This window comes from Hevea brasiliensis, chromosome 4, assembly GCF_030052815.1.
Source record: "Hevea brasiliensis isolate MT/VB/25A 57/8 chromosome 4, ASM3005281v1, whole genome shotgun sequence".
NCBI classification, from domain to species: Eukaryota; Viridiplantae; Streptophyta; class Magnoliopsida; order Malpighiales; family Euphorbiaceae; genus Hevea; species Hevea brasiliensis.
This window is the reverse complement of record NC_079496.1, coordinates 571,691-680,685: the sequence shown is the minus strand read 5'-3', so window position 1 is coordinate 680,685 and position 108,995 is coordinate 571,691. Positions and strand designations below refer to the sequence as shown.

At 35.0% G+C, this 108,995-nt stretch overlaps 9 protein-coding genes and 1 long non-coding RNA gene across 17 annotated transcripts; 4 read left to right on the top strand and 6 right to left on the bottom strand.

Moving 5' to 3' along the window:
• Nucleotides 1–10,365: 10,365 nt before the first annotated feature.
• LOC131179506 (uncharacterized) lies at nt 10,366–11,362 on the bottom strand. The gene is made up of 2 exons (XR_009148418.1): nt 11,150–11,362; nt 10,366–10,576 (listed from the first exon to the last, which is right to left on the bottom strand). It is a non-coding gene; the product is annotated as an uncharacterized LOC131179506 (long non-coding RNA).
• Nucleotides 11,363–15,113: 3,751 nt separating this feature from the next.
• Nucleotides 15,114–20,240, bottom strand: LOC110637219 (hydroxyproline O-galactosyltransferase GALT3). The gene is given in 9 exon segments (XM_021787222.2): nt 15,114–15,573; nt 16,188–16,295; nt 16,412–16,588; nt 16,689–16,817; nt 17,308–17,586; nt 17,708–17,943; nt 18,571–19,515; nt 19,941–19,989; nt 20,073–20,240. Coding segments are annotated over 7 exon segments (1,953 nt in total). The 5' UTR covers nt 19,388–19,515; nt 19,941–19,989; nt 20,073–20,240; the 3' UTR covers nt 15,114–15,366.
• An 819-nt stretch (nt 20,241–21,059) lies between these two features.
• LOC110637210 (uncharacterized) lies at nt 21,060–67,368 on the top strand. Of its 4 annotated transcripts, none has more exons than XR_009148084.1 (64): nt 21,067–21,341; nt 22,109–22,190; nt 22,399–22,502; nt 23,435–23,530; nt 23,643–23,690; nt 24,780–24,830; nt 25,359–25,462; nt 25,681–25,798; nt 25,911–26,012; nt 26,144–26,344; nt 26,634–26,791; nt 27,127–27,285; nt 27,799–27,891; nt 28,045–28,396; nt 28,685–28,798; nt 29,913–30,008; nt 30,081–30,148; nt 30,875–30,995; nt 31,066–31,287; nt 31,785–32,012; nt 32,109–32,218; nt 32,462–32,558; nt 33,180–33,278; nt 33,371–33,511; nt 33,740–33,808; nt 34,546–35,040; nt 35,131–35,451; nt 35,699–35,830; nt 36,135–36,248; nt 37,378–37,562; nt 38,110–38,218; nt 38,300–38,443; nt 39,090–39,362; nt 39,502–40,176; nt 40,772–40,984; nt 42,877–42,980; nt 43,949–44,244; nt 44,378–44,462; nt 45,133–45,837; nt 45,947–46,265; nt 46,464–46,622; nt 46,714–46,877; nt 46,963–47,143; nt 47,229–47,498; nt 47,601–47,807; nt 49,222–49,276; nt 55,724–55,854; nt 56,009–56,512; nt 56,611–57,432; nt 57,580–57,656; nt 58,425–58,872; nt 59,054–59,137; nt 60,586–60,741; nt 60,824–61,008; nt 61,468–62,007; nt 62,800–62,977; nt 63,068–63,210; nt 63,303–63,429; nt 63,907–64,128; nt 64,690–65,046; nt 65,588–65,746; nt 65,857–66,144; nt 66,457–66,698; nt 66,981–67,368. XR_009148084.1 is itself a non-coding variant. In XM_058144855.1 (63 exons), exons 1-63 carry the CDS (start codon nt 21,327–21,329, stop codon nt 66,610–66,612), a joined length of 12,831 nt encoding a protein of 4,276 aa, XP_058000838.1. In that variant the 5' UTR covers nt 21,067–21,326; the 3' UTR covers nt 66,613–67,368. The 4 variants fall into 4 exon arrangements, 2 of the variants coding, with proteins under 2 accessions (XP_058000839.1, XP_058000838.1); XR_009148083.1 differs by having other exon boundaries at nt 66,920–67,368; XM_058144855.1 differs by having other exon boundaries at nt 66,457–67,368.
• Nucleotides 52,039–53,858, top strand: LOC131179109 (uncharacterized). The gene is made up of 2 exons (XM_058144857.1): nt 52,039–52,908; nt 53,090–53,858. Exons 1-2 carry the CDS (start codon nt 52,509–52,511, stop codon nt 53,194–53,196), a joined length of 507 nt encoding a protein of 168 aa, XP_058000840.1. The 5' UTR covers nt 52,039–52,508; the 3' UTR covers nt 53,197–53,858.
• A 3,265-nt stretch (nt 67,369–70,633) lies between the features above and the next one.
• Nucleotides 70,634–73,701, top strand: LOC110637227 (polygalacturonase At1g48100). The gene is made up of 6 exons (XM_021787233.2): nt 70,634–71,834; nt 71,940–72,107; nt 72,266–72,310; nt 72,426–72,633; nt 72,740–72,821; nt 72,973–73,701. Exons 1-6 carry the CDS (start codon nt 71,388–71,390, stop codon nt 73,472–73,474), a joined length of 1,452 nt encoding a protein of 483 aa, XP_021642925.2. The 5' UTR covers nt 70,634–71,387; the 3' UTR covers nt 73,475–73,701.
• A 615-nt stretch (nt 73,702–74,316) lies between these two features.
• LOC110637229 (uncharacterized) lies at nt 74,317–76,787 on the top strand. Of its 2 annotated transcripts, none has more exons than XM_021787237.2 (4): nt 74,317–74,619; nt 74,709–74,753; nt 76,270–76,328; nt 76,526–76,787. In XM_021787237.2, the coding sequence occupies exons 1-4, from the start codon at nt 74,566–74,568 to the stop codon at nt 76,602–76,604; spliced, it is 237 nt and encodes a 78-aa protein (XP_021642929.2). In that variant the 5' UTR covers nt 74,317–74,565; the 3' UTR covers nt 76,605–76,787. The 2 variants fall into 2 exon arrangements, with proteins under 2 accessions (XP_021642929.2, XP_021642928.2); XM_021787236.2 differs by having other exon boundaries at nt 74,343–74,619; nt 76,231–76,328.
• Nucleotides 76,788–78,796: 2,009 nt separating this feature from the next.
• LOC110637228 (probable boron transporter 2) lies at nt 78,797–84,122 on the bottom strand. Its single transcript, XM_021787234.2, has 14 exons — nt 83,896–84,122; nt 83,627–83,688; nt 83,082–83,190; nt 82,806–82,888; nt 82,517–82,709; nt 82,209–82,347; nt 81,836–82,001; nt 81,556–81,722; nt 81,284–81,457; nt 81,095–81,190; nt 80,707–80,844; nt 79,869–80,185; nt 79,487–79,754; nt 78,797–79,316 (listed from the first exon to the last, which is right to left on the bottom strand). The coding sequence occupies exons 3-14, from the start codon at nt 83,183–83,185 to the stop codon at nt 79,023–79,025; spliced, it is 2,139 nt and encodes a 712-aa protein (XP_021642926.1). The 5' UTR covers nt 83,186–83,190; nt 83,627–83,688; nt 83,896–84,122; the 3' UTR covers nt 78,797–79,022.
• A 2,573-nt stretch (nt 84,123–86,695) lies between these two features.
• On the bottom strand, nt 86,696–94,140 carry LOC110637216 (probable inactive DNA (cytosine-5)-methyltransferase DRM3). Of its 2 annotated transcripts, none has more exons than XM_021787212.2 (11): nt 93,982–94,140; nt 93,351–93,405; nt 93,128–93,256; nt 92,607–92,703; nt 92,309–92,355; nt 92,012–92,119; nt 91,296–91,392; nt 90,302–90,414; nt 89,803–89,905; nt 89,329–89,408; nt 86,696–88,278 (listed from the first exon to the last, which is right to left on the bottom strand). In XM_021787212.2, exons 2-11 carry the CDS (start codon nt 93,351–93,353, stop codon nt 86,923–86,925), a joined length of 2,133 nt encoding a protein of 710 aa, XP_021642904.2. In that variant the 5' UTR covers nt 93,354–93,405; nt 93,982–94,140; the 3' UTR covers nt 86,696–86,922. The 2 variants fall into 2 exon arrangements, with proteins under 2 accessions (XP_021642904.2, XP_058000836.1); XM_058144853.1 differs by lacking the exon at nt 93,982–94,140 and adding an exon at nt 93,788–93,809.
• Nucleotides 94,141–100,968: 6,828 nt separating this feature from the next.
• Nucleotides 100,969–105,802, bottom strand: LOC110637211 (YTH domain-containing protein ECT3). 3 transcript variants are annotated; one of them, XM_021787207.2, is made up of 8 exons: nt 105,562–105,802; nt 104,724–104,807; nt 104,453–104,597; nt 104,292–104,365; nt 103,703–104,191; nt 102,896–103,441; nt 102,289–102,501; nt 100,969–101,912 (listed from the first exon to the last, which is right to left on the bottom strand). In XM_021787207.2, exons 2-8 carry the CDS (start codon nt 104,769–104,771, stop codon nt 101,328–101,330), a joined length of 2,100 nt encoding a protein of 699 aa, XP_021642899.2. In that variant the 5' UTR covers nt 104,772–104,807; nt 105,562–105,802; the 3' UTR covers nt 100,969–101,327. The 3 variants fall into 3 exon arrangements, with proteins under 3 accessions (XP_021642899.2, XP_021642900.2, XP_058000835.1); XM_021787208.2 differs by having other exon boundaries at nt 104,724–104,786; nt 105,562–105,801; XM_058144852.1 differs by lacking the exon at nt 104,724–104,807 and having other exon boundaries at nt 105,562–105,801.
• Nucleotides 105,803–107,316: 1,514 nt separating this feature from the next.
• Nucleotides 107,317–108,498, bottom strand: LOC110637206 (1-Cys peroxiredoxin). Its single transcript, XM_021787203.2, is given in 5 exon segments — nt 107,317–107,746; nt 107,858–107,951; nt 107,953–108,139; nt 108,211–108,439; nt 108,493–108,498. Coding segments are annotated over 5 exon segments (765 nt in total). The 3' UTR covers nt 107,317–107,497.
• Between the last annotated feature and the right edge of the window lie 497 nt (nt 108,499–108,995).

The following is a 108,995-nucleotide window of genomic DNA, read 5'->3' as shown; positions in this document are numbered from 1 at the left end:
TCATAATTCAATGGACTATTATACTAATCTATGAGCACTAGCATTGCTTTCCACAAGTAACATATGCAAATTTAACCTCAATTATTTAGCTTTGACCTCGTCATCCAATTTAATATATTACTTAACGACACTTGTTTATTAATTGAGTTTCACAACAAGAATAAACACATTTCTTTTCGTAAATTCCCATGCATATCATAAAAAGTGCGGAGAAATATTAGAAATATAAAATTATTTTTGAAATAAATTTATATTTATTAATTAAAGATTTTAATATAAATAAGTATATATTTATTCAGTTGAGCAATCACATCACTATAAAATTATTTTTATATTATAGCTTTCATTTATAAATTTGAACTATTAATATATAAAGTGTATTAGATATATATAAAAATATTTTTATGGCAATTTGAACTTTAAATTGTTATTATTTAATCATAATTTAATTAATGAAAAGGTCACTTTCATTAAGGGGCAAAAAAATTAACCAATTAATCTCTAATTATCTAATGGTGCCATGCATAATCACCCAAAAGGTTGCGTACGTGGACTTAATTACCGGTGATTTCTAGTGGCCGCCGCCTGCCGACGTATCCTAAATGTGAACATGCTTAGGGCCAAAGCTAATAAGATTAACTTATCTTACAATCTCTCTTTTCTAATTTTATTGCCAGACACAGCCCATCAAGATATTTACCTCTTTTTTGTGCGTGCCTATTAATATTGCCTATTTATTTTATTAATCACCTTTAATTTAATAACATTAAAATTATTTATAAATTTCTCAAATTTTAAATTTTATAAACAAATAAAAAATATTGCCTATTATTTTAAAAGCGTTTTAAGATAAAATTTAAAAATTCAGTTAATCAGCTGTTAAAATTATAATTAAAAATATTATATATTAATCACATACTGTCAATTAAAAAAAAGGTGATTTTGGGCAAAGAAGGTGGTGCTTGTAATTTTAAACGAGTAACAGATGGCAAATTTAGAGCTAAAGAGTAGGCGGACTTTTTTTTTTTTTTTTTTCCTTCTCATTTTCCGAAGAAAGAAAGCCCTAGAACGTGGAGTTTTGCGTGTGGTTGGTTGTAAAGGTCCTCCTAGACATTATATACGTGGCAGAAAAGCATAATTTTATTTTGAAGGTCAAATTTACCTTTATTTCTTTGTATGTATTTATCATGTTGATTAGTTTAACAAACATGGATATTTTTCTGTGTCCTATAATTTTTATCTTGAGAAAGTTGAGGCACCCTACCTTTTCTTTGTCCAAATCTTATCTTGTACGTGTCTTGATGGAAATCACTAGTCAAATAAATCTCAAAAATATCAAATTTTTAAGAGATTAAAATACTTTTTATTGAAATTTTAATTTCGTAATTTTACTAAAATTTAAAAACCTGTAATTTTAGAGAAGACTTATGTAACATTTTTAATTTTTAAATAATATATATATATATATATATATATATATATATATATATATATATTTTATTCTAATCCTGTTATTGTGGACTTTGCGTATGTATTTTCATTTTATAGAAATTTGATCGTCACCCGGATCTGTAATTTCAGGCCGAGCAGATAAGCTACTGGAACTATTTCAGAACCGAGTCAAGATTATAGGCTACTTCACCGTTTTCAGATGTTCTGGATGCGTTCCAGTTGTCAAATTTGGCATAGTTAAACTCGAACTCTATATTACTCAATTTTTACCTTGTACTGAGTTAGAATAAAATTTATAAAATATTCGTGGATGATAAGAAAATTACGATTCATATTGCAATAGCCTTATAATATTGTTAAGAACCGCGGGGCAAGTTTATGGAATTTTTAAAGTTAGTTTGGATAGTTTTTAAAAAATATTAGTTTTGAAGTCTCATAATTGAGTTGTCTAATGTTGTGATTATTGCTTGGTTTGGAGGGCCCGGAAGAGGCCATATAATGATGATGATATATGGGTTGAGTTTAGAAGTGTTATTTGAACCATTTTGCAGGTTGGGTAGGTCATAGGTATAAAGGAGACTCTGCCGGATTTTCAGCATAACTTATGGTGTCTCTGGTATTTTCTAAACTTGTATTGAGTCAAATATATTAAATAATTGCAATGAAATTATCAGGTGAGCCCGGACAGCCTTTCTCCTCCGCCCAACCACCGCAATAACCTCGGTTCAAGTTTGTAAGTAAAATATTAATTTTAATTGTAATTTCAATATTACTATATATTCAAGCATATCCATGCATCACTTATAAATATGTATCTATGTAGTTAAACACTAGGTACGTTTTACATTGCATTCATAATTGTTGAAGTGTCATGGATGTTGTTTGTGGTAATTTGGAGCTGTGTGTGTGGTATGGTATTGGATATGAACAGGACGAGTAGACACAGCTTGAGAGACACTCGCTGGGACCCGGTCCTTCGGGTAGACACGGCTTGAGAAACACTCGCTGGGACCCCGCATTTGGTTTATTAAGCGAAAGTCCGGCTTGAGAGACACTCGCTGGCAGAGGTTGGATTAAGAAGGCTGTATAGGGGATCAGCTCCCATATATGTATTGTTTGACAGTGTTGGGTGTGTGAGTGCTCCAAATTGCCTTTTTGCTGTTATGATATGAAAATTATGACGATGTTGCATTTCACTCTATAGGGTGCATTAGCTTTAGATAGCAATAGAGATTATGATTAAAATTGATATTTTACTCTCTGAGTCGAACGCTTACTCCTGTTCATCTATTTTTCTAGGCTACAGGAGGATTATTTGTTGTAGCTAACTTGCTCTTCTTCTTTGCAGGTCCATTAATAGTATTTAATGTATTTTGTACAATTGAGTTAAATTTTAGACTCCGCATGTGTTAGAAGCACTTATTTTTATTTTGGGCTTGTATTATAAAAGTTATGTTGGACCTGTAAAATTATTAACTGTATGCATGATGGGATTGGATGAGGGAGCTGAGCTCCCATTTGAGTTATGACATTTTGATTATGTGGAGGGTAAGCTGAGCTCCCCAATTTATTATATATTGTGTTTACAGGTCGGGCAAGTCAAAAACTCCCCGTTAAATGATCCATTTTATGGCCGAACTTTGTCCGGTTGAATTTTTGAAATTGGGCCCAAATGGGCCTTAGAGTTGGCTTGAGAAATAGTTAGGCTTACTATGGGCCTTGGAGGCTTTAGGCTGGCCTAGGTCCTAGTGCCGATTCAGCCCATAGGTTGAGTCGTGACAAAAGTAATATCAGAGTTAGGCTTTAGATTCCTGGGAAAGTGTGCACCTAGAGTTGTCACATGCGGAGTATAAGATTATGCTTCGTCTTTTTTTTTGTAATTCTTCATTTCTAGATTCTGCGTTATTCCTCAGTTAATATAAGAGTGCTTCAATTTAGCACCTCAGTTTTGTGAAGTACATAGAAATGTGAAATAGAGTTAGCTGACATGTTGAGGTCTGCCATAGAAATACATTCTCCAAGAAACAATATATTTCTATCAATATGGGTCTAAGAGTTATGCCTATCTGGTGCTAGGCACGAGTATATAAAGGTGAGTTTTGATAGTATAATTGCACTAGATAAGGGTGAGGATACCACTGCTGGCAGTTGTCAGTGGATGATCCAGTCAGAGTAAATTTATGATAATAATATATTCAAGAGAGATAAGAGATTAGGAGACCTAGTCTGTTAGGACGTATCGTAGTAACTATACAATGTTCTCGATATCTGCTATGTAAGCTGCAGATTACAGTACCGACATGAGATTACTGTGTAGAGCTGCGTGCATTCCCGTGGTGCTCCATAATGAGGGTGTTTGCGGATAGCCTCTGTTTTGATACAATTATACTAGAACAGAGTTATATATCTGCAAAGGAGTTGGGAACTCCTAGTTAGGGATCTAGAGCTAGAATATCGAAAGGTCACAGTTGGGTGGTAACTAGAGTCAGTAACTCGGTTACCCTAGCCTGGGCTCAAGTTACATCAAGAGTTGCCATCAGACCAGAGGTTATGGATTAGTTGCAAAGTAATGTGACATCTATAGAGTGAGACCATCTAGTCTTCAGTATGAAATTTTGGATGGTTTTTGCAGTACGACAGACGTTTTGCTTAGAGCTTAGTGAGAATAGTATACCTTGTGTGTATCAGCAAGGTGTAAAGTACAACTCTACTACATAGGGAAGGTCAAAACTATGAATTGATGATTTACAGAGCTATGATATGATAAGAGAGTCATTAATTTGACATAGTTTTGGCAAGGTGGTAAATGTAGTACCTTTATTACAGTAAGTTAGGGTATAGTCCTATCTTTTCAGAAGGGATCAAAGGTTATTACTGATAATGATGACTTATGGAGTAGTGTCCCATATGGGATTGTAGCGTGAGATAGAGAGTTGTTAGCTCAGGTGTTCTGGAGAGGGTACAAGTTCCATGTAGGAATTATAAAATGTAAAATCAAGATGTATGTAACCCTTTAAATTGAATGATGGGTTTGGATACCTAGTATTTTAAATTTCAGCTAATTAAATATATATGAAAAATTAGAGTTGCTATAAATCCCCTCCCTAAGGTAGTAGGGGGTAGTATGTAGTCCAAAAGGGTAAGAATAGAGATATTCCCTAAGTTCATCCTTAGCTTCTTAATGCTTAAGACTAAAGTATACTCCAAATAAAGTAAAAGAAAAAGGACAAAAGTTAGCATCGATAAATCATAGAATATATATATATATATATATATATATATATATATATATATATATATATATATATATATGGAGTACGATTCAAATGCAGTAGGAGAGATAGCCTGAATGCTAGTAGAAGTCTAGCTAGGGTAGTTAGAGGATCAATTCTGAGTAACATTGAGGTATAGATGACGTCGTAGGGATAGTGGAAAGGTATAAGTTTATGATATGACAATCAGGTTTAAAAAGAAAATAGAGCTAAAGGATAGAAGAGTGAAAGTTCAGATTTGGGTAAGATAAAAAGAGTTGGCTAAAGAATAAACTGGAAAAACAAATTAGGATAAGATTAGGAAGAATAAAGCCAAAATACAATGTGGTTCTAGGAAGGGTAAACGAGATAAAAATAAATAAATAAATAAGGATAGAGAGCGTAGAAAATGATGGCATTAGGAAGAACATTGTTAAGTTATGGAACCCAGAAGTACAGGACTTAGAGCAAGTCATAATTGATGTAGTGTTGCCTGAGCCTAGAGCTTAGAGTTATAAGATCTGGATTAGACCTTATCTATTTTCTACCCCCAGGGTAGGATAATGGGGCAATGACATAAGAACCCTTTTGGTTGTTGATAGTATAATGGAAATTAGGTGAGGTGTGAGACCAAAGTAGGTAGTAAGTGTTGAGCGTGCTGTGGTAGCTTGAATTGTATTGTTAGATAAAGAAGCAAGATCAGTATGGGTAAGTTGGATAAAATTCAATATAAGGGATATAAATATGCAAGATAAGGGATAATGTCACAGAGACTTGATATTAAAATTTAGAGTGGTGAGACCTAGAGTAAAAAATTAGAATTAGACATATATTTTCAGTATGATCGATAGAATAATTATGTAAAAAAAAGAGTAATAATAAATAAATAAATAAATAATAGTATGATAATATGTAGCAGAACGCTAATAACGGTCATAATAGGACAAGATAGGTATAGGTATAATTATAAGATATTGAGAAGGACATGGATTAGAGGAGTGATTGTTGGTAAGATTGGAGTAGATCTGAAAGAATCCGTGAGTGTTTTATCTTTTAGAATATAACTAAGTATAAGGAGAATTGGACAAATAATTATAAGTATGGAAGATAAATGGAGAGTAAAAAGGAAATAGTAAATTTTAAGATGCTATGTCAGGCAGGACAACAGTATAACAAATGGTAGATACAACTGATATCTTGTAATAACGCACAATAATTACAAAGAAATAATGAAACTAAAAAGGGAGACTAAGGGGTATGAGCTAAATATTGTTTATCAAACAATGGTATACCATAAATGGTGGGAGAACATTTCTCCTTCTTTTTAAATTGGCTCGTGTTTCGATTCTAGGAGATTATGTTAAGAAGAGAGGTCGTGTCAAAGTGACCCAATTAATTGAAAATTTGATGGGCGTTAGTACATATCCAATTTTTTGAGGCAAAAATGACGATAATGGTGTACCTAATACTAAGTATGAAAGAATTCAGAGAGGTGACAGGAGTTAAATCGAGCTAGTTACTAGGGCTTATAACCCTTTTAAACTATAAGCAGGAGGAAGTGCTATTTGCTAATGAGTTATAGCGAATGAAATTATTGCTAATGGGAAAAGTTGAGGCTGAAGTTTGGAAAGCTATGGGCAGTATATGTGATTATATTAAGGAGAATGAACACGTAAAGTATTTTGTTCAGAATTAAGGCATGGCGCATATTTCCCACAACCGTGTTAGTTCAAATGAAACTTACAATTTCTGGGGCTCCTATCCATCCAGGATGAGCCAGAATGAGCAATTTCCTATAAGGCTGGTAGGGAATGATAATGTTATAATAGGTAAGTTGGGAAAGGGGATACAAAAAGAATTTTCTATGGTTAATTACAAGTGTTACATAGTGTGAAGAATGTGCTGGTAGGAGTCAATCGTAAAGTTAGAATTCTTGAAGTAATGGAACTAGTAATCAAGATAAGACTGAGAAATAAAAAAAAAAGAAAGTTAAAGTTGATGATGGGATGGACATCCTTGAAGGAAAAGGCGTAAGGGTGAGATAGGACTAAGATTAAGGAATAAGTAAAGCATATTGAAAAGATATCAACGATAGCAGAAATAGGAAAAGAAAGTGGATAAGATCCAAAGGATAGAAATAAAGCTCGGTAGAGCTAGTTATAATGATGAGGATAAGAAGGAATATGTATGCTAGGAACACACTAAGAGATTATTGAAACAAATGAATGAGGACTAAAGTCACCAAGAGATACGTTAGGGCGTAATAAAAGTGAGGTAAGTGCTAAAGTTGATTAAAGTTATCAGATATCAAGTCGAGAGTAGTAAAGTTATAATGAGTACTAGAGATGACAAAAAAAAAGAGAGGTAAACGAGTAGTCAGATGTGATGGTTTAGACTCAGAAGGAGGATGGTAGCTGGCATACTACGATAGGGGCAGATAGACATAAAATTTTTTAACCATCCATGCAGATCCAAGGCGAAAAGATGTAAAATTTGCAATGGGTGTGTAACACCCCTATATTTAGTTGTGCATTCTACTGTTCCGATGACCGGTGTCTGTCTGAACAATTAGAATGTCGGAAATTATACTTAAATGCTAGTAAAGAGAAATAAGATAATGAAATACAATAGAGGTAAATAAAAGAAAAACAAATGAAAATAAGAGCAATGAAATGTAATTAGGTTAAACGAGCCAGAAACCGCAGCGATGGGTGACCGTACCAAGAAGTTTTAGCGGAGACCGTTGACTAGCTCTGGACCGCGGGGAACCTTGAAAAATATTTTTGGGACTTAAATAAACATCTATCGAGGTATAATTGACTTAGAAAATGTCAAAAAAAAATTAATTAATTAGTACAAAGAAAAATGAAAAATCAAGAAACCGATAAAAATTGGTGTTACTGAAAAATCAGGAATACAAACCGAATAAGAGCATTTTGGTCAATTGATACCCCGAGTTAACTTTTAACCTAAATGTCCATTAAAAATAAGTGATATTAAACTTTAAAAATGTCAAAGAAAAATAAGAATTTGATACATAATGTAAATAGTGGAAGTTGGTGGTAAATTTGTAAATTATGGAATTTAGAAATTAATTAATCATAAACTAAGCTTAGTGGAGCACTAACTACACATTATGGGACATATATAAATCTATTTGAAGACAAAAATTTGCCTTTTAGCATCTTGTTCCTCAAACACTCTCAATTGCCGAATTCCTTTCTCCCTAAAATTCCACCATTGCCGTCCACACACCAAGCTCCATGCACCCACTTTCAAGCCATTTTCCATATAACTTCCTTCACTAAATTTAGTCTACACAGCTTGGGAAGTGTTAAGGCAGCAAAAAGACGCAAGATTGGTGAGGTTTTAACAAGCTCCAAATAGAAGTAAGTGTCCATTTTCTTCCCTTGCTTAACTAAAGTTTGTGTTGAGGTTGTGGTGAGTTAGATTATGGAAGAAATTGTGGGATTTGATGAGTTATGGTGCTGTCCCAATTTCAGCAGCTTCATGTCTATGGGAGTATGATGTAATTTTTCATGTAAATGGTGAATTAAAAGGTTGATTAGAGTGTTTAAATATATAAGAGTGTAATTAGCATGTAGGTGTTTGAATTATGTATGTGAACAATTGAAATTGGGAGTGCTTATTGCTTGCAGGTTGAGTTGTTATTGAATCCAGTAGCTTATTATTGTCATATCTCCCTTTGTGTTGCCTCAATTGGTATGAGGCCAATTGGAGGTGTTTTGGGACATCCAAACCTTCATTTTTCAAGAAGAAACCCTATCCAAATTTTGTTCATAGGTTGGTCAAATTTTAGCTTGAATACGGATAGCTTGCTGGATTAGGCTCAGAATTGACCATATGAACAATATGTGTTTATATGGCCATAACTTGCCCTAGGAAGGTCAGAATGAACTGAATTTGGAACCATTGAAAAGCTTAGACATAGGGGAACACTTTTCATGACACTTGACCCAGTTTTGCCTTTAATCAAGTCAAACTGTTATAACAAATTGGGTCACCAAAACTGTCAACCCAGAAATTGACCAAAACACTATTCCATTAGTATGTTTGACCAATTTTGGCAAAAATGCCATAACTTGATCTCTAAAGCTGCAAATTGAGTGAAACTAGTGCCAAAAGTTTTATAAGACATAGCATAACAATTTTTATATTTTGACCAAGCTCCAGAACCCATTGCATCCTAGGAAAAATATTAGCTGAAATTAAGAATTGATATATGGAAAATGTTAAGTTGAACCCAGAATGCCATTGATACCCATGTGTTCATTTGGCTATAACTTCCACTAGGAAATTCCATTTGGGATGTGCCAATATCATATAGAAACATGATATTTAGGGCTACAATATTGATTTAGACACCTTTGTTAAATTCTAAGTGTAAAGACCCTAAAAAGAGGGTCAAACATACTGCCCTAAAGTGTGACTATTGCCTTTATAGGATTAAGAGTCTAGGTCAATACATTGACCATAACTCACTATACCAAGCTTAAAAAATTATGAAAATTGTACATGGGGTCCCTAAGACATAGAGGAACATATCTTATGAAGGAACCTATGTCTAAAAATGACATTAAATGTGACCTAATCAGGAATTGCAACTTTGCAAACCCAGAATTTGACCATATGAACAGTAGCCATTCAATTGGCCATAACTCACTCAAAATAAGTCCAAATGACTTGAAATTTATACTGTTGGAAAGTTTAGATATAGAGCTACAACTTTTATGAAGAACCTAAGCCCAGAAATGACCAGAAAGAAGTTGAAATACTTGCCCAATTTAGGGTACCAAATCTGCCAGAATTGAATTTGACCTAAAATTGATCTAACTTTGCATTAAAAAATGCAATCTGTCCAGTTTTAGTAAATTAACTATATCTTGGTCTATACAACTCAGAATGACTTGAAATCAGTGGCAAAAATTCAATAAAACATAGACCTACAAATTTGCTCTTTTGATCAGAACTTAAAAACCAAGGAAAATAAGACAATTAGCTAGATCAATCTAGCATACAAAATCTAAAAATTTACCATTACTATACAATAAAGCCTTAGAAATAAAATTGGCAATAAATGCCAACTTGTGAGAATTATAAAATGTACTATATTGGCAACATATTGGAATTATTATGAGATGTGATACTGAAACACTGTAAATTGTGTGTTTCAGTTGAAAATGATATTGAGAAGCATAAGGAACATTGAGTCAAGGCCTAGAGGCGACTCAAATCAGGTCTGTGTACAATACCTTTTATATTCACTGCTTTTACTAGAAAATTTATTTGGAGAAATGAGTTGTGAATAATTTTTTATTGTTTTGGCTTTGAAAATTTTATTTGAAAATTATTGTGTTGTCTACTTTGTAAATGAAAATTTTGAGATAAAATGCGATTTGTGGTTTGTATGAAATATTTAAATATTGTGATTTAAATTTTTTTTTGATTTACACTTGGAATGGCAATATCACTAAAAATAAATGGGAGTTTTTGACAGAGCCCAATTTCAAGAAACCAACCGGACAGAGCCCGACCATAAAGTGGACCTTTCAACGGGGAGTTTTTGACTCACCCGACCTGTAAACAAAATATATCATCAATTGGGGAGCTCAGCTCACCCTCCACATACTCATATCAAAGATAAAATAAATGGGAGCTCAGCTCCCTCATCCAATCCATCAAACATGCATATAATTTTACAGGTCCACATGACAATTTATATTACAGACCCGAATCATTTAAATATTTCTAACACATGCGGAAATTCTAGGAATAAATAAAATTACAAAACTATTGATAAACAACCTGCGAAGGAGAAAAGCAGGTTAACCACAATAAAATCCTCCTGTAGCCTGAAAAAATATTGAACAGGAGTGAGCGTTCGACTCAGAGAGTAAAATATCAATTTTAACCATAATCTCTATAACTATCTAGAACTAATGCAACCTGTGGAGTGAAATGCAACGGCAACCATATTTTCACATCATAACAACAAAAAGGTAATTTGGAGCACTCACGCACCCTGTAACATCAATCATAATATATGGGAGCTGATCCCCTATACAGCTCTCTTAAATCCAACCTGGTGCCAGCGAAGAACTCAGCTCGGACTTCCACTTAATAACCAAATCGGGGTCCCAGCGAAGAACTCAAGCCGTGTCTACCCCGAAGGACCGGGTCCCAGTGAAGATCTCAAGCCGTGTCTACCCGTCCTATCCATAGTCCACACCACATCACACGCACGCCAACGCACGCACACTGCTCCAAATTACCACAACAACATCCATGGCACGCTAACAGTTATGAATGCAACATAAATCGTGCCTAGAGTTTAACTACATAAATATTTACATATAAGTGATGCATGGGCATGCTTGAAAATATAATAATATCGAAATTACAATTAAAATTAATATTTTACTCACAGACTTGACGGCAATCACTGTGGCGGCTGGGCGGAGGAAGATAGCTGTCCCGGCTCACCTTTGCCGATTCTGACTTCGGGAACGAGCTCGGGATGCCTGACAATGGTGGGGTAGCCAAAACCTCGATCCAATTCGGAGACTTTTCCGGTAGTTGGTCTGTCTGGCTGGAAATTCATAGATCCGGACAACTGTCGAATTTCCGCGAATTGATGATACCTACACGAAGCCCAATAATAATTTATAAAAAAATCAGGGGTGTTACAAAATTTTACTCAGCGATAGCTTTTTCATTGTTGTCGCAGGTAGACAGACAGATAAAGCAGCAGAGTAGGCTGCTTGTGACTTTGCTTTAGGATTTTGCTGGGTATGTTGAGTATACTACTTCCTTGTAAATATTATTGTAATGTATGTGAACTGTATGTATATATTGTACTTGGTCTTGAGCAGTTGTAAAATAAAGTTGTAAATTATTTTGGGCTGTCAAAATGTTGTATTATAATTCTCTTATTTCTGCTTTTGAAATACTCAGTTATTTTGCACTTTATTTTTGGAATTACTGAATTTGAGTTTGACTTGTGTTGTGAAAATTGAATTGAGTTGAGCTATTATTGGAGTTGGGGATTGAAACAAATATATTGGAAGTACTTTTTTATAAGTTTTTGAAGAACTGTTTTCACAAAATACAGACGGCACTCTGTTGAAATTTTTATAAAATTTGTGACTATTTCAGACCTAATGTGTGATTTACTTTCTGTTAAAAGTTTTTAACACCTGTCAAAAGTGCTCACCACTTTAAAAAGAAGTAAGAAATTGTTTAAAATCCCTTGTAATGTATTTAATGGGTTATCAGTAGGCGAAGTTTGGTAATTTATTATGTATACTACGGGATCATATTATGCCTTATGGAAGGGTAAGGTGTGACAGGGTAACCGTGTTCTTGAAGGTTTCTCCTATGAAAAGGGTTATGAGATTTGGAAAGAAAAGGCAAATTGGCACTCCATTATATAGGACCTTTTAAGATCATGGACAGAGTGGGAGCAGTTGCCTATCAGTTAGATTTGCCACCAAACCTTTCTTATGTCCACCCAGTATTTCACATTTTCATGCTTAGAAAGTATGTTCCGATCCTTCTCATGTGCTACAACCAGACACAGTGGAGTTAAATGAGAATTTGATCTTTGAGGAGCAACTAGTAGCCATAGTAGACTATCAGATGAGACAACTTTGATCAAAGCAAATCCCTATGGTTAGTCCTGTGGAAGAGTTAATCTATGGAGGAATGCACTTGGAAGTTAGAGCAGGATATGCGCAGCAAGTACTCGTAAGTTTGATATGCAACTATGTGTCATTGTTCTGCCTTGTGTAAAATTCAAGGATGAATTTTCTATAAGGGGAGAAGAATGAAACATCCATAATTTTCAAATAATTATTATATATATATATATATATATATTATTCTAAATCTGGTATTGTGGACTTTGAGTATGTACTTTCATTTCGTAAAAATTTGATCGTCGCCCGGAATTTTTAATTTCGAGCTAAGCAGATAAGCTGCTGGAACCATTTCAGAACCGGGTCAAGATTGTAGGCTACCCCACTGTTTTCAGACGTTCTGGACGCGTTTCAGTTGTCAGATTTGGCACAATAACTCAAACTTTACATTACTCAATTTTTGCTTTGTACTGGGTTAGAATAAAATTTATAAAATATTCATGGATGATAAAAAAATTACGATTCTTATTGCAATCGCCTTATAATATTATTAACGACCGCGGGGCATGTTTATAGAATTTTTAAAGTTAGTTTGGATAGTTTTTGAAAAATATTAGTTTTGAAGTCTTATAATTGAGTTGTCTGATATTGTGATTATTGCTAGGTTTGGAGGGTCTAGGAGGGGCCATATAATGATGATGAGATATGGGTTGAGTTTAGAAGTGTTATTTGAACCATTTTGCAGGTTGGGTAGGTCATAGGTATAGGGGAGACTCTGCCGGATTTTCAACACAACTTAGGGTGTCTTTGATCTTTTCTAAACTTATATTAAGTCAAATATATTAAATAATTGCAATGAAATTATCAGGTGAGTCGGGACAGCCTTTCTCCTCCGCCCAGCTGCTGGAGTGACCTCGGTTCAAGTTTGTGAGTAAAATATTAATTTTAATTGTAATTTCGATATTACTATATGTTCAAGCATGCTCATACATCACTTATAAATATGTATCTATGTAGTCAAACACTAGGCACATTTTATATTACATTCATAATTGTTGAAATGTCATGGATGTTGTTTGTAGTAATTTGGAGTAGTGTGTGTGCGTGGCTTGCGTGTGGTATGGTATTGGATATAGACAGGACGGGTAGACACTTCTTGAGAGACACTCACTGGGACCTGGTCCTTTGGGGTAGACACGGCTTGAGAGACACTCGCTAGGACCTGGCCCTTCGGGGTAGACACGGCTTGAGAGACACTCACTAGGACCCCGCATTTGGTTTATTAAGCGAAAGTCCGGCTTGAGAGACACTTGCTGGCAGAGGTTGGATTAAGAGGGCTGTATCGGGGATCAGTAATATATGTATTGTTTGACAGCTCCCACATATGTATTGTTTGACAGTGTTGGGTGTGTGAGTGCTCCAAATTACCTTTTTGTTGTTATGATATGAAAATTATGACGATGTTGCATTTCACTCCACAGGGTGCATTAGCTTTAGATAACTATAGAGATTATAATTAAAATTGATATTTTACTCTCTGAGTCGAACACTCACTCCTGTTCATCTATTTTTCAAGGCTACAGGATGATTATTTGTTGTAGCTAACCTGCTCTTTTTCTTCGCAGGTCCATTAATAGTATTTAATGTATTTTGTACAATTTAGTTAAATTTTAGACTCCGCATTTGTTAGAAGCACTTATTTTTATTTTGGACCTGTATTATAAAAGTTATGTTGGACCTGTAAAATTATTAACTATATGCATGATGGGATTGGATGAGCGAGCTGAGCTCCCATTTGAGTTATGACATTTTGATTATGTGGAGGGTGAGTTGAGCTCCCCAATTTATTATATATTGTGTTTACAAGTTGGGCGAGTAAAAAACTTCCCGTTAAATGGTCCATTTTATGGCCGGACTCTGTCTAGTTGAATTCTTGAAATTGAGCCCAAATGAGCCTTAGAGTTGGGTTGAGGAATAGTTAGACTTACTACCTGCCCTTGGAGGTTTTAGGCTGACTCAGGTTCTAGTGCCGGTCCGGCTCATAAGTTGGCTCGTGACAACTTAAATATTGTTCAACTAAAACTCATATGCAGATTAAAATAACATCTTAATTTACCTTAGAGTTTAGGATAAAAATATCCAATAAAAGGTAAATTTAAGCTAATTAAGAATCCATTTCTGATTCATTTATGTCACGTGCCGTGAATTTATGAAATTAATAACCTCAAATTGATTCACAACAATCTTGATTTAATACCATTTGAATCAGTTTAATAATTGATTTTTTTTTTTAAAAAAAAGCTATTTCAAATCAAACTAAAACCGTTCAATTTGATTCAAAGAGATAAGAAAATGATTTGATCTAATTTAAACATGCGAATTGGAATGTTGTTTCAATGCTTTCTTAAATACAAAATATATATATATATATATATATATATATGTTAATTTGAATGAATTGAAAACGTCCAATCCCGTTTAAAGAGGCTGGAAAATGGTTACTATTCGGTTCCAACTCGTGAAGCGCTAGTTTGATCTAGTTCCAAACTCGAACCGGGACCGTGGTCCACTTTGCTTCATGGTACAAATACGGCAAAATATGAGGTAAATTTGAAAGGAAAATCCTTGCCTGAAGTATTACATCAAGCCAATGTTACATACAATTACGAATTTAGGATTCATCGGTCACGCATAAAACATCAGAAGTATTGATTTGGTGCAATACTCTTTGATGTAGACAAGTAAAATTCAATTTAAAGAATAGAAAAGAATTTATATTAACTTAGTAACTTACACCAACAAGAAGATCCTCAACATTTGCTAATCAATCATTTCATCCGTCATATGAGTGTGATTAATGTCAACAAACAGATATGACGACACCAAACACACTAGAGCCAATCCTAAAAAGCTGTGACCCCAACACAGAATCCTTAGTAGAGCTTTTAATTCTAGCTTGGCCTAAGAAGAAAATCACTCTTGAACGTTCAGCTATTTTCACGTGATTACTCGCAGCAATTAGGCTGATGCTCTTTCTGCAACTTCTCCCAAAGACATAATACCAACCTTGGGCTTTGGTAATGAGCAAGAATATAATTTGATTCACATCCAGTATTGTGAAACCTCTCGTCACTTATGTAATGCACTTCTTGACCGCTCTTCTTGAACTGTTCAATCCATATTCCCATTGCGACATCTTCCAGTTTAAATAACTACAAAAAGCATAGACATGAGAGAAACAACACGGCAACTTTGTCAGATTAACTTCGGTGCTCATTATTATTTTTATTTTCTTCATCATAAATCGAAGCAACAAGGAGTTGAATATCAATGGCGGAATGGAGTTTGCAGCTCATAAAGCATATAGCCTGTTGAAACCTAATTGCTACACTATTTCACCAAAGATTTCTTCTATCATCTAAAGGTCAAGTCTTTGCACTTGCCTAAGGGTTTGATTGGCATTACTGTTTGAGCCATTGATAAAATATTATTGCAAAACAATTTAATAAGAAATTTCAAATTTTGATTTAATTTAAATTTGATATATTTTAATAATTAAAACTCAAAACAACAAAACAACTTTTTCAAATTGCTTTTTCAACATCCAAAATGGTGCTTACTAGTTACCATCCAACCACAATCCCAAATGGAGCTTAAATATTCTTTTGGACTTTCTGCTTTCTTTTTGCCCTTTTCTTATCTCTCTTTCAATGCTATAATCTAACTGTCTTATCAAGCTGAGGAGGCATGTTTTGGACAATTCAAACATACTAGCATTAAACATATGATAAAATTTTCTAGTAACAAGTAAGCAAGAGATATTTACCTTGAGATCTCTTTCTTGGTGGCCCTGAGCAATGAACTTTGCAACATTTCGAGAGACAATATATCCTGGGCCATGTGCCCATGGTGGATACGAAGAATGGGGCCACTCCTGCACAAAAGAATGCCTATCCGAGTAAAATGGCAGTTGAGAAAAGGAAGAAGTAATATAGCAAAACAAATATCATCAATATGTGACTTTAGTTATGAATATAAGATTATGGTTACCTCATTACTGATATACCATTTGCTGTCCTTTTCCCTATGTGGTGATGAGTCGAAGGACATAAGACCATATAACAGGCCATTAGATGCTTTTCCCTTGAGACTAGTAAGAACTTCATCAATCCTAACAAAAGCATCATCATCTGTTTTCATGATATATTTAGCAGGGAGAATTTTGGTCTGCATATTGAATAAAAAAGATTATTCAAAAGTTAAATTTGATGAGTTTGGAAAATCAAATAAATGGTTTAAATGTATTGCTAAAGTCCATAGTCTATACCCCCATAATACAAATTCCAATTGTTTTCAAACTAATCAGACTATAATAATCAACAAAAGGCATCAATTGCACATCTCCATATGCTTGAGCTTCTTTCCACAGCTCAAAATTGACTTGACTGTTCTTGTGCTGCACGAATGAAAATACCAAATTATTTACCAAAAAACTTTGAGATCAATCTAAATGATTAATGGTGAGTATCAAAATCACAAAGTGGTAAATAAATTTTTGATCGTCCAAACGATAAATGGTAAGTAGCAAAATTACAAAGCACGTATTGGAGTCCAATATGCACATCATTTTGCTGTGAATTCTTTATTTCCTTGATTATTTCATGATTCTATGAACATAAACCCCATACTTTAAACTTGGTACTGGAAATTGTTGTTGTGAATTCAATTTTCACAAAAGTTGAGTCAAGTTGGGCTGACTATTACAAACAGATAGAAGAAGTTCAATTAAGTTTTCATTTTACCCTGCACAAGCTTTCCAAGATTAGCAATCTCATGAAAGATGCACTGACAAAATTATATATTTACTGATAAATCAGGAATTAATTAGCACATATAGAACATGAAATACTATCTAGATATGTCTTAGTTGACAACTTGTCACTTACAAGACCAATGAAAAATCGGACAGCTACATCCCCTGAATGTACAGCCTCATACTGCATCCAAGACCTTCTCAGTGCCATTCGGCGCTCAAAATTATTTCCAGTGGAAAAAACCCCAACCAACATTGCTAGTCTTTTCTTTTTTGTCACTGGGGCTTTGAGGAGCTCAACATCAACGACTAAATCATGATCTTCAGAAACAGGCAACCCTTTGGCTAAGACAGATAACATATCAAAACCACCGTCTACTTTGACTCCACTCACTGCCCATGGTTCAAGTTTCTGCAATTTTATAAAATCCATCCATGGTGGGAGTGTTTACTCTTATCAAAATGGTATAGCCTTCAAATTGTTAACAAACTTCTTATTCAAATTTGTAACAGCAGACAAATTCATACCTTACCTCCCTATATGCAAAAGATGTTTCGTGCCTTCCATTCACAGTCATATGGAATCCCTCTGAACCAACCCAAAATGTAGCAGTGAAAGGATTCCCCTTAGAGAATGGGAAATTAGCACTTGCATAAGCGCTTCCTTGGGAAACATTAGCTAAAATGTCTCTACCAGGATGACTTGCATTTAGAGTCTCTTCCACCGTGCTTCTGACAATTTGTTCATTGCAAAGAACAAGTCCATCAACTGTAATGTTAGCTAATAGGTCAGAAAACTGATTTAAGAATTTTTCTTTGAATTTGTAAAAATCAAAAAAGTAAAATAGGCATCAAGATATTTTGCAAGATGGATTAGTATTAGAATTAAGATCTAAATTAAAGTATAATGCAAGTCTGTTAGCATGGAAAAGAAACGTGGGATGAAAATATTGTCCTTCAAACAGGATTATGCTATTCTGTGCTAGTTCTTTTGATGAGTGTGCTTCAATAGATGACAAGATCTACATGACAATAATGAATATAAAGTTCAGCAATGAATTTGTCCTGAACTATTAAAAGAAAGAAGAACAAAGGATAATAAAGGTTAAGGCCACTTCAACATGGGCTACTTGTTTTCACATTGTGACATAATCATGAGCAAAATGTCCAATTAAATATTGTTCAAGAAAAGTCCTTAGCTTTTCTCCTTCTCCTCCTTTCTCTCTAGTTTCTGTTATAAACAACTTAGTATGTGCATGAAATGAATTGGTGTTAGATGCAAATCACCAATCACCATTACAAAGAGGAAGTCAAATTGGTGCTAGAATGCTAACATAGCCGAACTGATTTACCCTCAATGCATCAAAGTGAATACGAGAATTGTAATGATTTCTACCTTTTGGCTTTGGGTTGTTAGCAGATCCATGAGCAGGACATTTCTCCTCTTTGCCCCAACCATGTTCATTACTCCATGTATTCTGAACAATAAAAGGCTCGTCTGTCATATTGTCTCCAGGTAGGCTTACTCTGTAATGCAAGATAATAGGATGGTTTTGCTCTCCTCGAAGCTGGGAGCCTTCAAGTTCAACTTGAAAGCTTCCATTGTGCCCATTAGGAATGCCAACTATTGTAATGGAGGAATCTTCAACAAGACCGCAAGGTATATCAAAAACTGTTCCATTGCTTGATGTCATTATATCAATAGCATTTATAGAGTAAGGACAGTTTTTATCTTCCTGTTTGTCAATGATGCGAGACTTGGCAGCTTTCTCTTCCTCAATTATGGACGATCAATCCTTCCATGCTATTGAAGCCTCTTTGATCCCTTGAGCTGTTTCAGGCAAAGCATCAGACCTGGACAATAGCAAACGCATCTGACTCCATACCAGCAAGGCCTTTGACTCTTCCTTGGAAATACTGTTTGGGGCATACAGGTCATTAAGTCCTTCAAAATTTATAAAATGTAGTTTTTTTGATAATTTTGTTGCTTTTCCTACTTCCACTTGAGGAGGTCTAATGCGAGAGGTGTCCGTCACATGAGAATCATTAGCTGGATGATTTCTGAAAAAATCATAAGCTGACTGTTTTTTCTGTGGCTGGGTTCTCAGTAGGCTATAACTAAAAACCAAGATTACAGCAAGAGCTATAATCACCATGCCACCAGACCATTTCTTCATCCGGAACAAAGGTAAAGCTATCTTGAAAATTTTCATTCTTACACATCAGACTCTTTCCCCCAGTAGCTTTATGAAGAATGAACACATGTAAAACTGTATCCTGGCTCTTGAATTGTTGAATTTCATATCTGGTGATCTTCTACTCTTGCCAGAAACAAATCAACCTGATATCCAAGGAAACAGAAACACTCTACTCAAGTGCGCCTAACACAATGAATCCTCCGGTAATTGAGAAATAAATTAACTAATAAATTGCTTAAGCATAAATTTTTCTCTCACCGACAGAAAAAGGGTATATTATTATATAAAAGCCCTGGATCAATTGCTAGATCTCTTTGGCCACGAAAGCACCATCTTACCAAATTTGCTACATGTAATGTATCTTAATTAACATTACATTTTATATTTTCTACTTATAAAATGAATAATTATTTACCCAGCGTTTCAATTTTCTTGAAATAACGAAAAAGACCTACAAGCTTTAAGCTTGTCAGTGAGTAGCTTCTCTGATATAACCACAAACTAAAGCTAACATTTAATTACTAAATTCGAAGGTTTTACAATCTTAAACAGAGTAAATTATCCATACCTTGTTGTGGTCCTCCTCGACTAGTTTCTTTATGTTTCAACTTTCATATCTGTAGCAAATGAAGTAAACATTAGAGATCATTTGTGACCTTGGAAGCAGAAAGCATAAAAAACATAAAATACTGTAACAGACCTCTGGAATGGTGAAATGGGTTTTCAGGGTTGGTAGTGTAAATCTAAAATCTTCGAGCTTCGGATAAATGGCGAAACTTCAGAGTCGGATAAAGCCAGAGATCTTTTCAGAGGGTCCACCCACCACCCACTACTATTACTGCTGCTTGCTCCTGCTGCAGCGAGTTAAGATTTCAACCGCTTCTTCAAGTGTTCTGTAAGTAGACCACAACGACGTCGTATCAAACGCTGTCTGAATATACTAGTAGTTGTCCAGTGCGTATATAACTTCTAGGATGGATTTGTGACAATGTCTTAAATTTTTTTTTTTTAAAAAGCTATGGTCCAATTAAACTTCAACTTTTAAAAAAATTAAATACTCTTTTAAATTTTAAAAATATATAAAATAAATTTTCATGAATAAATAAATTTTTTAACTTTTAAAATAAATAAAAAATTAAATTATAATTTTACTATTTAATTTTTTTTTATATTAAAGAAAATAATAATTTAATTTTTTTATTAATTTTTGAAAAATTAAAAAAATTTATTTAATTCTTTTAAAAGTTAAAAAATTTATTTAGCTCCGAGCCAATTTAAGTATTTATAAACCTTTTGCCACGAAAAAAACTTTGTTCTCATGAGCCATCAAATTCATTATTCTTGTCGACGCGGAGGGGCCCACATTCATGTTCCATTTAGCTTAAAACAACAGATTGAAAATTTTGATGGACGGTTTGGTTTAAGCCATTAGCAATGATGAAATATGTTGGTGGCTCCGTGATTGAAAATTTTTCTTTCACCAATTTAGCCACAATATCATTAATAAAATAATATATTTTTCATAAATAAAAAATAATATTTATCAAACTGATAATAATAGTATTTAAATATTACAATTTAAAAAACATATGTAAATTATGCTTTTTTTTTTTTAACTTATATTTTTATGTTAAAAGGGCAAAAATGGATGGAATAATAAACTGACTGATGTAACACCTGGAACAAATGCCCTTACGTGATTCTTGTCCACGCCAACGTTCGCGAGAGACCGAAACTATATTTTCTCCTCCTTCCTGTCACGTCTTCAAACCGTCCGCTTCTCTTGGCCTCTTTCTCTCTGTGCAGATCGAACCCAACGATGCGTTTCAACTCTCCACAAACCCTAACTTCAACCTGATAATTGGACACCACTTCGCCGCTCTTCAATGGCGTTTTTTCTACATCCATCATCATCTTAAATTTTCTAACTCATTTTCCAACTTTTTCAATCACCATGTTCGAAGCTCACGTAAGTCTTTTTTTTTTTTTTTTTTCCTTTGCATAATTACAAATTTTCTTATATTTCCTTTGCATCAATTAGTGGATTAGGTTCTTCAATCATTAGAATTCGTTTCCTTGAATAATTTATGATATTTGATTGGCATTGAGAATAATCAGGCTCTTTTGTTTTTCCTTCTTTTTTAGAACCATTTTTGTTTATTCGATTGTTATTGGGCAGTTTTGTTTCGCTAATTTTGTTTAGAGCTAGGTGGTGCTTGTGAATATAGGAGCTCAATTTCCCACATCACTAACTATTTATGAGTAGAATGGAACTGAGTTTGAGATGCCACACCACAACTTAGGGCGAAGGAAATTAAAATGCAACTGGAACCTCACCATGTATATATCTGAGAACTGCTAACTGCATGCTTCTATTAGTATATTGGTGTGAGTTGCTTACTAGGCTATATTAAGGCAGTGTTGGTGTTTTCCCTCAATTTTGTTTGACAATAGGACCAAAACCGTGGGAGTTCATTTGGTACTGCTTTGTTGCATGACACGTTGGGATAGATAATGCTTGATGGTCAGTTTTAGTGTGATGGCATCAGTTCAAAACATAGTAAAGCCTGTTGCAAGGAGTAAATGATTGTCATGGAATTATGTTTTAATTAGGTTACATTTTGGAGATTTTATAAATGTGCGTGCGGTGTTGTCTTTATTGGTTGATCATGTCTGGTGGATGTGTTTCAGAGAAAATGTCAATGGAGTAGTTTTTATTGATATTTTTCCTTGTAGGTTCTGCATTTGCTTCGAAGATATTTGGGTGAATATGTCCATGGGCTTTCGGTAGAGGCATTAAGGATCAGTGTTTGGAAAGGTTTGTCATTTGATCTCCTTTGCTGTGACTTTAGGCTAAGTTACTGTATCTCGTATCATCTGAATTTTTGTAGAAACAATGTATCTGTTGGGCATTCTTTGATGGAATATATTTGATGGTCACTGGTGCCAAAATAGCGTCTTCATGGATGCCACTTTTTACTATCTAATGCTTTAATCTTTCAGTTACTTCTTTCGACTTTTTGTAGGTGATGTTGTCCTCAAAGATTTGAGATTGAAGGCAGAAGCACTAAATGCACTGAAACTTCCAGTCACAGTCAGAGCTGGTTTTGTTGGCACTATCACATTAAAGGTAGGTACAAAATTTTATGTTCTGATATATTCATTGGTTATGCTTTTTGGGTTTTGCTATTACCACATAGAGTTTTTTTTTAATGGTTTTTATATTGGATAAGCTTTTATGCTTTTATTCTGTTTATGAGGTGATACGCATTATGTTTATAATGATCCAATTCTTACTTGGTTTTGATTTACTTGAATAAAAGAGAATTATTCTAAAGGTCCCATAAGCTTTCTTACTTGTTTTTGATTTGTGCCTATTGCCTGCGGATATGTATTTTTTTTTCCTTTTGGTTTTAATTTGCTTGAATAAGAGAATTACCCTAAAGAGGGTTAAAATGCGGTGGTTCACATTGACTGTTGGTGATTGGTGGTGGTGGCAGTAAGTGGAATAGCGGATGTGTGCTTATGTAGTTTTTCTTTAATAAGTTTTTTGCTATTTTAAATAAAAATTCTTTCCATTTTTACGAGTTTTTGGAATTTTGGCAGTGACTTCCTGTTTTGGAAAGGGGAAAATGACCTGGCAATGGGAAGTCATCTACTTCTTTTTTTTGTCCCTGGGAATATCACTTAGTTTTTTTTTATTAACTAGGAAAAAATTTTATGTTCAGCAACTTTCCTATGTGCCTCAAACATTGGAAAATGCAGAAAATATTTTCCGTGAAATGATGGAGTGTAGGGTGGTGCTCTCTGCTGGAACCTAGGTTCAAAGCCTATGAATCACATGCAAAAGGAGGAAAAAGTGTCATATGAGATTTGTTCAACTTGCCTCATGGTTATAAGATTGGATTACTATGGCATGCATATCAATTTGTGCTAGTTCAGGAATGAATTTGGAATGATTACTAATAATTATTTATATTTAAATGATCAGGAAGTTAAAATTTAACTGGATTGCAATGTGAAAGTTTGTGAAATTTTCTTTACATTGGTCTTCTTCTGCAGGTTCCGTGGAAAAGTTTAGGCAAGGAACCTGTGATTGTTCTCATTGATCGTGTCTTCATTCTTGCTCATCCTGCTTCTGTTGGCCGGGCTCTCAATGTAAGATGGTGATTTGTTTAATGTTAATGATGACATACCTATTGTTTTGTTTAACCATGATCTTCTTTTCTTTTTGGTTCTGAGTTTTGTTTTTTTCCAATATTTACTGCAGGACGAGGACAGAAGAAAACTTTTTGAAGCCAAACTTCAACAGATTGAGGTAAAACTCTGTGTCTCTGTGTGTGTGTGTGTGTGATAGAGTTAGCAACAGAGATATTGAAGTTGAAATGAAAATGTAATAGATTAAAGTAATACTAACTCAGATTCAAGAATTACAACAATTACAACTCAAAAACGAGGGAAAAGAAACAAAAAAGATAAATGCTTCATAATAAACCCCAGGAACCCGTTCCTCTGCAGAATTACTCTGCCCCCATGAAAACAGAGAGCAATGCCAGATTTCATCGATGCCCCCTTTCATCCTCCTCTTCTTCTCTTTACACTAATTTTTGCCTGCTTTGCTAGCTGTCCCTCCACATATCCAACCTCAACAATTCCCTCCAATAGCTCATCCATTCTGTTACCGATCCTTCTATAATTCTCCTTGCTCAACCCTACATTCCTGTAAGTGTGTGGGTGTTTGCCACACACAAACACATATGTATTTGTTTTAGATTGATGTTTGCTTCCTTACTAACCACTAAAATATGTGCTCTATATTTTTACAAGGAGTCTATTATTTGTCAATTTGGTTTGTTTCCCATTCATGATATGTTTAAGCACTTAACTGTACTATTTCTGTAACATATAGTGCCACTTTCTGCACAAGATTTTTTCCTTTTATGAGCTTTTATTTTTGAATTCATTTTATTAGTTGTGTTGACATTACGTTCCCCTCATTCCCTGGCGTTCCCTAATCTTTTACTTTCCCATTATCCTTTCATAAGATCACTAGCTAGTTATTACTTTGTTGCTGTGCTGCTTTTTTTTTTTTTTTTTTTCCTTCCAATGCTGCTGCAATATATACTCCTCCTCCTCCTCTTCCTCCCATACATGTCATCCTCCTCCTCTTCCTCCAATACATGTCATCCTCCTCCAAGCACCTACAATATAGATGTGAATAAATCGCCAAATCTTGCATATCTCCTAAATGTAGAGTTCTTGCAGCGTTTCCTCAAAAATTTGTTTTGATGTTGGTCTAGGGTGTTGATGTTCTTGATGTTCATTGCATAGAGAAAGAGAATCTGGAGCGTTATCTGCTGATGAACTTATTATTATATTTTGCTTTTTTACCCCTCTGTTTGTGCAGGAAGCAGAATCAGCAATCCTTGAAGCAATGTCTAGGTCAAAGTTGGGAAATGTACAGTCTTTGGTTTCGGTTCTCCTTTTACTCATGTATTTTAGTTGCTTTAGATAGACACTTAAAATGTTCTGTAAGGGCAAATTCCTTTAGTAATCTTTGTTCAAATGACTGTTCTTGTTTGGGGATGTATTGATAGAAGCTTCTTTTTTATCAGTTATTGAAACTATTATGGCCCTTGCCAGTGTATATTGATTGTTTGAACATTATGATGCTTCTGTTTGAAACCGTTCATTTTGGATCACCCTTATCTTTGGATTATAATTTGTTTATTATCTTTAGATGCTGCTCTTGGTACAATTTATCCATGGAAAAATTTAGGACAACTTTCTTAGCTCTATGTAGAGAAGGTGGCAGAGGCATCTTGTTCATAGGCTTGTAGTTCTCTGTTTTATCCTACATACTTGTGATATTTTTAAGTTATAGCACCATGTGCCAGAATGTGCATTTCTTTATTTATCTCTTTTAAGAAAATTTGTTGATATTAATTAGCATGCTAAGTCAATCTGATATCTGATCCTTTTGCAGCCTTCTCCTGCAAATTCATGGCTAGGTTCTTTGATTGCCACTATTATTGGAAATCTTAAGATTTCAATTAGCAATGTGCATGTCAGATATGAGGATGCAGTCAGGTTGGCATTCATTTTATTTAAAAGTTATCATTAATCTCTCTCTCTCTTCCTTCCTTCCATTTCTGTTTCTTGGTCTCTATGGTGGATTTATTGTAGAGTTATTGTGTGACAATTATTATCATTATTTTTATTTTTGTGCTATTTATTCATGAGTCTTTGTTATTCTATTCCATCCTTTGGTACTCTTTATTATTTTAAGAATATGGATGATTTTGCAGTAATCCAGGGCATCCATTTTCATGTGGTGTTACCTTAGCTAAGCTGGCAGCTGTGACGATGGATGAGCAGGGAAATGAAACTTTTGACACCAGTGGTGCATTGGATAGATTGCGGAAGGTTATTGCTTGTCTTTTTTTTAGAGCTGTTTCTGCTGAAAATTTCGTCTTATTAAGGTTAAATTTTGCTTGCTGTCAAAATTGTGGCTAATGCACATATTTTCTTAAAACAGTCATTGCAGCTTGAGAGACTTGCTGTTTATCATGATTGTAATAGCCTTCCCTGGAAAATAGATAAGAGATGGGAAGATCTCAGTCCCAAAGAATGGATTGAGGTTTGTAGCTATATGTGAAATCATTAGTGTCCAAACTTCTGTAGTAGCTTGCTTTCGTTGAATGGTTGATCAACTAAAATATTATACATTTCTTTGATTCCACCCCCCGCCACCCCTTGTTGATTTGTCAGATATTTGAAGATGGTATAAATGAACCTTCTATTGGCTATGGAATGGTGTCTAAGTGGGCTGTGAATCGCAAGTATGTGCTCTCGCCAATCAATGGAGTTCTTAAATATCATCGTCTTGGAAAACAAGAAAGAAGTGATCCAGAAATTCCATTCGAGAAGGCCTCTCTTGTTTTAAGTGATGTTTCGTTAACAATTACAGAGGTGCAAACTTTTTTTTCCTTTTATTTTATTGTGGTTTATGCCATCTATAAGTTTTGCAATTGCTGCTTATGGTTGGCTATGGAGAAACATGGCAAATTTGAATGTCCATTTTCTTATAGAACAGCCATTTCGCTTACTTGGTCACCTCTTGCAAGGGGTCTCTTTGGTTTATTACTCGGATAAAAAGAAAAATTAAGTGACAATTTCTACCTTCAATTTTTTTTCCCTCTAACTTTTGTTGCTTGTTATTGACGTGCTAAATTCATGTGCTACTTCGTTTTTCTCACAGGCACAATATCATGATTGGATAAAACTTTTGGAAGTTGTTTCAAGATACAAGACTTATGTTGAGATTTCTCATTTAAGACCTGAGGTGACTGTTTCAAAGGATCCTCGTCTGTGGTGGCGTTATGCAGCTCAAGCTGTCCTGCAGCAGAAGCAAATGTGGTACAGACATGCTATTTTTTATATGTTTTGAGTATTTGAATCAACTGCAACTTTCTTCTCCCCCTTTTGTTGTGTAATTGTAATGAAATTTAAGTAACATTCACATATGATTTTTTTTTGGCTGGTCAAAGCTTGACTGCAGCAGATGAAAACGTGCTATAGATATGCTTATCTGATTGTTTGACATTTTGGTTAAAGTAGATTTAAAGAATCTTTTAAAAAAACAAGAATAATCTTTGTGTATGTGTTCTTCATCTATTCTGTAAAAGAACTATAATCCACATGGATATATTTTTGAAGTTGAAACTGACTTTGCATTTACTATCTTGGCTCAGCTACCGATTGTCATGGGATCGAATCCAGCACTTTTGTCAGCTTCGCCGCCGTTATGTTCAGTTGTATGCTGGTTCACTTCAACATTCATCTAATGCAAATGTCTCAGAGCTTGGAGAAATGGAGAAAGATCTTGATTCCAAGGTTATTCTTTTATGGAGGTATGAGAACTTCTTGTTATTTGTAATTTTGTTTTTATTTTATGGGATACACAATGTGGTAGCTCTCTCCCTTCCTAAGCCTCATCCGACTGAACTCAACAAGAACAACCCATGGGGATCTTAGCAAAAGTGAATCATGTTGTCTTTTAGAAATCACTCCTTACACTTACCTATGGTGCTTGTTATGATGTTGACCACAACCAAATCCCATAATAATTGAACTGTCATGGCCCAGACCCTCATTAAAGGCTGAGCAAGTCCTGATTCGTGAGTTTTATGCTAAATGTGGTTTTGGTATCATAAATCCATGTGAAAAGTTTCCATCTTGCATTGTTGCTCTGAAAGACTATAGGTTAAGTACTATTTAAGTATTTGACACTGCGCATCAGACATCAGTTTTAGTGCCTATATTAATAAATGGTGATGGTTAGTTCTGAATGCTATCCACATTGTCCCATTTTCTCTCAGCATAGCCATATCTTGACATCTGAATTTGATGTGTGTATCATTTAGGTTGCTAGCACATGCCAAGGTTGAATCTGTAAAATCGAAGGAAGCAGCTGAACAGAGGAGGCTTAAAAAGAAAAGCTGGTTTTCATTTACATGGTTTGTTGGGACTTTTTTTTTTCTTGTTTCTAATATTTTGTTTTTTATTTTTTTATTTTTATTTTTTCTTCAGCTTTGATGAAGTCTATATTTTACCTGTAGTTTTTACTTCTGAATTTCTGCCTATTTATCTTGAGTTTGCATTTCTTGTAGGCATACAGACTCAGAAGATGCTAATAATGTGGATGCTTCTGAGGGATCACGATTAACAGAAGAAAGATTGACTAAAGAAGAATGGAAGGCTATTAATAATTTACTTAGTTACCAGCAGGATGAGGAGATAATGCCACACGTAGGAAAGGACATGCAGAATATGATTCTGTATTTGGTGACTGTATCTGTCAGACAGGCTGCTGCTAGGATCATTGATGTAAATCAGAATGAGATTATTTGTGGTAGATTTGAGCAACTACATGTGTCAACCAAATTTAAAAATCACAGTACCCACTGTGATGTGTTATTGAAATTCTATGGTTTGTCAGCTCCTGGAGGTTCACTTGCTCAGGTTTGTTGGCTGTGATAGTTGTGACAAGGTTTTGAGTTGATAATTAAGACGGTTTTGGATTGGGATGGAAATTTGGAATATTGAGTTTATACCATTTATCTGTATTTTTACAATTTTCAAACTTTTTGTTTTTAATATTTTCCATTTTACAATGTTTTTGTCTCTCAATTCATTTTGACGGTTGTGGACTAAATTTGTTCCTACAACCAAGATTTAGATTTTTTTTTCCTCTACATATATATCACACTTTTCATTGGGCTTATATGCACTTTGCAATTTGTTTCTCAGAGTGTATCTAGTGAGCAGAAGGCAAATGCATTATTTGCTAGTTTTGTACATTCACCAGTTGGGGAGAATGTGGACTGGAAGCTGTCTGCAACAATTTCTCCTTGCCATGTCACGGTGATTTCTTTGTCCATGAGAGAGAGAGGGAGTAAAGTGATTTATACTTATCAAGTTGCTTACAATCGTTACTTGTACTGCTCACCTTGCCTATGGTAGGGTGATTTCTGTTTATTTAGTAGTTTTAAACAATTATCATTATTGAGCGGATGGAGGCAGTAGTATTTACATTTGCAAATCAATCTATTGCTAATACCCTTTATTTCCCAACTTGATGCTTATATTTCAAAGTAATTTTTTTCCTTTAATGGTAAAAATACAGTTTCCTTATAAGAACCTGAAGCTTCTATAAGCTTTTCTTCCTCCATTGATAAAAATACAGCTATGTTAGTACAAACAACATGAGTTCACAACTTGAAAGAAGGCATAGTGACATTAGAAATCTTGATTTGCCTGAATTCCCTTCAGATTATGAACCATTGTTTCTAATTTTAGCAACAGAAGCCATCAAATTGATGTTTAAGAAAGCATTTGATGTTAGAGGTTCCATTAGTAGCCTATATATTACTGTTGAAAGTTAAGAAATTCATCTGATTGAATATTTGAAGCTGCCAATTGCCAAACAGAACTTGGCTTGATTATTATTTTCTGGTTCATTTGATCTCACTTTTGTGAAAGGAAGAGTGACAACAAAAGGGAAAAAAGGGCAAGTATAAGTTTAATTAAGAAGTGCTGAATTAAAATCTTTCCTTTGCCATCATTTTGCATGCGCAGTTGACCCTATCATACTTTTTTTTAAAGGAAATTCCCTTCTTTTAGTGTTTCTTACTTTGAGTTAGTTGCTTCTGTGAATCTAGGTTTTATTTTTGCAAGTGAAGTGAGAACAGGGAAGAGCCTAATAGTTGTTCTTCTTTCTTCCTTGAGATTTTATAATTATTACACTTGAGAGAAACATATATCTCACTGCATGTCTTTTAGTTCCTAGCTCAAAGAATTATATATGGTCTCCACTATGATTTCAATCATTTCCATTTTCTATCTCATGCTGTATCTATAACATGTTGGGAAGGGAATTTTACTGTTTGCTTGTTTGTTAATATTATTTCCTTATTCCCTTCCAAAGCTTTGTTGTCCCTTTTCTTGTGAAGCTTGCTTACTTATTTTTTGGACACAGGTTTTAATGGAAAGCTTTGATCACTTTTTTGAGTTTGTAAAGAGGAGTAATGCAGTTAGTCCTACTGTTGCATTGGAAACTGCAAATGCTTTGCAGGTATTGATTTAAATACATTGAATGGCATAGCACAGTCAAAAAATCTAATTTTTTCACCAATGCCAATTGCAGATGAAGCTTGAAAAAGTTACTCGTAGAGCACAAGAACAATTTCAGATGGTATTGGAGGAACAGAGCAGGTAATTATTTTCTCTTTTTTTCCCTTTCTATTCTTGCTTTATTGGTCTATATGGTTGCTGAATTGTTCCACTTTTTAATGATTTGAGCTTGTCTTCTCAATGTAATGAAATTCTTAAATACTGAATAGGGAGTATATGGCTTACAGATTACTTATTGTAGTGCAACAGATTGGGATGCTTGATTTCTTTTATCCACTTACCAACTATTGTAAATATTCTTCTTCATTTATTCTGAAGTTACCATCAATAGATTTCATAACAATTTTTTGTTTACTGTTTTGGGATTGTACTTGAATTTTATTCTGTCACATTATTAAGTCCAAGCTTGTTTTGTCAATACAATTTTACTGTTGATATTATTTGTTGATGCTAGTCTTGGAGGTGGGTTGTAAGTGGTAACTAGTAACTGATTTTTCTGTATAAGTATGTAACATAATATTATTGGGAAAAATGTTCATCTTTGTGGGGTGTGCACAGTCTTCTTGCTTCTGATTGATGGTTTTCATAGGAAATCTGTTGATCATCTAATGAGGATATAGCATGTGGATGATTATATATAATATTGGAGGTTTCTTTAATATGATTGAATTGTAATTACTTGTTGATTTACCTTGACCAGTGGTTGCAGGTATTCTTTACTTTTCATTTTTGTCTCACTACTATATATGACATATTTGTGCCAAAAATGGGAAGCAAATTAACAGTTATGTCTGCTTGTTTTGTCAGATTTGCCCTTGACATAGATTTGGATGCTCCAAAAGTCAGGGTTCCTATAAGGACAGTTGGCTCTTCAAATTGTGATGTGCATTTTATTTTGGATTTTGGTCATTTTACATTGAACACTGCGGTATGCTTCTTATTAAGACCTTTTCAAGCTGTTTATACCTTTTGCTTAAGATCTATATCTATTTTTGCAGGAAAGTGAATCTGATGAACAAAGGCAGAGCCTTTATTCTCGTTGCTACATATCTGGAAGAGATATTGCTGCATTCTTTACAAATTGTAATTCAGACTGTCAGAACCCCACGGTGGTTGTACCAAATGATAATAGTCAGGCAATAACATCTCACGTACTGGAAAAAAATGACAATTTCTATTCTCTCATTGATAGGTGTGGAATGGCAGTAATTGTTGATCAGGTATCATATTTTACTTTATTCATTCCCAATTAATGTCATTTTGATTTATCTCTTGATTTCAGGTACCTTTTTTTTTTTTTCCTGGATATCGACACTTTGCATATTCTTACCTTACCTATATAATATTAACACTTTGGTACTCTGGATTTTCTTTTAGAAGCAACTCTTTGTGATAGCAATATGATGCACATGTTTGTTAAATATGGGATTTCCTCATCAAGTATCAAAGCTCATATCTTCAAGTACTAAATATTAATTGAGATATTGCTGTTTTTTTATGTTGAACATTGTACATGTTAGCATTTACATTATATATTTTTGCATATTTTATGAATTGTTAAATCTACTACATAACAAATTTTTATTGACTTTTCTGTACTCTTATGTATCCTTTGTATATTAATTGACAGTCTTTTGTGAAAAAGTTGTGCTTTAGTTTTACCAGTGAGACTATGAAATTATGTGGTGGTGATACTTACTTATCTATTTAACTGAAGATCAAAGTACCTCACCCAAGTTACCCATCAACACGCATATCCATTCAAGTGCCAAACCTTGGCATTCACTTTTCACCAGCAAGATACTACAGAGTTATGGAATTGTTGAACATGCTGTATGATACAATGGAAAACTGTGGTCAGTCAACTGTTGATAATTTCCAAACTCAATTCGCCCCATGGAGTTCTGCAGATATTGCTACTGGTGCTAGAATCCTTGTTTGGAAGGTATGACCTCATGTTTTCAGTTATAAGGAAAATAAACTGGTTGGATACATTAGTAATGAGCAAGAAATTGTTAATATATCAAATTTCTTGGTTTAGGGGATTGGCAATTCCGTGGCTACATGGCAGCCCTGTTTTCTTGTGTTATCTGGATTGTATCTCTATGCTATGGAATCTCAGAGATCTCAGAGCTACCAGCGATACATGAGGTTTTCCTCTTCAATCATCTCTTCCTATTATTTTCCTGTTTATAGGTTTCTTTCTGGTGCTTCGGATTTAGGTCTTAATTATGTTGGCTTTTCAATTGATGAAGGAAATTCTTCTACTTCAGCTTAGCTTTTTGTTTTCCTTGATTTAATTTAATTGTTATTTTACTAGATCATTTGTTTTCCCTTTCAATTATTTTCTAGTTTGGGGTTCTTCTCAGTTTTAATAAAACTTCACTTTTGCAGCATGGCCAGTAGACAGGTAATTGAGGTTCCTCTGTCAAATGTTGGTGGTTCCCCATTCTGTATTGCTGTTTGTTCCAGGGGAATGGACATTCAACAGGTGAGTCAAGTAGGTTTGAATCTATATAGTTTTTTTTTTTTTTTTTTTTGTGTGGGTGCTTCATTCAACTTGATCTTATTGCTTAAGGTATATTTTGTTCTTTGTTATGATAAATAACAAAATGACGTTCGTATTCCTAAGTTGGATTGGGTAAAGTAAATCTTTTGAATTGAACGACTGAAACAAGCAAAAAAAAAAAAAAAAAGAAAATAAAAGAAAAAGAAAGCAAGCAGTTTTGTGGTATAAAACATGCCACAAGGAAAAGGAAAGATTTTGTTAAACAATTGGAGATTATGTCACTGGCTTAAACTCTTTTCTCATCCTGGCCCCCAATAAACATTTATGGTTTTTTCTTCTGCTGGAGTATATAAAATTCTGAAAGCATTATGTTTGGAAGTTTTAAATACTAATTCAAATATGGGATAAACTGTAATAAGTTATGTCATGAAATGACTTCTCTTGCACAATGCTATTTTATTTCTGGAGACAAAGTTCACTGAAATTTTCCATATGGTTAATGGGAGTGAACGTTTCTGCCACCCGATTACATCTAATATTATTTTCTGGTTATATGGATTTGTTGTGTTATGTAAATTTAGTTAAGTTTCTTATTTTCCCCAGGCATTGGAATCTTCTAGCACCTGGATTTTAGAGTTTCACAATGAGGAGGAGAAAGCCATTTGGTTTAAAGGACTTATACAGGCTACTTATCAAGCTTCCGTATGATGATTATATTATTCTAGATTTATTCTTGGCAATTTATTCATAATTTAAGTGCTTATTGCTGGAATTTACATCAATTTTCCATAAAGGTTCCTTCATCAATTGACGTACTTGGAGAAACAAGGGATGCTGCGGCTGAATTTGGGGAACTCCGGACCCCGAATTTGAAAACAGCTGACCTTGTCATTAATGGGGCAGTAGTAGAGACAAAGTTATGTATATATGGAAAGGTGAGATTTATCATTTATCCCATTGTCCTTAAAAAGGAAAAAAATGTTTGTGTATGTACAAATCCATTTTCTCTATGCTTAAGAGGTCTGAAGTGAATTTATGTAGCCATTAGCTTTGGGTACTGCTTGGGGTATTTAGTTTATTGTTGCAAGTACCTGTCCAATTTTCCATTCCTTCCAAGATTCAATAATTTTAGCACTTAAATTTTTTATCTTTTTATTGAGCAGACTGGAGTTGAAGTTGATGAAAAACATAAGGAGACTCTAATCATAGAGGTTCTTGCCGGTGGGGCAAAGGTTGGTGCTATTAGTCTGCATTTTATTTTGCAAAATTAAAATTATACTTATGGGTGTACGCAATTTAATTTAGACCACCAATCTGAACCAAGTCATATTGAATTTAGTAGTTTGGTTTCATTCAGCTTTTTAAATGGTTTAATTTGATTTGGAAAAATTGAAAAAAAGTTTGTAGTTTAATATGGTTTCTAATCTTAAATGATAAAACCAAACTGTTTAATAAAAAGAAATGATAAAAATCAAAGACAAATTATATTTTAATAGATTTTTTATACCTTTCTATAACCAAATAAAAAGTATTTTGTAATAATTAAATGATTACCAATAAGTTGTCTAATCTAGAAAAGAGTATTAATGTTTAACACTATAACCAGAATTTGATAATAAAAATTTTTATATTTTTTTCAATTTAAATGAACAAAATTATTGTGTAAATGAGCTTGCTATAATTTTCAAATTATTTAATATATGTTTTAAAATAGTGGATATAATATTATAATCATAATTAAAATTTAAATTAATGTGAATATCTATTAGGGCTTAAATAAACTTAAGTTACTTATTATTTTTTTTTTCCTTAGTGTATATATTGTTGATAAATCATAGTCAGAATTTTATTTTGCAAAGATTAGTTAGCGTAATCATATTATTGTCCCTTCATACTTGCTCTATTGAAACTCTGAAGTATATCTGAACAATTAAAACATATATTGTTTTTAAATTATATCGGTTTGCAGGTGCACATGCTTCGTTCAGAGGCTGACCTGACAGTCAAGATGAAGCTGCACTCATTGAAAATTAAAGATGAACTTCAAGCTTGTCTGTCTACAAGCCCACAATATTTGGCATGCTCTGTGCTGAAGAATGATAAGACACTTGCAACTCCTAGTCCTAGCCCTCTTGACCTTCAAGGGAGAGAGATCTCCGTGGTACCTCATGATGATGATGATACTTTTACAGATGCTTTGCCTGAATTTTCATCTGCATCAGATCCTGCTGTTTATTCACCCAGAATAGATGTGTCTCATTCTGGAACAGTGGGAGTTATCAGTGACTCTGTGGAATTTGAGTCTGCTGAAGCCTTAATTCTTGAGCAGGATCTGTTACATGGAAAGAGCATTTCTAATGAGACATTTTATGAGGCACAAGGTGGTGATAGTTTGGATTTTGTATCTATGATCTTTTCAACAAGGAGCTCCTCTTCGTCTGATTATGACGGTGTAGATACGCAGGTATCAAACTTGGTTATCAAGGATATCTGTTACAATTCCTTGTCAGCGATTACATTGCTAATTCTGATGTTTGCATTTGAAAATTTTCAGATGAGTATCCGCATGTCCAAATTAGAGTTCTTTTGCAACAGGCCTACTCTTGTTGCTTTAATTGGTTTTGGCTTTGATCTAAGTTCTGGGAATTCTGTGCAAAGTAATGTAAAGATGGATGGAATCTCAGATGACAAATCTTTGATGAACAAAGAAAAGGCTGAAGATAATGGGCGTGTTAAAGGGTTGCTGGGATATGGTAAACATCGTGTTGTATTTTATTTAAACATGAATGTTGACAGTGTCACTGTCTTTCTCAACAAAGAGGACAGTTCTCAGCTTGCTGTGCTTGTGCAAGAAAGCTTCCTGTTGGATCTTAAGGTGAGGAGACGATCATTAGTAATGAAATTGAAACTCCATTGTGAAGTTTGTTATTGACTAACATGACTGCATTTCTTGCTTTTTGTTGTATCACTATTTTATCTATTATTTTGTATTTCTGCTATAGTTAAATCCAATTATCACTTTTATTCACTGGGCTTTATTTATTTATTTTTTTTTCATGCTTTGTAGATCCTTATTCCCATGATTGCTGTTATATTTGACTTTATTTAATTCTTTCTTCAAGATCCATCCTGGTTCTCTTTCTATTGAAGGCACATTAGGAAATTTCAGACTCTGTGATATGTCACTCGGAACTGATCATTGTTGGAGTTGGCTTTGTGATATACGTAATCCAGGGCTTGAATCCCTTATAAAGGTAGTTACTAACTTGACTTAGTGCCTGTTTGGCATTGAGTTTGGAGTGCCCAAACTGCTTTTCTGAATAAAGTACAATTTTAGATGCTGTTTAAAAAAATAATTTGAAAAAAGCTGTTTTATTATTTTAGTATTCTTATTATTAGAATATTTTAAATTTAATTTTAAATTATTTTTTAATATTCTCTAACTAGTATATTTAAAAAGGTGATTTTTTCAACAGCAATACCAAACAGGCTCTTAGTGTTGGCTCTGGTATTTTATAACTTCTAATCATACATAGCGGCTCTGTTTTTCTTTTCCAGTTCAAGTTTAGTTCCTATTGTGCTGAAGATGATGATTATGAAGGATATGATTACAGTTTGAGTGGCCGACTATCTGCTGTACGCATTATTTTCCTCTACAGGTTTGTCCGAGAGGTATGTTGGAATATTACTGGTAATTATATAGGCTTGGTGTCAGCATTTATGTTTCTTCAAATGCAAATTAAATTGTAGTTAACCTTGCGGAAAAGAGAGAATTAACTCTAAATTGTATTAATCTCAATAATAATCATAGTCAATCTACTGAATAATAGAAAATTAGCTCTATTTATAGGGAGTTTACAACCCTAATCAAATTAGCATTAGGAACCCTAATTCCTATCTAATTAGGAATATAAGATAAACTAGGAAACAATATACCTAACAATAATGAACCTCCTAAATAATAAGAATACTTTCCTAAATAAAATATTAATATAATTCCTAAACAATAAAAACTTTTTAAATTTCCTAAGTCTATAATAATCAAAATTCCTAAATAGAATTCTCTTCCCATACTGCATTACTCAGTTTCATCAATATGCGAAAAACCTATTTTAAATAATCCAAGTGATGGAACAATGAGAATAGATGGCTCTTTCCCTTATGGGAGACTATTTAACACACATTAGGAGATAATACGTGTAGATCTTTGCATTGCTTTAGTAACAGATTCTCAGTGTTAGTCCTATTTAGGGACACCAACCAAACAAAACCTTTATGATTCCATTGCAAGGAAACTGGGGTCCCACATTGAAGGTATGAGATTTCAATATGGGGCATATATGGACTTGGGCTCTCCAACCTCAACAGCTAGCTTTTGGGGGTATGGTTCTCCTATGTTCGTATCACACAACATTTCAAATGTGATTAAGCATGGACAGAGCTAGATCTTGGATCACAAACAAGTTGTGCTAAGAAACAATCACATGAAATAAATCCTACAATGATGCGAATTTTGAGTCCTCCCAATTATACCCTATAAAAATAAAAGGAACCATGATTATTAAGCAATAAGATAACTTCTATCTCTGTTTAGCATTTTGAAAAAAAAGTGAATATCCCTAGGAGTAGTTTCTCCATCCATCAAAATAGAAATTGAAATAGGAGTGTTATGAAAATTGGACGCTAAAGGTGCTGAGAAATATTTGATTATATTTAATTATTTTATTCACTTTATTTTCTTTTGTCTAAAAAGGTTGAATGTTTTGAACTTAAAGGTATTTTGGACTGCTTGTTTCTGCAGATAACTGTGTACTTTATGGAACTTGCAACTCCACATACTGAAGAAGCGATTAAACTTGTCGATAAAGTTGGAGATTTTGAGTGGTTAATTCAGAAGTATGAGATTGATGGAGCAACTGCATTCAAGCTGGACCTCTCACTTGACACTCCAATTATCATTGTTCCCAGGAATTCCATGAGCAAAGAGTATGTAGATTTGCAGTTTAGTTGTTATGTAATATTCATTGAAGTGACTTGCAAAATTTTAGTGGAAATGTCATTGCTAAAAGAAGTTGACACAAGAAATTTGCAGGGGTTAAGTCAATGAAAAACTCTCTTTTCTTTTGTTTCCAGCTTACTCCCAATTATTGTTCTGTGGAAATCGATAAGCTTGAATTGGTATCATGTTTTGCCACAAATCCAAGTAGTTCTGAACATGACTAGAATGTTATGTCATGCAGACATTTCCTGCATTGGGGATATCTTCTCAATTTCTTTTATCTGGCATTTTGAATTCTGCTTTTTGATAAGGAGCTTCATTTAAGCTATTTTTATTTGATGAGGTTTAAAATTTGTCTAGTTGCCTTGTATGATATTGCACTCTTCCGTTCTCTCTTTGTTATCCTTTCAACTCTAATAGGCCCTGATGAGTGGTCTTCTTGCTTTTATTTGGAAGTGTGGGTTTTTATGTTTTTCTGCAGTTGCTTAACCTGGTTGATGTCGTAATTTCTTTACATATCCATGATAATTGCAGTTTTATTCAACTTGATCTGGGTCAGTTAGAGATCACAAATGAATTTAGTTGGCATGGCTGCCCAGAGAAAGATCCTTCAGCTGTCCACATGGATGTTCTTCATGCTAAGGTGTGTTTATGTCTCTGGTCTGGTTGACTGTGAAATTAGAATTCCAGTTTCTGAATGGAAGTACACTGCCTTAAATTTCAGATTCTGGGAATCAACATGTCTGTAGGAGTTGATGGTTGTCTGGGAAAGCCAATGATACGGGACGGAAAAGGACTAGATATATATGTGCGCCGCAGTTTGCGAGATATTTTTGGGAAAGTTCCAACATTTTCTCTTGAAGTAAAGGTAATGGTTGGGTCCTATGATAATCTTTTGTTGTTATGGAATTGCTTTAGGTGGAATACCTTATTTTATCCTTTTTCTTTATTCAGAGTCCACTTTTCTTTTTTTTTTTCTCCCCTTGAAAGATATTATTCTTGCAGTGGCTTGCCAATTTTTCAAATGGTAAAACCTTTCAGTTCCATTCAAACTGCATTGGTTGACGTGGATTGTTTTACTCTGTTTTGCTTAAATTAGGGTTTTCTAACACTAAATCCTTCTTAATTACTTCACCTAATGTTGTCCTTAGGTACCTCAGTTTTTCAACTGGTTTAACTTAGATACACTTAATGTTGTGCTCTGGTGCATCTGTAGGCTTATGCTACGTGGCTAACAATCTCCATTGCCCATCTCTCAGCTATCTTCAGCGCATGCATTTCTACCATTCTTCGAAACCACTTCTTTCTTACCCGATTCTTGCATTTTCACACATCCATCTTAGCATCTCTACTTCTACATTGCACATTTTGTGGTCATCACCTCCTATCTTAGGAGAATTGAACTTCCTTGATTGATGCCTTCTAAATTTGTTTATTTTCTGTAACCATTTGTGGGTTTCTCCAAGTGTTGTGTTTCATTTGTGTGGCAACTCTTTTCTCGAATCTTTGAGCAGGTGGATTTCCTCCATGGTGTTGTGTCTGATAAAGAATACAACGTAATTCTAAATTGTACATTCATGAATTTATCCGAAGAGCCAAGGCTTCCTCCAAGTTTTCGGGGTAGTAAGACTGATTCGAAAGATACAATGCGAATGCTGGTTGACAAGGTCAACATGAATAGTCAAATATTATTATCACAAACTGTTAACATTGTGGCAGTTGATATCAATTATGCACTGTTGGAGCTATGCAATGGCATTCATGAGTCACCATTAGCTCATATTGCTGTAAGTCTTATTCATTCACTACTGCCAATTTAATATCACAAATGCAATATGCATATTTTTTCTTTTTTGTCCATCTACTGTATTTATATTTAATGTTATATGAGCTATGCTTGTGAGTCCTAATTGTCTTCATTTTCAGTTGGAAGGTCTATGGGTATCATACCGGACATCTTCATTGTCTGAAACAGATCTCTACATAACTATTCCTAAATTTTCTATATTGGACAATCGCCCTGATACAAAACCTGAAATGCGCTTGATGCTTGGGTTGTCTACTGATATTTCTAAACAAGCTTCTAGTGGAAATTTTTCACACTTGCCGAACAGAGCCAGCTTTAGGAGGATAAAATCTGAATCTGGCCTTGATATGGATGTACCATATTCAACAATGTTTTTGATGGACTATAGATGGCGACTTTCGTCCCAATCATGTGTGGTTCGGGTTCAGCAGCCTCGTGTCCTTGTTGTACCAGATTTTCTTCTAGCTGTGGGAGAGTTTTTTGTGCCAGCATTGGGCGCAATAACTGGAAGGGAGGAAACTACAGATCCTAAGAAGGATCCCATCTGTAGAAGCAATAGCATAGTACTCTCAGAGCCTGTTTACAAACAGAGGGAGGACGTTGTGCACTTGTCTCCAAGTAGGCAGTTAATAGTGGATGCCAAGAGAGTTGATGAATATACATATGACGGCTGTGGAAAGGTTATCTGTCTAAGTGAAGAAACCAATATGAAAGAATTTAATTCTGTGAGATCCCAACCGATCATAATAATTGGGCGTGGCAAGAGGCTGCAGTTTGTTAATGTGAAGATTGAGGTACTTATGCTTCCCACTTTTTCTTTATATTGTCTCACTTTATGAACTTTCGTATCTTTTTTTTAACAGTTACCGTGCATAGCTTTTGTTCAGCTTGTAATCTCTCAATCAGAAGAATCTTACACTTGTCTCTGTAAAAGTCAAACAAACGTTTTGAGCAACTCAGTATCTGATTAGAAAAACGTGTGAATAACTGTTATAATATCAATAAACTTGTCTCTAATACATTATTTTATTTGGTGGTTACTTTCTGGGAATGCAATATCTACTGTGAATTTTGAACCTTTCAAAATAATGAGCATGGTTCTTTATTCTTTAAGCTGTGGGATGTCAGTGCAAATGAGCTTATTTATTTAAGTAATCTTTTATCTTCAGAATGTATTTCAGACAAATTAATTCTTTTAATTTTCTCTCATTGAAACTGTAAAGGAAGAAGAAGATTAACATTTTACCCCATTTATTAATACCTTATTTAAATTTTTTTGCTGGCTTTTGTGGCATGTGCTTTAGATGTTTCTTCTCGATTTTGAATAACAACCAATTGAACAGCTGACATTTGGTAAATATGATGCTTGGTTATTCCTTATTCTATCAGAATGGTTCCCTTTTGAGGAAGTATGCATACTTGAGTAATGATAGCAGTTACTCGGTTGCCATAGAAGATGGTGTTGACATTTTGTTGGTGGACAATTCTTCACCTGATGATGACAAGATTCTGGATGACATGCATAGATCATCAGACAACTTGAATACCTCTGATTCTCAAAATGATTCAAATGGAATGCAGAGTTTCACTTTTGAAGCACAGGTAACTTTTTATGGTGTTGTCTCCTTTGTTTTCCTATTGGAGCTCTTAGTATTGGCATCTACTATAATGACATTGTTTATTGTGTACGTTTTCATATTAATTTCTGCTATCTGCTTTGCTTATATAAAAATATGACATTTTGGGTTGCTGGCAATATATTATGTGCTGCTATATTTTTTTCCTTTGTCGTTTTCTATCACATGAGAAGTCAAGACTGACTTCTACAAGGCTTATCAGACGATGTTGCTTCTAGAAATTTACAGTTCAAGGGATTTTATTGTTCAAAGAACAATATTCACATTTATGAGAAAAGTTCTTTCACCAAACTAAAATGTTCCTAATTTTTATTGAATTTAGTCACAATTGCAGAAATCATCCCCAGGGCTTTATCAATTTGGTTAAGATAAATGACAAAAATAAATAAAACAGGAGCACACAATAATTTAGCGTGGTTCGGCTTAAGGCAAATGCCCATGGGTGAAGACAATAAAAAAAATCCACTATGAAAATAGGATATTTTACAAGACACTCAAATTTCTCTCTACCCAATTGACCTATAATACTCATTACCCACACTAACGCTTAGAAGCTCAAGTATTTGTACTACTCACTTAAGAATTTTTCCTCAACCCTGGGCTTGCTTTGGCTCTCACTGTCTCGCTTGCTGTGCACACAAGCATTGCTTCCTGTGGCCATTTGCATGAGAGATTGAGAGAGTGGCTATTCATAGCCATGTAGCGCTTGGGCATCAAGGATGTGGGTTCCCCACTCAATTACAGATTTTGGCTTGGTTCATGTGTTCACTGAAGTCTTCAAGAAATTCCACTTGCTTGGTCCCAACTCAAACCAAAAGCTAGCTTCCAAATGGTGGTCTGTCAGCTTTAGTTAATGGGAAAATTTCAATTCAGGACATTTTCTAACAGTCACTACTGACTACTGAGTCAAGAGTGCTTTATAGCAAAGATCTTAAATCATCCCTTAGGGCTTGGTTGTGTTGTGTGCAATTTTTCACACGCCACCTTTCAGTTCTGGAATGCGGAGTAGAAACCAGAGAGTTTTTGCAAAGGAAGAAAAAGGAAAGTGAAGAGGAAGAAGAAGAGTGAAAGTGAGATTAAGAATGAAGTTGGTTTCATAAAAAAAAAAAAAAAAAAAAAAAAAAAATTGAATGAGGCAGAGAGAGAGAATTCCCTTTTAACAAAGGCCAATGGATGTTCAACTATATTAACGCTAATAATTGTTGCAATAGTAATAAATCAACCTAACTAGCTGCTAAGCAAATCAAATTCTTAGCTAAATTCCCATCTCTTTAATATGCTGATCTATGAATTCTGTTTACTCTTTTGTTTCCTCTGTCTCTGTCTCTCTCTGTCTCTGTCTCTTTCTCTAAGTTTTCTTTTTAGTCAAAGTCTCCTTACAATTTTATGGGCCATTTGTTGTAGTATAAGGTGCACTCGTTGGTTTCAAATAGAGCTGGATGGCGAAAAAAGGATCCATATTCCATATAGTTGACCCCAACTAGTTTGTAAGGCTTAGTTGTTATTGTTGTTGTATAAGGCGTACTCTCTCCCTTTTTGCAGCATTCCTATATTTGGAACTTCATTTGAAAGCTTTATGAATTGGCTTTTGGCATGCAAATCTATCAACTGAAAATTTGGCCTAGCTAATTTTATTTAAGAGTCCTTATTGCCAATCACATCCATGGTATTCCTCTTTTTCATGTTATTAGAAACCTTTAGTAAGGATTCCTCATAGTATATTCACAAATTCAAACAGTGCTGCCATGTCTTATCAATGATCACTGCCTAATGTTTTTAATAATCTAAATCAGGCTCTATTTTTGAGAATATTTTTTCCTGAAATGATTCAGTGTTTTTTATTATTTATGTATGTAGGTTGTTTCTTCTGAGTTTACCTTCTATGATGGCACAAAATCTTCATTAGATGATTCTTCATATGGCGAAAAGCTTCTACGTGCAAAAATGGATTTAAGTTTCATGTAAGACATACCAGTTTATTAATTTGCTTTCTTTTTTCTGTGCTTGTACTTTTTGCAACCGGTTTTGGTACCTCATTCCCTTTTTCTTGATGATAATATGTTGTGTTTTTTCTGAAGCACATACTAAAATATTATTTGAAATATTGCCCTTACTGCAATTTAGTATTTCCTTTATACTAATTTGGTACTTCTCCAAAAAGCTACTGCTACTCAAGTTTCCAGTTCAAATTTAAAACTTTTCAAATTTTATTTTCTCTTTCAAATGGTACCCTTAGCTCAATGGGATGGCAATCAAGGACTCTGAATTCCACAGGACAGAGCTGACCCAATAGCATATATATCTGTATTGAAACTTGCAATGAAGTTTATGTATCATATACAAAAAGGTAATGGCAACCAGAAAGCAAAAATATGCTGGAATAAAGTCATCAATTTACTCACTATTTTCTGAAAGGCAGGATGCTATCTGATGACAGGGCTACATTGGATGTTTTCATGGCCGCAGCATACACTGTTCAAAGAATACAGAGGGGATAAGATATTTAAAGGAAATTTGAGAATACACATCTAAATGCTAGGTTATTTATGTTTCAAATTTCTGAGGACATTTCAAGGGCAACAGTGTCTGATATCAATACTTCCCTCAAATTCCTCCAAGTCTTTTACTCTTTGGAACTTCCCTATAATTTCTTTGTGAATTACCTTGTAATGATATACATTTGAATTCGATAAAAGGATTGGTTATTTAAAACGCATTCACATAGATGTTGGGTAAGACAGCTTTTTTCACTTTTTTTGTTCTTATCCTTTCTTTTATTTACTCTTTCGTTGCCTTTGCTAATACCTTATTTCCTGACAAATAGATGAATTTTAACTTTTATTTTATCTATGGCTAGAGAACATTGTCTCCATTTTATTTTAATAATAGCAGATGCTGATTAAACTCGGTTAATTGTTTTGCTTACCAGGTATGCAACAAAAGACAATGACACTTGGATTCGAGCACTGGTGAAGGATCTGACAGTTGAGGCTGGTTCTGGTCTCATGATTCTGGATCCTGTGAATATTTCAGGAGGGTATACATCCGTGAAGGAGAAAACGAATATATCTCTGATATCTACAGATATATGCTTCCATCTTTCCTTGAGTGCCATTTCTCTTTTACTTAACTTGCAGACTCAGGCAGCCGCTGCATTCCAATTTGGAAATGCGGTTCCTATAGCACCTTGTATCAACTATGACCGAATTTGGGTGTCGCCAAAAGGTTTTCATCTATTTAACTGGAGGATTTGATGCTAACATATTAGCTTTGTTTGCTGTGGAGTTATAGAACCTACTTGTACAATTGATCAACTCTTTGGTAATCTCTTACCATTACTTTTGGACATTTTATGCAGAAAATGGCCCTCGTAATAACCTTACTTTCTGGAGGCCTCAAGCTCCTTCAAACTACGTTATATTGGGAGATTGTGTGACATCAAGGTAAACTTTATCTGGACTTCATAAGTTTTTAAAGCTTCTTCTGTTTCTGCTTTAAAATTTATAACAAAGAGAACTGATTGCAGCTGAACATTCATTAGATTCAATGGCCTTATATTTACATTATAGGATTATTTACTGAAAAGATAACGTAATCTGAGCTGGCATGAATTTTGCTTGTTCATTAGTGATAAGGGAGGTGCATCTTGGAGTGTTAATTTCACTTCATAATCATCAAATTTACTTAAAAGCAATTGTCGACTTTCTTGAGTCCTTCAACAGGATATGTGGGGATACAAGATGCTAGATTACTCTTGCCACTCATGGTTTGAATGAACATGCCTAATTATTTTAAATAACTTTATTATACTTGCCTAATTCAATTTTCAATTCCTTTTGTTCTTTCTGCTTCAATGACTTTTATTATCACCTTCCAATGGATCGTTTGAACAGGATTTTCTTTCATCAATAGCTAACATGCCAATCATGGAATTTTTTTTTTTAATGAAACTGAATTTTGACAATTATTGCAATTAATTTCTAATTTTACTTTCATGTACTATTGAAATTGTATTTTTGTTCATTATGTTTGTTTTATTTGGTCTCTCTAATCAGGATGCATCTGAACTTTCATTTTTTTTTTTGGTATTTTTTCATTATTTTTAATGTTCAGGTCAAATCCTCCTTCACAAGCAGTCATGGCAGTGAGTAACACATATGGACGTGTGAGAAAGCCTATTGGATTTAATCTCATTGGCTTGTTCTCTGAAATTCAAGGATTTGGAGGTGAAGGCCATTCTGATTCTGACAGTGATTGTTCTCTTTGGATGCCTGTTGCGCCAGCAGGATACACAGCTCTTGGTTGTGTGGCCAATATAGGAAGCCAACCTCCACCAAATCATATAGTTCATTGCCTACGGTCTGACCTTGTGGCATCTACAACATATTCTGAATGCTTATTTAGTGTGCCACCACATCCGTTGTCTGTATCTGGGTTTAGTATTTGGCGCATGGACAATGTTATTGCATCTTTTTTTGCCCATTCTTCAACTGAATATCCTCCCAGAGTCAATAGTTGCAACCTTAGTCATGTTCTCCTCTGGAGCTCCATGCGGCATCATTCTTTGTCTAAAGAAACTGCATCAGATTTGACTGTTGACCACGGCCATAAATGTAAGCAAAAAGGCAGTGAGACAGAAAATTCATCTGGATGGGACATTATCCGATCAATTTCAAAAGCATCTAATTGTTACGTATCGACCCCCAATTTTGAGAGGATATGGTGGGACAAGGGCAGTGATGTACGGAGACCTGTTTCAATATGGCGACCTATTGCACGTCCTGGTTATGCCATACTAGGAGATTGCATTACTGAAGGGTTAGACAATTTTGTTATGCTTTTTTTTCTTTAGTTGTTTCTAACTATAGTAATGGATCTTATGTTTTCTTTTTAGTCAACATGTGGGATTACCTTTTCTTCTTTGCAGCTTGGAACCACCTGCTTTGGGCCTAATATTTAGAAATGATAATCCTGAACTCTCTTCAAGGCCTGTGCAATTTACTAAAGTTGCTCATATTGCTGGGAAAGGTTTTGATGAAGTCTTTTTCTGGTATCCAATTGCTCCTCCTGGATATGCTTCTCTAGGATGTGTTGTCACCAGAACGGATGAAGCACCTAGAGTATCTTCATTGTGCTGCCCAAGGATGGATCTTGTTAACCAAGTGAATATAGTTGAGATGCCCATTTCGAGATCTTCTAGCTCAAAGGCATCTCATTGCTGGAGTATTTGGAAAGTTGAGAATCAGGTTAAGATGGAAGTTGCTGAACTCTTAGGCAGAATTGGTCTTGATTTGTGTGGTTATGTGTATCGACAGTTTAAACTAAATATTTACCTTAAGTTTACTTTTTTAAATCTATTTTTTCTTGATCTTATGGATCAACCCATTGCACTTTTATTTGAACCTGAGGAATCATATGTTTAATTTTATCCTATGTTTCTGTAGGCTTCCACTTTTCTTGCCCGCCCTGATCTGAAAAAGCCATCAAGCAGGTTGGCATTTGCAATTGGTGATTCTGTGAAGCCAAAGTCACGGGAAAACATAACTGCTGAGCTGAAGCTAAGATGTTTTTCTGTAACTGTTTTAGACAGCTTATGCGGAATGGTTTGTAAACTCTGGAACTAGACGGTAGACAATGGCCTAAAGATAGTTATTTTTCTTTCTTATTTTATTCTTATGTTAAGTTCCTTTCCAGATGACACCTCTGTTTGATACTACAATAACCAATATCAAGCTTGCAACACATGGTCGACTGGAGGCAATGAATGCTGTACTCATTTCTTCTATTGCTGCGTCAACCTTTAACACACAATTGGAAGCATGGGAGCCACTTGTGGAACCATTTGACGGAATCTTCAAGTAATGTTGTTGGTTATGCTGTTTACACTGTTTATGTTTCAGTCGATGCAATACCCTTGATTTTATTTTATTTTTCCTTTACAAGGTTTGAAACCTATGATACCAATGTACATCCACCATCAAGACTTGCAAAGAGAGTGCATATCGCCGCAACCAGTATTCTGAATGTAAATTTCAGTGCAGCCAACCTTGAAACTTTTGTAGGGACCATTCTTTCTTGGAGAAAGCAGCTAGAACTTGACCAGAAATCAATAAAGCTAAATGAGGTTAAATGAGTTTGAAATGCTCTTTATATTTCAAAGAATCTTCTGCAGCTATTTTATTTATTGAGACTTATTCTTTCTAATGCAGGAAGCTGGTAGTCATCGTAGAGGAGAAGAGGATCCAACTTATTCTGCTTTGGATGAAGATGATTTTCAGACTGTAACAATTGAAAATGAACTTGGATGTGATATGTATCTGAAAAAGGTTGAGGATGATGTGAATGCAGTTGACCAGCTACATCCTGGTGGCTGTGCTTCTGTGTGGATCCCACCTCCAAGATTTTCTGACAGGTTAAAAGTTGCAGATGAATCCAGGGAAGCACGCTGTTATGTTGTTATCCAGATAGTTGAAGCTAAGGTTGCAACTGTTGAAGTTCATTTAGTTCATCCCATCCATCTTATATAGTAAACACTGTTTGTTGTCGCTGGAATTAAAGATAAATCTTCCTATTTTCTGCAGGGTTTGCCCATCATTGATGATGGTAATAGCCATAACTTCTTTTGTGCTCTACGCCTTGTTGTTGATAGTCAGGGGACAGATCAGCAAAAGCATTTTCCTCAGAGTGCAAGGACAAAATGTGTGAAGCCTGTATTTCCTAAAGAAAATGAACGTAATAGTGGCATTGCAAAGTGGAATGAAGTTTTCATATTTGAAATTCCTCGAAAGGTATTCTTTGATCAAGTAACTTGTACTTACCTGTCATATCTTCTTATTTGTTGTTATTAATTAGTGATAATCTTGAGATAAGTTTTTTTGGGGCTTTGTATGCTTTTTTGCATTTGATTTTTTACTTTTATTTTTTATTTTTTATGGGAGATTGCATGCAATTCATTCATGATTCATCACTCTCTCCACCCCTGACCGTTGTTATATTAAACCGGATTCAATACCCTTTAGCCAGAGATGCCATTTATTCCTGCAAATCCAATTAAGGGTTCTAATGCCATTTATTCCTGCAAATCCAATTAAGGGTTCTATCTTCATTCAGGACACAATATTTTAGCTTTTCAAATTGATTGGTTTAACCTTGATATCGACCATTTGTTTTAGAAAAAAGCATTTTTTTTCTAAACTTCTTGTTTTGAATTCTGCAGATTTCTGTTTAATGTTCATATTAATATAAAATGTTTTTGCAACATCTCTGCCCTTTATGAGCAATGCTGTTAACTTTGTACAATCATACTGATTTGATGATGCATTGATGCTGCTGGAATGGAATTGCAGGCTCAAACACTAAAGTGGAATATTAAATCCTTTAGTTGCTTTTCATCTTCCTTTTCCCTTTATCTCTCTTTTATTTTGCACTTTTTGATATATCCCTTAATTTGATCATTGATGGATGGCTGATACTTTTTTTTTTTTTTCATTTAAAATAAAATTAGAGGTTGTTATTCATATTATCTGCTGGTTGCAATGGTCATTCTAATTATATTGTATGCATTTTCAGTGTAATTAAAGAGATAATGTTTTGTTGAAAAAATGATTAACGATTAGTAGTTTGGAAAAGTGTGATGGAAGAAATTATGGTTTAAATAAAGGTGCTTATTTGTGATTTGAAATGAAAAAAGAGGGATTCTTGAATGAAGAAATTGTATAAAGTTCTAGCATGTTGTGGGATTACAATCAGCTGTTGTTTTTTGGTGGGATAATTTTCTAATATGCTTCTAAGTGATAAAAACATTTTATCTTTAATTTGTGAAAAGAAAAAGGATAAAACATTGACTTTTATAAGCATTTGTAATGTATGCTGTTTTGCAAAGATTCTGCAAATGTGAATGGCATTTTCCCCTATGCGCCTATGCATGTTTACATTGTTTCCAAATAATCTTAATTTATAATATCTATTGTCAAATTCCTCATAATCTTTCCATTTTATTTCCTTTTGATCATATCAATTTTGAGAGGATGTGCAGCATTTGCTTCCATTATCATTATAATTTTGAGGAATACCTGATGTCCAGCATTTTGTATATTTTATCAATCTTTGAGCTTTTAATGTTTCTATACTTTTTCTACCCTTGTTTGAAATTCTTCATAAATCATTAATATCATTTTATTAAAATCTTTTTAACTTAAGCAGGGGCTGACTAAGTTAGAAGTGGAGGTCACAAATCTTGCAGCCAAAGCTGGAAAGGGTATGCATTATTGGTGATTCATACATTGGTCTACAACTTTATTTCTCATGAAGTTGCGTTAAACTCGATAAATCTTATTCTCTGTCTTTAGCTCTTAACTATATCTTGGATTGTTGATCGAAATGATTTCTCTAATCTTTGAAACCTTTGATGGCCAATCTGCTAACATTTTCTCCTTGAGACTGAGAGTCCATTATTGCCTACTTTTTGTCTCCCAAAACTCCTTTAATGCATAACCTTTTTTTTATGTCTGGATTCATTTAGAAATGTTATAGAAAGTCAATCACTATATTATTTCTCTGTATATTCTGTATTCCTATTTAGGATTTGTTTTTTAGGATTTCTTCTTAATTAGTAGAACACAATTATAGGAATCAATTGTATATATATACCTATGTACAGATTAATTGAAAATAAGGAGAATCATCTCTTTCTACATGGTATCAGAGCAGGTTCATTAAGGAATCTAAATCTGGAATTTCTTTCCTGTCTATTTCTGGACTGAAACCCACTGTTACCCTAGGTCATCTATCTAGGGTGACTATTTGTTCTCACCACCTAGCTAAGGAGAGACCTTGGCCGCCGACTGGCCGTCTCCTCTGATTCGGTCGCCGAAATCCAAACGCGTGAGGCTCACGTGCCCAACTCAGATTCTCGCCGTTTCTTCACTCGCCAGTGCGTGGAGGCGCGTCAAGCGGCCATTTTGACTCCGATCAGCATCGCCGGCGTCGCCTCAACCCTCTCATTCCACCACTGTGTGCTGTTGCCTGATCCAGTATACCATTAAAGGACTTCTGAGGTTTAGCTCTTAGATCATATTTCGGTATTTGCTTGATTTGTGATTTTGAGTTATTTTGCGGCTGTAAGCACTTTGGATTAGCGTTTCGGTTAGTTTTCTTTGTCTCAACAAATGGCAGACAATAAGAATGTTATTTCTGATGTGATTCCGGTGATGACTAAGATCACGGAACACAAACTTAATGGTTCGAATTATCTGGAGTGGAGTAAGACTGTTAGGGTCTATTTGCGTAGCATTGATAAGGTTGATCACTTTACTAAAGACCCACCTACTGATGATACACGGCAAACTTGGCTAAGAGAGGATGCTCGGTTGTTTTTGCAGCTTCGGAACTCGATTCATAGTGAGGTAATTAGTTTAATTAATCACTATGAATTTGTTAAGGAATTGATGAATTACTTAAATTTTCTGTATTCTGGTAAAGGGAATATCTCCCGTATTTATGATATTTGTAAGGCATTCTACTATGCTGAGAAGGAGGATAGGTCTCTCACGGCTTATTTGATGGATTTTAAACAGGTATATGAGGAACTTAATGTATTATTGCCTTTTAGTCCTGATGTGAAAGTTCAGCAGGCCCAACGGGAGCAACTGGCTGTTATGAGTTTTCTTGCAGGCCTTCCTTCAGAGTATGAGACTGCTAAATCTCAGATTCTCTTCAGTTCTGAGATTTCCTCTTTGCATGAAACGTTCACACGGGTCCTTCGTACAGAGAGTACTCAATCTTCACAGCCTGCCAGTAGTGTTCTTATTAGCCGTAATCTAAATGGACAACAGGGTAATAGAAGAGGAAGTAGAGGAGGATTTACAGGCAACAGAGGTAATCAGCGTAATGGGGAGGCTAGTTCTAATCAGGACTCAAGAGGAGTCATTTGTTATTATTGTCATGAGCTTGACCATATAAAATATAATTGTCCACGACTTCAGAGGAAAAATCAGCAATCACAGATGGCAAATATGGCAGCAGAGGATTCTACAGTATCTTCCTCTGAGAAAACTGTTTTGGTATCTGTAAAGGATTTTGCACTGTTTTCCTAGTATCAGGCATCTCTAAAGCCTACCAGTTCCCCTGTCACTGGTATCGCTGAGTTAGGTAAATCCACTACATGCCTTGTGTCTTCCTCATCCAAATAGGTTATTGATTCTGGTGTGACAGATCACATGACAGGTAATTCTAGTCTTTTATCTGCTTTTCAGTCTAATCTCACTTCTTCTACTGTTACTTTAGCTGATAGTTCTACTTCTTGTGTTATGGGTTCTGGAACTGCGAACTCGACTTCGTCAAATTTTTTGTTATCTGTTTTGTGTCTACCAAAATTCTCTTTTAATCTACTTTCTGTTAGTACACTTACTCGTACATTAAATTGTTCTGTTTCCTTTTTTCCTGACCAGTGTTTGTTTTAGGATCTTACGACGAAATAGATTATTAGTAGAGGACATGAGTCAGGTAGTCTCTAAATTCTGAAAAATCATGTACCGCGATCGCTTGTTTGCTCTAGTACCTTAACACCTCTTGAAGTTCATTATAGATTGGGTCATCCTTCTTTGTCTACCATGAAGAAGCTGTGTCCTCAGTTTCAGTCTTTATCAGTACTAGAATGTGAGTCGTGTCAGTTTACAAAACATCATCATTTGCCTTCTGTGTCTAGAGTCAATAAACGGGTTTCATCCCCTTTTGAGTTAGTTCATTATGATGTTTGGGGTCCTTGTTCTGTTCCTTCTAAAACTGGATTTCGTTATTTTGTTACTTTTGTTGATGATTACTCTCATGTTACATGGTTATATTTAATGAAGAATCGTTTTAAGTTGTTTTCTATCTTTTGTGCCTTTTGTAATGAAATCAAAACTCAATTTAATATTTTTGTGCACATATTAAGAAGTGACAATGCCAAAGAATATTTTTCAGCACAATTTCAGTCTTATATGACACAAAATGGCATTCTTCATCAGTTTTATTGTGTTGATACCCCATCCCAAAATGGCGTGGCCTAAAGAAAAAATTGGCATCTTCTTGAGGTAACTCGTGCTCTTCTTTTTCATATGAAAGTTCCTAAACACTTTTGGGCAAATGCAGTTTCTACGGCATATTTTTTTATTAATCGTATGTCGTCTTCTGTCCTTAATGAGGATATTCCTTATACTGCTTTATTTCCTACAAAATCTTTGTTGCCCTTTGAACCACGTATTTTTAGTTGTACCTGTTTTGTGCGTGATGTTCGCCCACAGGTTACTAAATTGAATCCGAAGTCTCTCAAATGTGTCTTCCTTGGGTACTCCCGCTCCAAAAGGGTACTGCTATTTCTCTCCTACTCTTAATTGTTATCTTGTTTCTGCAAATGTCATATTTTTTGAGTCCACTCCATTCTTTCCTCAATCATCTATGTATGAGGTTAGGGGGAGGAGGATGATCTTTTAATATATACTGTCTAATCAATGTCTAGTCCTCTCCCACAGCCTGTTCATTCTGTCTCTAGACCTACTCGACCTCCCGTTGTTCATATTTATTCTAGGAAATTGGAGATTCCTGACTCAGATCCTCCACCAACTACTTCGTTGGGAGATCCTGTACTACATACTGATCATGATTCTGACCTAAACTTACCCATTGCTCTTCGTAAAGGTAAGCGTTCATGCACTTATCCTATATCTTCTTTTGTTTCTTATAATCAATTGTCTTCTTGTTCTCGGTGTTTTGTTACTTCTTCAGACTCTGTTCCTATTCATAATATTGTTGGTGAGGCACTGTTTCATCCTGGCTGGTGTGCTGCTATGAAAGAGGAAATGGGGGTTTTAGATGCTAATGGTACATGGGAACTGTTGCCTTTGCCCACTGGTAAGAAAGCTATTGGTTGCAAATGGGTATTTACAGTTGGTAAATCCTGATGGTTCTGTGGCTAGGTTAAAAGCACGCCTTGTGGCAAAAGGACATGCTTAGACATATGGGGTTGATTACTCTGACACTTTTTTTCCTGTAGCTAAACTTACTTCTGTTCGCTTGTTTATCTCTTTCACAGCTGCATATGATTGGCCCCTGCACCAATTGGATGTCAAGAATGTTTTCCTTCATGGTGATCTTCAGGAGGAGGTGTATATGGAGCAACCACCTAGGTTTGTTGCTTAGGGGAGTTGGGTAAAGTTTGTAGGCTTCGAAAGTCTCTTTATGGCTTGAAACTAAGTCCTAGGGCCTGGTTTGGGAGATTCAGTGAAGTAGTACAAGAATTTGGTATGCAAAAGAGTAAGTGTGATCACTCAGTATTTTATAGGCAATCTAAGGCTGGTCTAATTCTCCTGGTAGTCTATGTGGATGACATTGTCATCATTGGAAGTGACTCTACAGATATTTTATCTCTTAAAACGTTCCTCAAAACCTAGTTTCAGACCAAAGACTTGGGATTGTTAAAGTATTTCTTGGGTATTGAGGTTATGGGAAGTAAGAAGGGTATTTTCTTGTCTCAAAGAAAATATATCCTTGATCTATTGACAGAGACAGGAAAATTAGGTGCTAAGCCTTGCAGTACACCAATGGCTCCAAATTTATAACTGTTAGTAGGGGATAGTGAGTTGTTTGAAGATCCAGAGAGATACAGGAGATTGGTAGGAAAATTGAATTACCTTATAGTCATTCGTCTTGACATTGCTTATGCTGTTAGTGTGGTAAGTCAGTTTATGTCTTCCCCAACTGTTGCTCATTGGAAAGCCTTGGGATAAATCTTGTGTTATTTGAAGTGCGCTCCAGGAAGAGGTTTGTTATATGGTAATCATGGACATTTGAATGTTGAATGTTTTTCAGATACCGACTGGGCTAGATCTAAGGTTGACAGGAGGTCAACTACTGGATATTGCGTTTTTGTTGAAGTAAATTTGGTGTCTTGGAGAAGCAAGAAGCAGAGTGTAGTTTCTCGATCTAGTGCTGAATCGGGATATAGAGCCATGATACAATCAGTATGTGAGGTAATGTGGATACTTCAATTACTAGATGAGACAGGTTTTAAGACCTCCCTGCCTACGAAATTGTGGTGCGATAATCAAGCTGCTCTCCATATTGCTTCTAATCCGGTGTTTCATGAGCGGACCAAACATATTGAGATTTATTGTCACTTTGTTCGTGAAAAGATTCAACAATAGATCATCTCAACAGGACACATCAAAACTGGAGAGCAGTTAGGAAATATTTTTACAAAAGCTTTGAATGAAGCTAGCATTGACTACATTTGTAACAAGTTGGGCATGATTAACATCTATGCTCCAACTTGAGGGGGAGTGTTATGGAAAGTCAATCACTATATTATTTCTCTGTATATTCTGTATTCCTATTTAGGATTTCTTCCTAATTAGTAGAACACAATTATAGGAATCAATTGTATATATATACCCATGTACAGATTAATTGAAAATAAGGAGAATCATCTCTTTCTACAAGAAAATTATCAAAATTTCGTGAATTCTGGAATTCTGTTGTTATATTAAGTTTATTCTTTATAACATTATGAGGGGGAAAAAATGATGGTCATCAACTAGTTAGGGTGTAAATGAGCCTAATTGAGCTAGTATTTGGCTATTCGGGCTTGCTTGGTAACTCTTCAATGAGTCTTAAACTTGGCATGGGCTTAGCCAAGCTTTTGGGAGCAAAGCTTAAACTTTGCCTAGATATTTAAGGTGAAGGTGAGCTTGAATTGAATTATACTTTGCTTGACGTCAAGCCATCAACTGAACTGAATGAATATTATTCTTAGGGAGCTTCCCTCTTTTATGCAGGCAGCAGGTGCTCCCTTCAGATTTTTTAGTTAATGCATCTTCATTTAGTTTTTGTTATCATTGTTGCTTGGCTTATATGCTTATATTTTAACAATAATATCTTCTAATTTCATTCTTGGGCCTAGTAAAGACCTGAAAGCATAATGTAATTTAGAATCAGTATCCTATCAAATATATTGCTTTAAGAGAAAATTTTAATAGCCTAAAATTGGCTTCTAATAAACTTCAAATTAGTAGACAAAGAATCATAAACGATCTACCCATGAGCTATTAATGAGTTTGTTAAAGGCATCTTCTTTTTTTTTTTTTTTTTTTTTTGGTGGTTTGGGGGGGGGGGGGGTGGGGAGGTGGGGTGCGGCATTTTTCCCCAATACCCAGCTAATGTGGGACAACACATCCTCCTCACGCCTAAGATTGAACATTTGGAGCATGAAGTTTGCAGAACTGGACATATGGGTTGGCTTTGATACTATGTTAATAAAGTGAACCGTGCTGAACAACACCCCAAAAGGCATCTTGTGGGGAAATGACTGCCTAAATTATAAATGAAGTAGTTTTCCTCAACAACCAACAATGTCGGATTTAACAGTGTTTATGTTCAGTTGGCTTATTACATGAGCTGAATATTAATGTTTAAAATTGTATATTAATTTCATAAGCAAACACAAATGAGTTTTTATCATGCTTGTTCACAAGCTTTTTCTTGAGCTCATTGGTTTGCTTACAACCTCACCAAGTAGTGTTTTTCAAGGACTAAGAGATGACAAATTGACCATCAAGACCTAATGTTTTTTCTCCTTATCATTTGCACTATTTTCAATTGGGTTACAGCTAATCTTATGGAGGCAAACTGGATAAAAAAATGCATTTGATGTACTTGGAATTGGATACAGGTGAAGTTATCGGTGCACTCTCATTACCTGTTGTATATGGATCAGCCATGCTGAAAAAGGTTGCCTCAGCAAGGATGCTTCACCAACCCAGTAATGCCCAGAATATTGCGTCATATCCTCTAAGAAGAAGGGTGAGATACGTTTATTAGCAAATTTATACACATGCAGTTGCACATATTACATGTGCTTTTGTCTGTGGTAGTGAATATGAGCTTGCTTAATGTGTATATGTTTTTATTCTGTTAGTGAATATGTTTTCGGTTCTTTTATCATTATCACTTTCAGGCTCAACAAGACAATGTTGAAGAGTTGCATGATATTGGAAGCCTGTTGGTTTCTACTACTTATTTTGAAAGGAATATGGTATCAAACTTTCATGGAGGTAAGGAAACTGAGTATTCTCATCATAGAGACATAGGTTTCTGGGTTCGGCTTAGCCCAGAGGGTGCTTGGGAGGGTGTTCGTTCATTGCTACCGCTGTCTGTGGTCCCCAAATTGTTAGAGAGTGATTTTATTGCCATGGAAGTGGTCATGAAAAATGGCAAGAAGCATGTAATTTTCAGGGGCCTTGCAACAGTCATGAATGATTCAGATATTAAACTGGATGTTTCTGTATGCCATGCATCTTCAGTTTCTTCTTCAGGGAGAAGCAACATTAATATTGTGATAGATGAGATCTTTGAAAATCAATGTTATCATCCTATTTCTGGTTGGGGTAACAAGTGGCCTAGCTTTAAAAGTAATGATCCAGGGCGATGGAGCACCAGAGATTTCTCATATTCATCAAATGTTTGTATATGTTTAAAAAGCAACTCTTTCTTTTATCAAAGTTTGGTTATTCCATAATATCGAGTGTATGTTAACCTGGCTCATGTTTCATTTTGAAGGATTTTTTTGAACCTTCCCCTCCTCCTGGATGGCAATGGACATCTTCTTGGATTATTGATAAATCTTCCCCCGTTGACGATGATGGCTGGGCATATGGTCCTGATTTCCACAGTTTGAAGTGGCCTCCAACTCCAAAGTCTCGCACAAAATCTAATCTTGATGTTGTGCGCCGTAGGCGTTGGATTCGTAGGAGGCAACAAATAACTGGGCAAGGATCTGATAACATGAATGGCAATTTAATTTCCATAAATCCTGGATCATCAGCTGTTTTACCATGGAGAAGCACATCAAAGGATTCTGACCACTTCTTACAAGTGCGCCCTTGTGTTGATCATTCTCAGCCTGCATGTTCATGGGGTCGACAAGTTACCTTTGGTTCTGGCTATGCATTTGGAAAGGAGCAGCCTTTCATTGATCAAGGCTTGCTCACTAGACAGAATACTTTGAAGCAGGGAAGTAAAATGCCTAACACTTTTAAGTTGAATCAGCTGGAGAAGAAAGATGCTCTTTTTTGTTGTTCTTCTAGTAGTGGAAGTAAACTGTTTTGGCTTAGTGTAGGCACTGATGCCTCAATTCTTCACACTGAACTTAATTCTCCCATATATGATTGGAGAATATCTATCAACTCTCCGTTGAAGTTGGAAAACCAACTTCCTTGCCCGGCTGAATTCACAATTTGGGAAAAAACGCATGACGAGGGTTGCATTGAGCGACAACATGGAATGATCTCTTCACGCAGTGGTGTACATATATACTCAGCAGATATCCAAAAACCAATCTATCTCACATTGCTTGTTCAGGGTGGTTGGCTTTTAGAAAAGGTAATAATTGTTCTAAATTTGCATGTACTCCTTGCATCTGAAATTCATTTCAAGTTGGATGACCATATTTGATGCACATATTCTCTTATATCAAAAGTTCAGTTTGTGGGATCTTTCCATTTAATAAGCATTAATTTTTATTGGCAGGACCCTGTTCTTGTTCTGGATCTTCCTTCCAGTGATCATGTCTCATCATTCTGGATGTTCCACCAGCAAAGTAAAAGGTTGGTGGTGCATTCATTATTTATTTTCCCATCACAAAAAAAAAAAAAAAAAAAAATACATATTGGGCATTTAAAGAATTATCTCAATCCTGGATTTTGTTTTGTAAGTATCAAACACATACATTAAGATCCTTCCTAAGTATTTTATGTTGTGGGAGGAAAAGGATGCATATAGCTGACCCAATTGTTTAGGCTAAGGCATACTTGATTTCAGTTGAGGGTTCCTTCCTTCTCCTGTTAAATTATGTTGTGTCTCTTTTTGATATAGATTAACACATAGCAGTCTGAAATTTCTAAAGTTTCTTTAATAAATCATCCTTTTCCTGTATTTTTTTCCTAGCAAGAAACTTTCTCTAGTGAAATATATCAACTGCTAATGAATTTAGCTTGATCTATATGGTTCTTCTAATTACTTGGAAATCAATGTATGCATTAATGAATTGATTTATTGTGTTGGTCAACAATATCTTAATAAAACTATAATTTTCATGAACAGACTTCTCCATATGTTTTGTTTATTTCCATAGTGCTGCCCTCCTTGTCTTTTTCCCCTATCAGTGTCTAGTATAGCTTGATCTAGGTTGCATTAAGATCGTTATTACACTAATCCTAACAGTTCAGAATTGAGATTGCTTTCAAATTTATGTTATTTATTTATTGAGAATAAGATTGCTTTCAAATTTGATGCTCCTTATGAAGTAATTCTTTTGAACATTCATATTTTACACCTGTGGGTTATGGTATTCATCACATATGTTGGATGTTCAGGAGACTGCGTGTGAGCATTGAACGAGATATGGGAGGAACCATTGCTGCACCCAAAACAATTAGGTTATTTGTTCCTTACTGGATAGTGAATGATTCATATCTGCCATTGGCATATAGGGTGGTAGAAATTGAGCCATCAGATATTGCAGATACAGATTCTGTCTTTCTTTCAAGAGCAGTTAAGTCTGCAAAAACAGCTTTGAGAAATCCCACAATGGAAAGGAGACATTCTGCTTCAAAGCGAAACATTCAAGTACTTGAAGTAATCGAGGATACAAGCCCCCTACCTAGCATGCTTTCTCCACAAGATTCAGCGGGTAGAAGTGGCGTTATGCTGTTTCCATCCCAGAAAGATGCATATATGTCCCCACGAGTGGGTCTTGCTGTTGCTATTCGTCATTCTGAGTTCTATAGTCCTGGGATTTCTCTTCTTGAGCTTGAAAAGAAGGTGAGTTGGATGGGCATATAGCTTAACTGTGTGTCTAATACTTAGATTTATCTCCGTCACTTGAAATTTCTCTTTCTTTCTTCTCTCTCTCTTTTTTTCTCCATGGTTGAGATTTTGTTTTCCTTTCCACTTTTTTCCTTTTTTTTTTCCTGGTTTGTGATGCTCATTGAATCTTCTTCAGGAAAGGGTTGATGTCAAGGCATTTAGTTCAGATGGATCCTACTACAAGCTTTCGGCTCTACTCAAGACCTCAGAGAGGACAAAGGTTTTTCTCTAGTATTCTGGCATTTGTTTTGTGTTTGACTCCTTTCATTTGTGCGCCATTGCAAAATAGGTAACTGCATCATGCAATTTATTTAAATTCTTAGCTTGGCTTGGAGAATATGTTGTCATAGAATGTAAATTTAGGCCATTGTCATCATTTATGAATGCCTGTTATTTTGTGTGAGTTAGATTAGTAATAAGTCAAAAAGTAGGCTTTTTTTTTTTTTTAAGATAAAGTAGATGAAACAATTAGATTAGTAATGAATCAGAAAGTATGCCCTTTTTTTTTTTTTTTTTTTTTTTTTTTTTGCTTTTAAGATAAACTAGATGAAACTAAGGATTGGATTTTAGTCAAAGACTGATTTGCAACTCATGTTTTTTAAATAGTCAAAATATGATACCCAATGCTACCTCCTCCGGGTGATAAATGACAGGGATCTTCTTTTAAAACAATGTTCAAGAGAGATCCTCGCATGTGGATTTTCATGTTATTGTGCCTATTCTGGTGCGTTTGCTTGGTTCTTTTAGGCCAACAACCAGACAAGGGTGTTGAAGAAATTCAACAGGTTATATGCATGAGGATGGTAAGGCATTGGGTTGGTCCTCCAACAAACACATACTTTTTTAAGCTTGAATATGTAAATTACTTAACCTGAAAAGTCTGGTGAGTCGGTGACACCCTTAACTTTTATTATGACTTATTTAACCATTAATAGTGTTATTTTTATGACCAATAGATCCTTAGTTGATTAAATTATTGGTGCTTCTGTCTTGCTTGTGCTAATACAACAAAAATATTGATATCTTTGATATTTTTTTTTTCACTTTTTCACTCCTTTTCCTCTATTGTTTCCCCTCTCTATACTGTTTTTTAAATGACAATTCTTACCCATAACAACATTATTAAAATGTGACATTAGTATGATTATAATAGTTTCACTTATCTTTCCTAATGTGCATTCACACAACCTGTTGATTAGATAAATTTGTATTTAATAGATATTAAAATAGAAGTTGAGGTACTTGATAGGTCAAAATGAAAGCTTGAGGTGCCACCAGACTTCTAAATGAAGTACAGTGGGCAATTTATGTAGTTGGCCATTTTTTTACCCATGCTTAGCATTAGCTTACAGAACTCAAGTTCACATATATTTACTGGCGGTCTACCACTACCAACTCAAAGAAACTCGTTAGTCTGGAATCTGTAAAATTTATTGAAGTATTGATCATTTTAGCTTTTGTTGTCACAGCACTAGACTCATATAGGAGAAATAACGATGGGGGAAGAAAATTCTAATTACTGTCTCATGTTTAAAACTTGAGAGCTACATGATTTAAGGCAAAAAAACTCAGTAGTGTTTATTTACTTTTGGACAAAGAAGCTTTAGTAATTTGTTAATATTTCTGGAAGAGATTATTTATTCATAACAACTTTCAATTCATATTCAGGTTGTTCATTTTCAGCCACATATCTTGTTTATCAATAGGGTTGGTTTCAGTCTCTGCCTAAAGCAGTGTGATTCTCAGTTGTTCGAATGGATTCATCCTACTGATCCTCCAAAATCATTTGGATGGCAGTCTTCTGCTAAAGTTGAGCTATTGAAGGTCTGTGCAAATAAATGCTTTTGATCCTGATTGGATGTGCAGGTGTTTTTACCTTATGGTTTTCTGTCCTTTTGACTTTCAGTTGCGGTTGGATGGATATGATTGGAGCACGCCATTTAGTGTTTGCAGTGAAGGTATGATGCGCATTTCTTTGAAGAAAGATACTGGAGGTGATCAAATGCAGCTAAGGGTACAAGTAAGAAGTGGCACAAAGAGCTCTCGCTATGAAGTTATTTTCCGTCCAGACTCTTCATCCAGTCCATACAGGTTCCCCATATACCCATGGCCACAAGTTTCTCTTGTCAAACTTTCCTTCTTTGTTCCTTTTCTATTCTATAGATTTTAGAAACTTTCAGGTTTTATGTACATCTATAGTTCTCATGAAATGCATATATTAGCTTTTCCCATTAGAGCCTTAAATTCTGGTCAACTATTTGTTTTCTAATTGATATCAAATATTAATTGTGAAAAGTATAGGAGACTGAAATGTATAGTTTGGTAATGAAATATTGTTTATTTTTGTTTTATTATACAATTTATGAAAATAAAAATTTAAGGCTTAGTTGTTGTTGTTATTGTTATGAAAATAAAAATTCTCATGTTCAGGGACTGGATGCGTAGTTGAATCAAGAATATACTATTTTTTTTCCTTGTTTTGTTTCATTATGCATGTGTTCTTGCCCTGGTCATCTATTAGTTGGTAGTGATGATTAACTTTTATAACAGGATTGAAAATCGTTCTATGTTTTTACCTATCCGTTTTCGGCAAGTTGATGGTGCTGGTGATTCATGGAAGCTTCTTCTTCCTAGCACAGCTGCTTCATTCTTGTGGGAAGATCTTGGTCGACGGCAACTGTTGGAACTCTTTGTAGATGGGACTGACTCGTCAAAATCACTTATATACAATATTGATGAGACTTCTGATAACTTGCCCATCCATATGGGTGGTGGACCTACTAGAGCTTTACGTGTTACTATTGTGAAGGAAGACAAAATGAATGTTGCTAAGATCAGTGATTGGATGCCAGAAAATGAGCCTACTGCTGTCACAAGTACCGGAGTCTCTCTTCAGTCATCACAGGTTGAAGGAAATGATTCTCAACAACATCAATTGCCATCCACCACTGATTGTGAATTTCATGTTGTTCTTGAGCTTGCTGAGCTTGGAATATCAGTAATTGACCACACACCAGAAGAAATTTTATATTTATCAGTGCGGAATCTTCTTCTGGCATATTCTACTGGCTTGGGATCTGGGTTCAGTAGGTAGGACTTGCTTTTAATTAATTCTTAATTCCTTAGAAGAGCTTTTCTTCTATAGACGCCATCAAGGGTGAAGTAAGGAGAGAAGAGACTTGGATTTTTTGTTGTTGATTTGATAAATTTCTGAAGGTGTCTCTTCTTAGAATTCCTTTATAAAATTCGTCGTCAAATCCTTCAACTTATCTAATAATGAAAATTATGAATCAGTGGCATTTCATGAGACATGAATGTGATCCATGCCATTAATTTTACGATGACAATAATTTTATATTTTTCTCCCAATGAAAATGGTAGCTTCTTACCTTTAAATCCCTGTTACTTTCTATAGATTATTGGTAATTTTTGTGGGACATCCAATGCATTCTCTTCCTACTATACCTTAAGAGTGTCTTTATGATTAGCCGGTGTATTTATTTCATGTGGTGTTTTAGAATTATATTCTATTGATAAATTTTATGGATGTTTAATAACTAAAATACTAAATATATGTTGGTAGCAAGAGGAATATGTAGCTCAGTAGCTGTTAATGTTCTTTAACCATTGAAATCTTTGTACAGGCGCTCTATAAATCTAGGATTATTTCATTTCCTCTTCCTTTTCCTTTCTTTTCTCCCTGAAAGGGTAATTTGCTTGTGAATTAAACAATTGAAATTGCAACTTTGAACAACTCTAGTCTGTCATTATTGCCATTGATGAAGCTCTGCTATTTTTGTTTTCTGCATATCTCATGGTTCAAACTTCACAATCATCAAAAATCATTGAAAGTGGCAACTTCCACACTATTTTCTTTTGCAGGTTCAAATTGAGAATGCATGGAATACAAGTGGATAACCAGTTGCCATTAACTCCAATGCCAGTTCTCTTCAGGCCACAGAAAGTTGTGCATGAGATGGACTATATGTTGAAGTTTTCCATGACACTGCAATCAAATGGTTCATTAGATCTATGTGTTTATCCATATATTGGTTTCAGTGTGAGCTTGCAGAACTTTAATCTTTTTAATTTGTAATTATTAGTTTTTTCTTAGTCATTTGTTTATGTTGGTCATATTTGTGTTTATCAGGGACCTGACAACTCTGCTTTCTTAATAAACATTCATGAACCTATTATCTGGCGCCTTCATGAAATGATCCAGCAGGTCAATATCAGTAGGTTACAAGATACTCAAACAACTGCTGTTTCAGTTGATCCAATCATTCAAATTGGGTAAGCTTGGGCCTATTTTCTAAAATTGTTTTGTTTTTGCCCCTTCTTTATTTGATTACTTGAGCTCATCCAAAACATACCTGGAATTACAGTGTTCTTAGCATCTCAGAAGTTCGATTCAAAGTGTCAATGGGTATGTCACCTGGTCAACGGCCAAGAGGAGTCCTTGGTTTCTGGTCGTCCTTAATGACTGCTTTGGGAAACACTGAAAATATGCCAGTAAGTGTTAGGATAGTTCTCTGTAGGTTTTCCAATAGTAAGTGTTGGGAAAAGAGCAAGATGCTAAAAGCGACAGGCATATTTAATGAACTCCAAATTTTGTATTAAATGCATACCATTTGTTTTGTCAGCTTTGGCTAAGGTTACTGCTACTATCAGCTTGGTGATTTGTGTTGGGTTGATGTTTTATCTTGAACCATACTATACTATTCTGTCTGTTGGGCCTACTAGTTTCATTTAAATGCAGTGTTCAATGCTAGACTCATTGTTTTTGCTCTGCTATATGATCCATATCAATTTAGGGCCAGTATGACTTGAGATATGTTCCCATGTTCTCGATTCATAAGATATTGATATGGTTTCATAAGCTGACGTGTCTTTCTTAGATTATAATAGAAAATTTGCATAGTGTTATTTTCATCTTCTCATATTATAATTGAAAATTTGAATATTGTTGTTTTTATGTATGTTTATCAGGTGAGAATAAACCAAAGATTTCATGAGAACATATGCATGAGGCAGAGTGCTATGATTAGCATTGCTATTTCAAATGTTAAAAAGGATCTTCTCGGCCAACCTCTTCAACTGCTTTCTGGTGTTGATATATTGGGCAATGCTAGCAGTGCACTCGGACACATGAGTAAAGGTGTTGCTGCCTTATCAATGGACAAGAAGTTCATCCAAAGTCGACAAAGACAGGTTTGTTATAAATTATGATGTCTATGTTATCTTGACTGCATCATAGTAGTTAGGAATCGTAAACATTTCCAAAATGAACTTTTTGTTTTTACTGAAGCACAATATTTTGCATGTTTTAAGCTTCATATATGTTGAAGGCCAAAGCAACTGATTAACATCCCACTTGACATGAATTGAATTGTATTGGAGATATAAAACTATTCTTGAAGATCTCACCTATAAGCTTGAGCTTTTAGGTTGAATGGTTCCTTGACATGGTATCAAAGCCTCTTAGACCAAAAGGCTCAGAGTTTGAATGTTGACTACCCCTATTTATTACTTAAATATTTCAATGCAAGACTTCAAGCCTAATGGGTATTCACATTGGGTTAAATGTTATGGAAATTTTGCGGCTGCCCCATCTTGGACTCTTGGCTGATGGGGACGCTCAAAATTTTGTCTATGCTGGGGTCAGACCGTCAGAGAGCCATAATGATGTTCTCGTACACTCTTTGTTACAGTTCTTATCCTCTAAAACATTTTGTGCTCATAAATTCTTTTAAAATTTACTTTTCCTAGCAGGAGAATAAAGGTGTAGAGGACCTTGGTGATGTTATCAGAGAGGGAGGTGGAGCTCTAGCAAAGGGTCTATTTAGAGGAGTCACTGGCATTTTGACTAAGCCTCTTGAAGGTGCAAAAACCTCTGGCGTAGAGGGTTTTGTTCAGGGTGTTGGAAAAGGGATAATAGGTGCAGCTGCCCAACCTGTTAGTGGGGTTCTGGATCTCTTGTCAAAAACTACTGAAGGTGCCAATGCTATGAGAATGAAAATAGCATCTGCTATAACTTCAGAGGAACAACTCCTCCGCAGGAGACTGCCTCGTGTAATTAGTGGTGATAATTTGCTTCGACCTTACAATGAGTACAAAGCCCAAGGACAGGTACTTGTGTATTTGCATATGCAATTGGCAATTGGTAGTTGGTTTATTTATTTTTTTTAAGGTTTTCTGAAGGACTAGTAACTTGGCTTGTTTATTTTCCTCACTGTTATGATGTTTGAAGAATGGAAGTAGCTACACATTAGCAAAGCTGAGAACTATAGATATCTTGCAACATATATTACTATAATCACAAGATTTAAAATTTATTGGATTAATGCTTTAGTATTGATTGACCAAACAAATTAGTGTTTTCGTATAATAACCCATGAATTATAGTCAATTCATTCACGCCTGTTTTGGTATAATTGTTTGAATCCATTCTTATATGACTGCAAAGTACGCTATCAGCCTGTCGCATTTTTGTGACATTCTCCTGCTACATGAATAAAACTGCCCAACATTCTTTTTGGATTTTACTGTCTCAACATAGAAACTTGCGTTATTGTGCATTTTCATGGGGTTGAAGTTGCATTTATTTTAAGCCTTATGTTACATTAATGTGATGATCACTCTGAGATTCTGTATTTTTGCCATCGTTAAGGTTATATTGCAGCTGGCAGAATCAGGCTCATTTTTCAGTCAGGTTGATCTTTTCAAAGTACGTGGGAAATTTGCCTTATCAGATGCTTATGAAGATCATTTTGTGCTTCCTAAAGGAAAAATTGTCATGGTGACCCATCGAAGAGTAATGTTATTGCAAGTAAGTTACCTCAATGAGTAACAAAATACAGTGCCTCAAGTCAATGCTTGTCCATTATACTAACACCTGAAGGACCCTAACTTTAGCGTGAAATTTTTTATTTCTTTCAGCAACCCTCTAATATTATTGGTCAGAGGAAGTTCATTCCAGCAAGGGATCCATGTTCGGTGCTGTGGGATGTGCTGTGGGATGACTTGGTGACAATGGAATTGACTATTGGAAAAAAAGACCACCCAAAAGCTCCTCCTTCACGGCTGTTGCTTTATTTAAGGAGTAAACCAACAGAGGCAAAGGAACAAGCTCGTGTAATAAAATGTAGCCATGAAACTGATCAGGCTCTTGAGGTCTACTGTTCAATTGAACGAGCAATGAACACTTTTGGAAAGAACCTTCCAAAGGTTAGTTTCTAATTCCATTTTTTCATACAATTCAGTTTGTTGTTTAAACAGATGTTGGAAAGCATGGAATTTGCGCAGATCTATGAATTCTTAGACTTTCCATTTTCCAAATATACAATTATCTAAACCGAAAGATTGATTGGCTTTCCAGAGTTGGAGTATAAATTGAAGACTCTGATCTTCTCAATTAGAGAATGTAACATTGATTGAACATGTAGCACCATAAGACATTGCTACGCATGAGATAACAACATTCTCGTTGAACAGTTGAGTTTTTTCTCATATAATAATTATTTTGATCATATTATTCAGGAAATGTTGAAACATAAAGTGATGAAGCCATATGCGCCTGGTGTAGACGGAACCAATAGTGAAATGATTTCAAAAGAAGGGGTTGTTTCCTGGTCGCCACAGCAGGTGCCTGCATCAGTTCCACTGAGTTCAACTTTTGGTAGCAGCTCCAATTGATACGGCAGCCTTTTTTTTTTTTTAAGGCTTTGTGCTGAAGTCAGGTCATAAATTCTGCGTCAATATATATATGGGCTGTTGGAACGGTATGCCATTGGATTAATTCTCAAGCAATTCCTTTATAACTTAAAAGTAAAAAAAAAAATAAAAATAAAAAAAGGTTGATTTTGCAGTAAAAGATCACAACCAATCACTACTGAGGTTTCTTTTGTTTATGCTTCTTAACTGATCTATTCAATTAATTAAGAATAATTCTGTTCTTGTACTATTTTTTGCACCAATCTGCCATACTACTATGTTTTCACAGTGAAAGGAAAGAATGATGAAGAGCTCACTCTCTTAACATCCTTCCTGTGCCTCCTTTTAAGGTGGGGAAAGAGGTGCTTTAGTTGAACTAAAGATGAATCTGACGGAGAAACTCAAGTGTCTAGTGAAAAAAGCTACATGCCTGATCCTTTTTAGAAGCATGGAATTCAATTGAGAATCAATCAATGGCCTGCGAGCTAGGAAAAAGAAACTCAATGTTTGACGATCAAAGCTTGTACAAAAAAAATACCTAGCTAAATTTTACATAGCAGCTCCTAGAAATGTATAGTTTTTGACGCTTTTTCCGCATGCCTTCTGTGTGGCATTTGTATACAGAACATTTTGCAAAATATAGCTTTGAATTCGTATTGAGTTGGCCACATTGTTAGGCAATTGGAAAGCAAATACTGTTTTTAAACATTTCTATATATGGCGTATGGTTTCTGTCCAGGTTCACAATCCAAGTTATTGTCGCTTTAAAATGGACTGGCAGGATGAGCTCAAATTACCAGTTATTGGTACTTCTCAAATTCACAAGGGAAGGAAGGTGCCTAACACGTAAGTGCAAATATTGTTTAAATATTATCTCAAAAGAATAGTGGCTTGATGGCCTTTTGTTTATCTAATCATAGTGGCACGTGATAGAAATCTCTCATTTTCTTTCCCTTCTTTTTAATAAAATATAATTACATAAATGAGGTAATGGCATCTGCATATCCTGTGCAACTTTTATCCAAATATTGATGAGATTTAGATTAAACATCTCTTTAAGTTTTTGAAGATACGAAAACAGGATAGAAAAACAAAATATAGTGCTAGTATAATCCAGTAATCCACAGCCCATATGTACTCTCTCCAAGCTGCAATGTGATGCTGATGGTTACAGGGGACTTCTTGTTTCGTGAAGTTTATGTGCTATATCTTTGGATGTGAAGGTGATGCTTTTATTTTTGAGCTTTGTAATCTGACCGTATGGAGATTGGAGATGTCTCATTTATGAAGTTAGTCTTTTGTCTTGTTGCTTGCTTACTCATAGTGACCTTATGAATATGAATCTTTATTTTAATGGATATTCATTTGTTCCAGCATTTGGTAAATCATGAGGCCTTTGCTTTTTTCTTGGAAACCAATAAATGAATCTGCTTTTTATAGTCTGTTTATAAAAAATTATATAGTTTAGCGCCTCATATTTTATTTTACTTTGAATTTAAAACCTTAAAATATGAGAGATTAAAATGAAATGGAAATATTTTTTTTTTAAGATTATTTAATTTACTATTTAAAGAAAAATAAAATAATTTGTTTTTTTTTTTTTTTCCTCAAAACGAGCTTCAAAATGTGCGGCAGAAGCCCCGCAGTACACATTCCTAATTGACTGAAGAGAAGGAACAGAAACCATAATATTATTTCCACGTGATAAGTGAGGCGTAGCTCTGGCAGGCAGCTTTTTCATTTTCAAATGTCCCCATTTCCCAAATAGAGAAAAGAACATAAGCTGCAACAACTATTTTCCAGTTTCCTGCTCTCTTCCTCTTCGTGTCTCCGCTTCTTTTCTTTTTTATTCAATCTTCCTATTTCAACTCAGATTTGCATTATTATGCACATCTATTTGCATAACTCTTCACTTTAATCTATAATTCATCGTTTCAATTACCCCCTCCCCTTTGTTTGGATCTTAATAGTGTAGAAAAATTGAATATATTGTTTGAATAAATTATTCAAATAAAAGAAAATTGTAATTTGTTTTCCAAAAAGGAAATAACTGTTATACTATTTTTTTTTTCTTATGTCTAAAGGTAGCTAAGTAATTTTAATATAAATCACACCTTTATTTTACATTCCACTCCATTTTAGATCAATTAAGAAGATTAGAAAAATAAAATTTCTCTTTTGTTCTCCTTTCTCCTTATTTCTCTCATCTGTTTAATATCTAAATAAGAAAAGTTGACAAAAAAATACTTTTTGTTCTTTTCTCTTTTTTACATTTCTCTAAATCTAAATAAAGGGTTAATTTCTATATTTGTGATTAAATATTCAAATTTTGATAAACTCTACTTAAGAATTTTTCAAAATAATAATCACAGCTCTTTTTAAGGATTCAAATTGTGGCAAACCCTGTTTAGAGATTTAAAAAAAAAAAAATACCGCTATGACAATGAAATGATGGGGTTTAGGCTTACTAAATTGATGCAAGAGACTGCTAAAAACCAGAATGGTCTATTCTATGTAATGTTGGATTAATAATCTAATTCCCCTCTTTAATCCTCTCATCACCCGTGACACCCGTAAAACACCAACCCGTGAATTCTTAATCGACACGTGTCTCCTCCTCCATTCATCCTTTTATCAGAATAATCAGAATTGCATAGCTGCGTTGCATGTGAATTTTCGTGTTGGAACTTGATTTTGCACTGGCCCCACAAGTCAGCCCATGACAACCAAACATATAGAGCGTGTGGCGCGTGCAACTAGCTAAATCCGACTTGTCATAGCTGAACACCACAATCATCACCTTTACTTTTCCTGCGTGCAGTGCAGTACAGTACAGTAACCCAAACCAAATTACATTTTGCACATAAACCCACCCTTGACTTTTTTAGCTGATTAATCCACCACCCGTGAGTGCGATTAGGCCTCCCTTAGCTTCCATTTTGTTTACAGTTTACATTCTCTATTAATAAATAATGTTTGATTAACTTTACACTCGATTAGAAGTTGATTTTTTTTTAATCTCAAATGAAGTAAATTTAGTTCTTATAATTGGAAAATTTTTATTTATTTATTGGGTTATGCAGGACCATGTATAGGATTTGGACAGCTCGTGAATGGTTTAATTCTATTGTCGAGTACCTACTACAGGCTTCCTACTTCCATGATCACAAAGTTGGCTAAACAACAATAAAGAGTCACGAGACTCTCTACGTTTTTACATCACCACATTGCCACAGCTCCGATTATCATTCATTTTCATGTAATATTAAACCTTTAATCTCTTTCTCTCTCCCCTTTCTTGACTTGATAATTGATATCATAAAAGAACAAACACCTCATGTGCATTGCAATTTGATGATGTGTACATGCATTAGCTGGCTGCACATCAATTTCAGCAGAATTCCATCAGAATAATAAAGCATTTAATGCTTATTCCAACTTGTGAGATAGGGAGAAAGAAGAAAAAAAAAAAGAAAAAAATTGGCAGGCAATTTTATGAACCTCAATAAGGGTTTCCCGTGCATGAAAAGGTTAATTTGTCTGGCTGCAGCTTATGGGTTCTCTCTCTAATATGGGAATTGCTATAACTTCTATCTTTTCCAATCTCATGGATCTGTTTCAGCTCTCAATAATCCATACATATAGGATGAACAAATTCACATTTTTATTGAATTTCTTGCATGCTTTAGAGAAAGGCTTTAATTAATAATCAAAATTTTTTTTCTTAATTAAGATTCATTATTCTAAAACATAGTTTCTTGTCCAGTTATTTGAAAGAGTCAAGGTGGACAAGTAAATGAAACCATTTTGCCTTATAAGCACCGGCAGACATGCAACTCCCATCATTTCAATGAAAGAGTCAAGCCAGTTTAATTATGTCTTTAGCGTAGATGATATATGTAAATTACAATTAGAATAACCTCTTAGTTCCAGGGCTTCAACCTTAGTTAGTTTTAGCAGTAGGCTGCATTGGTAGACGATACATGATGGAATTCACTAATCAAGTTGTATTTGTTTCGGGAAATTCTATGCATTTGATTTTGGCACTCTGCTCTAGAGAAGCAGGGCCTCAAAGCAGTTCACAAGCTAACACTGTTGCAGATGAAATTCTTTCCTAGTCCCATCCCACTTTAACCTACTAGGCAACAGAATAAAAACAACAGCAGAAAATCCAAACAAATAAAAAATTAAATAAAAATGGAAGAGGAAACTAGACCACATAACTTAGAAACCAATGCAGAGCAAATATTATAAGGGAAATAAAATGCTGGAGATCAACACATGGATTTCCACCCAAGAACCCATAAACACTGCCAAATTTGCCACACAATTCCAACCTCCCTAAGCCTCTTCAACCCTTCCTCCCTACAGACAATGATGTTTCAATCAGTGCAAACATGACACGTGTCAACCTTGTGCATGAGAATAGTTTCTATGGGGAGCTTTTCTTCCATTATAAAATAACGCCTCTGCTTCATAATGGTCATTAGCCATCATCCTTCTTCCCTTGAGGTTGAGGCCTTCACTTGTTGGTCTTGCATTCTTTCTTCTCTCTCTATCCTGTTGGTTCTCCTCCATTAAATTTGGCATGCAACAACAACATCCATAAAGTTCAAACTGTCTTGTGGTCACTCTTCAGAGGAATCATTTGTGGTTCCTGCTCCCACATTAACATATTATCGGTTTTTAGCTCGTTATATTATAGTGTTGAAGATTACATACAGCAGTATCCTTCCAAGTTCAATTCATCGCTTCTAATGGAGATCGTTCGTGGTTTGGTAGTAATTTCAATTGTAGTAATTATTGTCGTTCAGAATTCAAGCAATGTACAGGGAAGATACCATTATCACAAGACAAAAAACAAGTCCTCCAAAAAAGGAGGGTCCCCTGTTGCTCCATCCCCTGATAATGTCCCTAATCCTCAAGATCCCTCTGTTCCTTCCTCCCCTGTTAATCGTCCTTCTCCAATCCCTTCAGACCCATATCCGAATGATCCTGGAAACTCCAGTTCAGATTGCACTTTCGACGTGACATCTTATGGAGCAGTTGGAGATGGTTCCACAGATGACACTTCCGCATTTGTAGAAGCATGGAAGGCAGCTTGTGCAGTAGAATCAGGGGTTGTTTTGGCTCCTTCAGGTTATGTTTTCATGATCACTTCAACCATTTTCTCAGGGCCTTGCAAGCCAGGACTTGTGTTTCAGGTAAATTTTTAATAAAGAAATCTCAAGTTGATCTTTTTCTCTTTTTTTTTTTTTTTTTTTTTTAAGTTCCAGTCTGGGAGTTGTAATTTCTTTTTTGTGAAAAAGGTGGATGGGTGCCTAACGCCACCGGATGGACCAGATTCCTGGCCAGAAAAAGATAGCAGAAAGCAATGGCTTGTTTTTTATCGAGTAGATGATATGACTCTCACCGGAAAAGGAACTATTGAAGGCAATGGAGAGAAGTGGTGGGATCTCCCCTGCAAACCTCACAGGGTAATTTTACTTTATTCCACCCTGCTTCACATTAGTTCTATATTTGCACAAGGGAAAAAAAAAATACTAGACCTCGTTCATGTTTGCCAATTTAACAATATCTGGTACAATCTTTTCTCCATTGCACCATAAATGCTTACCAAATGTAATTTCAGCAGGGTCCCAATGGAGAGGCATCCAAAGGACCGTGTGAAAGCCCTGCAGTAAGTGAAAATTATCCTTATAGAAAAATTTAATCTTTTCTCCAGTGCATAATTGATGAATTATACATATAATTTTCCATTATTGACATTTTTTTTTTTTGGCTTTTTGATTCAGTTGATTCGTTTCTTCATGAGCTCCAATCTAGTAATAAGCAATTTAAGGATTCAAAACAGTCCTCAATTCCACATGAAATTTGATGGCTGCGAAGGAGTTCTGATACAACAGCTGTCCATATATTCTCCCAAACTTAGCCCCAACACTGATGGGATCCACATAGAAAATACAAAGACTGTTGGAATACACAACTCTATGATTAGCAATGGTAAAGCAAAAAGAATCTGTCTTTAATACTCAATTTGTCAATTAATTGTCTACTATAAAATCTAATTAACGCCATTTTCTAATAATGCATCTTTGGCTTTATGCAGGTGATGATTGCATATCAATTGGAACTGGTTGCTCAAATATTGATATAGAGGGTGTGACCTGCGGGCCTAGTCATGGGATTAGGTACAAAGTCTCTGTTTTTAACTGAATTCATATTCTTTCTCGAGTTATCTTTTGTATTTTGATGCCCTTCATGGCTTTATCTAATGAAGTCCACTTAGGTAGCCAAATTATTATTGTTCTAAATGTTGCTTGCTTTCTATATTTTCTGTAGCATTGGAAGCCTAGGAGTACACAATTCCCAGGCCTGTGTCTCTAACATAACAGTGAGTAATGCAATTATAAAAGATTCAGACAATGGAGTGAGGATCAAGACATGGCAAGGAGGCACAGGTTCTGTTTCAGGCATATCCTTCCAGAATATACAAATGGAGAATGTTAGAAACTGCATGATCATAGACCAGTATTACTGCTTGTCAAAGGAATGTCTAAACCAGACCTCAGCTGTGTACGTGACAGATGTATCATACAGAAACATTAAAGGCACTTATGATGTGAGAACCCCACCAATTCACTTTGCCTGCAGTGACACTATCCCTTGCACAAATATTACCCTATCAGAAGTTGAGCTTCTCCCTGAAGAAGGAGAGTTGATAGATGATCCGTTCTGTTGGAATGCTTATGGGACAGAAGAAACAGTCACTATACCTCCTCTAAATTGCCTCAGAGATGGGGAGCCTGAGAGTGAGGGAGAGGTGGCTTCCTATGGTTGCTAAAATAATACTTGTGATTAATTATGGTTAGGATACTGTATAGAGCCCAAGAACCATTATCTTTCATGGGTCTTGATTACTATTTAGGGTCCATCCCTGTTAGGGTATTTCCCCTCATTGTGTGATGAGATTGTAATAGAAGATGGGTATAATTTTTTGGCCCTCGATTGGATTTTTACATGTATGATTTTAGTGATTTTGTTGGATTTTATTTTACATGTTTTTCATCAGTGGATGTGCCCTCTCTGGTCTCTTCCACCGCCAACTTATGTAATTATTTATTTTACATGTTTTATCACACCATTATAATTTTAATTAATAAATTTTAATTTAGTCGTATAAAATTGTAAAATATGTAAATTATTACCTCTATCAAAATCAAATGATCAGAAAAATTACATATTTTCCATTAAGAAAAAAATGCCACCAATGAACTTTTTGCTTAATGATATTTGAGTTATTGTCAATCTTCACATCTATAAAGCATTCCGTTCAATCCCAGTAAAAAGGAAAGAAATTTTTTTTTTAGTTGTATAATTAAGGCTTTATATATATATATATATATATATATATATATATATATATATATATATATAGTTTTTTATTAAAAAAATTAAATTATTTAAAAAATATATTATTTTTTAAAATTTTAAAAATTTTATTAAAATATAAAAATATTTATATATATATATAATATAAATACATATTATTAATTTAATATTACAACTAAACAAATAAAAAATATTGTTGTGAAAATAACAAATGGAAGCCTAATGGAAATTATAAATTAGGAGTCGACCATGCCACGGATACGAGGAACTTTGAAACGTCATGTCGTTCTGGAAATCTAACTCTCATTGTCTTTTGCTTGGAATGCGCCGCTTGGTTCACAGTTCCCTAAAGGAAGTAGGAAGTGAGAAGTAAGGAAAGTCTTTCTCCAATCTCGCGCTTTTGCTCTCCGACTCCGACGAAGTAAGCTGAGGCTTGATCTTCTTCTTCAAAATCAATCCATTACAGTATTGTAGTCTTTGCTATGTTCCCACGGCATTGATCGCCATTTCTCAGCTTCATTTGGAAGAAGAAATTGCCCAACGATGCCTTCTCTGCAAACCGCTTTGCCTCCTGAACTTGCCAATAACGCCATTAGGGTTAAGTATCCTTCTCTTCATTTTGCTTCCCCCTCTCCCACTTTTAATTTCACAATTTAGCTTCATTATTATTGGGTTTTCTTTTGCAGCTTTACCGTGAGTGTCTTCGACGAGCTAAATATATTGGACATCGGGTAAAACAACAATCTTTTTTCCTTTTTCTTTTATCATGAAGTTTTAAAAATATTATGCTAGTAATTGCCTTTGTCTATATGTTTCTAATTGAATATTGATTCTTACTATTTTAATTTCAATCATGTTAGATTCTCTTAATTTCGTTTGCCTACTTATTTTGGTGCTTTAGGTGATATAAGGATTGCAACGGTATAGTTAGGGATGAAATGGCCACTGAAATTTGCTTAAACTGTATTAAAGTGCTAAGCTTTAGCTTTTTATATTTTTCTGTTAAAGGAAAGAAAAGGTTTTTATTTTATTTTTCACTGTCAACTACATTTTTTTTTTTTTTTTGCGTGTGTGTTTCTTGGTTTGTGCTTTTTCCAACATTGGCAGTTGAGTCTTTGCTCTTCACAGCTCTTAGCTGAGGAAAAATGGATGGATATAGAAGGTTTTGTTAGTGAAGTTAGTGATTGAGAGATAAGATGGGCCCTAGCAAATCAATGGCTTTATCTAGTTCCCATGGTGGTTGCCAGCTTAGAATTTCTAATCAATTTGTTGATCATTTATTTCATTCTAACTACTGAGAAGTCACAATGGATATTGATATAGATTGTTCAAGAACCAAAAGTGAAACTCTTTTCATTTTGAACTGTAGATGTAAAACATAGCATTACGAACCTCTTTTCCCAATGTTCTCTAGAGAGTTGTACTTTTGTGGCAGAGAAAGTTAGAACTCAAAGTTTAAGATATGGAAAAGGAGCATAATGAGGATGAGAATGACCACCAACAGTCAATGTATGTCCTGAATGTACTTTTATATCTGAAACTATTTTCGTACTGCTAGATTATGGATCATGTACTCATTGTTTAAATTCTTGGGATATTCAAAGATTAAGGGTCAGAATATTTTGACGAAAGAAATTGGTTATTTTCTTTTTTTGGGAACATTTTTCATTCAACAAAAACAGGATCCATATTTAGTTAAGTCACATAGTAATTAGTATATTCTCAAGCTCTGTGGTCCTAAAAATTGTATCATGTTTTAAACCTTATGGGGTGTTTGGTACAAGGTTAACAAGAGATAATTGTTACCTTGTAACTTTTAACCCTCATTAAAGTTGTTACGATACTTAAAGAGGTTAGGTTAACTTTTCATCTCATTAATATTTATGCCTTTTTAGGGGGTTAAATGTTAACCTTAAGGGGTCTAGGTTAATAATTACCATCTTTAAAGGTTAAAACTTATAAGTGTAATATTTAACCTTTAATTTTTTAACCTTTACTCAACACACCCTTGGATTAAACATTATAAAATTTCACCAGCATAAATTCCAATATGACGCTTTGTACATTTTCCCATGTTGTTTGGCATAGTTGAAAGGTAAGAATTTGCTTCCAGGATTTTTAGCGTCTGGTTTCTGTTTAACTGTCTGTATCAGTTATGCTTATCAATTTAAAGTTGGGAAGTCAAGCCTTTGTTTACTTACTGTGCAGCAACATAACACACAACTTCTCATTGATATGGTTAGACAGCAATTTAAAAAGAACATGCACGAGACTGATCCAGAAAAAATTCAGAAATTGAAGGATGAGTAAGTACAGGTCCACATTTGTTGCTCCCATGTCATTATCCATGTTTTAGGAAGTGTTACTTCATCTTGTGTATTTATTGTGCACAGCTGGAGTAGAGGTTGCTAATACATGCATTCACACATACAGTTTTGTTATTTCATTTCTCTGATAGCAACACCACTGTAAAGTTTAACTTGATTTCTTCTGGGTTTTGTAGTGCTGCAAGAGGACTTATCAACCACATAATTTATGAGTCTGAGAAGGTGTCTGGTCGTAAATTCAGCAAAAGCACATGATTTTTGTTTGGAATTTTTCGATCTATGATTGAAGTTGGTTTATTAGATGAAAATTTTCAGTTAACATATAAATAAAGAGCAAGACCTCTGTACTGTTATCATCTTCTGTTTATGTTTATGACTATCATCTGGTGAGTGTTCAAGCTTCTTGTGCTGAATGAAATATCACGGCAGGATTTATCATACTGGCTTTCTGTATGTTGTTTTCTTCAATATCATAAACAGTAATGAATAATGTGCATGATAACAGAGTGAAGGGTAGCAAGTCAAATGCTCATTAGGTTATTGATAATCGTTATGTGATTCTGAAATTTAATGCAGCAGGGGGACCAATTTTCGCTGTTTTTCTTTCCTGGATGGTTTCATACAGGAGTTGATGTTATAGATCTGCCCGGTTATTATACTTGTCATCTTCCATGTCATCATTATAGGCTGGCGTCAATATGCTCTGACAAGTTTCTTCCAGGAAAGTCTGTGATCTGTCTCGTATGCTTTTAGGATCAGGTTTAAGGTAACTGTGCGTGCGTCCTTTTCACTTGACTTGAGAACAGTGGAAAGTTGGTCTATGGAGATTTATATTCGTCTTTGTTTTTAAAAGTTTCTGCGTCATTTTTTTTTTCACTTTTTACCAAGTTACATCCCATTGCTTGAAGGATCTTGAAGCGAAAGAAAGGTCTTCCCGTATACCATATCCAATTGGGCCACTGCCTCTTTAATCGAGGACTAGGACCCAAAGTTCTTCCATTTATGAACACGAACCCTGTAGAATTACATCCACTCTTTAACTTCATTCCTGTCCTGGTTGTTATTTTATTTTGCGTCCTCTGAACAAGCACCTTACTCGTTTACTGCCAGCTTCATTCAACATCGCTAGAATGTCAAGTAATTGTCACTTGTGTGAAGTGGACTGATATGTGGATGAACCGAGTCATATTGCAAAAGTGCTTGCTACCAATCCAGGGTGGCTGGTGCCTGGTAATAACTTGAGTTCTTGCCATGATGTCACGATATGATTGAATACACAAGTGGCAAAACAAGCATCCTCGATTTATTTTGCTGTTGGTGGAATATATATATATATATATATATATATATATATATATATATATATATATATATATATATATTTTAAGTTTTCCAAGCACTATAATTTATTTTGTACCGGTTGATTGTAGGCCCAGCCAGGGGTTGGTTTAGGCCCTTAACTAGATCAGGACGGGCTTGAGTCAGTGACTCAAGGTTCTGAATCAGAATAGGACCAGCTACAGGGATTGGTTTTGATCCCTGCTCCTCAAGCATTAAACCGGAATCAGCAATTCAAACCACTGGTTTTGGCTGAGCTTAAACCAGATTTAAAAAGGAAAAAACAAAATGGCGGCGCTATATGAATCAAATTGTTTATTAATCAAAACCAAAACTGTACAAAATTAGAATCGAAATTGAAATTGAAATTGAATCGGACTAGAAGTTGCTGGAATCATGGCCAATCAATTTGATTCCGATTCCTTAGTCAAATCTTGAATTGCTGATTCTGGTTTGGAACCGATCCAATGGCTAAGCCCAGTTTAAATGGCAGAAGGGTAAAAAAAAAAAAAAAAAGTAAGACAATAATAAGAGCAGCCGCAGCTTGTCCTTGATGCTGATGGAGTGGGATGTGGACTAATACGAGGAGCCAAATTCACACATCAAACTCGGGTAAAGTCTTGGCCCCCAACTGCAATATTATGCCATTTGAGGTCTGAAATGTAATAATTCGCATTGAATAATAATAATAATAATAATAATAATAATAATAATTATTATTATTATTATTATTATTATTATTATTTCAGGTAATGTCCATTTTGTTCTTGCGTGCCTTAAATGGTACTGCGCTGTTTATGTTTTCATCGGTTTCTTTGACACTGACATGTTGAGTAGGGATCAGTTTCATCAGTTTTCATGGCAGTATACCTATTTCTCTAAGGCAAATCAATATTCCTTCAAATGGCACTACTATAGCTTCTGATTTTCTTGCCTTTTGCCTTGTGTCTTAACATGGAGAATAGTGAAAATGATTTCTCCTTAAGAAGTAATCTTTGATGTTAAGAAGCAGCACTTAGTCTGCGCAGTGATGGCTACCCATGCCTCTGCCTCATTGGTAGTACACTGGTGCAAAATGTATATTCTTGTCAATTGATGGTGGAAATCAATAACATGCAATTTAATTTCTTTGCTTGCTGGCTTTTCTGATTACAAATTTCTTCCTGTTAGGTAAACATTTTACAACTACTAACCTCACTAACAACAAAAAAATAACAAAAGACCTAATGTGAATTCCCATAATACACTTCCTACATTAAACTATCCATGACTTGTGATTCTTTTTCCTGGTTAATGAACAAGTGGCCATCAATATTCGGTAATGATATACCATTTCTAACCAGTTTTTCCCAAATTGGAAGGTCTTGCTTCTCCTGCTCTTGGACTAAATGGTCCTCTTCCACCTTGACGAGGACTTAGCTCTCCTCTCAGTTCACTAACACGAGGGCTATATACCTTATCTGAAAACCGTGGGCTGTGAATGGTCTTGAATTCTTTGGATGGAGTTGAAGTGGAGCTTGCAACCCTGGGGCTGCGAATGCTTTTTATCTCACCTCTGCTTCGAGTGATCATCCCATCTAGAATTTCCCCATCATCTGCAAATGAGGCTGACCTACTCATCTCTGCCTCCTGGTATTAAACAATAACAAACCCAAGAAACATAGGCTCCCGTAAGTAACATATGACATCTCAAACTATAGGTATCGATAAATTTTCTTGTTAGTGCTATCAAGAATAGGCAAGGTTGATATTAATATTTCACTTGATGCTTGTAAATAAATAGAAAAGTAAAAACTCACAGTTGCTAGATTGAATGGTAAGGCTGGAGCCTCTTCGTACTCTGCAGCATCCAGATCCTGGAGGTGGGCTCCTTTGAAAAACTTGGGCAAAATGTATTGTCTCACAGGAACCAAAAGCATGATCATTAAAGGGAAAAGAACCCCAGCAATTGGAATCCATGTAATGCCAAAACAGACAAGCAAGTAAGCAGTCTGAAAGATAGTGAAAATTGCAATCGTCTTGAAAGGCACAGTTTCCACAAAAGTGGCATGGTATTCCTCAAGAACTCTGGAAAGGGAAAATAAATGGGAAATTAGTACGAGAAGGCAAAAAGATAGAATCACATAATTTTCTGCACATAGGTAAGGTAAAACAAAGAAGAAAAAGGAATGAGTTGGTTACTTGTATCTTCTGCTTGGAGCTGTGAAAAGCAATAAGATTCTCTCCCAAAACTGGTTACCCGGTAAGCTCTCAATGGCCATGAAAGCAAAATAACCCCAGAGAACTGATGTTGGGATCTTTTTTATGAAAGGCATGGCCGCAACACATCCTCCTACCATTATAGCTTGAAGCAAGTTACTAACCCGTTGTTCTTTCACCTCAACAGGCAATAAATCATCAATCTCCTTCTCAACATCAAATACTGTCTCATCAACCGGAGCATCAATATTCCCAATTGAGGCCATCTGAATAGTTGAATCTTTCAATTCTTTTAATCCCTGATCACATGAAAAATTTAGGCAAGGTAATAGTCAGCCCCATATTCACTGATCAAACTAAGGAATATATATATATATATATATATATATATATATATATATATATTGAATCATTCACTGCAAAAACAAAAAATCTATAGATAGTCATCCAAGACTTGCATAATCCAACTCAACTCAACTCAACTAAACCTTTGTCCCAAAAATTTATTGAGGTCGGTTATATGGATTCTCTTTCTTCACTCTAAACGATTTTGGGTTAAATCCTCAAAAATGTATAATGTTTCTAAATCATGTTGTACTACTCTCCTCTAAATCAATTTAGGTCTACCCCTTCTTTTCTATCCAATATATAAAATTTTGATACTTATCACTGTAAATAGAACCATTGGCTTATTGTCCTAAATGCTTGGTTTTGTCAAGTTTCAAAACCATGCTATTTACCATTAATTGTTACGCACACAATTGGATCACCAATAGTAACCTTTTTATGTATGAATTAACTTAAAAACAAGTCAATATACCTGGGCAGAGGGTTCCTGATAAATCAAGGGGGTCTGCATCTGTTGGTAGGCTTCTTGCATGCTTTCATACACTTGTCCCAAGGTTGACTTCTTACTCATACATTTGCGAGCTGTTGCCACAAGTCGATTACGAAGCAACTGCATAACATGTAGATACTGATGTAAAATAACTAATGCATGCGCATGTGACCTGATACATTTGATTTTTCCATCTTTGCTCATCACTCATCAGGATTTTAGGGGCAATTTTACTGCTTGTAAAAGAAAAACCTCATAATCACAAATTTTTTTTTAAAAAAAGGTGGCAAAAGCACTTCAGATGTAGGTAAGTTTAAGTTTGGAGTCACAAAGAATGCAAAATGCCTACGCCTAGACTATTTATGCATACTTGGTGCTTTAGTGTAGCCAAACTCTTAGTGTGCATGGGAGATTGAGGAATGACACCATTTGATGGAGGGATTCCAATAAGACCACATAAAAAGACCTGCCAAACCATTACACGATTTCAGAAATTTAACAACACAATATTTTTCAATCATATACTAGCGGTATGCATCAAAAAGAGAGGTGCTTGTACCATGAATCCTAAAAGCAGTAAATCATAATGGAAAGAAGGCGGTTTTCTCAAATTGAATTCCTTCTGCTGAGCAAGCTGAGATGCTACACTGTGGTCAAAATAATAGAGCACTGCAATCATTGTAGCTGGAACAAAAGCTCCAATTATATAAATAACTGGCACATTTAGCATATCCTGTCAGTTTTGTGCATAAGCTGTTAGTGTTAACTCAATATTTGGGTCTAAGAAACAGGAGAATTACAGACACAGAATAAGAAAAATGAATGCCATGCCTTCATGACAGTCCAGTTCTCATATGCCCCTGTTGACCATGGATTTGGACTGAAAAGACGCCTTGGGATTCCTTTTGGAATACTTCCTGACGGAATATAGGAAACAGCAGTCCAAACCAGCACCATCAATGGCACACCATAATCTGCTATGCAGCCTCGAAGAGACCCTGTAAGAAAGTAATAATAGCTATTCTAATCAATGTTTTTTATTTTTTTATTATCAAATATACAAAGTTGTGATTGTGAGACTGAGCTTTTCACTGAGATTCAACCCACTTACCAGAACCATAGCGCCAAGACCTTGCTTTTCTGCTTTTTAATGCTGTCAGCAGAAGGCCAAACGAGAGAACCAAAGCAAACATCCCATTTGCAAATCTCCATGAGTATTCAAACTGAATTGACTTTGGATTTTCTCTTTCAGGTATGCGAATTTCACCAATAATTCCCTTTCAAAACCAACTTAAAATTCAAATATGGTACTATAGAGATGCAAATCAACAGTAAAAGCATCATAATCTTCTATGCATAATGTAATTGATTAATTGCTTTTGCAAAATCTCAGGAACTGAATTGAGAATAGCAATTTTAGGAATTCCATTGATTATATTATTAGACATAAGGTGTAAAGAGAAGAACAAGGTTTGTCATCTTACTTTGATAGCTTCCTGCATGAAAAGCATGGCAATCAGAAGACCAAACAATTCTCCAGCAAGGCGAGTAAACCTATTGATAATGGAGCAAGCTCCTAAAATAGCCAGTAGAAACAACAAGATCGCTGTCCACACGCATACCCTGCTCATCCAAACAGCCATATAATGGCAGCAGACATTTAAATGTTGAGTAAGAATACAAAAAGAAGCCTAAAACTAACAAAAGTCAGTAAATATCATTGTGATAAAAATTCAAGCAGAAATCACATAAGTACATTTTGAAAGGCAAAAGCAAAGACTATAGTCCATACCATCCCGTCCATGCCAGGAAGAGCTTTGATCCCAAGTCAGGTCTACTTTTAGCAAAATTGAACATGAACGTGTACATAATTACAGTTGGCTCTGCAACTCCTAGGATCAGCAAAGGCTGACCTCCAATAATGGAATGTATAGTTCCACACAATGCAGTAGAAGCCAATGTTTGAACAGCTGTGAGAACCCCGTCTGCCAAAAGAAAGGAAGAATATAAGAACTTAAATTATATACTTGTCCACACAAAGAGAGTAACCACTTAGAACAAAATAAGATTATGTAAATTACCTGTATCTCTTTCCAACTGTTCTCCGAATGAAATAACTGGAATTGCTGAGGCAAAAAAAATGTATGTGGTGGGTGCTAAAATCCTGAGAAAATCATAACAGGATACAAAAAAGAGCGCATCATTTGAAGACAAAATTGCTTTCAAAAAAAAAAAAAAAGATAAAATTCAGCAGTAGAAATCGAAAAGGCAAACTTTCAAACTGAACCACGTTGATAACACAATCCTATAATAAATGATAATATTGAAATTTCTCTCATGGCAAGAGAAAGATGTACCTGAAGCCTGCCCTGAAACCACCCATCCAATCCTGCTTGTAACACATCAATCTCCCTTTTAGATCGTTCTTGATTCCACGAAATGGCACAAAGCTCTCTTCCATAATTCCTTACGCAATTAGGACAACAATATCAACTTATTTTATGCTTCAACTACGTACAAGACCAAAACGCAGAGTTTTCAACAAGGAAGTTGCATTTATGGCTATGTTTCGGAGGTAAATAAGGTTGGCATTGGACGAATAGATAATCTGTACCCTAAGATAAACAAATAAATACCTCAGGCATTGGAAAGAGCTCAGATATCATTTTGATTAAACAAGGAAAATATCTGTATAATACAATACGGTCTAAATTGTGCCATTTAAAGTTCTACCCAGAATCTAAAGACGCCGGATAATTGCATCCTTATGTTGAGGAGAGAAGTTAGCTCATGGGCAAACAAGTTCCAAACCCAAAATAAAATACCAAGAAAATTTAGGACTAAGGCATTTACTGTTTAAGCTGCAAACAAGACAAGCATTTTGCTAGTAAAGACTATTTACCTTGAAACAATGTGGATGGCGACACAGAGGAGGGTCACAAGGAAAGCTCCAAATATATCGGCCTGAAAGAGTAGAGGAGAGAAATATTTTAGATTTAAAGCTGATCTAGTGTAGGTCAAAAGGAAATGGAAGGAACAATACTGCAATGCTTCACAGCGGTACAGTAAAGGAATCCTAGAAAAGCTAAAAATGAAGATAAAGAAGAAATGTAAATAATTAAATAGAAGAAGTCCAGAGATTCAAGAGTAGATGCATCGTAGAATACTTACCCAACCCGAAGAATTGAAAATGCAAAAGAAACCAATTGTCTTTTTGGTTCTTTTATCTGGGCTTAAAAAAGAGAGGTGCAGAGAAAGCTGGTAGAAGGGTACTTTTCATGTGTGTGTCTCTGCAAGTCTGTGTGAGTGAGAGAGAGAGAGAGAGAGGATGCCAGTCCATGACAAGCTGGCCTGGAAAGAAGCAACCAAGTCGCTTCATTTCACTGATCTCTACAGTATCCTCCAAATGGTCTCCCTTGCTCTTTGTAATTAAATAATTTAATTTCCCTATTCTCAATAAACAAATATATTCTTTGTATAAATACCTTTTGATTATCGGAGAACATATCTCGTTGAAGACTTATAATGGTTATTGACATCTTGCATATTTATAAATATGTATGTACAGTAATCATGTCTTGAATACAAAACAACCTTCTCCTCACCTGTATGGATTTGATTCTCCATTCTCCATGCATGCATGTCGGATTCACATTTATTTCAGAAACTATTAATTATGATCCTGTTTACATTGTTTAGGTTAAAAAAATCTCCATCAATTAATTTAATTTTCATATATATTATATGCCACCTGATATAATCAGAGTAAGTGATTGAGAAAAAGATTTGGCTCTCCATCAAGTACGCAAATTGGGTTCACATTAGTTAAAGAAGCTTGTAATGATAAACATAATTCTTAGAATGTATTGGACTTTGTGCTAATTAATCAATCAGAAATTGATGAAAGAGTTTAAATGAAGATTGTGAATTTGAATTCTAATTCAAATTGCTATCCTTCTTTTTTCATTTAAGAAAAAAAGCTTTCTTTTTTTTATTTATTTATTTATTGAAAATAGTCGTCTAGCTTTTTAAAAAATATATGTATATTGAGGAGAGAGATTACAATAGTGAGATTTAAATTACAATTGACAAGCCTCACCTTTATTATTAAGGCACCAATTTGCGTCGCTAGCCTTTTTAACATAAGACACAAATTGTTAAGGTATTTTATCATTAAAAGTGACAAAATACAAATATTTTAAATAAACATGGTTAACTTTTTCTTTCCTATTCCTTTTTTAAGATTGGGATTTAGATATAGGACATTCTCATAGTTAATAGTATTAGAGATCTCATCTTCAGACAAAAAAAAAAAAAAGTATACGAGAATTCATAATCAAATAAAGATAAATATCTTTAGGAAAAGAAAACGAATAGACAAAAACGATAAAAAGAGAGATAGCGCTACCAACAACATAGCAACAAGCACCATTTGCAAAACTCAGATAAAAATATATGTGGGTTGTAGAGGTACAGATACCAGTATGTATACTATGATCCACCCACCTCCAAAGCTGAAAGAAAGAGGCGTGTAGGGGCCAGAAAATCCTAAATCTTCGAATAACCCAACTTTGGGCCACCCACGTCCATGATGGCTATATTGGCTATTATTGCCCATGAATTGATACAGAGATTCATAGATGTCCAAAATGACTGGTAAAGGACAAACCAACACGAGCACTTTAGTCAGCAGAAAAGTCCAACTTATTTCACGGTTTCCATTATTTTATCAAACAAACAAATTTGTTAAATCTAACTTTCAAATATTCGTTGGTAATTCGGATCCCACGTCGAGTGTGTGTATAACATTTATATGAAATACATAATATTAGTAAAATTATCATGCTTTTATCAAAATATCGGATCCTGTTTCTGAATATTGGATGCGTACGTTTTTACTTTTGAAAAAAAAAAAAGCCAAAAGAGACCCACAGTAAACAATAAAGGGTGAGCCGAGTGTCCCGATATGATCCTGATTGAGGTTTATTAGTGTGTCACCGTACCCAGAAGCTAATCTTTAGAATCCCACATCTAATGTGAAAAGTCTTAATAAAATTATTATGATTTTATTAAAATATTAAGTAATCTCTCTGGGCATTGAGTGTACGCATTTTTACCTTGACAAAAAAAAATTCAAATGATCATACTTTGTTCCTGGGAGATTTTGTAACTACCTAGCTGACTTTCTAGTTACTTAAAAAAAAAACATTTTTTTTATTAAAAATAAAACACTTATTTTCGAATTTTTTTTAATAAAGGATGAAAATATATGCTAATGAGACATCTTATTTCAATTTTTAAAATAATAAGAAATAATACTGTATAGAAATTGAAGTAAATACAAAGGGGAGGCTCACGAAAATAAACTAGATGTTTTTCAAAATTTAGGAAAATAAGCAATTGGAGGAGTCGCAATCCAAATGATTTTGTCCCACACAAATGACTAACCACCAAAGCTTGACCTTCACTTTTCAATCTTCAAGTTCGTGTCCTGAATCACGATAGTAAGCCTTTTTTGGGCCTTTTTAGGGCCAAAGACCAACCCATATCATGCAATTGGTAGACCCCGGAGAGCTGTGGCTCACCATTTTGTGGGTTTCCTTTGGTGCCATCATGATCAAGGTGAGGTGTGAGTTTGCGGCCTATAACAATGACAGTTGGCATGGAGACAACCTTTTGTACAAAGGCTTAAGGCCCAATGCAAAATCACTTATTTTACCTTTCAATAATAATAATAATAATAATAATATATTATTATTATTATTATTTTATTTATAATGTTAATAATATCAGACTAATCTGATTGATTTTTCTCCATAAGATAATAAGAGTGAAATAATAAGAAAAGATCAATCATATTCATAATAATTAAAAAAAAACTACCTCTTACAATGTGACACCAATTATTACCCACCTCATTAAGCCTCCATTGAAGAAAAAAAAAAAAAAACCACATTCATTTTCCCCCCTATTCTACCAACTTCATTCTACTTCTATATTTAAAGATTATAATAAAAAGTAACAGAAGGTAGCTTAGTGAGGATGAAAGATTCGTGCACAGTACAGGGATCCAAAGAAAAATTACACATCCGAGTTGTGGGATCTCTTTCACTGTTTTCCTCAAAGTGAGACCTTATAGAGTTTGAAAAGATAGTTATTATTAAACATACTGGAAATAAACATACAAAGGAAAATTGGTTACCTCTTTCTTTCCATTAGACTCCTTACAAGTTGCAAAACACGAACAAACTCGCAAAACAATGAGAAGTCAAAACCCGATGCTTCATCACCCTGTGTGCCCATTTTAGGACTTCTTGAAGAGTGAGTGCATGGGCTCTGACAGATGATGAAGTCAAAACCACCATACTTCTCAATCAGTTTATCAATCTTGTTGCTGTTTAGCTTTTGGATGTCTTCTATCTGCTCTAGCTCTCCAGTTTGGCCGCTAATTTGCCACCACTTTCTTAGAATTCTCCGCTTTGTTTCACTAATTTCCACCGAGACAACGCCCTTCATATGGATTCCAAGCCGGTTTAAGGCAACTTCTGCCCCACCTATTCCACTAAAAATTGACAACATTGTTACTCCATCTGGGAACATAGATTTCAATACAGAGAGATGATGCCCCAAAGTGTCTATCTGGAAGCTGTATTTAAGTGAATGAAGCCTTTCAGTTAAGTTACTCTCCGTAGCTTGAGTGTGATTCAATGGGTAACCTAGAATTATTTCCAAATACTCTGGCTCTATACGGCCAAGTTTGTTCGGACCTACCCATATAAGATTTAATTTGTGGCAGTGAAGAAGAATGTCTCTCTTATTCCGTTCAGATGGAAGCAAACCTCCAGAATCACTAAGCATCCTTCCAAGCCTCTCACAGAGCTGAGATACTCCACTAGTTTCAGAATTGATGCAGGTCAATTGCTTCCTCGTATCCCATGATGGCCACCATTTCTTCCTTTGTGGCATTGCATCTTCTATGGACATTGGTGGCTTTGGAAGGATACAAAACCTACTTTCAGCAGGAAGATTGTGCACGTAACCTTCTTTCCTTCTCAATGCGGAGAAGAACTGAGTATTAACAAATTCAGGCTCCACAGCATATAAAAACTGAGATATTTTGCCCCAGGTGTCAAAAGATACAGTTGCAACATTTCCATAGAAAAAATATGGAGGTTTAGCTACCATTCGATCAACACTCTTGCTTGAATTTGATTTTGGTGCTTTGGGAATTTTGAATCCAGCAACTTCATCATCAACTTTCTCTTCCACCCATGTAGGTTCAAAATAGGAACTTAAGTCATCAGTATATTCTGGTTTAGGATAATTGTCCACAAAGCCAATGTTGCCAAACTGAGTGTCAGGATAGTCCTCAATGTACTCTTGTTTTGGCCTTTTTCCCCTATGAACTTCCTCCATATTTAGATTGTTTGACCGAGAGACAGCATCTTGGCTAAAATCCTCGGTTTTCAGTTTATTACCTTCCATACCCACATTAAAGGTTTCCCAATCACTTGCAGTGCGTGAACGATTCATTCCAGAACGTTTTGAGGAATACTGCACAAGATTAGGAAAAAGCTTAGTACAAATAAAACACAATTGAGTCTTGCTTTGTAACAAACAAAACAAACAGATGCACAAACAATTTGAGAAAAGCATGCATGCATAACATCTTAGGGTACGAGGAAAGAAACAGCACTGAAAGAATAATTTTTGAACTATTACTTGAGTGCTGACAAAGTGCACAAAAAATGCAGAAGATATCATCTATACTCTCATACACATGATCTATCATTTCTAAGGCACTCCAATCACCATGGCCACTGAAATTAGCTAGAAAAGGATGTTGCCATGTACATTCCCAATGTCGGCCCATGCAAAACCAATTCAAACCAACAGAAGTATTTGGCCCTTTCTGCTATTGTAGGACAATTTTTACAGCATATAATTGATAAGCTTAACAAATTATTGAGTTGCATCGATGATAGGCACTTAATGTTAATCATAAATATTACAGTCAATCAGGTAGCAATGAATCAGACATTTATCATGTTTCTCAGATAACAAAGTAGAATTAACTTGTTTGCTTTATCTCATAGCTGTGCATTTGGCATGAGTTATGCATCAATTAGAAGTACTTAATGACCATCATGAAACAGTCAATGGAAATGCTAGCGTCAGTTGCAGGTGACATGACTAACACATCTGAACCATTGATTCGTGGGGGTCCCACATGCATTAAATGATGGGACCCACATGAATCAATGACACAGATGTGTTAATCGCATCACTCACGACTGACGCTATCACTCCTCTTACAGCCAATTGACAACCATAGATCAGGCATTTATCTGTCAAGTAGACAATAACATAGAATTAATTTATTTACTTTGTCTCATAGCCATGCATTTGACTTGAGTTCCTTTATTTACACCTACAAGCTCAAGAGAATGATTTAAGAAAATTGAAAACAAGTTTCTTGATCATCCAATCCAAAAGACACAGAATTTTCAAACTGAAAATACAACTGAAGACAAGGCCTATAAAATAAGAAAATTGAAAATGCTTGTTCACTGGAAAATTCATTGATCAAGAGAAAACAAACACCTTATCTTCTATAACGTACTTCTCTCCAACTTGCTCTGCACAAATTGAGTTAGCTAGCTCTAATACTGGAACTTCTGAACCTGGAACACATGAAAAGATTGATAAATCTTTGCAAAACACTAACATGGGAGGCAATTCTGGTAACAACAACAATTTGTTATATATCTCATCAGCATCACCAACAATCAAGTCTTTTTAAGGATGGAATCAACAAAAAAAATATCACTGTAATTTCAAGAGGGGAGGTAGATCAGAATAAGAACATAAACAGGGCTTCCGGCAGGGTGACTTTATTAGACCGGACATTGAAAGTTAAAAGAGTTATAGGATTGGAACACTCGTCACTTTCCAAAATGAAACAGAACAATATAAATGAAAAAAGGAATTGCAAATTAATAACTTTTAACATTTTGCCTTTACAGGTGGAGCAGAATTGGTAATTGAACAAAGTTATGACAAACAATAACCACTCACCAAACCTATCAATTGCTAATGAAATTTCGTTCTCAGAGAAACCCATTTCAAGCAAATGAAGTGTCTTCTCCATAGTCCCAAATAAAGTTTCGTTACTAATATCCTGGAAATTTACAGGTCAATCAATATTAGATTGAAGCAATATGAAATAACATGAAAATTACATATGCATAGAATTAATTACCAAATTTGACCATTTAGAAAGAAATTATTATTAAAGAAAAAGAAGAAGAGACTGCCAAACTAGACAACAGGTTGCCATTAAAAATTCTCTTGCATCGCCTTTTTATTACTTGGAAAATCATTAAAGACAGCAGCAACATAATGTCAGCAACCCAGAAGAACTAAAGGAAGCTCCCAAAAAAAAAAAAAAAATTACTATGCAAGTGCCAATTGTCAATTTTAGCAGCAAATGTGGTAAGAGTACATTTGTGTTCTACAAAGTTACTAAATATGCTGTTTGTTTCCTAAACATTCTAAAATGCCATTGAATACATACCTCATTTACTTCTGCAGTATCATCAAGCTTGTCATCTATTTCCTCACTAAAATCTGCAGCTATCTGGGCAGCAATAATGAAGTCTACCATTTCATCAACTGAAGCATCTACACCTGATATGTAACAGCATGGGATCAACAGAACTTTCAGAGCTAGGGCAATTTTAGTTTGTTTTCAAATTGGATAGACAAATTCTGATGAGAATTAATTAAGTGAAAACATTAAAAAAAAGAGTAGGAGGGAGAGAGAGAGAGAGAGAGAGAGAGAGAGAGAGAAAAAAAGAAAACTTCTGCAAGAAATTTGTTTTCAAATTGGAATAAAAACTCCATTGGAGGAATTCAATTGAATGTCAGGCAAGCATTAAACACTCAAAAAGATCAGCTTCATCTACTCCAACTGAAGCATCTCTACAAAGTTGCTTTATAGAGAATCAAGAAAAAAATTTTGCTGTCACTCAAAAATAAAGACGTAAAACATGCTAACTATCACTAAATTGGAAACAAAGAAGCAACAATAACAATAACGGCAAAATTATACTCAAGCTTGTTCGATGCAGAAAACAACATTCATGATGCACAACTCTCCAAGTGCCTGAGATGTTTCTTTGTTTCAAATATATCTCCAACCTAGAGGCACCAACTGCAACCCAATTTATTGATTATAACTAGGCATCTATATCAGTTTCAGAGGATGTCTTCTCACCTGTTTCACAATAGTGCCTGCTAATATTTGGGTGTTCCTACACTAATTTTTTTGGTGTTGTTTCATCCTTACTAAGCAATTGCTTTAAGAAATTTAATATTAATTCTATTTCTTCCATCAGGTGACATGGCCAACTGCCAACTTATTGTTTGAATTTTGAAAGCCGGTTTTTAGCCTTGGCCATCAGGTGAAATAGAGAACATGAGCATTCTCTAACATTCATCAGGTTCAAAAGGCTACCAAAACAATATATATTTGTCCATAAAGTGAACAATTGGACACTTTTACATACCAAGCTTTTCCATTGCAAAATCAACTTCCTTTGCTGAGAAATTCATCTTCAGTAAGGTTGCCCTTTTGTCATCATCAACTCCATAAATATCTGGCTCCTGCAGAAGATTGATTTAACCAAACCAAATGCGATATAACTCTCCTAGGCTGTAATTGGCAATCAGCATGAGATAGTCACCCCGCTGACATGGCAATCAAAATAATGTCACCCATAAATTAGGTAGCAATGAAAACCAGACTTCTTGCGAGCAACAAAGCATGAATAAATTCAAATGCATGAATTTTAAACAGCTATGCAACTGATCATCCTAAAAAAGAGAGATTAGGGTAAGATGATATCTCATTTTCAGAGTTCTGTTTTATAAGCCATGATTCCTGGCATGTGCAAACACATCCACTTGCCAAAAATTCTATGCTTGATACAATGAACAATCAGAAAAATTCTGTGCTTGATACAATGACCAATCAGAAAAATATTTGCAAACAAAAGAAAATGCATCAGCTGAAAATAAAGATATCACGAAGGTTAAAAAGCTTTTACAGGTGCAGAGAACATGGATGGAGAAGGTACTCACAAACTTGATCAGTAATGATTAAGCAGATTGAAAGAGCCTTCATAACATACGGAAACATGCTGAGCATTGACCTTAAATATTTATCATATATATTCAAGTTAAGTATGACAGGAGTTGACATGGATATATCACAGCTTATTACCTCTTTTGGTTGAACAAATGTAGAACATTCTGAAGGATTGGTTGCATCCTCGTCATCAAACAAGCAATCCAGAGAATCTGATGACTGAGAGTTTGAATTTTGAGGACCCTAATAAAAAAAATAAAAAAAAAAGAACGGTTTTTCTGAGGCCCAAACCTCCATAGATGAAGTTAACATAAACAAAATTTTCTCAGAAGAGGTATAGGAAACAAAAAATGATAGGAGAAGCAACAGCAGCAGAAGAAGAAGGAGAGGGGAGATAGGGAGAATGATACCACAAAATTATTGATTACTTACAGAACATTCCATGAGAATCTCTAATAACAAGTCAACATTGTCTTCACCTAGATATAAGAGAAGATATTAACCAATCAAGATTGAAACTCAACCATTATCTCACACAATTCTTTGGGGAATTAATGAAAATGTGATAATAACTACATGCAAAGTTATCCTGGGATGTAGTTTTATAATTGATTCCTATGCAACCAAATACTGATTTATTTCTGTTGAATTAATACATATGACACTATTCACCACATCCATCTATGTCCACTTCAAACAAGATTAAAAGATGTGTTTATGAATTAAATACCATTTTCTTCAATTACTTTGTCAACAAGCGCAGGTGAGAATCCCATCCCAGTAAAAAATGATCTTAAATTGCTTCCAGATGAACTTGCAACATTTTCCTGAAATTCATGAAGAAAAGGCATCATCCAAGTACAAAAAGAAGACTATTACAAGTGAGGGAATCAACAGACCTCCCAACGTCAAAAGCATCCAAAATTTTGCTTGATGTTTTTTGTCCTAAATGTAACAATTAATTAATTCTCACAAGAAGTTTTTTTTTTTTTTTTTTAATTTGTTGCATAGAATTTCTGTGCCAAGTTTTAAGTTCAGCTAAATGTGCTTAATAACAACGATAAAGATTAAACACCCTAATATCTGGCAAGTTAGATAGGGAGAAGAAAACATTGAGCAACTGTTATGCAAAGCTCTAGAAGATTTGAATGTAACATACCAACACAAAGAATGAATAAATAAATAAATAAAACAGAAGTCAGTGAATGATATATCTACTTTGTTAAATAGGTCATAGAAATGTGAGCATACCCCGAGTTGCCTTGAGTACATGGCATCAGTCTGCAACTCAAAATCCAACATCTCAGGCTTTGGCACTATGGTTTCATTGATATCAGGATTTGATGAACTCTCAACATTCAGAATTTTTTTAAGTTTACCCTGTATAATATGGATTGTGAGTATAGAAACAAGTACGGTCCAATAATTATCCCCTGGGGACTGGGGCAAAATTAGATTAATACATGGTTCATACCATTTCAAAAAGAATGGAGTTCTACAAAGAAAGAAACTGAGCTGTATCTCTAACCCTGCAAGGTAAATCATTCAAATGAACATAATTTAGTTATAGAACGTGAAACCTCTTCTCATGGATCTCTGGGGTGTTTTGTTGCAAACTTAAAAACAAACATCTAAATCAATTTCTTCACAGAAAAGCCTTGAGCTGCACATGTAACTACAGCCATCTAAAAAACTCTAGAATACCAAGATGAAAGTATGATAAGGTAACGTTCACGGGGCAAGGCAATTGAGAAAAATCAACAAGAAACAGAAAATTTAAAGTAAGGAATACCACAATTCAAATATATGTAACAATGTTTGTAACCATTACTAAGCAAGCAAAAGAACTATCACAAAAATTAAAGAGCAAAGCTCTCATAGTCTAATGCAAAACCACCAAGCTAACATGACCTTGGGATTAAAGTTTCTTTCAATTTCTTCCTTCATTTTTCTTAGTAACCAAACAGAGTGATATTAAACCACTCAAATTCAGAAAGAAAAGAACACACAGAGCACAATAATCAACAGGAGCAAAGATCTCCCGTCTACGCCTGTAGGAGCTAAGACAAGGAAGTGCAAGTGAAGCATCACGATCAGAGACATACCTGATCAGAGACTTCATAAACTCCAGACAGAAGGCAAGAAGTATCGGAGAGCTGAAGTAGGTAAAAAATTACCCGACGCAAATATGGGCACGGAGTCAGGTGTCCACTTTACATGCGAATGGGTTAACCGGTGGATGGTAACTTGCCCAAGAGGCGCCCCTGGCTTGTAAGTTTTTGACCTCCTCCTTATTTGAAAAAACAAACAAAAAAATATTATTTAAACAAAACTACCTTTATTTTCAAAATACAGTATTTAACTTATTATTTTTAATTCGTTACATTATTAATAATTTATTTTTATATATGAAAATAATAATATTAACAAAGATATTTTTATATCTTTTAAATATTATTTTAATCATAAAAATTTTAATTTTATAAAATGAGTCATAATAATAATTAAATTATGATTAAATATTAATAATTTTATTAGGTTAAATTATAAATTATATTGTATTGTTTGTATATATAATTAAGAATTTCATATATGATGTTTTTTTCTTATGTTGAATATTTTATATATCTATATCATGAATGTGTCGTGAAATTTTATGTATAAATATTATCTATTTTCACAAAGTAGGATATTTATAATTAATATTTTCAATTGAATATATATACTCAACTCAACTAAGTTTTTATCCCAAAAATTTATTGGGTCAGCTATATGAATTCTCTTTCTCCACCCTTAATGATTTTGAGTTAAATCCTAAAAAATGTGTAATATTTCTAGGTCATGTTATATTACTCTCTTCTAAGTCAGTTTAAGTCTACCCCTTCTTTTCTTTCTATCCTCTAACCCAACGTGCTCTACTTGTCTAACTAGAGCTTTTGTATGTCTATACTTCACATGACTAAATTATCACAATCTCCATTCTCTCAACTTATCCTCAATTAACAATACTCCTACCTTTTTACTAATACTCTTATTACGGACTTTATTTAATCTAGTATGACCACTCATCTACCTTAACATTCTCATCTCCGCAGCTCTCATCTTAGACACATACGGTTCCTTCATTGTCTAACACTCACTACCATATAATATGGTCGGTCGTATGGCTATATGGTAAAATTTTCCTTTCAACTTATTGGAAATCTTACAATCACATAAAACTCCCGTGGCACGTCTCACTTCAACCATTCGGCTTTAATCCTATAACTAACATCATTTTCACATCCTCCATCTACTTGAAGGATTGAGCTGAGATATTTAAAGTGATTACTTTAAAACAATACCATTCTATCCAAACTAACTCATTCCCTATTACCAGTTCGGCCTTCACTGAACTTGCAATGCATGTATTCTGTCTTTGTTTTACTTAACTTAAAACCCTTTGTGTCACACCTTACCCCTCTATAAGGCATAACATGATCCCGTAGTATACCTAATGAATTATCGACTCCATCTACCAATAACCCATTAAATATACTACAAGGAATTTTTAAATAATTTTCTTACTTTTTGAAAGTGGTGAGCGTTTCTAGCAGGCATTATAAATATTTAATTGAAGTTTAAAAGTTATGTAAAATTTTTGTCCATTTTTATTTTTTTCCGTAAATTTTGAGAAAATTTCGGCAGAGTGCCAGTTGTAATTGAGAAAAATAAAAAATTTTACCTGTGGAAAACACTTCCAAATATATCACTTCAACCAATCTCAACCACCATTTCAACTCAAATCAACACAATTTCCTCAACTCCATAATTTAAATCAATTTGTCACAACTCATAAATTTCAATTTAAATATTTCTGAAAATAGACATAATTAGCTTCATGCACATTGCATTAGGGGAAATTTAATTTACATACATCAGTATAAATTTACATCTGAAAATCCAAAATAAAATTATTACAATTTCTGTATAACTGCTCATGACCAGTCTATAAAATGTACATACAGTTAATTATATCAAAATAAAATGAACAATCAGGGTATAAAATTATACCCGATAAAAGATCCAAAAGTAGCTCTGAAATCCTCAGCAGCTTACTCCGTTGCTCTACTAGTCTCTCTATATGTGACAGCAATAAACAGCCATCGCTGAATACTATGACTCAATGGTGCACAACATACTAAAATAAAATTTTATACATAAATCAAATCAAAATTATTTAAATATGGAACTGAAAATGAAAAACAAATGCAAAACATAATTTATAATTTTAGTCAAAACAGTCTCATTTCGGAAGTCACAAAACAGATTTCATAAAAATACACAGTTATATCATGCCATCAGTACAATATTCATCTCAATAGCCGGAGGATTATGAGGAATCTCAAGGCTAGCTAGCTCAAACTATGGGTACCCATTCAATTTCTTCCTCTACTGGCACACACTTCAACACATCAGTCAGAGAGGGAATCAAAATTCAAATTTAATTCCTCCCACTAGTCATGCTAGTGAGGCATTCAGATATATGGCCATGATACTGTGGTTTCAAAACTATCTTAACAATTTACTAAACCTTTATTGACAATTCAAACACATACAATTAAATTTCCTACAATTTAGGTCAAAAGCATAATATTCATTTCAGTCACAAATTAGCAATCAAAATAAATCATAATTTATTCATCAAAACAAAGTGTCAAAGAGAATTTACGGAAAAATTTTATGTTGTGCACAAACCTCGTGCAAGTCGCCTCTTGGCCTTGACTCGATGCCTCAGATTCTTTCTCGGTATTCTTTTCAACTGAAACACATAATTTTACAGTGTTTTAGTAACATAACGTATAATAAATTCAATAATACGTTCACAATTATATATGTCTAGCCCTAATATGCTTAATTTAACGTTCTTTAAATTTTGCATTCCGGAGTTACTATTTACGATACTATTCAAGTCAAATTTTTGACTTTCTTATGCTTAATAGGTATGAAAATTTCAATTACACCCACATACCACGTTTTAGTTACCAAATATGTTGGTTTTAGTTGCCCTTTTAATTTTTAGGTCTCCTAATTGCATTTTCAAATTTTCATATTTAGTGTCATATTTTGCACTGTTCCATTGTTCCATTGATCAAGTTGCTGTAGAAATTTGACAAAATATTCTTCACAAAAGTTGTTCTTTATTGTCTTAAATTTAATTCCCTTTTTGAATCACTCCATTTGGAGTTTTGTAGCCCAAGATATGACCATTTGAACATGGCTAGCCGGATTGGCCTAACTCAGATTTTTGGGCATCTACTTTAGTTCTAGTAGTTTTGGGTCTCTAATTTTGAGTGGCAAAATGACTGGGTTGTGGGCAGAATTTGGGTTGGTATTCTTTATGGAAGTTGTAGTGCTATGGCATACCTTTCCAATGCCACAAAAATCAGGTCATTTGGACATATATAGCCCAAGTTATGGCTAAATGAACAAATACTATTTATTTGGTCATTTTGGTACAGTGGCAGTGCACTGTACCCAGGTTTGACCTAATTATTCACTATGTTAATGTCATTTTCTAGGCATGGTTCCTAAATGAAAAATGGGCCATTATGTGTCTATTTTCATTCTCAAGTAGCCTCACACCAATTGGGTTGGTAAATTTTCAATTTTAGTCTCTGAAAGAGACCTAGGTCAAGCTGCCAGAATAGTGACCCTAACCAATCCGAATTGCAATTTCATTCTAACAATTCAAACATACCACAAATGGTCCCAATTGACCATTTTCAACCTCAATTAAGGTCATTTGCATCATTTGACCATTTCCTCAAATTTTCCCAATTTTCAAGAGGTTAAGAACCCTAATTATTCAATTGTGTATTCTAATGCAATTAAAGTTCATAATCATTGTCTACATGCTTAATTCAACCTAATTAACACTTTAATTCCATCAATTTCTTGTAAATCAAATCCCCCCCCTATAGTTGGCCGAAAATCATAACTAGTCCCCCATTGATAGTTTTTGTTTGAATTTAAGTCAAAATAACTCAAAACATATATTTTAAACTAAAAATTTCAATTTAAATTCTTACCTCAACATTAATGTTCAATCTTCAAATTTTCTCCTCTTTTCTTATTTCTTTCTTGCTAAATCTCTTTCTCAAGGGAAGAAAATAAGGTTTTATGAAGTGATTGGGAAAGAAATTAGGGTTTAATGGGGGATTTAAAGCTTGGAGCAAACTTTCATGGAGGTGTGGTAATGGTGGTGCTAAGGGAGAGGTTTGGTCGGCTCACTCTTGGAGAAGAAAGTGAGATTTTTTTTTTTTTCATTTTCTTTGTTTTTAAGTTTAATTAAACTAAATTGACTTGGTCAAAATTGGTGGGAAATAAAAAAATTCATTTATGATGTCATATATATGAGGTAAGCATGATGATGTAATTAAAAGCTTTTCTCTCTTTTTTTTTTCTTTTTTATTTATTTTTCCTTGTTTCTTTAATTTAATTATCAACTCCGAAATTTTCTTTTCTTCGATTTTATTGGACAGTTAGGTCAGAAATAAGCTCTAGGGGTGAATGGACCAAATTGTCCCTCGTCAATTTGATCCGGTTTGCAAGTTATTCGATATTTTCTTCCAAATTCCTGACCTAATTATTTGACTCGTTTAACAATTCTTTTCTGTAATTTTCTCTTTTCCAATGTGTTCTCAGTAGTCCTTAGGACAGCGGCGTCACAATTTTCGGTTCAAAAATAGGGTTACGATGGCCTTCGCAGTCACTTCCCGGGAAGGTTACCCATCGCTGTGACTTTTAGCTCATTTAACCTTTTATGTTCTGTTTTTTTCATTTATACTTAACTATTTGGCAATTACTAATTATTTATATTCAGAGTTTATCTAGGTATCTTAGATATGTTTCTAATCTCCTTAATTGTCCAGACCGATACCGGTCACCGGAACAGTGAAATATACCAGGCTATGCAAATAGGGGTGTTACACTTTGATTCTAGTATACTTCTCCAAAGCTCTAACTTTCTATTGACTCTTTCTCGCGTCTCATCTATCAGAACTATATCATCCATAAATATCATGCACCAAGGGATACTCGCTTATATATATTTCGTCAATTTATCTAGAACTAATGTAAAAAGGTAAGGGCTCACAATTGAACCTTGGTGTAATCCAACTGAGATAGGAAAATCTTTTGTATCCCCTCTCATTGTACACACGATAGTAGTTGCTCCTTCATACATATCTTTCAACACTTGTATGTACCTAATAGATACCCTCTTTTGTTCTAACAATCTCCATAAGACATCTATTGGAACACTATCATAAGCTTTCTCCAAATAGATAAAAACCATATGTAGATCTTTCTTCACATCTCTATATTTCTTCATCAAGCTTCTAATGAGAAAGATCGCTTCCATAGTTGAACGATCGGGCATGAAGCCAAATTGATTGGGAGAGATAGAAGTGTCATGACGTAATTGATGTTCCACAACTCTCTCCCGCAACTTCATAGTATGGCTTATAAGTCCTAAAGTTTGAACAACTCTATATGTCTCCCTTATTTTTAAAAATAGGTACTAAAATACTCCTCCTCTATTCATCAGGCATTTTCTTTGAGTTTAGAATCTTATTAAACAATTTAGTTAATCATGCCACTTTTACGTCTCCCAAACACTTTCACACTTCAATTAGTATTCCATCGACTCTACGCCTACCCACTTTCATTCTCTTAAGTGCTTCATTTATTTCTGAAAATTTAATCCTTATAGTGCAATTTACATTCTTTTCTATTGCTCTGTAGTTTATATTCACGCTATTACTACTTTGACTATTATTAAAGAGATCATCAAAATAATTTATCCATATTTACTTAATGTCCTCATATTTTATCAATATTTTTCCTTCTTTATCCTTAATGCACCTAACTTGATTGAGATCTTGATATTTCTTTTCCCTCCTCCTTGCTAATCTATAAATATCTTTCTCCTCTTCTTTAGTTCTAAGTTTCTCATATAATTTTTCAAAGGCCTGCGCTCCAACTTAACTAACCCCCTCTTTTTTTGCTATCTTGTACTGTTCATAAACCTCATTATTATCATACTTAGGCAATTTCTTATACCATTCTCTCTTTCTCTTCACTACCTTTTGTACTTCCTCATTCCACTACTATCTCTCTTTTGAGGGTAGTCCATGTCCTATAGACTCTCCAAGTACTTTTCTAACTACTTCTCTAATGTTTGATGCTATCTGTATCCACATACCATTGGCCTCCACATCCAGCTTTTATGCTTTGGACTCGAGAAGCTCATTTTTGAACTTCACTTATTTTACTCCTTTGAACTCCCAACACTTTGTTCGAGCTACAATATTTCTTGTAGCCTTACTTGAATTGTTCCAAAACTTGACATTCAAGACCACTAACCGATATTGACTTGTTAAAACATCTCTCGGAATAATCTTGCAATTCTTACATAGAACTCTATTTGTCTTCCTGGTTACAAGAAAATTAATTTGGCTTCTATATCGTCCACTTTTGAAAGTCGCTAAATGTAATTCTCTTTTTATAAAGTATGTATTTACTAGTATTAAGTCGTACGCTATGACAAAATTCAAGATGCTTTTTTCCTCTTCATTTTGGCTAATAAAATCAAAACCTTCATGAATATTCTCGTAACCTTGCCTATCACTTCCTATATGTCTATTCAAATCTCCACCAATAAGAACATACAATTGATCGAACATATAGATATTTCTTCAATACAACATAAGTTATAAAGTCATCGAATACATTTTTAATAATAGAAACTTTATATTTTCATCATAAACTCTTTACCATAATTGATTTTCTTATGCTTAATCCATATTTTATGATCACATAGTTATTGTCTTAAATATTTTATGATCACATAGTTATGGTCTTAAATATTTTATAACGTCTTCCAAAAATCATGATTTTACATATAGATAATTTCTCGATATTTTATTCATTCACAACAAAATATTTTCTAAAGAAGACTCGTTATGCAACCAAAGATTAGAGCTAAAATTTATATTTTTCAACCAAAAAAGAGCTAACATTCACAGTACACTAGCGAGTAGTTACAATGACAGAATCATCCTTTGATCTTTAATAAAATGCTGAAAGGAAAAATGATTACATTGCATTAGCACTTTTGTAGCAATAACAAAACCCCCAAATTAAATCCAAGAGATCAACACAAGTTCATCAAAATAATTGCATCCTGTGAATCATACAAGGGGGGTTAAAAAAATCACAATAATTTAAGAAAAACAAGAAATTCAAAATTTCTAACTTCTGTGGCCTAAATCCAAATTGAAATGCTCAGGTTTATCATGCAAAAACTACAATTTAGAACATGCTCAAACACAATGAGATCCCAGCTAATGATAAACCTTTCACGTGATTCATACTAAGACCGATGATTAGCAATAGCATCGCCTTTTCAAAGCTGTAGCGCCCTAGGATCAAGTGGGATACTACCAACTCTTAGAATACCAGAAGATTCAGCAAATCCATTAACTTTGACAGACATTGATCCTACTGTAACAACACCAACAGGATCAGAACTAGAAACACAAGTTGCGACATCTGAGGAGGGTTTAGGCTCATCGTGCTTGGGTTTAATACTAAGCGAACCAATCTTTAAAACAGATGCAATATCACTTCCCGATTTTACTATTGTTTGCCCAGAAATTTCACTCTCAACACTGGTATCAGCAGCATCAGAATTTGAAGAAACCTGTTCGGTGCTAGGGGCCTCAGTTTTCTTCATGCAGTTAGTACTATTCTGCTCCATAGTTTTCTCATCTTTCTTTGGAGCTAACTCAACAAGACAATCCAACTTGTGAGCAGGATCTGATGCAGGTACTAAGAATGGAGTTTCAAAGCTTTTAAATATAAGCCTAGCTTTCTCTTCCTGCATAATTCTCTGACGATTCTCATAGTACATGAAGTCATCAATTAATGAGGTCTTTGATATGTGGCTTTTGAATATTTTCAGTATCTCCACACCTTGCTTATACATTATCTACAGGAAATGACAAGTACATTAGAAGACCATAACTACCAAGCGGCATTGCGTTAATCAAGGTCATGATTCATAAGGAACTAAAAAAATCATACAACTGTACTAAAAAGAGAATCTACAGATCATTCAGACAATAATGCACAAAATATCTTGGTTCTAGATAGTAGAACATTATCCATATACAACCAACCAACCAACAAGATACTGCACAGAGAAAAGAAGTTCCAACAGCCAACCACAAATAATGACGTAATTGAAAGATGCTTTTATATGAGACATCACAATGACCAAACAATTAACAAATTGCAAGCGAAACATGAAACACAAACCACCACAACACAAAGACAAGCTACCATGAAAATCAACCTACAAATACCTCTTGAGTGTCTCTGCTATTAGTCACTGGCTTATTCTCATTGTTCTCTAACATAATATGTCTAAAGCTGGAATTTGGTACGTCTTTAATAATATGCCACTTGACAGGAAAGCTACCGCTCCATTTATCTTGCTGCCAAAAATCCATATCCTTTAGAAAGTCAACTGGGCCAATCATCTCAGCAACCCCACAGAATTGACCACTCGCATTTACCTGTATGAAGATGGGATCACATCACAATAGCATAAAGAATGTATGATAAGATGCCTAAATAAGAATGCATTCTACACATTAGTCCTTGATCACCAGACTAAAATTTCCATTACACTTTAGTCCCCAACATAGTAACCTTCTAAATTAGAACACACTCTAGTCCCTGAATTTTGAAATTTAACCGCACTTTAATCCCTGAATTGTCATATCATAGACGTTAGAACACTTCAGTCCCTCAAAATCTTGTGCTTTCCATTGGTGCTAGTAGGACAAATTGCTAAATTTTCAACAACCAAAATGTATATATGGAAAAACCTAAAGAATTTTTAGTAATTTATGTGAACAAGTATAATTAAAAAAAAAAAAAGATTACTGCTGCTAATCTAAAACTCACAGAAAAGAACAAGAAGATAGGGAATGCTCTAGGTTTTCCTGCAGCTATTTTTTGAGTATCCTCATAGGCACTTTGTAGCTTCTTGTTCCCATGGGGTGTGGATGACCAAACACTATATTTGATGCTCTTGTGGACATCATCCTCACTATAAGACTTTATTACAAAAAATTTTGCATCAATATAGTCAACAGGGAATTCATCCTTGTTATACTGATCAGTGTATATTATAATGTTTCCTTGAGCATTATTATCTCCCACTTTTGTTGTGTAAGCTTTAACAGCGAAGTGATTCCTTGATTTGTTTGTTCTAGGTCCACGATTCTGCTCACTCAGAGCATCTGGGCCTCCATTTAAATCATTGAGAGTTCTACCAGCATGAGTATTAGATCGAAGCTTAGCCACTACAGCCTGTCCAGGTGCACTTGATCCAAAATCAGAAAAACCATTATTGACAGGGACAGCAACTTTTAATTGGTTAGAATGAGGCAGAACTTTCCCACAGGAAAAGTTATCAACAGGTTGAATTGATCCAGAAGCACCTCTACCCTGTAAAGTCAAAACAGTTCAACAAACTTTCATCAAATCTTTAAAAAAAAAAAAAGTTCAAGAGTAACTAAGTTGTTGATTAAACAAAACCCATAGATGGAAACCCAACAAATTTATCTAGTCTGGATGGCAGACATGCATACCCACACATCTCTTGGTAATGAAGGAATGACAAAAAGGTTACTCATAATTACATAACTTCCATTCTTTGCACAGTAAGATAGTTATCTGGTAACATCCTAACCAAGAAAGAAAAGTTACCTGAAGCATGTGCACTGAAGCTGAAGTAGGAAAACTACCAAAGGAAACACTCCCTTGTGTTAGAGACTGCTTGCTAGGTATAGCATTAGATCTTGGCCCTTCTGATATCTTGGGCATGGTATTAGTCTGATTTGATGTGGGTTTTGTTTGGTGTTTGGGAAAGGCTGCAGATGATGAAGCGAGACCGTGTTTTAAACTTCTTCCATCAGGTCTATTGGTAAATGCTAATCCAGCTGCATCTAACAAGGGGTTTGCGTTTGTCGAATTGTTTGGGACAAAATCTGGTTGAACAACAACAGGGACATAACCAGGTGAACATACAGTGTCTTTATAAGGGGGCATTGCGTAATACTGTTGTGCTCCTACATATGGGCCATCAACGCCTATCATGGCACCAGGTATGTAAGGATTGTATGGGTTATAAGGAGACTGTCCATATCCATAGCTAAGGGTATAATATACATAAGGTAAACTTTCAGTTTGTGCACCCTGAGCAAACAAAAGAACATTGAGAAGAGCAAATGATGAGTAAATAACTCATGTAACAAAAATCATCAACATAAACAATTAACAGCAAGCGTATACCCACCGCATACTGAATTTCTGGACCATCTGCACCAAAAATCCTATGGTGGTCCTCCCATTCACCGGGTGATTCAGATCCTGTTCACATTCAATCAATATAACACAAATGAGAATGTGTACAGCATCAGCTGGATGGATTCAGGACAGGACTCACTTTCTAATTACCTGTACAGTAGTATCCATAATTGGTGGCAGTAGGATAATACAAGCCCTGATCCACAAAAAACTCAGGGGACCCTTCGTTGTACATAGCTTCGACTTGTTCAAGAAGTGGACTTGTCAGAATAGGGTTTATCTCAGTACCTTGAATCTAGAAGGCAAAACATCAAGCAGAACAAATCAATAAACCCAAAAAATAGCAACTTAAAATGACAAAACCATTGAAATAATTTCTTGATTAAGAGAGTAAATAAGCAGTTAATTGCAATGAAAGTACCAAATAGTTTTCTGCATTTCCATGTCCAGAAACACTATACATTTCCATTCCGGAACTGCCACCCTGTGGAGCAAATAGATAAACCTAAGCACATATTATGCAGATCATCATCAATTGCAACGTAGAGATGGATGGAAATATAGGAGTAAGAGAGGGAGCCAATATTTATATTTCAAAATAAATGGAACAGTAGCAACTTTGAAAATGTGTGAACCCAACACATCTCAACTACATAAATAGCGATCGAAATGCATCTTTTGGCTTAACAGGCAAAAGAAAAATCAACAAAATAACCAAACAAAGCAAGAAATTATTACTGTACTGGACTAATTATACTAAACTAAAAAATATTTCAATCAGTATATGATATCTCAAAAAATTTAAATAAACCCAACAAATAAGAGCCAACCATAAAAGTTAACAAGGTGCGTGTGCCACCAAACAATCTGATAATAAAGACATAAGAAAAGCTTCTATCATTAAATGCTTACAAATATTCCCAAAACCTGTTCAGGGAAACAATAACATTAAAATACAGTAATAGACAAATCGTACATGCATACCCCGGTCAACACCAAATCATAAAACTTATACCCCAAATCGATATTCAATCCATTTATCAATAATAGCTCAAACACAACAAAAATCCAGTGTGTAGTAGACAGGAATCCCAAAATCAAAAACCTCAACTCTAAAGCACATGAAACTAGGAATTAAAAAACAAGAAAAGAGAGCATACTTCAATTCAATCGATAATAGCAAGAAACAATAGAAACCCCAAGGGGAGAAAAGAATAAAAGATTAAAAAGGCAAAGGTTATGCAAAAAGGATTAATTACCACAGAAGAGCGGAATCAAGCCATGCTTGACCTAGAATGTTCTTCGAAGGAAATATTAATAAATTTGAAAGGAAAATAAGAAATTATCCGCAGCATTTGTCTTTTGAAATTTCAAAGTAGACGCAACTAAGAAACCCTAACCCTAAGAGAAGAAACCATATGAGAGGGAAGGAAGAGAGGGAGAGAGGAAGGCTTGAAAAGGCGGTTTTGATGCGTGTAGAGAGCGAGCAAAGAAGGATGATTCGCATCCACTACAAAACGTTGCCTTGGCCCCGCAGGTGTACTGTGCATGGAAATACCAAAATTGACCTCCCGTAATTAAATAAACATCATGACTGCCAATTGGAAGATTCCCGGGAATGTGAAAAGATAACGAATTCAAACGGCGTCGATCGAATTTAGGCCTAACGGAATTAACGATGCTGATCCAGTTCAGCCCATTCGTCGTATGCGGGCGGTTGCCCTAGGCCCTAGAGCGAGGGCAAGCCTTATTGAAGCCCAAGTAAGCGCTGCCGGTGCCATCGCCACCTAAACATCCCTTTGGTCTTCCCGTGCAACGTTTTTCATTTGCTGATATTCAAGAAATAGGTACCGGGTCGCAACTTCTTCGAAGTTAGTTCTTGCATATAGAAATATCAATTGGGCAAGGTATTCATCTTACAACCCTTTTTACCCTTCGACTCAAAAAATAACTTAACTGCTCAGCAAGCTCTGCTAGATTCAACTGCAGTAGTAAAATGCAAAGATCTGATTCTGGACTCCCTCACTGGCGCGTAATCTTTCAGGCATATAGTACATCCAACTGCATGCAGTAGTGAATACCAGAATGCAAATAGCTGATTCTGGACTCTCTCACAGGCCTTTATTCTTTGCATTCAGGCATATACTGAGGGATGATGGCATTTCTACCATTGGAATGCCCGGTAGAGTACTTGCATTGACATCACTTGAAATGTTCAAAGATATGATGTTTGAAACACACTGAAGTGGCTAGATATGGCAGAAGCAATGCGTGTTGGCATTGCAAATTAATGGAGTGGCAGGCATGTTGTCAACTTTTGTTTCTTGTGTGTACTTTGTGCCTTTGGATGTGATATGTAGTATTTTTTACTTCCCATACATAATTCTTATGCTTTGTATGAACTTATTTTTCTTCAAAGATCACAACAGTGCCTTCGGAAGGAAAGAAATTAAAAAAAAAAAAAAAGAAGAAGAAGCTAATATGCATTGATTAAGAAATGAAGTTTCAATAGAATGATGGTTCTTGTAGTGATTAAGAACTGGAGATTCAATAGAGCGATCGAGGACAGCGAAGACAGTGACTGGAGTTGGGGGGGATTATGAAAGATTGTATTTCAGTCATTATGTAAAGTCATGGTAAGGCTGAAGAATGGAGCAGGTAGACTGGCAGGAACGTAAACTGCCAGTTTTCTAATTGTAGTCGATGTTCTGAACTTTTTAGCTGCCAGAAGGGGTTATAAAGGACAAGTCATCATTCCTGCTGCGGCGACTCACACCCGTCATTGACGCCGAAAGGGTAGTGTACATGTCAACGCTGCCACAGGAGGTGTCGAGTTCTCAAGTCTCCCAAGAGAAAGGGAAAAAAAATTGTAGTAATTGGAAACCAGAAACTAAGATGGATCACTTTAGAACTCTGTTTTTTTTTTTTTTTTTTCTGGTCTTCTGTTAATAAATCAGCTGTTAAATCCAGCTCAAATGCAATATATGATCATAACTAGTCTCATACAACCGATATAGCAGGATTGAACCCTCAATTTATTAAACTTGGGCCTTTTTTAGCACTGAAGCAATAATTTACAGCGTCTAGGTAAAGGCAGACAGCATATCTAATTAAGGCGTCTGAAATTATATAGCATTACATAAGTGAGAATTATACAAAGAGAATCTACATTGTATATAGCTGGTGATGGGTAGTCTAGTAGACATTGGTAAGGCGCATGTATTCCTTCCCTGAAGGAAGGTCAACAGTCTTGTATTCCCGGGGAAACATCTTTTTGGCCTCATCATTTGACACACTAGGAGAGATTAGCACCGGATCCCTTGGTTTCCAATTTACAGGAGTCGCAATCTTGTGTTTTGCTGCCCTCTTCAGGGATTCCAAGACCCTTATCACTTCATCCATGTTCCTGCCCGTACTTGCTGGATAAAGAAAGCTTAGCTTGATCTACGCTATTAAATCCAAGAAAATAACCGTTACTTAGCACATATCACTTACATAATAAAATCAACTACTTGTAAATTGCAGATGAAAATTAGTTATATTGTTCCTTTGCACCTTCTTATCAGAACCCAAAATATGCAGAGCCCGAGATGGGAGATTGTCCCCCGAGGAGTCTTTCTCATCTGGATCCACCATGTTAAGTTGATTAAGGATCTGCAATAATTGGATACGTCACCTTGCTTCCTGGGGTGTATGCTTCAATGTCCTTAATCCACTCAATGTGGGAAAGAACATCATCGCAGGACAAACCCAATAGTTTAACCCCTCTCTTACTGAACTCTGGAGCATAAGCAGCCATCTGGCCAAGTTCAGTGGTGCACACTGGCGTGAAATCGCCTGCACCTCAACCACTATTATTAAACAATTATCCAGAAGAGCAAAAACGGAAATGCATATAATATACCAACCTGGGTGGGAGAAAAGAATGGTCCAGGTATCTATATAATCATGGAGTTTGATGATTCCATGGGTGCTTTCAACTTCAAGATTCGGAATAGTGTCTCCAAGGGTGAGTCCTGGCACGTTGAAGACTAGAAATAAACAAAGCAAGGCTTGTGTTTTCCTTTTCTGAAGTGGCAGTGAGGTTGAGAGTGGAGAATGGATAGAATTGAAGAGGACTATAAAGAACGGAAAGGCCTGTGCATGAAGGGAACGTGGCAAGTGTCGTGGCCAAGTGTCCAGGCAGTTACGTGCATGTAATCGTCAGTGGCTGCTTCTGTCCACGTGTACCGTCCTGATAACGTTTCCGGCTTAGAATTACTACCTAGCTAGAAGCCAGCATGTCTGTTGACTTCCAAACTACATACCTGTTATTTTTTTTTAACAGAAAATAAATTTGCAATAATGACTCAATTCAAGCCCAGGCCCTAGTAGGACCGGGTATGACCCGAAACTCATCTTCATGTCGGCGCCAACTCCTCTTCATCGATGAGAGTGTCGATCAAATTATAATTAATTTATTTTAATTCGGGTTTATATAAGTATAATATCCTAAATGTTTAAATAATTATTTTATATAAGAATTAACTGGTTTGCCAAGTCCAGGAGGGGCATTGTGTAGTTGTTGTGTTGTGGGCCTGAAACTTTTTGGATTGAGAAGTATTAGTTAAGTTATTTTACAGGTTGAGTAGGTCTTAGGCACAGAAGAAATTCTGTTGGATTTCCTGCATAAACCTATAATGTCTTAGACTCT

Bases quoted from the DNA above. Each gene is read 5' to 3' on its own strand.
- LOC110637210 (XM_058144855.1), top strand. The intron at 46,878-46,962 runs GTAATGTTGTTG...TTCCTTTACAAG, and splicing joins CCATTTGACGGAATCTTCAA to GTTTGAAACCTATGATACCA. The intron at 63,211-63,302 runs GTAAGCTTGGGC...CTGGAATTACAG, and splicing joins GATCCAATCATTCAAATTGG to TGTTCTTAGCATCTCAGAAG.
- LOC131179109 (XM_058144857.1), top strand. From the start codon at position 52,509: ATGTCTAGTCCTCTCCCACAGCCTGTTCATTCTGTCTCTAGACCTACT. The intron at 52,909-53,089 runs GTAAGAAAGCTA...TCTCTTTCACAG, and splicing joins ACTGTTGCCTTTGCCCACTG to CTGCATATGATTGGCCCCTG.
- LOC110637227 (XM_021787233.2), top strand. From the start codon at position 71,388: ATGGAGATCGTTCGTGGTTTGGTAGTAATTTCAATTGTAGTAATTATT. The intron at 71,835-71,939 runs GTAAATTTTTAA...TTTGTGAAAAAG, and splicing joins AGCCAGGACTTGTGTTTCAG to GTGGATGGGTGCCTAACGCC. The intron at 72,311-72,425 runs GTAAGTGAAAAT...TTTTTGATTCAG, and splicing joins GACCGTGTGAAAGCCCTGCA to TTGATTCGTTTCTTCATGAG.
- LOC110637229 (XM_021787236.2), top strand. From the start codon at position 74,566: ATGCCTTCTCTGCAAACCGCTTTGCCTCCTGAACTTGCCAATAACGCC. The intron at 74,620-74,708 runs GTTAAGTATCCT...TTTCTTTTGCAG, and splicing joins TTGCCAATAACGCCATTAGG to CTTTACCGTGAGTGTCTTCG. The intron at 74,754-76,230 runs GTAAAACAACAA...CTTACTGTGCAG, and splicing joins CTAAATATATTGGACATCGG to CAACATAACACACAACTTCT.
- LOC110637228 (XM_021787234.2), bottom strand. From the start codon at position 83,185: ATGGAAGAGAGCTTTGTGCCATTTCGTGGAATCAAGAACGATCTAAAA. The intron at 82,348-82,516 runs GTATGGACTATA...TTGGATGAGCAG, and splicing joins TTCCTGGCATGGACGGGATG to GGTATGCGTGTGGACAGCGA. The intron at 81,723-81,835 runs GTAAGTGGGTTG...ACTTTCTTACAG, and splicing joins GTCTTGGCGCTATGGTTCTG to GGTCTCTTCGAGGCTGCATA.
- LOC110637216 (XM_021787212.2), bottom strand. The intron at 92,704-93,127 runs GTATGCTCACAT...CATGAATTTCAG, and splicing joins TGTACTCAAGGCAACTCGGG to GAAAATGTTGCAAGTTCATC. The intron at 90,415-91,295 runs GTATGTAAAAGT...GTTACATATCAG, and splicing joins TTTTGCAATGGAAAAGCTTG to GTGTAGATGCTTCAGTTGAT.
- LOC110637211 (XM_021787207.2), bottom strand. From the start codon at position 104,771: ATGGAAATGTATAGTGTTTCTGGACATGGAAATGCAGAAAACTATTTG. The intron at 104,598-104,723 runs GTACTTTCATTG...TTTGCCTTCTAG, and splicing joins GAAATGCAGAAAACTATTTG to ATTCAAGGTACTGAGATAAA. The intron at 102,502-102,895 runs GTGAGTTTTAGA...ATCTTCATACAG, and splicing joins CTATCTTCTTGTTCTTTTCT to GTAAATGCGAGTGGTCAATT.